We start from the raw sequence: 121,896 nt of genomic DNA on the forward strand, positions 1-121,896 counted from the left end.
ATTGCTCTATCCTTTTAGGGAACCAGTAGACTCCCTACAGTGTAGGGATTCTGGAAACAGACAGGAAAGCTAGCCTTCAGGTTGTTGAACGGAAAAAAGTCCCTTTTTCCAATGACAATAATGGCTAAATAGCCACACTAAAGAGATTTCCATAACACAGTGGCCCAATTTTCCACCAATGTAATGAACAAATTATTTTAAAGCACACAGTTGACTAGTAGCACAGTTGTAATTAAGATTTGTGGTTCTCAGGGTGCCTGGGTGGCTCAGTGGGCTGAGTCTGCCTTTGGCTCAGGTAATAATCCTAGGGTCCTGGGATTGAGCTCCCTACTCAGCAGGGAGTCTGCTTCTCCCTTTCCTTCTGCCCCTCCTCTCTGTTCTTGCTCTCTCTCTCTCAAAGAAAGATTTGTGGTTCTCAATCCAATAACGACTCTCTCTAGTCTCTTGTGTGCAACTGTAACATATACTTCTACTAAATATCTACTCAATCTACTATAATGTAAAACAGATTATCCTACTATCTCTATATTATAGATATAAATTTGCCAAATTTGAAAGTGTGATAAAGCTTTGAGATACAACTTGATATTTAAAATCCTAGACAGGCTTAAACTTTGTAAAGTACCTGCCCAAATAAAGATTGGTAATATATTTTCCCTCTATTTTTATGCACAGGATTTATATCTTGTCAAGATCATTCAAATTGGTTCTGAAGTTCAAGTTGCAGGCTACTTGATTATGAACTCAAAGAACTTCTCTAGAGGTTCTAAACACCAGGGGAAATAGACAATCTTTATGACTTATACAGCTGCTATTTACTATGATAATATGACAATACTATAAACTTATTTTATATAATTTAGTCTGATGAAAACATATCAATAGTATTCCCTTTATTAATGATTTTGCTCCTTGACTTCAATTAAATTTACTGAAACAGGTGCTTGAAGCATATAAGCACACAACAATTGTTTCCTAAAATGATCTGAGAAGTACTGTGTAACATCTTTCCCCATTAATGGATGATAAAGTAATACGAAGCCCACCTTTAAACAAAAATCTGAGATTCCTACCATTAACATGAATACAGTGCTAAGCTACTTCTTATTCTGTTTTACTTTTTGTGAACTGTGCTATGTCATGAAATATAAAACTCAATGTTGAAAAAACGAAATCATATGCCTACATTTATATAAATTATATAATTATTCACATGGTGGATTATTACAGAATATTACCAATTCATTAGCTACAATAAACTTTTTTTCTGAAGAGTTATATAAAACACACATGGAATTACTTCATTTTTAGTTTTTCCCCCCACAGTATAAATCATTTTTCTCTAACTAAGATATCACTATCTCTCCAGCAGGTTAATCCCAGGAGGTTTAGCAACTGCCATTACTACATTTAAATATTCCACATATCTGTCAAGACTTAAAAGAATTCTGTGGTGTCAGTTTAAATATAAATATATATAATTCTAGTTAATCATCACTTAAGGCAGTTTTGAAAACCACATTACTTACTGCTGCAAATTTCAGTGTTACATTGTGTATGTTGTATAGTTTGCTATATTCCAACTCTCTCTATTGATTTATTGGTTAAGAAAATGTCCATACTGATTCTGCCAGACATAAGTGTTCTCTTTATACAGAAAATACATAGTTTCTCACTGAGGTAAACTTGTCAAGATCATTTCATCTAATCGCCGAAGAGAAAAGAATACCAGAAAAATCACTTTTGTGCTTTACATAGAGCTCAAAGTGAGGTTGGAAATCTCATATAAATATAGTATTTCAAGAAAATGCTAGCAAAACATATTACAAGCTTTTCATTTGTTTCCTCTGCTTCTGAAGGAAACCTTTATATTTACCAGTGACCATACTAACGGTCAATAGCTTTCATTCTTCTTTTGCCTTTTAATGTAAGTGCAGATTTTGTGCATTTTGTAATTTCATCTTATAAACAGCTTCAATGACCCTGCAATGAAAATCAAGCATTTTGATGGTATGGTAACTACAGCTACATAATTTTACACTGGAATGGGTCATAGGGTTACTATATTTACCTTTGCGTTAGGTCTGTTCCTGTGTCTGTATTTATTTATCCTACTTGAATAGCACTTACAGTGAAGATAAAAGTGTAATTATTTTTACAACAATGAAAGATTCAGGGTGCCAGAACCTAATATCCTAGTGCCCAGCAACCATAACTAGCACCAGTGAATAGCACTTCAAGGCTTTTAATCTCCATGACAACCTACCTTGCGTTATTCAATAAAATACCACTTTGCATGCATACAAACATATTCTTTATGCACACAGTCTACTTGTTAATAAATATCACCTGCACTGAACACCAAAAAAAAAAAAAACCCTTCCTTTTAAATAACTCTGAGTTCTCCCTGTAAAACTAATTAACTGAACTGAGAAAGAACCTAATTTATATCTTTACATCTATAGCACACCTACATAATAAGCCAGCCAAAAGACTTTCTGAAATAGGTGTTGAAACTGATCCCTTCTTCAATGTGAAATGCTATGGAGACACTACCCCCAAAACCCTCTTGCGTGTTGTATCAGCAATACTTTCTTGTGGTGAGTAGGTAATTTCACTTTAGACCTAGTTGTGGCTGATGTTCTACTATGGGAAAAAATATGCCACTACAGGCTTGGCATTTTCTGCTTATTCTCTTAGTTGCTAAGGACAATTCTCTAATTTTTAGGGTAAGACTGACAGGTGTGTTAATTGTTGTGGTTCTTGATATCTCCTTTGGGAGACAGTTCTTGTTTTGGCCCTTATTAGTTAGTTTTTTTGCAATCAGGAATAGATAAGAATTGGAAGAGAAAACTTGGAACTCTCAGGAGGTGATTTTCCCTGACCCCCTTAACAGACAGGTGTTGAGGTATATAAAAATAGTATCTAATGTGAGGTTTGAAAGTCTCTGTTAATTTGGTTTGCCCATGTCTCATTTTTGGAGAGGAACAGAATGGGATTATTGCATAAAACCTTACTTTCTTTTTAATTTGTCAGCCTAAGGTGGCTTCAGAATAAGTCCCAGGAGCATCAGAAGAGAAAGATCTTAGGGATGATTGGATGGCTCAGTCGGTTAGACGCCTGACTCTTAGTTTTGGCTCAGGTCATGATCTCAGGGTGATAGGATCAAGCCCCATATTGGCTCCATGCTAGGCTCAGAGTCTGCTTGAGATTCTCTCCTTTTCCCTCTCCCCTTGTCTCTCTCTTTCTCTCTCTGTTTCTCTCTAGAATTAAATAAATAAATAAATAAATAAATAAATAAATAAATAAATAAATAAATTCTTTAAAAGAAAGAAAGAAAAGAAACAGCTTGGAAATCATAGAACTTGATACAATGTGCAGACCTTTGAAAGTTCTGTTCAAGATAAATCACAACTTATTTTATTTTTTTTAAAGATCCAGTTTTTGGTTTTTTTTTTTAAGATTTACCCATTTAGGGATCCCTGGGTGGCGCAGCGGTTTGGCGCCTGCCTTTGGCCCAGGGCGCTATCCTGGAGACCCGGGATCGAGTCCCACATCGGGCTCCCGGTGCATGGAGCCTGCTTCTCCCTCTGCCTGTGTCTCTGCCTCTCTCTCTCTCTCTGTGACTATCATAAATAAATAAAAATTAAAAAAAAAAAGATTTACCCATTTATTTATGATAGACACAGAGAGAGAGAGAGAGAGACTGAGAGAGGCAGAGACACAGGAGGAGGGAGAAGCAGGCTCCATGCCGGGAGCCTGATGTGGCACTCCAACCCGGGACTCCAGGATCGCGCCCCAGGCCAAAGGCAGGCGCTAAACCACTGAGCCACCCAGAGATCCCCACAATTTATTTTTTAAACAATGCTTTGCTTTCTTATGAAAATTACTTTTCCTTTCACATCTCTGGCTCCTTTTTCAAATGGTTTCTTTACTCTCTTACTTACTTAGCAAACCAAAGTATTGCCGTTATTGTACAGATCATATAAAACTCTTCGTATATTTGGTAAAAATATTTTCAATATAATAACCCCTATCTAAGAAAACAACTAAAAAAAGGATATTTTAGTCCCAGCTTCCCTGAACTAAAATAATGTGGAAGCAAAACCTAGTTATAACTTCTCCTGTCTAGATACATTTAAACAGATTGTGCTCATCACATCACAAGCCACTCATTTTGCCTTTGCCAGCACTGGGTGGCAGGTATGTTGATTTTGCTGTCTTCTCTGTCACAATGGCAGTATTTCCAGGATCCTGAGGTTCATTCTACTCATTATGTCAAACAGCCAGTACAGAAACAGAAAAGCAATTATGTGGATAATCTAGCAAACATTTTATTAAAATAAATCAATTTACTTTTTTAAAATTTTATAAAACAACCAATTTCAGTAACATTTTTTATTGTACAATATAACTGAACTGTTTTTCCTGAATTGACTGGTTATTTGGCATATAAAAAGACTTTTAAGTGTAGCAATTATTATATGACAATGGCAGACAACTAGGCAACCTGTTTTTTTCAGAGTTCTGAGAGCTGAGACAAATAGACATACTTTACCAAACATCATGAATCTAGGGTTATTGGGATTTGTGTAGGTCTCTAACAATGCTGGCTTATTTTTTTCTACATGACATCCCCTGCAATTAGTCTTTGAATTCCTTGAGAGCCAGCATTGTGTGTCTCCCCAAAGTTCTCTAATTTCTAAAACAGTGGCCACCACATAAAAAATAACTCACAAATGTCTATTTAATCTAACCAAATTAAATTCCAAGCAAAATCATTTTCAAGCACAACATTCTAATCATTAGGTTCTAGCACATTTCTTGCTTGGTATTGGGTTAGAAGTCTTCTGCATTTAGAAGATTTAAAATTGGTCCACTTAAGCAGTTTCCAATCGCTTTGATTAGTGCATTAAAGCTGAGTATCAACATTTCTATTTTTGTGTATTTAAATATTGCTATGAATAGTAATAATGCATCCTCAGCAGTAGTCTTTTTCCCTGACACTACCATAGTGAGAAAAACACTATACTAAGACCTAGTAACTCTGAGAAGAAAATAGCATTTCTCCCACTATTTTTAAGTGAATATAATTCTTACAAAAATGTGTCCACCAAAATAATTTTTGATAGCCACAAAAGTCCAAAAGAAACATGAAAATACCATGTAATTTCCCTTGTCTTCAGGAAAAATAAAACCAAAACCCTCAAAACAGCATTCTACTATCTGAAAAGTCACCAAAGAAGAGACTTTAAGTGATTAATTTTGTCAACATATTCTAGCAGTTCACAACATGTATATATAATCCAAACTGCACATACAGCTAAATATAAACTCACCTTTTCTGATTTAAGCCTCATTGAAGCTAATAATTTTTTTATGTAAGGAATAAAATAATCTCAGGCCTTTTGTGGCTTTGTTTATAGTGAGCGAAAGAACTGGAAACTGCAATTGCTTTCTCATCCCAGAATTTACCACCCAACCAGCCAGCAGTCTAATGTTTTTATTTCTAGTGAACCCTTCACCAGGGTTGCTTGCGGTTGGGTTTTACCAAAATGAGTGATGTATAAGGGCAGGCTACCCCAATTCTTGCATGTCTGTGGACTTTCTAGTTGTTGTTCATAGAGCCAACTGACTACTCCTGCAGTTCACATAGAGATACTAGTTGCTTATGGTGCCCTGGTAAACAGACCTTCTAAAACTAAAGCCCAATGTTTAATGTTGCCAATTTTCATGGTATAAATGCTCTTGGCATGGGTGATTTCAAGCTACCAACATGAGATCACTGAGCAGGAAATTGGGAAGAAATGTACATAGCCTGCTTCTCTGAGGCAATTTAAGAGTCATTTCCAGCACTCCACAACTGGTTGCTGACTCTGGAGGATTTTTTTCTGATTATGAGGGTAATTGCCATACAAAATTAGAAATGATTAATACTAAAAAGAAGAGAAGAAAAAAAGCCTACAATTATAAAAGCCAGAGATAATCATTGTTAATAAGGTATATGGTACTAGTGCCTATCACAAGTAACCCTTATGAAATATCTGGATTTATTTCAGTGTACCTTTCTGGAAACCATAGAAGTTTCAATATATGTTCAAACTGTAGTCACTCCTAAAGGATATATCAGAAAAAGAAGGACTTGGAACTCAGAAAAAAAAAAAAAAGGTAAAGAAACTGGCTAAGAATTAGTAGAATCTAGCAATGAATTCTTAGATAACTAAAGCTGGAAGAAAATAAACTCAGAAATTATAACTGTATTCCTACATCTGTTAGCTCTAGGGAACTGAAGATAAAGGAGGAGCTGAAGACATGTGCTTTGGCAAGATACTATTAAGCAAAACATCAGATAACCTCATATTTGAGGAGCAGGTTTGAAAATTATGAGCCCAGCCAGGCTGAGTTAATTAAATAATGATAATTCAAAGATTTTTCCATCTCAAACATCCAAATAACTACAGATCTCTGACACCAAAAACATGACCCTTGTAGTGGGAGTTGATAGTTCTGAGTCATAATACCACAAAGAAAATTACAATCCTCTTATTATGAATATTATCTGCAACATAACAAAACAAATTTACAAGTACTTTGTAAAAGAATGTAGAAGGAAGGAGATCTTGAAGAGCAAAGACTGTAATAACATTATTACAAATTCAAAATATACAAAATGGCATCAATACTCCCTTTATTTGTGGTACTGGGGTTTTTTGTTTTTGTTTGTTGTGTTTTTAGTGAACTTTAAAAACATTTACAGAGGATTCTTTAGCATCAACTATAATTGAGTTTCACTACCCAGAGCACTGGGTAGTGATTTTTTTTTTAATTTCATTTCTATACTTGAACATTGCTTTTACATATTTGACTTAAAATATACTATTTCTTTTCACTGATATGCTTTTATTAGTGAAATGATTAATTGTATAGTATCTTTCTAAATTTACAGTCTTATCCTAGTCCATTTTTGTAAATTAACTTTTTTATTTAAGCATAACATGCATAAAGAAGAATATACAAATCATAAGTGTCCAGTTCCATGAATTATCACAAAGTAAACATATCCATATATGCAGATCAAGAAATAAGAATTTTATTCAGTTAATAGTGTTGGGAAAACTAAACAGTTACACATTTAAGAATGAAACTGAACCACTTTCTTACACCATACACAAAAATAAACTAAAAATGCCAGTCCCATACCATCTTGATCACGGCTTTGTGTTATAGCTTGAAGTCTGGAATTATGATGCTTCCAGCTTTGGTTTTCTTTTTCAATAGTACATTGGCTATTCAGGGTCTTTTCTGGTTCCATACAAATTGTTGAATTGTTTATTCCAGCTCTGTGAAAAATGCTAGTGGTATTTTGATAGAGATTGTTTTGAATATGTAGATTGCTTTGGGTAGGATAGACATTTTAACAATATTTGTTCTCCAATCCATGAGCATGGAATATTATCCATTTCTTATGTCTTCCTCAATTTCTTTCATAACTGTTCTATGGTTTTTCAGAGTGCAAATCTTTTACCTCATTGGTTGAATTTATTCCTAGGTAGCTCACGATTTTTGGTGCAGTTATAAATGGAATTGATTCCTTGATTTCTCTTTCTGCTGCTTCATTATGGTGTACAGAAATGCAACAGACTTCTCTGCATTGATTTTATATCCTGAGACTTTCCTGAATTCCTGTATCATTGATCAATGGAATAGAATAGAGAACCCAGAACTGGACCCTCAATGATAAAGTCAACTTTAACAAAGCAGAAAAGAATATCCAATGGCAAAAAGATAGTCTCTTCAACAAATGGTGCTGGGAAAACTGGACAGAGACATGCAAAAGAATGAAATTGGATCACTTTCTTGCACCATACAACATAAATTCAAAATGGATGAAAGACATATCTGTGAGACAAGATCCATCAGAATGCTACAAAAGAACACAGGCAGCAAGCTCTTTTTACTAAACACATCTCTAGAGGCAAGGGAAACAAAAGCAAAAATGAACTGTTGGGATCTCATCACAATAAAAAACTTCTGCACAGCAAAGGAAACAGTTAACAAAATTTAAAGGCAATCTATGGAATGAGAGAAGATATTTGCAAATGGCATATCAGATAAAGGGTATCCAAAATCTATAAAGAACTTATCAAGCTCAACACTCAAAGAACATATAATCCAATCAAGAAATGGGTAGAATGGGCAGCCCGGGTGGCTCAGTGGTTTAGCGCCAGCTTCAGCCCAGGGCCTAATCCTGGAGACCTGGGATCAAGTCCCACATCAGGCTCCCTGCATGGAGCCTGCTTCTCCCTCTGCCTGTGTCTCTGCCTCTCTCTCTCTCTTTCTGTGTCTCTCATGAATAAATAAATAAAAATAAAAATCTTTAAAAAGAAGAAAGAAAGAAAGAAAGAAAGAAAGAAAGAAAGAAAGAAAGAAAGAAGCAGAAGACATTAACAAACATTTCTCCAAAGAAGACATACAAATTGCCAACAGACACATAAAAAAAAATGCTCAACAACACTCAGAACTAGGGAAATAGAAATCAAATCCACAATGAGATACTACCTCATACCAGTTAGAATGGCTAAAATTAACTAAATTAACTCAAGCATGTTGGTGAGGATGCAAAGAAAGGGGAACCCTGGTATACTGTTGGTGGACATACAATCTGATGCAGCCACTCTGGAAAACAGTATAGAGTTTTCTCAAGAAGTTAAAAATAAAAATAAATAAATAAATAAATAAATAAATAAATAAATAAAAGTTAAAAATAGAACTACCCTATGACTCAGCAATTTCACTGCTTGGTATTTATCCAAAGGAAACAAAATAGTGATTTGAAGGGGCAGCTTCACCCCAGTGTTTATAGCAGCAATGTCCACAATACCAAAATATGGAAGGAGCCCAGATGTCCATCAACTGATGAATAGAAAAAGACGTGGTGTGTGTATATATATATATATATATATATATATATATATATATACACACACATACACACATATATATACGCAATAAAATATTAGTCATCAAAAAGAATGAAATATTACCTTTGTAATGATGTGAATAGAACTAGAGTGTATTATACTAAGAAAAATAAGTCAGTCAGAGAAAGACAAATACCATATGATGTCACTCGTATGTGGAATTTAAGAAACAAAACGGGGGATCCCTGGGTGGCGCAGCGGTTTGGCGCCTGCCTTTGGCCCAGGGCGCGATCCTGGAGACCCGGGATCGAATCCCACGTCGGACTCCCGGTGCATGGAGCCTGCTTCTCCCTCCGCCTATGTCTCTGCCTCTCTTTCTCTCTCTCTTTGTGTGACTATCATAAATAAATAAAAATTAAAAAAAAAAAAAGAAACAAAACAGATGAACATAGAAAAAGAGAAGGAAAAATAAAGTAAGATAAAAACAGAGAAGGATGGGCACCAGAGTGTCTCAGTTGGTTAAGACTGCCTTTGGCTTGGGTCATGATCTTGCAGTTTTGGGATCAAGGCCTGTGTGTTGGGCTCCCTGCTCAGTGGGGAGCCTGCTTTTCCCTCTCCCTCTGCAGCTCTCTCTGCTTGTGCTCTTGCTCTCTCTTTCTCTATCAAATGAATAAATAAAATCTTAAAAAAAAAAAAAAACAGAGGAAGCAAACCATTAGAGACTCTTAACTGAAGGGAACAAACCAAGGGTTGCTGGTAGAAAGGTGAGGAGGATGGGGTAATTGGGTGATGGCCATTAAGAAAGGCACTTGATGTAATGAGCACTGGGTGTTACATGCATCTGATAAATCACTAAATTCTACCCCTGAAATTAATGATACACTATATGTTCACTAACTTGAATTTAAATAAAATCTAAGGAAAATGCTTTGGAGGGAGGCAAGATGGTAGAAGAGGAAAGGATCTCATTTCATCTGATCCCCTGAATTTAGCTAGATAAATACTAAATCACTCTAAACACCTATAAATTCAACTTGAGATGTAAGAAAAGAATTGCTTGAATTCTACAAATAGAAAAGTGACCACTTCTTGCAAAGTAGGAGTGTGAAGAAGTGAAACTGAGGGGATATGTCTGAAAATAAACAGCAGAAGGAGGGAGCCTCCATAACTTGGCTACTGGAGAGTGATATAGCCCCAATGTGCAAAGTCAGAACCTTTAGAAATCAGCTCCAGTGAGAGATTTCCCTGCCTAAAAGGTGCTCAGTGGTAAAGTGGGGCAGAATCCTGGGTGTGACAATGTGGTCTCAGGATCCCCAGGGTCCCAGAGAGAATGAGGGTGCCTCAGCAGGCAGAGTTCACAAGCACTGGAGTGGAGAAACCAGTTACAGTCTGCAAGCCTGGGAGTAGACTCTCAGCTCAGTTGCCATAAACTGCAAACCACTGCATGATCCTAAGACAGCTCTCAGCATGAGGGGAGACCTTGCAAAGGACAAAAAACGGAGTAGCCCTCCACCTTCCCCCTGGAGGGGCGGCACAGGAGTGCACAGGACCAGGTGACTGCTCTCCTTGGGGTCCTGCAAAAGACAGAAAAGCAAGACCCCCCCCAAGATTGGTGTGGGCATGCACCGTAGGAGTCTGAAGAGTGTGACACATAAAAATGAAGGCCCACTTATCCCTGAGGGTTTACTGAAGAAAGGAAACCTCAATCTTTCAGCTCTGGGGCTGGAGATCAGGCCTAGCCATTTTTATCCTCATCATATAAAGAGAAGCAGAAAACCTTCAGGGAGCAAAAACCACATAGAAAAACCAGAAACAGCTTACATTGAACCGGGGCCCCTGGCAAGGGGCAGTGCAAATCTGCCCAGACAATGACACCTGAGAATCAACACAGCAGGCTCCTCCCCCAGAAGACCAGCTGGAAGAACAGGGAACACCAAGTTTAGGAGCACACAGCATCGTAAAACTCCAGCTCTAGGGGAAATCAGTATATAAAATTCAAGGTTTTTTCTCATTACTCATTTATATTTCAGTTTAAAATTTTCCTTTAATTTTTTTTCCTTTTCCACTAGTTTTGTTTTTAACAACTTTTTATTATTAAGTCTTTTTTTATTTCATTTTTTTACCTTTACATATTTTAGATATATTCTTCATCTTTGGCTTCCTTTCACTGTATTCAATTTGATTTTTTTTATACATATAAGTTTGCTTTCTTTACAACTTTTGGTATTTAGTGTCTTTTAACACACAGACCAAGATATACTCAGGACCAAGTGGATCACTCTGTTTTGTCCACCTGGGAGATTATATTCTCTCCTCCTCTGCCTTTTTTTTTTCTTTGATTTTCTTCTTTTCTTTTTTTGTGAGGAATTTCTGGCCTCATCAAATTTGTCTAATGTGTATTTCACTTGTATTGTGGTTGATATCTGATTTTGTTCACTCATTCATCCTTTTTTCTCTGGGCAAAATGACTAGAAGGAGGAATTCACAACAAAAGAAAGAACCAGAGGTAATACTGTCTGCCACAGATCTAATTGATACAGATATAAATAAGATGTCAAAGCTGGAATACAGGATAACAATTATAAAATTACTAACTGGGCTTGAAAAAAGCATAAGAGACACTACAGAATCTCTTATTGTAGAAATGAAATCTAATCAGGCTAAAAATAAAAATGCTCTGAGATGCAAACTAAATTGGATGCTCTAACAGCTAGGGTAAATGAGGTAGAAGAGAGTAAGTGACATAGAAGACAAGTTGATGGAAAAGAAGGAAGCTGAGGAAAAGAGAGAAAAACAACTAATTGACCATGATGGGAGGCTTCAAGAAATCAGTGTTGTCATAAAATGAAACAATATTAAAATTATTGGGGTCCCCAAGGAAGAAGAAAGAGAGAAGGACAGAAGGTATATTTGAGCAAATCATAGCTGATAACTTCCCTAATCTGGGGAAGGAAACAGACATTCAAGTCTAAGGGGTAGAGAGAACACCTCCCAAAATCAATAAAAATAGATCAACACCCTGACATATATTAGAGTAGCTTGCAAATTTCAGAGATAAAGAGAAAATCCTGAAAGCAAGCTTGAGGCAAGAACTCCTTAACCTACAGGGGCAGGAACTTAGACTGGCAGCAGATCTATCCATAGAGACTTGGTAGACCAGAAAGAGCTGGCATGACATATTCAGGGTACTAAATGAGAAAAACACACAGCCAAGAATATTTTATCCAGCAAGACTATCATTCAGAATGGAATGAGAGATAAAAAGCTTCCAGGATGGACAAAAAACTAAAAGAATATGTAACCATTAGACCAGCCCTGCAAGAAATATTAAGGGGGAATCCTGCAAGCGAGGAGAGTCCAAAAATAACATAGACTAGAAAGAAATAGAGACAATCCACAGAAACAGCAACTTTACCAGTAATACAATGGCACTAAATGCATATCTTTCAATAGTTACTCTGAAAATAAATACGCTAAATGCTTTAATCAAAAAACATAGAGTATCAGATTGGATAAAAAGCAAGACCCATCCATATGCTGCCTACAAGAGACTCATTTTAGACCTAAAGACACTTCCAGATCGAAAGTGAAGGGATAGAGAACAATTGATCATGCTAATGAACCTCAAAAGAAAGCTGGGGTAGCAATCCTCATATCAGACAAATTACATTTTAAACCAAAGATGAGGGCAGCCCAGGTGGCTCAGTGGTTTAGCGCTGCCTTTGGCCCAGGGCGTGATCCTAGAGTCCCAGGATTGAGTCCCATGTCAGGCTTCCTGCATGGAGCCTGCTTCTCCCTCTGCCTGTGTCTGCCTTTCTTTCTCTCTCTCTCTCTCCCCCACCCTCCCTCCCTCTCTGTGTCTCTCATAATAAATAAATTTTTTAAAAAAGATTTAAGCCAAAGATGATCATAAGGGATGAAGAGAGACACTATATCATACTTAAAGGGTCTATCCAACAAGAAGATCTAACAATTATAAATATTTATGCTTCTAACAATTATATAAACCAATTAATAACAAAATTAAAGAAACATTGATAATACAATAATAGTAGGAGACTTCAACACCCTACTCACGGCAATGGACAGATCATTTAAGCAGAAGATCAACAAGGAAGCAAGGGCTTTGAATAACACAGTGGACCAGATGGACTTCACAGATATATACAGAGAAATCCATCCTAAAGCAACAGAATACACATTCCTCTCAAGTGCACATGGAACACTCTCCAGAATAGATCACATACTGGGTCACAAATCAGGTCTCATCAATACCAAAAGATTGGGATTATTCCCTAAATATTTTCAGATCACAATGCTTTGAAACTAGAACTCAATCACAAGAAGAAATTTGGAAGGAATTCAAAAACTTGCAGGTTAAAGAGCATCCTACTAAAGAATCAGTCAACCAGGAAATTAAAGAATAATTTTTAAAATTTATGGAAACAGATGAAAATGAAGACTCAACTATTCAAAACCTTTGGGAAAAAGCAAAGGCCATTCTAAGAGGGAGGAACATAGCAATTCAAGTCTCTCTCAAAAAATTAGGAAAATCTCAAATATACAAGCTAAATGTACACCTAAAAGAGCTAGAGAAAGAACAACAAATAAAGCCTAAACTGAGCAGGAGAAGAGAAATAATAAAGATTAGAGCAGAACTCAATGAAATAGAAACTGGAAGAACAGTAGAACAGATCAATGAAACTAGAAGCTGGTTCTCTGAAAGAATTAATAAGATCAATAAACCCCTACCCAGAATTTTCAAAAAAAATAAGAGAAAGGACCCAAATTAATAAAATCAGGAATGAAAGAGGAGAGATCATGACCAAAAGCAAAGAAATAAAAACAATTTTAAGAACATATTATGAGCAAGTATATGCCAACAAATTAGGCAACCTGGAAGAAATTGATGCATTCCTGGAAACTTCTAAACTACCAAAGCTGAAACAGGAAGAAATAGAAAACCTGAACAGACCCATAACCAGCAAGGAAATTGAAATACTAATAAAATATTTCCTGACAAAGACTCCAGGGCCAGATGGAATTCTACCAAACACTTAAAGAAAAACTAATACCTATTCTTCTGAAGCTGTTTCAAAAAATGGAAATAGAAGGAAGACTTCCAAACTCATCCTATGAGACCAACATTACCTTGATCCCAAAAACAGGTGAAGACCCCATCAAAAAGGAGAATGATAGACCAATATCCCTGATGAACATAGATGCCTCACCAAGATACTAGCCAATAGAATCCAACAGTACATTAAAAGGATTATTCACCACAACCAAGTGGGATTTATCCCTGAGCTACAAGGGTGGTTCAACATTCACAAATCAATCAGTGTGACACATCACATTAATAAAAGAAAGAACAAGAAATATGATCCTCTCAACTCATACAGAAAAAAACCTTTGGCAAAATACAGCATCCTTTTTGATTAAAAGTCTCCACAGTGTAGAGATAGAGGGAATATACCTCATAAAAGCCATCTACAAAAAGCCTACAGTGAATATCATTCTCAGTGAGGAAAAACTGAGAGCTTTTCCCCTAAGGTCAGGAACACGACAGGGATGTCCATTGTCACCACTGTTATTCAACATAGTACTAGAAGTCCTAGCCTCAGAAATCAGACAACAAAAAGATATAAAAGGCATTCAAATTGGCAAAGAAGAAGTTGAACGCTCCCTCTTCACAGATGACATGATACTATATATAGAAAACCCAAAAGACTACACCCCAAGATTGCTAGAATTCATACAACAGTTCAGCAATGTGGCAGGATACAAAATCAATGCACAGAAACCAGTGGCATTTCTATACACTAACAATGAGACTGAAGAAAGAGAGATTAAGGAATCAATCCCATTTACAATTGTACCAAAACCCATAAAATACCTATGAATAAACCTAACCAGAGAGGTAAAGGATTCATACCCTAAAAACTACAAAACACTTCTGAAAGAAATTGAGGAAGACAAAAAGAGATGGAAAAATGTTCCATGCTCATGGATTGGAAGAATAAATATTGTTATACTACCCAGGGCAATTTACATGTTTAATGTAATCCTTATCAAAATACCATGGACTTTCTTCACAGAGTTGGAACAAATCATCTTAAGATTTGTGTGGAATCAGAAAAGACTCCAAATAGCCAGGAGAATACTGAAAAAGAAAACCAATGCCAGGGGCATCACAATGCCAGATTTCAAGCTGTACTACAAAGCTGTGATCATCAAGACAGTGTGGTACTGGCACAAAAACAGACACATAGATCAATGGAACAGAATAGAGAACCCAGAAATAGGCCTTTAACTCTATGGTCAACTAATATTCAACAAAGCAGGAAAGACTATCCCCTGGAAAAAGGACAGTCTATTCAACAAATGGTGTTGGGAAAATTGGACAGCCAAGTGCAGAAGAATGAAACTAGACCATTTTCTTACACCATACACAAAGATAAACTCAAAATAGATGAAAGATCTAAATGTGAGATAAGAATCCATCAAAATCCTAGAGGAGAACACAGGCAACACCCTTTTTGAACTTGGCCACAGCAACTTCTTGCAAGATACATCTATGAAGGAAAAGGAAACAAAAGCAAAAATGAAGTATTGGAACTTAATCAGGATAAAAAGCTTCTTATGCACAGCAAAAGAAATGGTTAACAGGGCAGTCCCGGTGGCGCAGCGGCTTGGCGCCGCCAGCATTCTGGGCTGTGATCCTGGAGACCTGGGATCCAGTCCCACATTGGGCTCCCTGCATGGAGCCTGCTTCTCCCTCTGCCTGTATCTCAGCCTCTCTCTCTGTGTTTATGAATAAATAAATAAAATCTTAAAAAAAAAAAAGAAATGGTTAACAGAACTAAAAGACAACCTACAGAATGGGAGAAGATATTTGCAAATGACATATCAGATAAAGGGCTAGTATCCAAAATCTATAAAGAACTTATTAAACTCAACAGCAAAGAAACAAACAATCCAATCATGAAATGAGCAAAAGACATGAACAGACATTTCACCAAAGAAGACATACACGTGGCCAACAAGCACATGAGAAAATGCTCCACATCACTTGTCATCAGGGAAATACAAATCAAAGCCACAATGAGATACCACCTCACACCAATGAGAATGGCAAAAATTAACAAGACAGGAAACAAAAAATGTTAGAGAGGATGTGGAGAAAGGGGAACCCTTTGCACTGTTTGTGGGATGTGAACTGCTGCAGCCAGTCTGGAGGTTCCTCAAAGAGTTAAAAATAGAGGTACCGTATAACCCAGCAATTGCACTACTGGGTATTTACCCCAAAGATACAGATGTAGTGAAACGCCGGGACACCTGCACCCCGATGTTTCTAGCAGCAAAGTCCACAATAGCCAAACTGTGGAAGGATCCTCTGTGTCCATCGAAAGATGAATGGATAAAGAAGATGTGGTCTATGTATACAATGGAATATAACTCAGCCATTAGAAATGACAAATACCCACCATTTGCTTCAACGTGGATAGAATTGGAGGATATTATGCTGACTGAAGTAAGTCAATCAGAGAAGGACAATCATCATATAGTTTCACTCGTAGTGGGAATATAAGAAATAGTGAAAGGGATTATAAGGGAAAGGAGGGAAAATGAGTGGGAAAAATTAAAGAGGGTGACAAAACATGAGAGACTCCTAACTCTGGGAAATGAACAAAGGGTAGTAGAAGGGGAGGTGGGCAGGGGGATAGGGTAACTGGTGACCAGCACTGAGGAGGGAACTTGATGAGGTGTTACACTATATGTTGGCAAATCGAACTTCAGTAAATAAATAAATAAATAAATACCCAATAGACTTCATTCCAAAATTGCTAGAACTCATATACCAATTCAGCAGTGTGCACAAATCAATGCACAGAAATCACTTGCATTTCTATACACTAACAAGAGACTGAAAAAAGAGAAATTAAGGAATTGATCCCATTTACAATTGCACCAAAAACATAAGATACCTAGGAATAAACCTAACCAAAGAGGTAAAATATTTGTACTCTAAAAACTACAGAACATTTATGAAAGAAATTGAGGAAGACAAAAAGAGATGGAAAAATGTTCCATGCTCATAGGTTAGAAGAAAAAATATTGTTAAAATGTTTATGCTACCCAGAGCAATCTACACATTCAGTACAATCCCTATCAAAATACTATCAACATTTTTCACAGAGCTGGAACAAATAACCCTAAAATTTGTATGGAACCAGAAAAGACACTAAATAGCTAGAGGAATATTGAAAAAGAAAACCAAAAGTGGGTGGCATCACAACACCTGACTTCAAGCTATAGTACAAAGCTGTGATCATCAAGACAGTGTGATACTGGCACAAAAACAGACACATAGATCAGTGGAACAGAATAAAGAACCCAGAAATGGATCCTTAACTCTATAGTCAACTAATCTTCAACAAAGCAAGAAAGAATATCCGATGGAAAAAGGACAGCCTCTTCAATAAATGGTGCTGGGAAAATTGGACATCCACATGCAGAAGAATGAAACTGGACCATTCTCTTGCACCCTACACAAAGATAAACTCAAAATGAATGAAAGATCTGAATGTGAGACAAGAATCCATCAAAATCCTAGAGGAGAACACAGACAGCAACCTCTTTGACCTCAGCTGCAGCAACTTTTTACTAGACACATCTCTAAAGGCAAGACAAGCAAAAGCAAAAATGAACTATTGAGACTTCATCAAAATGAAAAGCTTCTACACAGCAAAGGAAATAGTCAACAAAACTTAAAGGCAACCTATGGAATGGGAGAAGATATTTGCAAATGACATCAGATAAATGGCTAGTATCCAAAATCTATAATGAACTTATCAGACTCAGCACCCCCCAAACAAACAATCCAGTCAAGTGATGAGCAGAAAACACGAACAGACATTTCTCTAAAGAACACCTGTACATGGCCAACAGACACATGAAAAAAATGCTCAACATCACTAGACATCAGAGAAATATAAATCAAAACCACGATGAGATACCACCTTACACCAGTCAGAATGGCTAAAATTAACAAGTCAGGAAACGACAGATGTTGGCAAGGATGCACAGAAAGGGGAACACACTTACACTGTTGGTGGGAATGCAAGCTGGTGCAGCCACTCTGGAAAACAGTGTGGAAGTACCTCAAGAAGTTAAAAATAGAACTACCCTATAACCCCCAGCAATTGCTCTACTAGGTATTTACCCTAATGATATAAATGTGATCCTAACAGGCACCTGCACCTCAATGTTCATAGCAGCAATGTCCACAATAGCCAAACTGTAAAAGGAGCCAAGATATCCATCAACAGATGAATGGATAAAGAAGATGTGGTATATCTATACAATGGATTATTACTCAGCCATCAGAAAGGATGAATACTTACAATTTACTTCAAACTGGGGGGTATTAGGCTGAATTAAATAAGTCAATCAAAGAAAGACAATATCAAATGGTTTCATTCATATGTGTAATATAAGAAACAGTGCAAAGGATCACAGAGGAAGGGAGGGAAGACTGAATGGAAAGAAATCAGAGAGGGGGACAAATGATGAGAGACTCTTAACTCTGGTAAACAAACTAAAGGCTTCCTGGAGGGGAGCTAGGTGGGGACATGAAGGATTTGGGCAATGGGCATTAAGGAGGACACATGATGTGATAAGCACTGGGTGTTATACTCAACTGATACATTATTGAACACTCCATCTGAAACCAATGATGTATTATATGTTGCCTCATTGAATTTAAATATTAATTAATTAATTAATTAATTAATTTAAAAATCTGAAATAAAATAAAATAAAAATGGACTGAAAAACTAAATGTAAGAGCTAAAACCATAAAACCTACATGTAAGACCTAAAACTTCTAAAAATACACAAACAATTGGAACTATATCCAACTAAAAAGTTTGTACAGCAAAGAACCATCAACAAAATGAAAAGGCAAACATATTTGCAAAGGATAAACAGTAAGGGGCTAATAGCCAAAATAAGTATAACCCCAGCTGTTTATCTTTGTGTTTGTTTATCTTGCCTGGGGAGATATATCCGGAAAGATATTGCTAAGATTGGTATCTAAGAGTTTACTGTCTATGTTTTCTTTTAAGAGTTTTATGGTTTCCAGGCTTACATTTAGATTTTTAATCTATTTTTAGTCTATTTCAGTGTGTGGTGTAAGAAAGTGGTCAATTTCATTCTTTTGCATGTAGCTGTCCAGTTTTCCCAATGTCAGTATTGAACAGGCTATCTTTTCCCCATTATATGTTATTTCCTTCTTTGTTATAGATTAATTGACCATATGAACATGGAGTTATCTATGGGTTCTCTATTTTGTTGTATTGATCTATGTGTCTACTTTTGTATGAGAATCATACTGTTTGGATTACTGTGGCTTTCTGGTGTAATATGAAAAATGAGATTGTGATACCTCCAGTTTTGCTCTTCTCTCTCAAGGTTGCTTTGGCTTTATGGAACTGGATTTTACTAACCTGCTTTTTGTCCTGACTATGGATCACATTTTCCTATATCTTTGCATATCTGTTGTGTTTTTTCCCCATCATATACTGGACATTGTGAAAACTATATTTTAAATACTCTGGATTCAGTAATATTTCTTTGAAGGTATTGATTTTTATTCCATCAAGCAGTTAACTTGGTTCTTCTTAGAATCCAAAAATGTATCTCCCTGTTAGTGGGCAGCAGCTAGAATCTCTGTCCATGTCTTTCCTCTTCCAGCTGCTGCATTTCACCAGGCAAACCAGAGTATCTATGGAGCATGTATACATTTATATACAGATCCTGAGTTTCACTTCTTTCGCAGCCTCCTTTCTTTCTTTTTTTTTTTTTTTTTTTTTTTTTTGCAGCCTCCTTTCTTTCAGGAATTCTCCCTAATTTTTTCTATCTTCTCTGCCAGCCTAGAACTCTGTCTTCTTTTACCTCAAGCCATAAAGTTGCAACTTTCTGTTACCAACAGCTTAGTACAGATTGGGATGTACCCTCAGGCAAAAAGTACATATTCCCAAATCTTACTAGTTGCAATCCTTTCAAGGGTATGCTTCCTCCAGTGTGTGAGGTTTTTGTGTTTTGTGTTTCGTGTTCTTCAGTACTTTTAAATAGTTGTCATGGAGGAGGTTGTTATATATATATTTGTTATCTGCAAGAATATTATACTGGCTAAGTTACTCTGTTATTCTAAAAGTCTAATATATATTTTCATATTGTTCTTTTTTTCAAATTATTATTACATCATCTGGCTTTTCACATAGATGTGTTTTGTGTGCTCTGATAGGCATATTCATTACATCTGTTGGTTTTCTGGATGGAGAGCTTTTAAGTTGACCTTCACATAAAAAAAGTGTGAAGTCCTAACATTAGTCTATGCAAATCAGCTCAGTCTATAAAACCTGGCAAAGCATTATTAGAAGGTAAAAAATCATTTTATAGCATTAATCCAAATTGAATCCCTTAATGAATTCAACTTATAACAACATAATTTAATATAAATAATGGTATAGAGCCACAATCAATAACAATCAATAACAAAAACTTTTTCTGGTCTTTCTCCTTAAAAAATTTTCTCATTCTTTGGACTTTAAAACATTGATTTTTGTTCTTCTATATAAATTTATAAAGAAGTGCTATTTGTCTGTTTTACTTTTGCAGTCCTCAGCAAATTTTGGTATAAAAGCATTCAGTAGTGTTCAGTAGTTGTCTTTGAGGCAAAAAGTTCACTTTCCCACAGATCATGTTAAAGTTTATGCAAGAAAGATTCAGATAAAGCCTCTTCATTCATTTATTCAGCAAATGTTGCATATTATTTATATATATATATATATATATATATAGAGAGAGAGAGAGAGAGAGAGTACTAGAATAAATAAGACACCATCTAGATCCTCCAAAGACTCATAATCTATTAGAAAAGTCAGAGAAGTAATTTAAAATGACAACAAATTAAAAGGATAAGTATTTTTTAAATGATAAATTCAGGGGCACCTGGGTGGCTTAGTTGGTTAAGTGTCTGCCTTTGGCTCAGGTCATAATCCCAGGGCCCTGGGATCAAGCCCCACATGGGGTTCCCTGCTCAGCAGGAAATCTGCTTCTCCCTCTCCCTCTGCCCCTTCCTGCTGCTTGTGTACTCTCACTATCCCTCTCGCTCTCTCAAGTAAATAAATGAACTGTTTAAAATAAATAAAATAAAATGATAAATTCACAGGAAGAATTTAATTCTGCATGGAGAGATCTAGAAAATCTCGTTAAGGATCAACAGTGTGCATGAGCTTGAAAAATGACTGTTTGCCAGAAACAAGAACTTGAGGGAAAACACTGCAAATCCAGGACATTGCAAGTACTTTTTTCATGCTAGAAAACAGTAATCAATTGGGAAAATAGTAGAAGATGAGACCGGAAAAGTAGACAGAGGTCAAAAAAAAATAATGGCCTGGAATTATACGTGGTATACAGGTATATGAATTTTCTTCTATGGATAATGGGAAGTTGCAAGAGATGTTAGGCAGGAGTAATCATCAGATTTGAGTCTTTGAAATATCACTCTGGCTGCAGAGTGATATTGGATCACTATACTATGATCCAATATTGATATTGGAGAATGAATTGCCAAATGTTTCTGAAGGGCCAGATAGTAAATACCTGGGGCTTTGTGGGCCATGTAGTCTCTGTTACAACTACTCTACTTTGCTGTTATAGCATGAAAACAACTACAGACAATAGGTAAGTGAATAGACATAACTGTGTTCCAATAAAAACCTTATGGGGGGGGAGAACAGGCAACAGGCTGGATTTGGTCCATGAGCTATATAGTTTGCCAATCCCTGGATTAAATTATTTGTCCCAAAGCAACGAGATCAGTTAGGAAGTGATTGCAATAATCCACATGAGTGGTAATGAGAGCTTGAATTAGAGTAGTGGACATGAAATTACAGAGGAGACAATTCCAGACACATCAAGAGGGTAGAAATGGCAAGACTTGGCGACCAATTGGATATTGTGGCTGAGGGGGGCAGAAATTTGAGAGGACTCCAAAGTTTATAGTTTAAATAACTGGAGAGATTATGCTTCCATCAATAAAAAGGGGGGGGGATTAGAGGATCAGGATGTCAGTGATGCCAGTGATGCCAAAGATTTCACCAGGTCATGAATTATAGTTTTTTTCTAATTGTTGCAATACATTAAGTATTTTTAATTACAAAGTATATACTAAACATCTTAAATAGAAAATTGTATTTTTCCACCTAATCTGTAGAATTGTTATGAGAAGTTAAATCTGCTCATTTAAGCTGTACATGAGCTAACTCAGTAGTCCTGTATTACTTAGGTTCCCTTGATAAACAGAGTAGTTAAGACTCTCTTGGTCTAGTTTTTCTTATGGACTGCTTGAAATAAAGAATACTTCTAGCAGTTTCAAATCTACAAAACACTTTCTCCTACATCTTGGAGGCCCTGTTTAAACAAAATGTTGGGTTGAAAGACCACAAATCTCACCCAAATGCAGTAATTCCTAAATTCCTATATAATACGCTTGATCTGTAGTACTTTCATAAGAATGAGCATTAGATCATGGGAAGGGGGATTGTGTACAGTGTAAGACAGAGAGGAGGAAACTCAGAAATAAGTAAAGCCACAGAAAATTAATCATTATACTATGTATCCTACTCATAGATATTGTAATTTATGAAAATCAACTGTTAGTAACAATTTATAAAGCCAGTTAGTATTTTTTCCATCCTCTCCTCTTGCTTTTTTGTTTTGTTTTGTTTTCTGCTAATTCCTTTCTTTTCTTAATTCTCTTCTCCCTTAATTTTCTTTCTTCTCCTTTTCAAATTTCACTACCCCTCTTTTCATCTTTCCCTCATCTTCTTTATTTCTAATCTTCTTTTGAGCTCCCCTTCTTCACTCAAATACAAGTCTTTTTGAGGAGCTATCACAATTTTTTAACAATTAACTTTCATCAACTAAGGATTTCCTTCTAAATTGGAGAGGGAAAGAGACAGAGAGATAATTGTTTCCTGATTCTTTTAATCTTTTTTTTTCTTTTAAGATTTTATTTATGTATTCATGAGAGACAGAGAGAGAGTCAGAGACACAGGCAGAGGAATAAGCAGGCTCCATGCAGGGAGCCTGATGCAGGACTTATCCCAGGACCCCGGGATCATGCCCTGAGCTGAAGGCAGACGCTCAACCACTGAACCACCCAGGTGTCCCCTTATGCCTTTAATCTAAAGTATACTAGATTAATATAATGGGAACATATAAAAGAATACTGCTCTAATTCATTTTAGGATCTGTATATCAAGGAGAGAGCCAGGTTTTGTGTGCCTACAGCTAAATAGTACAAAATTAAGTATGAAAGCAAATATTGATTCTTAATGAGAGTAATCAAAACAATTTAAAAACATTAAAAGTTTACAAATACTATGTATATCTCAAGTTCCAGAAAAATAATTTAACATTTTTGTGAATTAATGACCTGACACACCTCTATGATACTTTTTCCCCACATCTTTTGGCTTCATATTCTTTGAATCCTTATTCATATGGCAACAATTTTACAATACTCCCTATAGAAAGAATAATACTATTGCTACAAGTTTGCACCCTACAGATAGGAACATGAAATAAGTTCTATCTTATGCAATTCCTATTAATAAAGAAAAAATGAGTGGCACATTTGTAATTGTAATTGTCTCTGCTCCATTATCAAATATATTTCTGACAGGAGAAAAATTGATTTGTCAGTGAGAATCAAATCCTATAATTTTCCACAGATGATGACTGAAAGAATGTTCCACAGATAGTTCTACTCAATATGTGTCCAATGTATTTCTCCTCCACTACCCATATGTTCCTGGTGGTAGCCTGCCATGATGATCCCAAGCAGAGGAGGACTGCAGGCTTAACAAGAAAGGACACTGAAGGACTCCAAATAGGACCTTCTCATCCAACATTTCAGAGAAAATTGATAACAAGAAATTGAACTGTCCTGATGATTTACTGTGAATAGTTGACTTGTGGCAACACACTGCTGAAAACCTCCTAAACTTCTCAGAGAGGGAAACATTTTCATCCTGGGGAAAGTTTTATTTCTTTTAACAATGTTTGGGTGCAGCAGAATTGTCGAAAAACAGTCCCCAGTAATGCCAGGTAATAAATATTGCCTATTTCCCCCCTTTCTTATGAAAGTTCTTTTTTTTAAGATTTTATTTATTTGTTCATGAGAGACACAGAGAGAGGCAGAGACATAGGCAGAGGGAGAAGCAGGCTTCCTGTAGGGAGCCTGATGCAGGACTTGATCCCAAGACCCTGGGATCACAACTGAGCTGAAGGCAGACACTCAACCACTGAGCCACCCAGATGTCCCTCCTTTGAAAATTCTATCAGGTAACAATTAGCAATTAGCACACACCAACCTCTAAATGACTGAGAAGAGCCTGTCTCAGTCTGTGGTCCTTGGAACACTAGTTTCCAGCCATGTTAATGGCTGTAATATGTTTTAGTTATTGACTTCTTAATCTCTGACTGATTCTTGTTTATGTTTTCCATCTCTTTGTTGAGGGTCTCGCTGAGGTCCTCCAGTCTTTCTCTAGTCTGGCAAGTATCTTTATGACCATTACTTTAAGTTCTGTATCAGGCATATTACTTACCTCTGTTTCATTTAGCTCTCTTGCTACGATTTTGTCCTGTTCTTTCACTTGAGACATATTCCTCTGTTTTCTTATGTTGTCTAATTCTGTGTCTGATTCTATGTGTTAGGAAAGTCAGCTACGTCTCCTGCTTTTAAAAGTAGTGGTCTTATGAAGAAGAGATCCTGTTGTGCCCTGCAGTGCAATGTGCTCTGTTCACTAAAACCTGGCACTTCATGGGTGTCTTCTGTGTGGGCTACATGCTCCCTACTGTTGCAGCTAAGCTGCGTCTGCCTTCAGTCCACCTGTCTGCAATGGTGCTGTCTGCCTGTTGTGGGCAGGGTTTGGTCCCTGTGTTATCAATGGGCCAGTCTGGGGAAGACTTGGGCTTCAGTTGAGTTAGCTATGTTATAGGAAATGCTGCATACTCTCTTCTTTGAGAGTCAGAAAACATTTGTATGTTAAAGGCTTTGTAAATTTTGCATAAATAAACGTATTTAACATTATTTACCTAGGTTTTCCCCAAATTTATATGACCACAGAATCAGACATACATACATACACACCCCCCCCCCTTTTCTGGGTGTGATGGGGTGGAAGGGGGTTAGTAGAACAGCTATAAAGCTAGTAGTGTCCTGGGGTGCCTGGGTGGCTCAGCCTCAGTGTCTGCCTTCAGCTCAGGTCGTGATCCTGTAGGATCGAGTCCTGCATCAGGCTCCCCACAGGGAGCCTGCTTCTCCCTCTGCCTATGTCTCTGCCTCTCTCTGTGTGTCTCTCATGAATAAATAAATAAAATCTTAAAAAAAAAAAAAAAAGGAACTGTGGATTGTAGAAAATGACCTCTCCCAAAGGCACAAAACTAAAGCTGCAAGAATGATACTGCAGGTTGGGATTCTAGGCATATGGAGACAATAGGCATTCTTATTACTGCTAAAATCATATCAACAGGCAGTCGTTTGTCATTTTTCAGTATAAAGACCCTGATCAAGCCTACTGCTATGTCATTAATTCTAAAAGGATATGGCCAGTTAATTTACTCCATCTGATTTCCCAGGCCTTAGGAATATCTGTTTCATTATGACACACAGAAAAGCTATAGCAGATTGGGCATATTTTGAGCCACAGGCAAAATATTCTAAGTTCAAGTACTTACTGAATTTTACTTGCCAGTTTTCATGGCATGTGTGATATTTTTAGCTGACTACTGATAGTCATTAAACCTAACAATAGTGCACATTTGATATGAGAAATGCGCTAGTGTTTTGACAAAGACTCTCTCCTTGACCAAACTTTAGTCAGCCTTCTCTGAACTATCTTCTCAACTAGGCTTCAGCCTTCAGACTACCCTGTCTACCTTTATATCACCCAATTTTTGCAAAAACTCTGGTAAGCCAGTTTAGCAAGCATCCCCACCCTCAATGTCTGATCACCCTTGATATCTGATCAAATTCCTCATTCCCCAGGTGATATCTGATGACCCAGGCCTGTGGCAAGAATCCTATCAAGTCAGGTTAGCTGGAAGCATTCCTTACAGTTGATGTTTCCTCTTAGTCATTCTCCATCCACTGCCCTCTACTCTGCTCCTTACCCATGCTGTATTTAGAATTGATCCCAGTTTTCTATCAAGGATTTTTTTTTCTCAAATTGCAACAGTTCCTGAATAAAAATCTGGTTTTACTGCTTTAAATACAGCCCAGCTCTGGTTTTTCTTCAACAAAATACAAACTTGCAATATTACTTTGCAGCAGAAAGTAGTGAATACTTGCCTCAACTTGGAGGCGCCTTATTAAAAGTACTTGAGTATATTGAAAAATTAGACTGACAGCTTTGAAACACAAGTCTTCTGTTTATCCATAAAACATATATATGATTGCCACCAGCAATTCTAAGTTTCCTTTATGAATGAACCTCTGTCTGCCCTTCTAGAAAGTGAGAAGAGGTTCAGATCCCAGGCCCGTTCGATTCTTGGCTCCTCAGCTAAGACTGCCAATTAGAGCATTTTGTGGTATGGACATCTGTCCACTGGACTGAAACCAGCTCATTTCACAAAATAGTTGTCAAATGGTATCAACTTTCTCTGACAACCTTCGTTGGATTCAAAGGCATGCTCCTGGAAATTACATGGCTTCCTCTTCTATCACTAAATCCTTTAAATACTCAGAATAGGCACACTAATTTTCAAAACTAACTAATTATAAAATCAGAAAGTCATCCTTTTTCCCTTAATTCATGTAAATTTTATTAACGTTCACATTTATTATAGAAAAATGATTCCCTAAACACATTTTTATTCTTGGAAATCTTGGCATTTTTTCAAGTCATTTTGAAAGAAATTTATGTATTTAACATAGCTTTGATGAGTGCTTTTTGAGCACCTACTAACTGTTGAGCACCTACTAACTACCAGTTAGTACCAGTAGAAACTGGTAGAAAATACTACCAGTTTCCATTATTTTTTTCTAAATATATCTGCTGAATAGCTGAAAAATTCATTTCATCTCCTCACTATAACTATTTCTTTTAATTCAGTATAGTGCAAGTTAAGAAGAGCAAAAAGTTTCATAAGGGGAAAGGTAATGTTTGAAGTTACATTAGTTTGAAGGCAGTTTAGTTTTTCAACTATATATAATTACTTTGAAAGGGAAAAATCGGAAGAATAGCTTTATTGTTATATTTTTGCCAGTGGGTGTGTGAAGTGATTTAACTTACAGGTAATGATTATGTAATTGTATTGATACAGGGCATACAGCCTACCAAGCTTAGTGAATCATCCAGACTGACAAGAGGAGGTGTAAAAATTATGCCTGCTTCTTTTCTGTTTCATATCCCTGCCTCTACAAAGGAGAGAAATCTTTCTCACAAGGTGGGGAGGGCAGTGGTAAGTGAAGCATCAAAGCTTCAAGATCACAGATATAAATGCATCAAGACAATGTGTCAATTCCTTGTGGTATAATTTAAAAATTAATTGGGTGGTGGTGAAACTACCCAGCCCAAATGAGGACTCTGCCATAAAGAGGTACAGTGCAAATGGCTGTCAGAAGCTACTTACCATTCAGAAATTAAGTTCTAAACTTGACAAAGCTGAACTAAGATACAAATTAATCTCACTGAACTGTTCCATGTTGTCTGTCCCTGTTTTACCTCTTTAGGACACGTTTGTTGCCTAAATGTAACCATTTATTTGAACAGGAAGAAGCAACACAAAAATATGAAGGTCTAGTGGTAGCACTGTATCCTGAAGTAATTAAAATTCCTATTTGTGCAGCCAATGGCTCCTGCAACTATAGCTGATTAAAAGTACAAGAATTTAGATCTGGAGATTAATCGTGCCAAGGACAATGCTTGACCAAATGTAATTAGCTGAATTTAGATAAATTCTCAATCTGGCTTTCTTTAACTTGAATAGAAAAATCACACACTTCATTGAACATGAATGGATTTGAAAATGAACATTTGGATTATATGTGAGGATATTTTCCCAGAATAATAGGCTCAAGATTTTTCAATGTGCTAGGTAGAAGCTCTTTGTTGGCCCAAAGACTATATTGGCCTTCTGTTTTTACTCTCTAGTTCTATTTGCTGATTTTTGTTAATATTTATAATAACAGAAATAGTAGGTGAGGGAAAGCAGGAGAATAACAGATCCATTTAAATCTTTATTCTTTGTTTTTTCAGTGCTTCTTGTTCTTTTTCTTAGGGATAATTAGAGATAAATGGTATGGTATTATATTTGCTCAGATAGCAATACAAAAATGCCTATTTCCATCATTTTCAGTAATAGACTTTCAAGCTATATTTTCCTCAAACTTGATCCTCATTATTCCAGTAATATTTAAGCTATTAATTTCTCCAGAGAGTGCTTTTTGAAAATGGTAAATTATAAGACAAATCCCAAAATTACATTTTCTTTAATTTAGAGTATTGTTCAAGCTCTACTGTTAGCATAAATGAATAGTCTGAGCTGCAAGCCGAAATAAAGCCTTGAGCATTAAACAGTTGGCTTGGAAACAGAAACATTAAGAATATGATTGAAATTTTTTACAGAAGATGAAATAACAGCATGCGCAAAAGCTCATTTATGATAATTCTAACATTTCTGCTAGAGTTATAGAAAAGTAACAACATTTACAGAAAAAAAAGGAAGAAAGAAAGAAAGGTGAAGGGTTTCACTTTCTAACCAATTGCAATGATACCAATTTTGCTCTCAGTGAAAAGTGATTTTCACCGTTACATAGACTTCATTTTTTTCTAAGTTGCAAGTTTACCTTTTTGAAGGAACACAAAGGGCTTTTCAAAACAAAAGTAAATTGGAGCAAAAGTTGGCGTGTTTGATGTCTAAAATGCAACACTAGTAATAAATACAGTCAAACAGCGTGTTACCCTGAAAGACACTGAAGCCTTTAAATGTCTATAAACATCACGTTTTTTTCTCTCATTATAAAAGGACACTAATTATGCTAACATGTGATGAAATCATAATGAAATTTTTTCATGAGTCTAATAGTATATTTTAAATCACTTATTTAGTGGGTTTCATTTCACATAAATCATATCTGTTTGCCTTTTTTTGTTGTTTTGTTTTGCCTTTGCTAGCAGTGGGAGTTTAGAAAGGAAGACAGAAAATCCTCTTTATAAAACTACAAAGAAAACTAGTTTTCTTAAAGATATTGGTAATCTGATAAATTCCTATCCAAAACAATTTGAGGCCTAAACAAGTATTTGTAATTCTTCAAAAGAAAAACTTCAAATTCAAAAACTAAGAAAATCACTTCCTCCATCTAGTGGTAAATGATTGTAATTCTCCCAAATTCTAAAATACATTTCACCTTTTCTTAAATGTCATTTTGTTTTTATATACATGCTTATATCAGATAATTGCATTTATGTGAAGAATTAGGCTAAATTTGTAAGTCTTTTGAGAGATTTTATTACAGTCTGTAGAAACATGGCACTGCTATCTATAATATTTCTCTCTTCAGTCCAATGAATAAAACACAGTCCCTGGTTACAAGTCAGAGAGACTTGGGGCACCTGGGTGCCTCAGTCCATTAAGCATCTGCCTTTGGCCCAGGTCATGATCCCAGGATCCTGAGATGGAGGAGATGGAGCCCTCCATCAGGCTCAGCGGGAGGCAGTCTGCTTCTCCCTCTCCCTCTGCCCTCCTCCCACTTGTGCCCTCTCTCATGCACTCTCTCTATCTCAAATAAATAAAACCTTCAAAAAAAAAAAAAAAAGAAAAGAAATCAGAGAGACTTGACATACGGACATATAAAAAGGTGATAAAAGAGAAGATGTATTATCAAATGATAAAGACAGATATCATAAGAACTCTGAGGAAGGTGTGGTTTTTGATGGTCACCTTTGCTTGAAAAAACTTCAAAGGATACATGGAAGTAAAATGGTCTTTGGGCCACCTGGGTGGCCCAGTCAGTTAGTTAAGCAGCCAACTCTTGATTTCGGCTCAGGTCATGTTCCCAGGGTTGCGAGATCAAGCCCTGAGTTGGGTTCCATGCTGAACATGGATCCTGCTTAAGATTCTCTCTCTCCATCTCGGCCTTTCTCTCTGCCTCTCCCCTTCTAAAAATTAATTAATTAATTAAAATAAAAAACAAAATGGTCTTTAAAGACAGGGTGAGAATTACATAACCAGAGAAGACTTAGAATAGTATTTCAGGCTGCTGGAACAGTTACAAACAAGATTGGGAGACAAGAATTTTCTGGGTCCAGCATTTTTGAAAGACAGTGGATAAATCCTTTCCCTGCAAAAATGAGTCTATGTGTGTGATCAACAGGTAGGGAGGATAGAAAATGAAATGTTTGTAGATCTGTTGTACAGGGTCTTAATGTCGAGATTAAACTGGACTACATTTCATTAGATTCAATCCCAGGAATTATGATAGTGGCATCCATACATGGTTCATAATGGGTTTTGGATGTGTCCAAGAATTTCTTAGAATATAGGGAAGGTAATCTGTTTGTAAATATATATGCATTTCTCTAGGGAGGATATCCATAACTATCGTCAGATTCTCAACAGGGTTCATTGCTCTATTAATAGGCAAATATTAAGGGTTTTGAGTGGCAAACTGACATATTGAGATTTGGGAAGATTTCTCTGGCATTGGGATGTAGGATAGCTTGATATGAGCAGAGAATTTATTATTGACATTTGGGCCCATATAATTTCCCTAGCATGAGCAATGATGAGATGTCTGCTGCCCTGGCTACATAGTACATTGTTCCTCCCCAGTCTTGGCTTAATACTTCCTTATAATGTGTTATAAGTCTCGAATTAGCTCTATGATAATTTATAGAACCATATATTATCCCTTCAAAAAATATCCATAGGTATGTCTAAAATTAAGTTTGGTGAATACATCTTTCTCAATACTGATGTTCATTCAGGCTGTTCTTATATTTGGGACTCAGACATCATAATGATAGTAATAATCATAAAAAAGTTCTATTTGTTGAGGATTATATGCCAGACACTAAACTAGGTACACTTGTTCAATAATATTTACTGAATGCTTATTATGTGCCAGGTAGATTGTTAGTAATTCTTTCTTTTTAAAAGATTTTACTTATTTATTCATGAGAGACACAGAAAGAGGCAGAGACATAGGCAGAGGGAGAAGCAGGCTCCTCGCAGGGAGCCCGATGTGGGACTTGATCCCAGGGTCCTGAGCCAAAGGCAGATGCTTAACCACTGAGCCACCATGGTGCCCCTCAGTTCGTAGTAATTCTTATGCTACTTCAATGAGCTGGTTATGGTCCCTCAATTTTATAGATGAGGAAACTGAAGTTTAAAGGGGTTAAATAACAGTGCCTTGGTCACCTTGTTGATAGCTAGTATAGCTTTGACTTCAACCCAAATCTCTCTGATTCAATAAGATGTGTCAAAGGTGGAAGTTAAACAGTATTTGGCCAGGATGCAAGATTTTTGAATACCTTCATTTTGTCCTGCCGTAACCATCCCTCTTCTTTTCCTTCCCTTCCTTCTGTCCAAACTACCCCTACTTCCCTAGCAACCTTTGCAAGTTCCTTTAAGGGATTTAAGCAGACCCTAAAGCTGGGTAAATTTCCCTTCTTTATTACTATGAAGCTTTTGCCCAAAGCTACAGAGTTTGGACTAAGCATGAACCAGTAGCCCAGTCCCTTTCTATAGCTTGATGTTTCTCAAACTCTTTTCCTAGGAAACTGTTTAAAAGATGTTAATTGGTATGCCATATGAAAATATCCTACGACTAAAAATATAATGGAAATACTGCTTTGTGTGTTTCCTTCTTGGCATTTAAAATGCATATTAGGAAAAAAAATAAAATAAAATAAAATAAAATGCATATTAGGAGCACCTGGGTGGCTCAGTCAGTTAAGAGCCCAACTTGTGATTTTAGCTCAGGTCATGTTCTCCTGAGTCCTGAGATCAAGCCCCACAGCTTGATCAAGCCGACACCCCAAAGCCCGGTGTCCAGGGCCCCACTCAGCAGGGGGTTTGTTTGAAGATTCTGTCCCTCTCCTCCAAAATAAATAAACCCTAAAAAAATAAAAATGAAATGCATATTAACAGATTAAAAAACGGAGACGTTCTGCAGGAAAAGAAAAATGGGGTAAGTCTGCTCAAGAGAGCTTTTTTTTCCACACTTGTTTAGCCATGAACTCTCTTACCATAACACTTCTACTGAAGGCACTGAAGAATAGTTTCCTGTGTTTGGGAAAAGTTGGTTATCACAATGATAGGCTTAAGCAAGCTACAAATGCAAAAATAGGCCCCCTGCAGTCTTCCACTAAAATTAATATAGCTCCTTCATCTACAAAAATTGAATTTCTCTGACCACAAACATATTATGTCTACTTTCTTTTAGATGCCAGAGGTACAGCACGGTGGAATAAAGAATATGATTGCAAACCTCACACTCAACAAAAAAAGTACAAAACACAATTAACTTCCAGAATAAATGTGACCAGTTCTTCAGCAATTTACAACGCAAGCATCAATTACTTGTTAAATATCATTTCCCAAGCAAAACCAATGCAATCAAATCAGGAAATACTAAAATCAGGACCCACATGATGCTTGCCAGCCATAAACTATAGCAAAAAAAAAAAAAAAAAAAAACAGGAGAGAGGGGGAAAAAAAGCTTCTTGGTTTCAGTTTCACTGGGATGCTGTCTGTCAATCCATGCCAGTTGTCGCATCGTCGCAAGTCTCCCAACTGTGAACCTAAATTTCACTTGGGAGAAAGAACTCATGAGGAGGTGTGACCCTAGAATTCCATATCCGGAAGGAAAGGGAGGAGCCAATGGGAAATCCACCATTTATGCATACTGCATCACTGCCTCTCTCAAAGAATACATACTTGATTTTAAAAATTGCATTTTGGGCACCTCCTCTCATAAAGTGTTTTCTTAGGCCCCATTCTCCACCTACCATCTATGACATTTATTTAAAACCTCAAATGTTCTCTTTCCATCTCTCTTTGGTCCCTGAATTCCTGGCACCAGAGTCTGAATTGACAGTGGTCTCTCTTGTAAACAGCTTCTGTGCCTTCTTATGAGCAAAGAGCACCATATTTATATCAGGCAATTCACACACTCCTGATCTCCTGCACTTCCCTCCATGTATCTTCATCCCCAGTGAGATCCCAGGATGTTGATGGCATATGGCTGCAAGAGGCTGCTGCCCCTGCCTTCTCTGAAATTCCTGCAGGCCAATCCTCCTGTCTCATAGCAGAAGTCATTGGTCCCACCTTTGCCCCAGCTGAAAAGAATGACTCAACAGGTTCCTGAACTGGACCTGCTGGTGGTGATGTAGTTTAAGGGGTCAAATGATGTATAATCTCACTGTGCTCATCATACATCTAGGCCTGTATTGCTGTTTTTAGCTGAGAGTTCTTAACAGAAGTCATGTGGAGAAAGCAGATAGATCCCAAATATGGAAGAGAGAAACGTAAGAAAAACCTCATACTTTCAAGTTTACCAAAGTATTTGTCAAATTAACCTGGGAGAATAAGCTAGAAGAAACTCTAGGAGGAATTTATCACTAGAGTATTTTAATTTACCATTACTTGGTAACTTTTTTTTTAAGATTTTATTTATTTGTTCATGATACACAGAGAGAGACAGAGACAGAGACAGAGGCAGAGACACAGGCAGAGGGAGAAGCAGGCTCCATGTAGGGAGCCCTACGTGGGACCCCATCCGGGACTCCAGGATCACACCCTGGGCTGAAGGCGGCGCTAAACCGCTGAGCCACCCAGGGATCCCCCGTTAAGTGGTAACTTAATGGACAGGGCTTTAATTTTTGTTTTGTAGAAAATACAAAAAGAGCTGATGAGGCTTTTAGCTTTAAAGACATATTCTCCCACCTTCCATAATTTATTTTGATACTTTTATGTATCCCACAGTATTTGCTGCTAACACTACATAGTGAATGGCAAGCTCAAAGTTACAATAAATTATGCATAATTTAGTCTCTTGGAATGTCTATAAATACAGTGTGAAGTGTTCAGCTTGTTATTTGATGCAACATCTGAAATCAAATTACTTTGATGCAAATGTTTATCTCAATGTTATAATTGTGGCATGAATTTTGCCGAATTTACTTTGTTTGCAAAGAGCATTTCATTAATTAGATACCCCAGTCTCAAGGGTATTGGATTTTTTTAAAGACATCGTGTCAAAAACTCTGCAAATATAAAGTGATAACTCATTTTTATTTTTAAAGGAAGAGAAATTTTATTAAGTGATTTAAAAAGATATCATTTGAAAAGCATAAGTACTCCTAAGAGGTATATTTTCCAAACAATTCTAAGCATTGAAGAATTTACTATTTTATTATTTATTACTTCTCATTATCATCCCATATTCTTTCTTTTGACAAAACTAGAATCCAAGGATCCTATCTTTGTGTTGTTGTTATGAACTAAAATACCCAAGAAATTTTACCTTATTTTATGATAAAATTATCTGTAATTCTTGCTTTCGTTCCATTTATATGCATTATCAAACTATCAATTGTGATGAATCTTTGCATAGGACAGTATTGTTCCATTCCCATTTACGGGTATGACTTTTATTGTTGAAAGGCATATATTTCAAGTGTTTTATGATTTTCTTTATTGTGAACTCACACTTATTGGAACTTTGCATATGAAATTTGAGAACCAAATTTAAAGTGAGTTTCTTCGGAAAGATTTGGGTTTGCATCTAAAAAGTGCCCATTGAAACTACCAACTTGGAATCACTTTAAAAAAAAAAAACCTCACCTTTGATTTGGGGGGCAGGAGCACACAGATAGTAGGAATTCCTGCTTCACAACCCCACTCTCAGGACTAGTCATGTTAGTTCAGGTCTTCCAAAATTCAAATGCCCTCCCCAGAAAAAGACTAGATGTATAAGAAACTACATGGGAAAACAAACTAAAGAAAACACCTCTCGGGGATCCCTGGGTGGCGCAGCGGTTTGGCGCCTGCCTTTGGCCCAGGGCGCGACCCTGGAGACCCGGGATCGAATCCCACGTCGGGCTCCCGGTGCATGGAGCCTGCTTCTCCCTCTGCCTGTGTCTCTGCCTCTCTCTCTCTCACTGTGTGCCTATCATAAATAAATAAAAAAATTAAAGAAAAAAAAATTTAAAAAAAAAAAAAGAAAACACCTCTCAAAGATAAAGGGGGCAAGAACAGGAGTAGATGAGAAGAGCTTTTGGATCACAAGGCAGGAACATTTTCAAACTACAGTGTCATTCTGAGAAAGCCTTGACCAAGCTGGTGAGCAAAGGTTGCCCTTAGAGGAGTTTCATGTTGGACTGAGGTAGCTCGGTTCTAGTACCTCAGCCATGCTCAGTCATTGACGGGGAGCAGCCCATAACCTCTGCATAAATGCCACAACAGATCCAAAGGGGCAGAAGCTGGAGGTTATCAGTCAGTAAGCACATAACAACAGATTATCTTGAAGGGACATGTAGGAGGCACACCTCCATGGCCACCATACAAGTACTGGGGAGAGTATTTTTTTTCTTATTTCATCATGATGGTGTCTCCTGAATTAGAATGGAAGAACAGCCATGCCACCTTCAGAAATTTCAGAGTTGTTATCTCAGCATTGTCATGGGAGCTCCATGAGGTCTCCATGATGAATATGAAAAATCAAGGAATGAAACAGAAACAAGAACTGTCTTGAAGAATCAGTGATGGGGTGCCTGGCTGGCTCAGTCAGTGGAGCTTGTGACTCTTGATCGTTGGATTGTGAGTTTGAGCCCTATGTTGGGTGTAAAGATTGCTTAAAAATAAAATCTTTAAGGAGCACCTGGGTGGCTTGGTCAGTTGAGCATCTGACTCTTGATTTCAGCTCAGATCATGATCTCTGGCTCATGAGATCTAGCCCCATGTGGAGCTCCACACTCAGTGTGGAGTCTGCTTGAGTTTTTCTCTCTCCCTTTGCCCTCCTCCCCACTCTCATTCTCTCTCTCTCTCTCTCTTTCATTCTCTCTCTCTCTCTCTCTAAAAATAAATAAATAAAATATTTTTTAAAAATAAAAAAGAATCAGCACTCAACCACAGTACTAGTTCCTCATATGGATAGCACCAAGGGAAAATGCTGCAGGGCAGGAAGAAGTGGTTATTACTACCACCTGCTAGGACACATTAAACAGCTCAGAAATATCATTACACCAGAAAATAAAACAATATGAGGCTAGATTTCCAGTTAGTTGGACTCTCATTTGAATATTATTTTATGTCCAAACCTATGGCCCCTAGAAAAACCAAGGCCACATACATCCAAATGCCAGATGTGAGTGGCTCACACACAAAGCATATCCTGACCTCCATATTTTCTCTCATTCGATGATCATAATCATCAACTAGTCACCCAACTAGAAAACTAAGAAGAATCCTCACCTTCACTTTTAATCCCTAAGATTTAATCTAGTTATCAAATCCTATCAATTCCATCATCAAAACTTTCTCTTTGGTCTTTTATCTCTTCCTCTTACTTCTACTGTCTTACTTTACTCTTGCAGTAGCTTCCAAACCAATCTGGACTACCAGGGTTCAATCTTTCCCCATCTCAATCCATTCTTGTTGTTACAAGAGTTCTTGCTCTTAAACACATCTCTAATTACATCACTTTCCTGTGTAAAAACATTATATAGCTCCATATTGCATGTAGGATACAATCGAACATTCTTTACATGACATAAAGATTCACAACCCAATATAACCTCACTTTTCTAGGCTGACCATCCAACACTCTTCATCCATTTATTTATTCAGCAGTTTATTTTCTGAATGCCTACTCTGTATCAAGGATATATTTTAGCTAGTCATCTGAACTTTTGAGTTCTTTTACTCAATCATGGTCTTTTGTGCTTTTATATTTTTGCATATATTTCTGATGCCTCTTTATTATTCGAGATCTAATTTTTTAAAGATATTTTGTCTATTTTACAGAGAGAGAGAGAGAGAGCACACAAGCCAGGAGAAGGGCAGAGGGACAGAGGGAGAGGGAAAGGGAAAGGGAGAGAATTTCAGGTAGACTCAGTACTCAGTGCGGAGCCCGATGCTGGGCTCAATCTCTGAGATCATGAGCAGACACCAAGAGTCAGAAGTTTAATCGACTGAGCCACCCAGACACCTCCAGGACCTAATTTAGATCCCACATCCTCTGCAAAGTCTTCCATGATCCCCTTATGGTATATTTCTCTTTCCTCTGTACTTCCTCAAATATTTGTATATAACACTTGTTACAGTAGAATATTCAACTGCCCAACATTTGTTAAGTATCTAATATGCTGCAGGGACAGTGCTAGGCACTGAGGATGCATAAGTCAGAAATGGGCCCTTCTATTGACGACCTCATAATCTGTTTATGTATTTGCTCTTCATTAGATCATGAGCCCTTCAAAGACTTAATATTTGCATTTTGGGGTTCCTAAAATATGACAAGGATTCAGCTGTTTGTTCGGAAAACAAACTATCAAGTTTGGTTCTGGTGCTTTCTCTCTTTTTTAACCTTGTATTTCACATGCTTTTCTTCCAAAACTATCTTCTTAAAGCTAAGCAAAGAAAGTTTGTTTTATCACGGCCTAGAGATATTACTAAGGCCGTCCATCCAATCTGTCAACTCAACTTGTCTCAGAGTGGGCTTTGATGTTCTTCCTATCAAAAGGTGGCCACTAATTCCCTGCCTCCTGAATATAGGCTGGCCTTACAAACTTGCTTCTAAGGACTAGAAGACACCAGAAGGATTGTTGCATGACTTTCAAGGCAAGGTTAGAAAAGGTGGTATCGTTTCCATGTGGCTCACTCTTGAAACCCGGCCACCATTGGGATACTGGCTCTTAGAACTATGCCACCATGCTGTGAGGAAACTATGGAGCTACATGGAAAGATTACATGTAAATATTCTGACCACAATCCACAGCCAAGGACCCAGCTGACAGTCTCAAATGCCAGATGTGAGTGACCCAGCCTTCAGATGATTCCAGCCCTCTCAGCTGTTGCCAAATGGAACAGAGATCTGAATTGACAAGCCCTGCCAAAATGACAGATTTGTGAACAAAACAAATGTCATTATTTTAAGCCTCTAAGCTTTAAAGATATTTATTAGGTAGCAATAGATGACTGGAAGAATACCAAAATGAATTTCAACCCAAATGCTTAGAACAGTTCCTCAGAGAAGCTGCCAAATGGACACAAAGGCCATTTTACAGAGCTGCAAACCCAGAAAGCTCTAAGGTAGCAATGGTTCAGTTGCTCCTTAAATTTATACTTGGATTATATTATCAGCAGAGCACAAGGTGCATAGAGTTGATGCACAGCTTTTCTATGTCATGCTATTTATCTTTGTAACATGTTTCCCTGCTACTTCTCTTGATGCTCATTCACTCTATTCTCAACAGAATGGCCGAAGTTATACATTTAAAACACCAGTCAAATAGTGTCCCTTCCCTGCCCCAAACCTGTCAGTAGCTTTCCATCTCACATAGAATAAAATGTGAGTCATTATTATAGACCAAAAGTGTACATAATCTGCTTCCTCCCAACTACCTCATCTCCTCCAATTCTGTCTCATTCACTCTATTTCAACCAGTTGATACCCTTCCTATTCCTAGTACATGTCAAGCACATTTCTGTCTCAGGGTCTCATTCTCTGACCTTATTCATATCTATTAAAATGTCATTTTGTCAGAAAGGACTTCAATGATTTCTCACTTTAAAACCTCCCTCCTCTCTACTGCTTTTCTCGGTTATATTTTTCTTCACAATACTCACCATCATCTGACTTATTATATATAAATGATCTACTTATTTTATGTCCCTTTCCACTAGAATATAAGCTCCATAAGAATAAGAATTTTGTTTACTCTCCTCTCTTCAGGACTTAGAACAGTACATGGCACTCAGTAATCATTGTATGAATGAATATTTTTTTAAATAAATGAATGTTTTAAAAGAGGAGATCCAAGAAATAAATAGGTTCTCTTTTTTTAGGGGGAGGAGTGGAAGAGGGAAAGAGGGAATCCCAAGCAGACTTCATGCCCAGCACAGAGCCTGACACAGGGCTTGATCTCACTACCCCAAGATCATGACCCGAACCAAAACCAAGAGTCAGATGCTTAACTGACTGAGCCACCCAGGTGCCCTAAAACATAAATGGTTTTAAACCATATATTACTGGATTTTGTTCAGTCAAGATGCTATTTATACTCATTCTGATTATCATCAGAGTTTTAGTAAACGATGTTAGCCCTATGATTTATGTTTCTGTTTACAGAACACAAGCACTTGTAAAGTTATTTTTTTAATTTTTTTAAAGATTTATTTATTTATTCATTCAGAGAGAGCGAGAGACAGGCAGAGACACAGGCAGAGGGAGAAGCAGGCTCCATTCAGGAAGCCCGATGTGGGACTCCATCCCGGTTCTCCAGGATCACACCCCGGGCTGCAGGCAGCGCTAAACTGCTGCGCCACCAGGGCTGCCCTGTAAAGTTATTTTAATAGGAAATATTGATATGAATTCCATATATAAGATGAAAAATATTACATACATAAAAGATATGGCTTGAAAAACCTGAGGTGTACAAAAATGAAATGGTAATATTTTGGAGGATAATAGGAAATGTTTTTCCATTTATCTTATCTATCATAAATTTTCTCAAATATATTTAAATTTTTATGGCATAATTAAAGGCTGAAGAGGCATGAGTAATGGACAATTCCTGGAAACAACTTATAATGCTGTGCTCATTCTAACCTATTTCCAGAACACTTCATCTCTTTGCATAGATCTAAATCCCCATCTGGTATCATGTATATGTTCTTTCTTTCTGAAGAAATTTCCTTAACATTTCTTATAATGCAGGGCTGCTGGCAATAAAAGTCTGAAAAAGATTGGAAATATTTTTATTTCTCTTTTATTTTGAAAAAGATTTTCATGAGGCATGGAACTCTGCTGGCAATAAAAGTCTGAAAAAGATTGGAAATATTTTTATTTCTCTTTTATTTTGAAAAAGATTTTCATGAGGCATGGAACTCTGGGTTGACAGTTATTTTTATTTTGGAGGGTTTTTTTCAATACTTTAAGGAAGTTGCTCAACTGATTTCTGGGTTTGTGCAATTTCTATGGAAATGTAAAAGGATAAAATATATATATATATATATATATATATTTAATGCTTACAATAAACAAGCAAACCAAAAAGCTATCATTGCTATATTAATATGTTAATATCATATAGAATAGACCCTAGAATAAGGATTACCAGAAATATAAAAGGCCATTTTATAAAGATAAAGGTGTAGATCCTAAAGATTATGTGAAAATCCTAAACATATATACACCAATAACAGAGTTTCAAAGTAAATAAAAGAAAAACTGATAGAACAGCAAAGAGAAATACACAATTTTATAATAACGAGCAGAGATTTCAATACCACCTCGGCTCCATAACCGCATGGAGTCTGCTTTTCCCTCTCCCTCTGCTCCTCCCCCCTGCTCACTCTCTCAAATAAATAAAACCTTTTTTAAAACCTAAACAACTGTATTATAACAGAAGAAATGTCTCAAATAAAAGGGCCTCAGTTCCTACCTTAACAAATTTAAAAAAAAAAAGGGAGTTAAATAAACTCAAGTAATCAGAAAGGAAATAATAAGGAAAGAGTAGAAATTAATTAAATAATAAGTATAAAAACAATAGAGAAAATGAGTGAAACAAAGAACGATTCATTAAGAAAATCAGTAAAACTGACAAACCTCTAACCAAACTGACAAAGATAAAAAGAAGATACACATTACCAATATCATGATTACCTTCAAGTGACATCACTACAAATACTACAAACATGTAAAGAAATACAATTAATGACACCATTAATGACACCAGGAAACAAATTTGACAATTTAGACAAAATGGATAAATTCCACTTAAAATATAAACTACCAAAACTCATTCAAGAAGAAAACCAAAAATAGCCATATGTATATAATATTATATAATTAAAGAAATTGAATTTGAGGTTAAAAACCTTCCCAGAAACAAAACTCAAAGTCCAGTCAGCATTCCTGGTGAGTTATATCAAACATTATAGAAAAACTAAAACCAAATCTACAAAAACTCTTGCATAAAATTGAAAAGGGGATATCTCAAATTATTCTATAAGATGCCAAAATTACCTTGACACCAAAATTTAACAAAGACATTACAAGAAAAGAAAACCATAGACCAATATCTCTCTTGAACATATATATAGAAATTCTAAATAAAATTATAGCAAAAGAAACTAAATAATATATAAAAAGAATTATACATTGTTACAAAGTAGGGCTTTTTCCTAGAAATGTAAGCTTGGCTTAGCATTAAAAATCAATCAAATAAATAAATAAATAGAAAAATAAATAAATAAATAAATATCAATCTAGTTCAGTATATTAATAAATTTTAAAACGACAACCATTTCATCATCTTAACAGACCAAGAAAATGCATTTGACAAAATCAAACATCCATTCCTGATCAAAACTCTCTGCAAGTTAGAATAAAAGAGAACTTTATAAACTTGATAAAAAGAATCTACCAAAAAAAAGTCCTCTAACATCATATTTAATGATGAAAGACTGAATAATTTTCCCCTAAATTCAGGAATAGGACACGTGTTACTTCTGTGCAACATAGTATTAGATTTGGGAGCCAGTGCATTAATGTAATTAAAAGAAAGAAAAGGCATTCCCACTAGGAAGGAGGAATAAAATGTCTTTATGCACATGCAATGTGCTCATCTACACAGAAGACCAGAAGCAATGTATACAAAAACTACTAGAACTAATAAGTGAGTTTAGTATTGTTGATGCACAGGAAATATATCTGTTCACTAGAAATAAACAATTGGAAATTAAAATGAAATCATTTATAGTAACATAAAAAATATGAAATGTTAAGGGGAAAACTGACAAAAGATGTGCAAAGCTTATATGCTAAAAACTACAAAACATTCTGAGATATAGTTAAAAAAAACACATTAGGATATATACCGTGTTCTGTGTTCATAGTCAGAAGACCCAATATTGTTAATGTCTACTCTCTCCAATTTGATTTATAAATTCAAAGCAATATCAACCAAAATTCAACACACTTTTTTTGTAGATATTAACAAGTTTATTCTAAAATTCACATGGAAATGAAAAGATCAAGAAATAGCCAGAACTTTGGTAAAAGAAGAATTAAGTTGGAAACCCAAATTACCAGATTTCAAGAGTTGTTATAAAGCTATAGTAATCAAGAAAGTATGGCACTGACATCAAGATAGACAAATAGATTAGTGGACAGAATGGAGAGTCCAGAATTAACCCACTTATGTATTCAAAACTGATTTTTAAAAAATTTTAAGTAATCTGTACACCCAATGTAGGGCTTGAACCCACAACTCGAAGCTTAAGAGTCACATGCTCCACCGACTTAGCCAGCCAGGCACCCCGGAAAACTGACTTTTGATAAAAGTGCAAAGGCAAATCTATGGAGAAAGGATAATCTTTTTAACAAGTGCTACTGGAACAATTGTATATCCATATACAGAAAACAAACACAAAAAAGAACCTCAGTACATATTTCTTACTATATATAAAAACTAACCAAAAATGGATTATAGAAAAAAATATATATAAAGCCTGAAATTATAAAATTCCTAGAAGAAAATACAGAAAAATGTTAGTGACCTTAGGTTAGACAAAAGTTACTTTGATACAACACCAAAAGCACAATTTATAAAAAAAAAAAAAAAAAATCAACGACGTGGGTATCATCAAAATTTTAAATTTTGTTTTTTTTTTTTTAAGACATTGCTAAGGGAATTAAGGACAAGCTATAGAGTAAGAGAAAATATTTGAAAATTGTATGTCTGATAATCTTCAGTCCAGAATATGGAAAGAACCCTCAGCACTCAGCAATAAGAACAGGAACAACTCAATAAAAATTATATATATATATATATATATATATATATATATATATATATATTTCATTTAATAAAGTACATACATGGAAGATGCTCACAATCATTAGTTATGAGAGAGGGGCAATTTAAAATCACAATGAGATGCCACTATACACCTATTAAAATGACTAAAATTTTATTTATTTTATTTATTTATTTTTTAAAAGATTCTATTTATTTATTCATGAGAGACACACAGAGAGAGGCGGAGACACAGGCAGAGGGAGAAGCAGGCTCCACGCAGGGAGCCCGATGTGGGACTCAATCCCGGGACTTGATCCCCAGACCCCAGGACCATGCCCTGAGCTGAAGGCAGGTACTAAACTGCTGAGCCACCCAGGGATCCCCTAAAATTACTAAAATTTTAAAGACTGGAGTAACTGGAACTTGCATTACTACACACTTGTTACAATAACTAATATTAAAACGCCTAATTGGGGTGCCTGGGTGGATGAGTCAGTTAAGCGCCTGGCTCTTGATTTTGGCTCAGATTATGATCTTGGGGTCATGGAATTGAGCCCCGTGTCAGGCTCTATGCTCAGTGGGGAGACTGCTTAAGATTTTCTCCCTCTATCCCTCCCCCTCAAAATACATGAAATAAATCTTTTAAAAAAAATTTTTTTAATTTTAAAAAGCCTAATCATGCCAAGTATTGTCAAGGATGGAGAAGAACTGTAACTCTCATGTGTTGGTGATAGAATGTAAAAGGATACAACATTTTGAAAAACTTAAAAAGTTTCCATACACCACACCTATAGTCCTAGGGGTTTATCCCAGAGAAATGAAATGCTATATCCATACTTGTGACTTACATATAAATGTTGTAGCAGCTTTATTTGTAATAACTCAAAAGTGGAAACAATCAAGGGTTTATCAATAGGATAAACAAATTATATATCCATACAAAGGAATACACACACACACACAGACACACATAAAATGGGTGCATCTCCAAATAATTACATTGAGTGAAAGAAAATATAAAAAAGAGTACATACTTAGGGCGCCTGGATGGCTCAGTTGGTTGGATGGCTGAGTCTTATTTTGGCTCATCTCATGATCTAATGGTCATGAATCAAGCCCAGTGTCAAGCTCCCCACTCCACCTTCAGCTTGCAGTCTGCTTGCGAATCTCTACCCACCTACCCTTGCTCGTGCACACACACACACACACTCTCTCTTTCTCTCTCTCTCTCTCAAGTAAATAATTAAATAAAACCTTTTTAAAAAGAGTATATACTCTATGACTCCATTCTTATAAAATTCTGGAAAAGGTAAACAAATCTTTAGTGTCAGGAAGCAGATCAGTCATTGCCTTAAGACAAAATAGGACAGTGGAATAGGTTGGATTAGAAGGAGGTACTACAAAAGGGTCCAAGAGGAAACTTTTGGGGATGATGGATATGTTCATGCTAAGTTAATATAGCATGTGGTGATAGTTTCACAGGTGTATACATAAAATGTACAGTACTGTATGCCAATCATACCTTAACAAAGCTGTTAAAAATGGATTTAACAAGATAAATAATAGCTTGGATATTTAAATTTTGTCCAGTTTTATTAAAATACCATTGAGATATAATGCCTGGATATTAAAGAAATATTTTTTTAAAAAATTCTTTAAGTAAGCTCTATATCTAATGTGAGGGTTGAACTCATGACCCCAAGACCAAGAGTCACATGCTTTACTGACTGAGCCAGTCAGGAGCCCCAAGAAATATTCTTTCAAAGGATTTTAAAGTGATTGAAGATGGGAATTTCTGAAAGTAAGGTAAGAAAATATACTTTATAAAATAAATATAAATGTATATTATTATTTATTCTTTAACATTTCAGTTGACAATATGCCAGAAACACTTGTGCTATGTGAAGTCAAGGGCCATGGCCTATTTCAATCATACCTACCAGGTAGAATGATACTGAGAGATGGCAAGAATCCAGGTCCCCAAACACCCTAATTTCATTATGCCATAGCTATATGCCCTTGACAGACTCCCCAGAAATGTATATGCAGAGAAGATAATGCTTGACAAATGTATAATCTTTTTTACCATGAAGCTTTTGTTCCAAACTTGGAAGTCCTCATTTGAGGGGTGTCTGGCTGGCTTAGTTGGTGGAGCATGCAACTCCTGACCCTTGGGTTGTGAGTTCAAGCCCCATGATGAGTGTAGAGATTACGTAAAAACAAAATCTTTTAAAAAACAGGCCTTGGGACACTTGGGTGGGTCAACTGTTGAGCATCTGCCTTCGGCTCAGGGCGTGATCCTGGGGTCCCAGGATCGAGTCCCGCATCGGGCTCCCTGCATGGAGCCTGCTTCTCCCTCTGCCTATGTCTCTGCCTCTCTCTCTGTGTGTCTCATGAATTAATAGATAAAATCTTCAAAAGAAAAAGAAAAACAGGCCTCAGTTGAAATGGGCATGACCCATTATGGTCTTCTTTTGTGTAGGCTAAAAAAAGTCCATGTGTTTGGCAGAGCTGCTACTGCTGCTTCTTTTTCCTAAAGATTGATTGATTGATTGATTGATTGATTGATTATTGATTTATGAAAGAGCTCATTGCATGAGCTGGGGAGGGGCAGAGAGGTAGGAGCAGACTCCCTGCTGAACACGGAGCCTATAGTCCAGCTGAATCTCAGGACCCTGAGCTGAAATCAAGAGTCAGATGCTTAACCAACTGAACCATTCAGGAGCCCTCAGAGCATCTTAAACCCTTGGAATCTCCTAGGTGACAAGAGGATAAAGGTGTGTTTTGTTATGTTAATGAGATGACTTTTGGACCCCCACCTAAGGAGAAAAACTGGCTGCCAGGAGAACTTACTATGTGATTAGACCTACTGACCTCCAGGAAGGGGAGAGGTGCTAGAGATTGAATTGATTGATGCTGATATAATGAGGCCTCCATAAAACCCCAAAAGAATGGGATTCGAAGAGCTTCCAGTTTGGTGAACAGATGGAGATTCAGGAAGAGTGCTGTCTGGAGAGGCATGGTAGCTCCACCCCCTTTCCTCATATTGTTGGCTGTTCCTGAGTTATATCCTTTTATAATAAAATGGTAAGTGGGTAAATCTAGTGAGCAAATGAATTTCCTGAGTTCTCTGAGCTATTCTAGCAAATTAATCAAACCCAAGGATAGGGATGTGAGAACCTCTGATGTGTAGTCAGTTGATCAGAAGTACAAGTAATGACCTGGACTTTTGACTGATTTCTGAAGTCCAAGGATGGGATTGTTGGAATCCCCAATCTGTAGCACGTAGGTCAGGAGCAAAGGCAATATGATGGGCTTTGACTGGCATCTAAACTTGAGACAAAGAAGCAGTCTTGTGGGACTGAGCCCTTAACCAGGGGAATCTGATGGTATCTACCAGTAGTGTCAGAATTGAGTTGAATTGCCAGACATCCAGCTGGCATCTGAGAGTTGCTTGGTAGTGTGAAAAACTCACCCCTCTCCCCAACACAACACACTGGAATTGGGTTCAGAATTGGGCTGTGTTGGACATCCTTTATGTGTTGTCTTACATGGTCTTGGCTTACATTTTGTTCCAGAACTGTTGCCACAAGAAACTATATGAAGGTGTGCCCTGGCAGCACCTTGTCTGAGGTGCATCAAGGCCTCTCTTGGTTTCTGCCAGTCTTCTCTTCTGTCAACATTTGGGATGCCCTTTAGGAGCCTTTTCAGCCATTCTGGCACACCTTCAGAACCCTCGATAAATGGGAGAACAAGAGCTTGAGAATAAACATCATCTCTTCTGTCTCTCCAGCAGGTAATTCAAAGGCACATTCTACTCAGTTCTTTTCTCATCTGCCTCACAATAGAGAGAGAAAAATTCAGAAACTGAACGCCTGGGTGGCTCAGTCAGTTAAGTGTCTGCCTTTGGTTCAAGTCATGATCCCAGAGCCCTGGGATCAAGCCCCAAGTCCGGTCTCTACTCAGCAGAGAGCCTGCTTCTCCCTCTCTCTGCCTGCCTGCTGCTCTGCCTACTTGTGCTGTATGTCAAATAAATAAATAAAATCTTAAAAAGAAAAAGAAAAAAGAAACTAAAGCTCAAGAAAAACCTTGGTGGGGTAACGAATAAAAATGAGGGGCAGGAGAGGAGTCTGACTTCCTCTCTAAGCTATGTCAGCATATTATACGTTGTAGTATCCCTCTAATAGTTAGCTAAGTATAGCTAACATTTAATAAATTTGTGTTGAAAAAGATAATACATGAAGTACAGTAAGGTAAAATGAAGGCAATATTTTTCTGGCATATACTTGACTGCAAATTTTTTAAATTTTTTTAATTTAATTTAATTTGCCAAGATATATAATACCCAGTGCTCATCTCATCACGTGCCCTCCTTAATGCCTATCTCTCAGTTACCCTATCCTCCCACCTACCTGCTCTTCTGCAACCCCTTGTTTGTTTCCCAGAGTTAAGAGTCTCTCATGGTTTGTCTCCCTAATTTTTCCCCACTCAGTTTCTCTCCCTTTACTTATGGTCCCTTTCACTATTCCTTTATTCCACATATGAGTGAAACCATATGATAATTTCTTTCTACGGTTTATTTCACTCAGCCTAATAGCCTCCAGTTCCATCCACGTCGATGTAAATGAAAGGTATTCATCTTTTCTGATGGCTAAGCAATATTCCGTTTTATAGGTATATCACATCTTCTTTATCCATTCTTCCATTGAAGGACAACATGGCTCCTTCCACAATTTGGTTATTGTGGACATTGCTGCCATGAACATTGGTGTGCAGGTGTCCCATCATTTCACTACATCTGTATCTTTGGGGTAAATACCCAGTAGTGCAATTGCTGGGTTGTAGGGTAGCTCTATTTTTAACTTCTTGAGGAACTCCAGACTGTTTCCTGAGTGGCTACACCTGCATGCATTCCCACCAACAGTGTAAGCAGGTTCTGCTTTCTCTACATTGTCGTCAACATTTATTGTTTGGTATCTTAACAATGTTAGCCATTCTCACTGGTGTAAAGTGGTATCTCATTGTGGTTTTAATTTGTATTTCCCTGATAAGTAGGAATATGGAATATGGAGACACATTTTTCATGTGTCTATTGGCCATATGTATGTCTTCTTCGGAGAAATGTCTGTTCATGTCTTCTGCCCATCTCTTGACTGGATTGTCTGTTTTGGGGGTGTTGAGTTTGTTAAGTTCATCATAGATTTTGGAAACTAGCCCTTTAACTGATATGTCATTTGCAAATATCTTCTCCCATTCTGTAGGTTGCCTTTTAGTTTTGTTGACTCTTTCCTTTGCTGTGAAGAAGCTTTTTATCATGATGAAGTCCCAATAGTTCATTTTTGCTTTTGTCTCCCTTGCCTTCATAGATCTATCTTGCAAGAAGTTCCTGTGGCCAAGGTAAAAAAGATTGCTACCTGTGTTCTCTAGGAGTTTGGATGGATTCCTGTCTCACATTTAGATCTTTCATCCATTTTGAGTTTATCTTTGTGTATGGTGTAAGAGAATAGTCCAGTTTCATTCTTCTGCATATGGCTAACCAGTTTTCCCAAAACCATTTGTTGAAGAGATTGTCTTTTTTCCATTGGATATTCTTTCCTGCTTTGTCAAAGATGAGTTGACCATAAAGTTAAGGATCCATTTCTGTGTTCTTTATTTTGTTCCATTGATCTATGTGTCTGTTTTTGTGCCAGTACTATACTGTCTTGATGATCATAGCTTTGTATTTCCCTGATGACAAGTGATATGGAGCCCCCGGCTTTGGTTTTCTTTTTCAACATTCCTCTGTGTATTTGGGGTCTTTTCTGATTCCATGACTATAAATTCTATGGACGATCTAATGTATTAGCTTTCTAGAAAAATCTGCTTTAAAAAATCATTTAAAATTAAGAGCCCTGGGGCACCTGGTTGGGTCAGATGGTTGGACATCTGCCTTTGCCTGAGGACATGATCTCCAGGTCCTGAGATGGAGACCTAAGTCGGGCTCCCTGCTCAGCAGGAAGTCTACTTTTCCCTCTTCCCATCCTCCTGCTTGTGTGTGCTCTGTTGCTCACTCTCTCACAAACGAATAAATAAAATCTTTTAAAAATATAAAAATAAAGTAAATAAAGTTAGGAGTCCAGAAAAATACCATGTGTAGTATTTGGCTTCTAATCAGAATTTTTATTGGAATAAGCCTATTATTTCTTCTTCAATGAAAATTTTTATTTACATTTTCTCTCTGCAAACAAGATGTTAGCAAGAGTTAGCAAGGGTTGATTGGAGGCAAGAGAAGGATAGCAGGAGGGAACCTGAATAAATGCTGGCAAGGACTCCTCTCCTGCTGACTTTACTGTTTTCAAAAGGCAAATGAGGAAGTATGGAATTTATTTAGTGGATGGTTAATAGTTTTTTAAAAGCTTAGTTTCAATGTAAAAACATTGATAAGGGCTATTGACATTAATCTACTTGAATAGACAGAAACATAGTGAAACTTTTATTCCAGAATGTTATAAACAATAAATTTCATGAATATTTATTGCAAAATCACTAAATTATAATTCTTTACAGTGCATTGTTCACCTAAAATTTCACTGTCATAAAGTCATAGCACAGTCAGAGTCTGGAATGCCTGGTATAAATATTTACTAAATGAATTAGAATCGGGGAAGCTTCAGTATTCTCACGCCTTCTAATTCCACCAGGGTTTTCCCTTCTTTACCACCATCACCCACAGGGACGGTAGGAGATTAAGGATCCCATTCTCCAATAGGGGAAGAAGCTTACTAATGTTCCGCTAAGAAAAACAAAGTGTTCATACAGTGCATTAATTTGTATCCTCAACAAAGTCTTAGGGCAGAGCGAGGTGTCCTGAGGAGGTGGCAAAGGGCCTTGGAAGAAATTAGGTATATCTGCATCTATTTTAGTATTTTATCTTTGTTTTGGCACTAATTTTGTGTTTCTATCCTTTTAAGACTCTAGTATTTTATTCTTAAGAGACTTAACTGAAGGGGCACTTGGGTGGCTCAGTCAGTTAAGTGTCTGCCTTCAGTTCAGGTCATGGTTCCAGGGTCCTGGGATCGATGCCTGGATCAAGTTCCCTGCTCAACAGAGAGCCTGCGTCTGCCTCTCCCTGTGCTGCTCCCTCTGCTTGTGCTCTCTTGCTCTCTCTGTCAAATAACTAAATAAACAAACAAATAAAAAAATAAAATTAAAAAGAGAGAGAGACTTAGTTGAAGTCTTAAAAATAGTAAAACTTGGATTCATTTCTACTGTAACAATTCTAATGTTCTCCAAGACAATAAAGATAATGTGGTTGGGGAGCAAGAATTCCTGTCCCCTTCAAGGGTCTTCTAGCTGGACTAAGAATCAAATGGGCATGAGTCAGATTAGCAGGATTAATCACATTTAATAGCGTACACATTTAAAATCCACACAGACATGGAAATTCCAAAGACGGGCAAAACAAGGCATAGTCATTCTGGACTAAGGGGATGGGGGTAGTGGCTGGGACTTCAGAGGAAAGAACTGCACTTCACAAGGCAATAGGAAGAGTACATGTTTAGTAATTAGATTTTTGCCCTGTCAGATAGAGGGGTCACTCAGATGAAACTTATCTCTGCTGATAACCCTTATTCTGGAAAAAGATACTCAATTTAGATCCTTCTATATAGTTTGGGGCGGGGGAGGAGTTTCTCTTGAGCCTATTAGGTCTGTTGCCTTCAGCTCAGAATACTCTTCATGCCAAAATACCCAAGCTTACCCTTGGCGCCTACCTGTCAACTAGAAAATAAGTTAGGAAATTCAGGAAAGAAAAAAAGCACAATGAAAGAATGGATGAGTCAGAGAATCACAAAATTTTAGTGTTGGAACCTGCTATAAAATAGTGGCTCCTAACTACTGGTCCATGGACCAATGCAGAAGAGTGAAAGAGTTTTTACCAACCTTTGGTTGATGAGAGAGAGAGAAAAAAAAGAAGAAAAGGAGAGAAGAATAAAAAGGAGTCACATTATTTACAGGGTTTCTTTTTGAGGTTATCAAAATTGGATTATAATGATGTTTAAACAAATCTGTAAATACACTATCACTACATTGTACACCTAACATGGGTGAATTTTATGGTATATATATATATATACCTCAATAAAGATGTTTTTTAAAAGTTAAAGAAAGATCAGTAAATTCAAGAGTTTGCAGAGCACTGGCAGGAGATGCATTGTTCTGATGTCTAGAGAGATGAAATTGAAGAGCTCATTTAGGGCCTTAGAGAAATATTAACTAACAAAGAACCCCCTGATTGCATTAGCTGTTTCCTTTACTGAAATGCTCTTCCCATTCTTCCACCCACTCCGACCTCCATATTCACAAGGCTGGCTCCATTTTGGCATTAATATCTCTGGTTTTGTAAGTAAAATAAAAAAATAAAAGGTGTTTTCATGGGGCACCTGGGTGGCTCAACAGTTGAACGTCTGTCTTTGGCTCAGGGCGTGATCCCAGGATTCGGGATTGAGTCCCACATCCGGCTCCCTGCATGGAGTCTGCTTCTCCCTCTGCCTGTGTCTCTGCCTCTCTCTGTGGGGTCTGTCATGAATAAATAAAATCTATTTTTAAAAAAATGTTTTCATAAAATTCTTCTTTGAATGCTACACCTAGAATAGCCACCCATTCACTCTATCACACACTATATTTTTTTTTTTGCATTGCAGTTTTAACACTCTGATGTGTGTATGATTGAAATATATGTATATATTGGTTTTAAAAACTGAAACTGTAAACCCCATAAGTTAACCGTCTGCATACATTGGCTTTACTATTCTGCTGTCTTCACTAACAAAACTTTATTATTCCTTTGTCTTTATTGACATGACTTATTTTTCCAGGAAACTCTTATCCAAAAAGACAAAAGTTACAATTTTTTAAAGTAGCTTTACAGATATGTAATTTATGGTAATTTACATACCACAAATTCATTCATGATAGGTCTACAATGCAATGGCAGTTATTGTGTTTAGAGACTGGTACAAAAATCCCTACAATCTAATTTTAGGATATTCTGATCACTCAAACAAAAACTTGTGCCCATTAGCAGTCAATCCCCATCTTCTCCTGACAGCTCCAGACAATCACTGATCACTTTCTGTCTCTCTATAGATTGGTCTTTTCTAGACATTTCATGTAAATGGAATCATACAACGTATGATCTTTTATATGTTATTTCTTCCACTGAATATAATGCCTTTTGAAACTCATCCATGTTATAGCATGTATCTGCACCCCATTCCTTTTAATTGCTAAATAGTATTCTTTGTGTAGATACACTAAAGTTTGTTTATCCATTCAACAATTGGTATTACATTTTGGTAATTATGAATAATCCTGCCATGAACATTTGTGTACAAGTCTCAGTGTGAGTACTCATACTTCATTTCTATTATGGAAACTGCTAGGGGTAATTTTGTTGGATCGTATAATAACTCTGTTTGACACTGTAAGAGACTGCCAAACTGTTTTTCTGAAGAGGCTGCACCATTTTGCATTCCCACCAGCAATGCATAAGGGTTCTAATATTACCTAAACCCAAATTCAGCTTCTTGTCCCTGAACACCCAATACTCCAGAGACTAGTGTTGGTTAGAAAGGAAAGGTTGCTTTATTCAGGAGGCCAGCAATCTGGGAAGGTTGCAGATTAAAGTCCAAAGATCATCTCCAGGGTTCCCTGGGTGGCGCAGCGGTTTGGTGCCTGCCTTTGGCCCAGGGCGCGATCCTGGAGACCCGGGATCGAATCCCACGTCAGGCTCCTGGCATGGGAGGAGAGAGCTCCTGCCTCCCTCTCTCTGTGACTATCATAAATAAATAAAAATTTAAAAAAAAAAGGAAAAAAAAAAGAAATGAACAAAGATCATCTCTAAAGTTCTAGACCAAGCAGGTACTTTTTAAGGGGAGATACGGTGAAGTAGTAAGCGTTCACATTCAGGGGAAGCAGTGGTATAGTGGTTAATCATTCTTGATACGATCTCAAGCAAATTTGCTGGTATCAGGGAAGGTTATTTTATAGCATGGTCAAGCTTGATCTTCTAGGAACCTCTGGTTTCTTGTTTCCCAGAGTCCGTTTTCTATTGAAATCTCCAAGAGGCTATATATAATTAGCCAACTTATAAGCTAAGTACCACAGATCAGTAAATTAGAGATATGTAGCCTTTAGGATGCTTGGGACACAGGTACAAATCCCCATTGTCATTCCTTCATTTTGTTTCTATGGAATATGGGCAGCTATAGAATAGAATTCAAGTTGAATCTGGACATAGAAGGGATTTTAGAATCAAAGATCTTGACATGGTGTAAGATATAAGTCTTGGTCCCTTGTTTTAAAGGGGGAGTATATCAGAGGTAGTAATTATATAACACTTTGGACTCTTTTTGCATAATCTGTTGGCAAATAACATTATTAGTTTTGCCACTAAGTATATTCTAATAAGTATTGGTAATATTCTAAGACCCATCTTTATTATTCCCTCTAAAATAGATCTGATACTAGAGCATGTCCAAGAAAATAGGCCAGTATACCAGTCTTAACTCCCACAAAGCAGAGGGGTGTGATGGTCTAAGCTCTGCTGCAAACAAGTGACCTGCTGTCTAATTTTGTCTACTAGTTTTAACCTGTGTGGCGGTGTTATTGTAAGTACAGCAGGAAGAGTTTGCCACTACACATGTACCTCCTTGTTCTGCTAAAATAGTCTAAGGGTATTTTGTTGTCTAGTACCACTTTAACCAAGGAGTCCAAAGATTTTTGCAGGATGATAAGAGAGTTAATTTTTTTAATTTTTTTTTATTTATCTATGATAGTCATACAGAGAGAGAGAGAGAGAGAGGCAGAGACACAGGCAGAGGGAGAAGCAGGCTCCATGCACCGGGAGCCCAACGTGGGATTCGATCCCGGGTCTCCAGGATCGCGCCTTGGGCCAAAGGCAGGCGCCAAACCGCTGCGCCACCCAGGGATCCCAATTTTTTGTTAGTAGTAAACAAATTTTCTTTTTTCTTGATTTCTAATTTAAATTCAATTTAATTAACATATAATGTATTATTAGTTTCAGGGGTAGAATTTAGTAATTCATTAGTTGCATATAACCCAGTGCTCATTATATCGAGTGCCCTCCTTAATACCTAATAGACAAATTTCCTAACACATGTTTATGAATTGTAACTCCCCACTAGGGGAGCAAAGTATACCCAACAGAATATTCATCTCCATCTAGTATTTCCCCAGGGAGGTCCCAAATGTTCTGGATGAATAATCTGAAAGAGCTAGTCCAACAGGCAATTTTAGACTTATCATGGACTGAGAAAGGAGTGAGAAGAAAGCCTAGCAAGCACAGCCTCCCATTGTCCAACTGTTCAAACAACCATAGCCCATGGAGTCCTCTTATTATCCCTACAGCTGAAAAGGTGTTAAGGCATAGTAGGTGTTAAATTTTGGAACCAGGATTTTGTGTGGGGAGTTTACTTCCTCCTTCTTAGCTGACAGGCAGTTAATTTCCCCAAATCCTAGGGAATATTCTTTACTGAAGTATTATGTTACAAATGGGGGTCTGATAATCTCCATCTGAGTAGTTCAAGCGCTTCTTAATAAAATAGCTTAGAGAGGGTGGTTCTGCAAAGACCGTTAGCAGTAGAATTTTTACATGGGTAATTAATTTAGGGATTCTGTTTGGCCAATAGAAATTTGTAAGCTTATGGGGACTTCACTACTGCTTTGAACAAGATGTTTGATGAGGGATTGAGTAAGGAAGAAACAGGACTTCTGGGTGGTGGGTTACTAGATGGGCCCAGTTAAGTGACACAGGAAGCAGATTTCTGTAAATCTATTGTGTGAGGGGGTACATGAGTGAGATTATATACAGAAATAATGGTAGGATTAGAATAATCATACTGACAAAGGTTTTCGATGACTGATCCAACAATTGGTGGCATTAGCAGCAGTGGCTAGTGTTCCTTGTTTCCCCAGAGTCAGTGTTCTATTGAAATCTAAAAGAAGTTATAGGGGATCCCTGGATGGCTCAGCGGTTTAGTGCCTGCCTTCGGCCCAGGGTGTGATCCTGGAGTCCCAGGATCGAGTCCCACATCGGGCTCCCTGTGTGGAGCCTGCTTCTCCCTCGGCCTGTGTCTCTGCCTCTCTCTCTCTCTCTCTCTCTGTTTCTCTCATGAATAAATAAATAAAATCTTAAAAAAAAAAAAAAGAAAAGTTCTAAAAAAAATAAAAGAAGTTTTAATTAGTCAAGTTATAAGCTAGAGGCAACCTCTAGGCTGCTTGGGACACAGTTACATTATTTTCTCCACAACTTTGCCAGCACTAGTTATTTTATGTTTTCTTGTTTGTTTGTTTGTTTGTTTGTTTGTTTTTACCACTATTCCAATGGTTATATTTCTTGTGATATCTTTTGTGGTTTTTTAGAAGATTTTCCTTATTATTTATTGGAGAGTGTGAGTGGTGGGGAGAAGAGGCAGAGGGAAAGCAGACTCCTCACTAAGCAGGTAGCCCAATATGAGTCTTGATCCCAAGATCTCGAGATCATGATCTAAGCCCAAGGCAGATGCTGAACCAACTGAGCCACCCAAGCACCCTTCTTTCTGGTTTTTGATTGGCATGTCCCTACCGCTTAATGATGCTGAGCATTCTTTCATGTGCTTTTTGACCATTTGTATATTTTTCTTTGAGAACTGTTCATTCAAATCTTTTGTCTATCTTTTAATTGGGTTGTTTTATTGTTGAGTTAAATGTTCTTAGTATATTATGGATATAAGTTCCTTGTCATTGTTACATGACTTGCAAATATTTTCTTCCAGCATGTGGGTTTGTCTTTTACCTTTGTTAGTGGTATTCTTTGAAGTGCACGTGTTTAAAAATGATGAAGTTCAGTTTATCAAATTTTTTGTTTATCACTTGTGTTTTGGTGTTGAGTCTCAAAAACCATTACCTAATCCAGATAATTTCATGGATTTCCATTTCCAAGTGTTCATTGCTAGTATATAAAAATACAACTCATTTTTGTATATTGATTGTATATCCAAAAACCTGTTAAACTCATGTATTAGCTCTAGCTGCTTGTTTGTGGATTTCTTCGAAATTTTATGACAATCATATTATCTGCAAATAAAGTTTTACTTCTTTCTTTCCTATCTAAATGCCTTTTTTAAATTTTTCTTTAAAAGCTCTTGTTCTTAATATTAGTTTTTGTGCTTTTAGTCACTTAATGGTATGAATCCAACACCTGGCTGCAATTTACTCATGAATTGACTAAAGCATACAATCTTACTGTATACATTTTGTATACATTTTGGGAGACACTCAGCATTTCTTGGCACTAGTTTCTTGTAATGAATCAAGGAAATCCAGGGTTCCTGGGTAACTAACTGGACTCAATCATTAGATGAATATTTAGATGGTAAACAACATAATAGACCAGATAGTCATAAATCTAAAATCCCCTATCAGCACTTGATGGGATGAGCACTGGGTGTTATGCCATATGTTGGCAAATTGAATTCCAATTAAAAAAAATAAAAAATAAAAAAATAAAATAAAATCCCCTATCATATCATCTCTACGATAGATGGAGTTTTCTATCTTAGCTAAAATAATAATCAGGGTGCTTCCATAGGAGCTAGCTTTTATAGCCAATTATTTAGAGGAATAGAACTTTAAAAAGTTCTAAGGAGCAGAAAATGTATATTTGAAGGTTGTCTGACTGCCACAGATTTTATAAATGAGACACACTACCTCTCTTCTGCTTTAAATCTACCTAAGCATCCCTATACTACAGATAGCATTGCCTGATACCAGCAATGCTGAGATGTTTACACACTATTTGACAATTCCTGTGAGTATTTTAGTAGAAAAAAGATCATCAAGTGGTCCTTAACAACTGGTATGGAATTTGTGCTATAAAAGCATACTGGTCACTATCTGAAATTTGGGTAGGGACTGTACCTTGGTAAAGTGATGCCAGACATCAATCAGGGTTCATTTTAGACATTGATACCACTCTTAGAAAAAGAAATATTTAGATAATTAAATGAGCAGAAAACTGGAGCTTGATTTGAGAACTGATTCCCCTATCTGCTCAAAAGGAATTCTGGACCTCTTTCTTTTTCCCTCAATTCTCTTAAATACATGTTTTACCTAAGGCCCAGAAAGTTGGGAGGATTTTACATGATAAGGGGTAGAGAATAGATGATATATCTAAGATCTTTTACCAAATTAATGTCCTATAATTGTGCAGGTAAGTAAACAGATTTCCCATAAAAGTCAAGCTATACTATTAGTTGATTATTTTAGATTAATGTCAGGTTTCTTACAGCTGGTCCTATCTCTCATGGAGTATATAAATTAAAATACTGTGATGCATAAAGAACAATCTTCGTATGTAAACGAGCTGGAGTTAAATACCAGTTCTGTCTACTGTGGCCTTGGGCAAATTACTTAATTGCATTAAAACCTAGTTTTGTTACCTATTTTATTAGTCAGGATTAAGTAAATCAACTTTTGAATAGTTTTAGTACGGTGTTTGGAATGTGGAAAGTATTAAATAAATACTAGTTCCTTTTTTCTTTTCAAATCATATGCCTTTCATTAGTTAATCTCATTTATGAGAAATCTGATTGTCCTTTATATTCACTGCCCACATACTAAAGTTTATTTATTTTTTTAAAGATTTATTTATTTATTTTTATGATAAACATAGAGAGAGAAAGAGAGGCAGAGACACAGACAGAGGGAGAAGCAGGCTCCATGCCGGGAGCCCAACGAGGGACTCGATCCCGGGTCTCCAGGATCGCGCCCTGGGCCAAAGGCAGGTGCTAAACCTCTGAGCCACCCAGGGATCCCCCATACTAAAGTTTAATATCCATTACTGTACAAATGCCAAAAAAAAAAAAAAAAAAAAAAGATGTGAACTGCTTCTAAGTTATCAGATTTGTAAACCCAAACTATGCAGAAAAAGAAGAGGGAGACTTAGATGCCAAACATCGTATCTGACTAGCCACAAATCTCTCACTATCCTTATGAGCTACAGGTAGTTTATTAAAACGAATCCATTGGCTCTTTATATTAACAAGAATAAATTTTCATATTAGCTACCAAGGTAGAAAGTAGAGAACAAGTCACTGAGGAATTAATCATAGGCTCTGAGGGAAAAGGAGAGGAGCCAGGTAAAGATCCACTTGGGAGGAAAGTCTGGACAACTCAAAGTAGACTACCCACCTAAAGGAACTGGACATGACATGCTTCATGCCACCAAGAGATGGAAGAGGATGTTGACTATATGAGATGCCTATTTTGCCTGCTCATAATTGCCTATAAACATCCTCACATGTAAAGTTTACAACAAATCTGTGAGGTAGTTACTATGATTTACATTTTATGAGCCAATAGTGATGCATAGAGGATTGGGTTCTTCATAATTAGCTTGTAAGTAACAGCGCTAGTATTTAAATCTCAGGTTCTCTGGATCTATAGGCCAGTTCTTAACACTGTACTATTGGTCTACTTGAAGAATTTTCCCTGAAGACCAGCCATCAAGGTCTAAGCTAGGCTTTAAGCAAGTGGCTGCTTCCTAACTGGCAAGTCTGTGCCCTGGACCTTAGTGAGAATTTGAAATTTTCTTCCTCTTCTATCAAAACACGCAGGTGAGAATCCGGCTCATTATAACTGAATCACTTTATCAATGCACTTGAGAAGTCATTTCCCTAGAGTATTCTGAGAGGTATTAAAAAAATCAAAGTACACAAAATAAACTGAAACAGTTTTGATTGCCAGCAATTGTATCCAAGAATTTTTAAGATTCAGTTCAAACATGTTGTTCATTACTTGATTTATTCTGGATGGCATTACCAATGTGAGTGCCTACATGTAGAATTACTCGTAACTGGAAAAGGGCTCTGATTTCTATATAAACACTTCAAGCCAAAAGACAGCAACTATGAAAAGCAATCCAGACAACTATTTGACACCCCAACCTGGAGAGAAAGAATATTAACAAAACAGATCATAACTTTGACCTATATTAGAACACCATGTCTCATACTGGCTACAAGCAAACTTCAAGCCCTTCTTGCTAAAATCATGCAGTTACCCAGCAGGAATGGTATCATTCCAAATCACTGTTGTTAATAAACCTACTTATTATCCAAACAACCCTGAAACAAGAAACCTGAAATTGCTGTTTTGGGTGGTGCTTCCTGCTGCCAGGAGGTGGTGTGTTTGACTTAAAAGACAGCAAACCACAGTTAGATTAAAAATTTAGATCAAAACATTTATGTGACTGAGACATTGAGAAAAAGAATTCTGTTTGGTAGCAAACAGCCTACTTCTCCTAAACTGTATGCTGATTCAAGTTCAAAAATTGATGTAAAAAGACTGGTCAGGAAAACTAATATAAGGAATATTTTTAATGTACACAGTGAAAACTCCATTCAGAAATTTATTAGTAGTGATGATAGCATAGGGAGGGAAAAGGAGAGGAGCCAGGTAAAGATGTATTTATTAAGCATAAATACTTCCTGATCGTGCAGTCATACACTAATAATGGTCAAATACTTATTTTGTACAGTATTTTCATTATGACTTGTACACAAGAAGGGATCATTAGAAATGGTCTAATTTGTTTTACAAATAAGTATATTCCAAAGTATTTGAATATTACTGAGAATCATAGAAGAAAGCCTATAGAACAGATAAGGAAAATGAGCACAGAGAGGGTCAAAAGAGGGAAGTAAAAACAACAAACCTGAGGTATATATGGAAGAAGTAATAAGATACTCCTACTCATAAGTAGAGTAGGAATAGTTAAGATATAAAATTAGTTGGGGAAAAGATAATTACTTCTATTTCATACTTTGAAATGTTTGTTAGAAGTCAGAGAAATAGAATTTGGGAAATAGAGTCTCTTGGTAGCCTGTATTCTTCAGAGGGACTAATTGTGACATATTTTAAACCTGGCCAATATAGAAACCACTAGTCACATGTGGTTATGAACACTTGAAATAGGACTAGTACAATTAAGATGTGATATAAATGTAAAATATAGAGTTGACCCTTGAACATTGTGGGGGTTAGGGACACTGACCTCCCCATGCAGTCAAAAATCCATGTATGACTTTTGACTCACCAAAAACTTAACTACTAATAACCTACTATTGACCAGAAGCCTTACTGATAACATAAACAATTAACACATATTTTATATATTGTATGTATTATACACTATATTCTTACAATAAAGTAAACTAGGAAAAAAGGTGTTAAGAAAATCATAAGGAAGAGAAAAGACATTTAGAATGCTATAACTGTATTTATTGAAAATAAAAATCCACATATAAATGGACCTGCACAATTCAAACCCATATTGTTCAAAGGTCAATTCTCTATCAATTTTGAAGACTCAGCACCAAAAAAAAAAAAAAAGAGAATGTAAAATATCTCATTGCTAATTGGTTCTATCAATTACATATTAAAGTTAAAATATTTTAAATAAATATTTAATAAAACACATTATTTTAGTTAAATAAATTATTTTAGTTAATTGCATCTGTTTCCTTCTTTATTTTTTTAATGTGGCTACTAGAAAATTGAAAACTCTATTTGTGGCTAACATTCTTGTTGAGCAGTGCTGTTCTAAAGAATTGCCGAGAGACTAAATGGGACCTGTTCTAGTTTGTTGCTTTCCTAGCATAATTTCCAAAAGAAATACCTTTTTGGTAAAGCAGTATATTGATATTAGAGCTAAGTCTATAATGACATAATAAAAGATGTCGAAAAAAGAAGTGTGAAATCAAGACTGGAAAACTTAAAAGTGACACCCTTTTTATGTTTGCTTACTCCCTTACCTACCTACCAACCACTCCCTCTCCCTGCCTCCCTCCCTATCCTAACCCAAACAGAACCATGCTCTGTTTCTAGGCTAGGTATCCTATTGAAGAACCTGAGTAGGCCTTGATTAGACTCTTTTTTAGAAAAAAATTTTTATTTATTCATTTGAGAAAGAGAGAGAGAGCACGAGTGGGGGGGGGGTGCAGAGGGAGAGGGAGAAGCTCCCTGCTGAGCAGGGAGCCCAATACAGGGCTCAATCCCATTACTCCGAGATCCTGACCTGAACCGAAGGCCAGTGCTTAAACTGACTGAGCCACCAAGCCACCCCTGATTAGACTCTTTGAATGGTCCCTTCTAGAAGTATACTTATCATTGTATGACTCTAGTAGGGCTCTGAGTAGCAGGAAACTTGAGCTGATAAAAAGTCTTATTCCAAGTTCTCAGGGACGGTAACTAGTCAAGGGAAATAGGTGAGGTAACCTTGGGAACCAGGCACAATATTGATAGGGATGAATAAGAAATGATTTAAGGGCCAAAAGCTAGAAATTTATCCTCAAGGTGAACAGATATTCAGGGATCTATCAGGGAATAAGAAGGGGAGACCAGAGTCTGCCAAAAGTCTGGGTCAAGTGTTTGCTTTAAGTGTGAGTAGGAGATGAGGATCAAGAAAATTGGGGCACCTGGATGGCTCAGTCAGTTAAGTGGCTGCCTTCAGCTCAAGTCATGATCTCAGGGTTCTGGGATTGATCCCCTCCCTTTGGTGGGTTCCCTGCTCAGTGGGAAATCTGCTTCTCCCTCTCTCTATGCCCCTCCCCCTACATGAGTGCTCTCTTCTCTCTCTCTCTCTCTCATTCTCACTCCATCTATCTCTCTCAAATACATAAAATCTTGAAAGAAAGAAATATTACTCATGTGAAAGGCAGAAAGGATTATCAGAGGTTCAATATGGCTAACTCAGAGGAGGAATTAGCTGCTGTAAAGGACAATTTAGTCCAGCAATGTGTGTCAATTCTTGGTGAATGCTAATGTAAGAATGAATGCCATTTTGCAGGGCCAGGTTTATCAGCATTACTGCGGAGCAGAATATTATTACTTTTTAAATTAAGTAATGTCATTCTTCATTTTCACTTTATATACTTTTGAGGGTTCAGTAGCCCAAAGTTTGGAGGCAATAATTGAAGAGGCAAAGCAATACACCTTTGTGAAGTCTCTTGATAGTATAGATGTACCCTAACTTTCAATCACCTCCTTCCTGATGGACAGTTTTTTCTAATTAGGAGTGCCTCAAAACACACTATCGTGTTTATTTCTATAAGAGAATCACGAAGTTGAGAAAACTTGGTCAAAGAGTTATTTTTCAAAAGAGTTGTAGTAATGATGGCAGGAATGTACATTTTACCACCACACCCTCTCATTATCGGATGTTATGACTTTTTAAATTTTTTCCAATCAAAGGAAGGAAAATTAGTTTTTGGTTGTGTAGTAGTAACATTGAGTGTCTTTTTGTTATTTTGTTTTTTCTCCTTCTCATTTTCTCTTTACTTGGTCACTTCTTTTGCCCATTTTTATTACTTTTTGAAATAACTGAATTATAAAAATTGTTTAGAGTTGTTAACCCTGTATCATAAATATTATCACAACTCTTTCATTTATCTTTTGAGGTTTTATGGTGAATCTTGCCAACTGCCAACTAAGTACTTTAGAGTTTAACATAGCCATGTGTTGTATTTGTGAGAGAGGAAAGATTTTTCCTCTGCCCTCTTGGTAGAACTTGGAGTCCTGCAAATTAAACTGGCAAAGACAGACTAAAGGCATAAAAGTTTTCTTTTTAATGTTACACGCACAGTGGTCCAGGGAAAAATGTAAAACTCAAATAAGTGGTTAGGCTTGAGAGCTTATATACTATTTTAATGAAGGGTGGTAAGTTGTGAAATAACTAGACAAAAGAAGAAGGGTGTGGGCTTCTAGGAGTGGTAAATTGAGGGAAGGTAAACATATGGGGGAAACTAATGGTAGATAAAAGTTATTTAGTAAGACTTTTTTATGCAGACTCCTCAGTGTCATCTCCATCTCTAGTGCTAAGGGATGTTCTCCTTTTGGTAGGAGAGAGGAGGGGAACATCTCCACAAAGGGAAATTTATGCCCTGCTTTTGTTAGATGGCGGAACGCAGACAGTTCTTCCTGTGTCTGCTTCTCAGATGCCTTCAGCTCAAAATAATTTTTATGCCAAAGTGGCATATTTTGGCATGGCTTACTCATCTTTTATTTTATGGCTTCTAAGTTTCCTTCCTTAAGAAATCTCTTTAGGGCAGCCCCGCTGGCTCAGTGGTTTAGCGCCACCTTCAGTCCAGGGCGTGATCCTGGAGACTGGGGATCGAGTCCCAAGTCCGGCTCCCTGCAGGGAGCCTGCTTCTCCCTCTGCCTGTGTCTCTGCCTGTGTGTGTGTGTGTGTCTTTCATGAATAAATAAATAAAATCTTTTTTAAAAAAATCTCTTTAACCTACAGTTAGTTATTCTTCTAATTTTTCACCCAATACATTTTTGTTATATTTTTTATATTTCAACCTATAATTCTTGTAGAATTTACCTGTGGTACAAGGTAGAGGCCTAACTTTTTATCTTCCAGATAGCCAGTTATTGTCATTTCTTGCTAATTTATGAGTGAAAATATTCCTTACCCACTACACTGAAATGCCACCTTTATATTAATATTCTATGTACAATTGAATTTTTCTGGATTCTCTATGTATTTATCTTTTTTATGCTAATTTTTTCATTACTACTCCTTGATCATAGTAGCTTTTTGTGAAGTTCTATTATCTAGTAAGACACATTGCCTACTCCCAGCCTCTGCTAATCTTATTCTAAACCATTCTTATTTATCTTCCATTTGCAGACATTAAAATCACTTGTTTCCAATGACAATGTTTTTTACATATCCTATACTTTAAGCAAATTTATTTCTAGGCATTTTATTGTTCTTGTCAGTAATGTTGCTTGTGATAAGAACCTTTCAAAGTAAGTTCTAGGAGCTCTTCTGCCAAGGCACTTTTGCATAGGCTCTTGTGGGTGAACTGATGACCATTGGTCCCAGAAGGTGTTTTTGTCTTGTGTCTGTAGTATGAGGAGTGAACAGAAGGAAGAAAGCAGGGAAAAGAAGGTTATATTATCTATGATTAAAATTTTCTATGGATTCAGTTCTCAGTTAGTTCAGATTACTGAGGGGTTATCAGAAACTAAGACTTTTTTGTGTGTTTCTTCAGTTTTTGCAGCTTTTAGTAGGTGGAATACTCATATCAATGCATTTTACTGAATTTAAAACTTTTTTAGCTCTCTGAATGCTGGTTTGATGGCCAGATTTGTTAGATTTAAATATATCTTGCAGGGAATATTTTCTTTAAAATGTTAAGTTTGCAGTTACTCAGGTTCCTGGATTTAGTCAGTGGGTATTTATTGCAGTGGGTATTTGTTAATGAAATGCCACAACATTACTTGAATACTGCCTGTATTCAAATTCATTTATATTCACTCTTTGTGAGGGGAGCAAGGAGTAACAGTTTAAAAAGTGCAAATAACCTGATATTCCACTCAATAAACACTAGCCATAGACAATTTATACAATCAAGCCTGGCTAGTCCTATGGGAAAAAATATGTCAGTGTCTTTAAGGGACCTTCTACTGGGGATGAGAAATCAGTATCACTGGTCTGACTGATGGCAGGGCTGCCATCATCAATATCTTGGTGGAAGAAATTGAAGACTTTATTGAGAGTCCAAAAAGAAGAACTGAGTAAGGAAAACTTAGAGGACAAACATTTAAATAAAACATTAGAACAAAACAAAACGTATGCCTATACAGTTGTATAAAAAATCATATTTTTATTATATTTTATAGTTGTCTTGGGGACTTTTCAAGGGCAATTTGAGTATTTAACTTTCGTTTGCTGATTAACTTGAGAATTTCATTCATGTGAGGGATGAAATTTAATGGTGCGAAGGTGCCAAGAATGATGAGAGACACAGGAAAATACATGACATCCTTTCCGCCTTGAAAGAACCCGAAGGAGCAATATATTTAATGGGGCCACATTAGAAGTGTGGCGACATTAAATAATGCAACATATCATGAATGACAAAATGTGTGATCAAACCATTACCATATAATTGTTGAAGGAATGTATGAATGAATGGACACAGACTATTCAAACGTTATACCTTTATACATTTATTAAACGATACTGTATCTAGAATACATTCGATTTCTAACAACCTTCATTTACAAAACACAATTGCAAGAGTAAAACACGTTATTATTTTTAAAATTCAGCTGGTTAAAAGGCAAAAAATAAAAAGCTTCTTCACATCCCCATTCATCAATCTACCAGAGAAATAAATTTTTACAGTTTACTATCCATCTAGAAATTCTGTATGCCATGCACATACTTTTTTTTTTTTCTTTAAGGATTTTATTTATTCATGAGAATACACAGAGGGGAGGGGGGGGGGGCCAGAGACACAGGCAGAGGGAGAAGCAGGCTCCATGCAGGGAGCCCGAGTCTCCAGGATCACGCCCTGGGCTGAAGGCGGCGCTAAACCGCTGAGCCACCCGGGGCTGCCCGTACACATACTTGAAAAGGATACAATGTAGAGTCCTTCTGCAGTGGATTTTTTTTTTCATTATTTCATTTGAGTACCTACCGCTATACGTCATTATTTTTAGCGCCTGTACAATGTCAGTGTATTAGATCCTAAAGTATCATAACTCATTTAATCATTTTCTTATCGAGAGACACAGGTTATTTCCTATTCTCTATTGTTCAAAGAGTACGCTTGTTAATAGCTTTACACTCTCTCCTGTCGGATTATCCGTACGATAAATCCATAGAAATCTAATCTTTCAAATTGCAGTCTTGACAGAGGCTGAAGGCGCTCTGGCTTGGTTTGAAATGATGTTTTTAAGTTAAATCAGTACTATTAGATGTGAGGATGATCCGGTGGCCACCTCAGAAACAGAGTAGTTTAGCTTCCTGGGGGGGGGGGGGGGGGGAGGTGCTAAAACACATCCGACCTCTCCTTTCCTTTCTTAGAGCTCCCAGATGTGTCCCTTCGGAAGCGGTCGTTGGGAAAGGAAAATGACACTGTTGTGCTCAGAGTCTCCCAGGACAACTACGTAATAATCACGTAAAACAGTCTCGATTATTATCAGAGGGGCCCAAAGATTCGTCGCTTTCCGACACCCGCCCTCCTTGCCCTCGTGTATTTTATCTGGGACCAGGCACGAGTTCGCCACCCCGCATCTTCGACTGTGGTTCGAACCAGTGTGCCTGGCGCCCTTGGCTTTTTGTCTCCCCGAAACGGGGGGTGGGGGGGCGACAGAGGTCAGACGTCCCGACGGCGCCGGGATCGAGGAGCGTCCAGGGAAAGCAGGTTTGCGCAGAGTTTGCTGCTTCCTCCGCCGCAGCCGTGGTTCACGCGAGAGCGGCGCGGGGGGTAAAAGCGTCAGGGGTCCCTGAAGGAGTGACGGGCGTCGGCGCGCCTCTGTCCGTTCCAGAAACCAGGGGATCCTCTCCAGTCACCGGGCAGGAGCACCGACTCTGGGACCTGTCCAGGAAGCACACAGACAAGGGACACTGCAGCGGAGGCGGCGCGGCACAGGCGACCCCCGCCCCCGGGGGCAGAGCGGGGGTCGCGGGGGTCGCGGGGGTCGCGGGGCCCCTCCCCCTCCCGCGCCGCCCGCGCCGCCCGCGCCGCCGGCTCCCACCGCGGGGGGGCGGAGCTTAGCGCACCTTCCGGATTGCAGGCGGAAGTGGACGAATTTGAATCTTGTGGGCCGTTGCATGGGGCTGCTCGCCGTCGGCTTTGCGGCTCGGCGAAAGGAGGGCAAGGTGACACGGCCTTTCGGGAACCTCCGCCCGGCGCTCCTGGGTGAGTGGATGAGGAACGGGAAGAAACTATAGAGTTTCCCAGGGAGAGAGTTCGAACGTGGGACGGGGCAGGGCTCGAGAGGCGGGAGCGTGTAGCGGAGGCCTCGGAGCGCCCTCGCGGACGTCGGGTGGCGGAGCCGGGCTCGCAGACGTGGAGGAGTCGCCCGGGGCGCTGGGAAGCGTCTCCCGGGCGGGCGCCCACGACCAGCGCGGAGCACCGAGGGCTCCTCGGCGCCCCCGGCCCCGAGGTTAAGCCTCGTTTAATCCGCCCTTCCGGTCGGTTTCGTATTCCCGCCAATGCGACTCGGAACGCTGAAGCTGTAACAGTACTTGGGTCTAACTGCGAAAGCGTTCCCGCAGGCAGGAGAACCTTCCTTTATGAAAGATGGAAGGCTGGGGGCAGGTTAAGAGCGAGGCGACGCGGTACGTGGCTCCAGAGTTCCTCTTAGGGAAGTGACAGTCTTCGAAATGCCCGGTGGGGATTTAAACTGAAATCTGAGTATCCTTTGTGTTGAAAACCCGGATATTTTTCTTTCACGATTTTTCTTGTGCCGCGAAAATCCGAGACTCCTGTAGGAACCGCGGTGCTCCCCGGAGGTCTTGGTTTTCCCTAACAATAGGGGTAAGGTTTGGGGAGTCGCACGAGTCGGCCTTTTCACCTCCTCCTCTCGCTGGCCAGCTGGGTCATTGTGCGGTCTTTGTGGAAGCGCTCCACCAACGCTTCCGGGACTCGGGCGGGTTTTGTTTTGTTGTTTGTTGTATTTATTTTTAGTGATGAACTGCCTCAAATATCAAATTGTCTGACCCCATAGCAAAGTCTGCCTTCTGGAACAGCTTAAATGCGTACGCTACAGCTAAAATATAAATGAGTTTAATTGTATAGAGATTTTCTATTTTGCCTTATGGAAGACTGTCAGATTAATAGTGTGCTGTTTTATAGGAACTGATACTTTATGTTCCTTTTAAGATTTTAACACCAGGGTATCATACCATGGAAATTGCACAAATATCTTTTAAAAACTAGGCATTCCTTCTTCCTTTACTGTCTGCTCCTACTCTCACGTCCCTGCTAGTGAACTTTTGTTTCATTATTAGCCAGGAAAGATAGGTTTAAGTATTCAGTATTTCTGATTGTTGAGATTTAAATATTTGTGTGAGATTGCAGCAAAAGCATTAGCTGTACTTTCCTAAGAATTGCAGACAGCTGTTCTCATTTTATGGAAACTACCAGCAAATAGTAATTTAAAAAAAAAAAATAGTCTCTACATTTTAATCTGTTTCTTGCCCGTACTTGGACTTTCTTCATTGAATTTCTGCTCTCTCTACGTAAATCATTAGCGAATTTCAAATTTTAATGTGTATACATTATCTCGAAGGGTTTAAGTGCTGATTCCTACACTTCAAATCGCATAGATTCTGGGCCCCTTAAGTCTGCAGGAGGAGGAATCTGTAAACTTAATTGGAAGGTTAGAACATTTGACAAGAGTTTTTTTTGTTTTGTTTTGTTTTGGTTCTGTTTTTTAAAAGATTTATTTGTTTATTTGAAAGAAAGAAAGTCCCAAGCAGACTTCATGCCCAGTACAGAGCCTGTGGAGGGGCTGGATCTCCCTACCCAGGAGATCACCACCACCGGAGACCAAGAGTTGGCAGCTCAACCAAGTGCTCCACCTTGGCGCCCCTTGACAAGAGTTTTTAAGAGCACTGGCTTGATCTTTCCTATAGATACATAATGATACACTGTTAAGGGCATGGAACTGGAGTCAGATTGCCTCAGTTCGAATTCCATCTCCACCAGTTGGTAGCTGTGTGACCCAAGGAAGCTGTTTTACCTTCCTGTGTTTCAAATTCCTGACCTGTATAATGGAGTGATAAACAATACCTGCCTTGTAGGATTATTGTGCGAGTCAAATGATGCCACACATATAAAAATCTTAGAATACTGTGTGACACATAGTAAATGATTCATATATCTCCAATTATATTGAGTTATTAAGCATTGGACAAACCACATTACATACATTATCTCAATCTTCACATATAGCACTGCAATATAAAATAGATAAAACAGAGGTCAAGAAGGTTGTCACACAACTACCAAAATGTTTGAACCAGGTTCAGCAACTAGATGTGTTCAGAAAGTTTATGCCTCTTTTTAAATTATTATTATATTAAATAATACTTCCTGCTTTTCTCTGCAGTCTATCCTTTCAAATGTTGCCTCTTAAAAATCTCTGATGGCTCCTCCAATATAATTCGGATTTCTCAACTTTTTTCCCTTCCTTTCTCTTCTCTTCTCTTCTCTTCTCTTCTCTTCTCTTCTCTTCTCTTCTTTTCTTTTCTTTTCTTTTCTTTCTTTTCTTTTCTTTTCTTTCTTAACAAAGCCCTTGTCAATTTGGTTCCAACCTCTGTTTGCAGGCATCAACTTCATAATATTCCACTACTCTTTTCCAACCTGTGATGTTCTATCCATATTGCTACCATTATCCAAATCTGTTCTCTCTCACTTTTATATACACTTAGCCACCAACATTTTATGTCCCTTTAAGATTTTACCCAGTGGGTTTCCAATACTTTCCTAGACTTCCCCAGGTGGAGTTCTTCCTGTCCTGCATGGGGCTCCCTGCAGGGAGCCTGCTTCTCACTCTGCCTGTGTCTCTGCCTCTCTCTCTCTCTCTCTCTGTCTCTCAAGAGTAAACAAATAAAATCTTAAAAAAATTTTTTATCTTGTGGAATTTTTTTATTATAAGAATAATAAATGTTTAGTATAATTAGGTAATTAACTTTGTAATAGGGAAGTACATATAAGAATATTCATTTCTATGTTAATTCAATTCTAAATTAAAATATTGGAGAGTTAAAAAATAGCAAAATTTGCCTTTCCTTTTGAGTTTGAATGGCTGTTACTTGATGTTTTTGACCATAACCTTTTCCTTAAAAAGCTGCCCCAAAATAGACATCATTTTAAATGCCATTGGGCAGGGTTTGGTAAAAGGAGCTTATGATCCTAATATGCTCCCTCCCATTCCATACACCTTCTCCAGCCAAAGTAGTACCAGGTATTTGAATCTGAGCTGAATATCTAGACCATTCGCATTATTTCTTCTTGAATTTTGGAATTGGGATACCAAAAACTATTAGAGCTAAGCCAGAAAGGTCTTTATATCCCTGAGATCACAGTGAAATCATGAAGAAACAAAAAAAATGTGGCATACGGAGCCAATGACAGTGGGGTATGGCAACCTGTTTTCCAGAGATTAATTATAAAAGTCAGCAAAACTTATAACATTATTGCTTTCCCTTTTTGGTTTTTTGTTAAGACTGTATTTTTTTTAGTGCAGTTTTAGGTTCACAGCAAAATTGGCGGGAAAAATAATAGTGATTTCCTCCACATATGCATAGCGTCTCCTATTATCTCTATACCCCACTAGAGTGATACATTTGTTGAACCTACATTGACACATTATAAGCACTCGAAGTTCACAGTTGAAGTTAGAGTTCACCTTTCATTTTGTACATTGTTTAGGTTTAGACAAATGGATGACAGGTGTCCATCTATGGTATCATACAGAGTATTTTCACTGTTCTTTTTTTTAATTTTTTTTTTATTTATTATTTATGATAGTCACACACACAGAGAGAGAGGCAGAGACACAGGCAGAGGGAGAAGCAGGCTCCATGCACCGGGAGCCTGACATGGGACTCGATCCCGGGTCTCCAGGATCGCGCCCTGGGCCAAAGGCAGGCGCCAAACCGCTGCGCCACCCAGGGATCCCAGCATCCCTCAAATTTTGATAAGTTGTGTTTTCCTTTTTATTTAGTTCAAAATATGTTTTATTTTTTCTTGAGATTTCTCCTTTGACTCTTGTGTTACTTAAAAATGCGTTAAGTCTCCACATATCTTTCACATTTTCCAGCTATCTTTCTTTTATTGATTTCTAGTTTAATTCCATTGTGGTCCGAGAGCAGACATTGTGTGATTTCGATTTTAAATTTGTTAAGGACTGTTTTATGGCCTAGTATATGGTCTGTCCTGGCAAATGCTCTGTGTAAGCATGATAAGAATCTGCATTCTGTTGTTATTGGATAAAGTAGTCTATTATATATAGTAGTTTGATGATGATGTTGAGTTTAGCTGTCAACTCAGTTCCTTGCTAATTTTCTGCCTACTAGGTCCATTTCTGATAGTTGTTAAGGTCTTGTTTATCTTTGCAATTCTATTAGTTTTTGCCTCCCATAGTTTGCTTTACATAGTTTAACACAGTTACACATAGTTGTTAGGCATATACATAATAAGTACTGTTAAATCTTCTTGGGGAGTTGACTCTGTTATCATTATTTAATGCCCTATTTATCCTTTATAATTTCCTTGTTTTAAAGTCTGCTGTCTCAAATTAATATATCTACTTCTGCTTTCTTCTGATTAGTGGTAGCATGTTAAATTTTTCTCCATTTATGTTTAACTTATATTTAAAGTGGATTTTTTTTGTAGAAAACATATAGTTGGGTCTTATTTTTAATCTACTCTGCCAAATATGTCTTTTAATTGGTACATTTAGACCATTGACATTCAGCATGACTGTTGATATAGTTGGATTCATGTCTGCCATATTTGTTATGTTTCTATTTGTTACCCTTGTTTTTTGCTTCTTTTTGTCTCTATTCTTTTTCTGCCTTTTATAGTTTTAATGGAGCATTTTACATGATTTTATTTTTTTCCTTAGCATATCAGCAATATTTCCTTCCTAACTTTTTTTAGTGGTTACGTTGGATTTTGCAATATGCATTTACAACCTAATATCGTAATTGAGTATGTTGTTGCTATTATTATTTTGAACAACTGTTTGTTAGATCAATTAAGAATAAGAAAAATAAAAGTTTTTAAATTATATTCACATTCAGTAGTCTTCTTTATGTAGATCTGAATTGCTGAATATTATCTTCTCTTTCAAGAACTTCTTTTAACATTTCTTGGAAGACAGGTCTACTGGCAACAAATTCAGTGTTTGAGAAGATCTTTGCTTTTTCACTTTTTTTTTTTTTAAGAGAGAGAGAGAGAGTGTGTGCGTGTAGGGGTGAAGGTAGAGGGAGTGGGGGAGAGAGAGAATCCCAACCAGGCTCCATGCCCTCACAGAGCCTGATGCACAACCCTGAAATTGTGACCTGAACTAAAATCGAGTCAGATGCTTAACAGATTGAACACCTAAATGCCCCTTCTTTTTCATTTTTGAAGGATAATTTTGTAGGATACAGAATTTTAGATTGGAACTTTTTTCCCTCAACATTTTAAGTATTTCAGTGTACTCTTCTTGCTTGCATGGTTTCTGAGGAAATATCATTGAATTCCTTCCTTTGTTCCTCTATAGGTAAGGTTTTTTCCTCCCTCTTTCAGGTTTTTTTTTTTAGATTTCATTTATTCATGAGAGACACAAAGAGTGAGGTAGAGACATAGGCAAAAGGAGAAACAGTCTGTCTACTGGGAGCCTGATATGGGACTTGATCCCAGGACTCTAGGACCATGACCTGAGCCAAAGGCAGGCAGACACTCAACCCCTGAGCCATCCAAGTACCCCTCAGAGTTTTTTCCTTATCTTTGATTTTCTGTAGTTTAAAATGATATGCTGAGGTATAGTTTTTTTTTTTGTCATTTATTCTGCTTGGTGTTCTCTGAACTTGGTGGATCTGTGGTTTGAAGTTTGACAGTGATTTGTCTAAATTGTCTTTAAAATTTTTTTTAATTAAAAAAAATTTTTTTGCAGTTTTATACCTTTATTTGACAATCAGCGATTAGTTCTGATCCACATTAACAGTCTGTAGATTTTTGAAAGTGGTGACAGGTACGTAGGTAACCAGCATGCAGAGCTTGTTTGGTGAATCTTCATCCTCGTTACGTTTTCTGGACAACTGCACATGGATACGGTATGGAACATTCCTTATTCCTTTGGCCCAGACAGCTTTGTTGAGCCTGGTGTCAATGTGCACATCTGGAGTTCCCATCTCCTTCATGGCAAATTTCTGGATCTCTTTGAGTGCCCGAGGGGCACGCTTCTTGAAACCCACTCCATGGATGCGTGTGAGAATGTTGATGGTGTATTCTCTGGTCACTACCTCGTTGATGGCAGAACGGCCCTCCTTCTTCTCGCCACCCTTCTTTGCGGGAGCCATTCTGCCAGGCCCTAGTTGGAAAGGAAGTAAAAAAAATTTTTAATGAGTTATTTATTTGAGAGAGAGATAGAGATTGTGACAGAGATAATGAGCAGGGAGCTCCCCACTCAGCAGGGAGCCTGATACTGGGCTTATTCACAGGACCTTAGGATCATGACCTGAGCTGAAGGCAGACACTTAACCAGCTGAACCACCCAGGTGTCCCTAACTTTTATTTTTTAATTAGGTAAGCTTTATGCCCAGCATGGAGCTTGAATTCATGACCTCAAGATCAAGAGTCACATGCTCTACCATCTGAGCCAGCCAGGCACCCGCCATTAAATTGTTTCAAGAATTTCTTCTGTTCTTTTCTTTCTTCTGGTATTCCCAAAATGTTTATGTTACACCTTCTGTAGTTGTCCTGAGGTCCTTGAATATTTTGTTCTGTTTGGGTTTTTTTTTTTCCTTTTCAGTATTTATTTATTCTCTTTGTTCATTTTTCAAAGTATCTGTTGAGATGTCTTCAAGCTCAGAGATTCTTTCCTCAGCCATGTCCAGTCTACCTGGAATCTCCTCAAAGGTATTCTTCATTTCTGTTACAATGTGTTTGATCTCTAGCATTTCTCTTGATGCCTGCTTGGAATTTCCATCTTCTTACATTGCCATCTGTTCCTGTACTGTGTACTTGATCTGTTAGAGCCCTTAGCATATTAATCATAGTTGTTTGCAATTCCCAGTGTGATAATTCCAACATTCTTGCCATGTCTGGTTTGGATGCTTGCTCTGTCTTCAAATTGTGCCTTTTGCCACAATGATTTGTAATTTTTTCTGGACAGCCATACTGGGTAAAGAAATTGTTGTAAAAAGGCCTTTGGTAATGTGGTGGTGAGGTGTGGTGGAAGGGTGAAGGGGAAGAGTTCAGCAGTCCTCTGATTAGATCTTCGCCTTTTCATGAGCTATGTCTGTGGTTGGTGAACTTACAAGTATTTCTCAGCTTCCCTCGCATACTCCCTTACATGGGATAGGATGGCTAGAGTACCTTGGAGTCAGTTATTTCCCTGACTCCAGGTCAGGTGATGCTCTGGCTAACTAGTTTCTCCTTTGGGCAGGCCTTATTACGAACAGAGTGTTTTGACATGTTTCAAAATGGTACCTTTCTCCCCTCCTCCTGCCAGAATGACAAGATTTTTCTCTGATGTTTACTGTGGGATCCTCTAGTCAAGATCTTGGTCAAGTTCCTGGTGATAAATCTCAAAAATATGGTAGAAAGTCCCCCTGAAGTTTTTAACTCTCAAAATTGTTCACACTGAGCCTCTAGCCGTTAGTCGATTACAGTTCAGGTTTTCCTATTCCAGAACTGGATCCAGCAGTGGTTCCAGCTGATTAAGTCTCTGCTGAAGTAAGCTGTGACTCCTGTGCTCACTTATCTCTCCATTCTTGGGGGCAGTGGTTTGTCTGGTGTCCCTCCCTCCTACTGATCCAAAAAAGGTTGATTTTTCAGTCTTTTCAACCTGTATTGTTAGGATGGAGTGGGGACTTAGAAGCTTCTTACATGCTTTTTTAAGCAATTCTTTTCTTTTTAATTTAAACAAATCACCTATTTTTAATGAAAGTATTAACTTTATGTATCTTTCTAGTGGTAGAGTTGTATAGAACAAAATTCACCCATTTATGGGTACAGTTTAGTTTTAATAAATGTATTCCATTATATGCATATATCACAATTTATTTTATCCATTGTCTGTTGATAGGCAATTGAGTTACGGTTTTTGGCTATAAAAGTAGGACTTTTTTTTAGCCACTATGGACTTCTGTGTACAATGCACATGTCTCTGTTACTATTGGCTGCATCATATGATTGGTATACATTTAACTTTAGTGAAGTAAAACTCATAAAATTAACCATTTTAACTACTTAATGATATTTAATACATTTACAGTGTTGTACAATCACCATCACTTCGATCTAGTTTCAAAATATTGTATGACCCCTAAAGGAAAACTCATAACCATTAGGCAATCGTTCCATATTTTCTATTCCCCCCAGATCCTGGAAACCACAAATTTCTGTCTCTCTGGATTTACCTATTCTGATTATTTCATATAGATGGGATTATATATGTGACCCTTGAGTCTGCCCTCTTTCACGTAGCTTGTTTCTAAGATTCATCCAGGTTGTAGCATTTATCAGTGCTTCATCCTTTTTTATAGCTATGGATATATACCACATTTTGTATACCATCAGTTAAATGGACAAATGAGTCCTTTCTATTTTTTAGCTATTATGAATAGTACTGTTATTAACATTTGTGTACAAGTTTTTGTTTGAAAATCTTTCAATTCTTTTTGGATAAATACATAGTATAATTGCTGGGTGATATAGTAGTTCTACATGTGGATGTGTTGAGCAGCTGCCAGACTATTTTCCATAGTAGATGCTCCACTTTACATTCCCATAAGCAATGTATGAGGTTTCCAATTTCTCTATATTCTTGTTTTTTAAATTAAATCACTTGAGTGGGCATCAACTGGTATCTCATTGTTTAAATTTGCATATTACTAATAATTAATGATGTTGAGCATCTCTTCAGGTGCGTATTGTTTATATAAATATTTTCTTTGGAGAAATGTCTATTCAGACCATTTGCCTGTTTTTAAATTTGGTTGTTTTGTTGATGAGTTCTAAAAGTTTCTTACATATTTCTGGATTTTTGCTCTTTATTAGGTATATGATTTCCAAAGATTTTCTCCCATTTTGTGAATTGTCTTCTCTCTCTCTCTCTTTTATTAAAGATTTTATTTATTTATTCATGAGAGATATAGGCTCCCTGTCAGGAGCCTGATGCCAGGACTCAATCTCAGGACCCCAGGATCGTGACCTGAGCCAAAGGCAGATGCTTAACCACTGAGCCACCCAGGTGCCCTTTTTACTCTCTTTATTGTGTAGTGCCAGTTATTTTTTTCTTTTTGTGTGTGTGTGTGTATGTTTTGGTTTTGTTGTTATTTTGTTTGTTTGCTTATGGTTTTGGTGTCATACATAAGAAACCATTGCTAAATCCAAGCTCATGAAGATTTACATAACCCTATGTTTTCCTCCAAGATTTTTACTATGTATTAAGTCTTCAATCTGTTTTTTTTTTTAATTTTTATTTATTTATGATAGTCACACAGAGAGAGAGAGAGAGAGAGAGGCAGAGACACAGGCAGAGGGAGAAGCAGGCTCCATGCACTAGGAGCCTGACGTGGGATTCGATCCCGGGTCTCCAGGATCGCGCCCTGGGCCAAAGGCAGGCGCTAAACCGCTGCGCCACTCAGGGATCCCCTTCAATCTGTTTTTAGTTAATTTTTGTATATAGCGAAGATAGGGATCCAACTTCATTGCTTTGCATGTGGCTACCCAGTTGTCCCAGTACCATTTGTTGAACAAACTATTCTTTCCCTATTGAATAGTCATGGCACCCTTGTCAAAAAATAATTGGTCACAGATGTATGGCTTTATTTCTGTACTTTTATTTTCACTTGATCTATATGTTTATACTCATGCCAGTACTAACCTTTTTCAATTACTATAATTTTGTGGTAAGTGTCCAAATTAGGAAGTATGAATTACTCACTTTTTATTTTTTGAATCCAGAGTTCCTTGCAATTCGTATGTGGAGAGACACTCCACATTTTGTGTTTTTTTTCCAGCTTTCCTTCTTTCATTTGCTTTTCAGGCTTGTTCTATTTCTTTTCTAAAATATATGTTCAACTCCCAAACTCATTTTATGAGGCCAGCATTACCCTGATACCAAAGCCAGATAAGGGCACTACAAGAAAAGAAAACTACAGGCCAATATCCCTGATGAATGTAGAGAAAAAATTCTCAACAAGGTACTATCAAACCAAATTTAACAGCACATTAAATGATCATAATACCACATGTTCCAGTAGTTCCGCATCTGGGTATTTGCCCAAAGAAAATGAAAACACCTTATTCCAAAAGATACCTGTGTCCCTATGTTTATTGAATTATTTGAAAGATGTGAAAGCAACCTAAGTGTCCCTCTATAAATAAATAGGAAAAGAAGATATGATGTGTGTATATATACACATTGGAATATTACTCTGAATTTTAAAAGAATGAAATCTTGCCATTTGTGACATGTCAACTCTACTTCAATTAAGAAGAAAGGATCATATGCCACCATCAAGTGGAATTCATTCCCAGATGCAAGGATGGTGCAGTCTATGCAAATCAATAAATATGACACATCATTTTAATAGAATGAGAAATAAGCATCAAATGGTCCTATCAATAGATCCAGATAAGGCATTTAAGAGAATTCAACATCCTTTCATGATAAAAATTCTCAAGAAATTGATACAAGAGGAACATATCTCGACATATTAAAGGCCAAACATGACAAGCCCACAGCTAACATACTGAATGGTAAAAGGTTGAAAGCTTTTCCTGTAATATCAGGAATAAAACAGAAGATGCCCATTATCACCATTCCTATGTAACATGGGTAGAATTCTTAGCCTGAGCAGTCAGGCAAGAAAAAGAAATAAAAGGCATCCAGATCAGAAGGGAAGAAGTAAAATTGTCTATTTGTAGATGACACAATCTTATATACTGAAAATCCTAAAAATCTCACCAAAAAGCTTTTATAAAAGCAATCTGGATATAACAAGGGAATTTGGCTTACTTTATTGTATTAATTATCTGTTGCTGTGTATAACAAATCATCCAAAACTTGGTGACTTAGAAAAACAAACATTATCTGACAGTTTCTGTGGGTCAGAAATTTAGCAGCAACTTAACTGTGTGGTTTTGGTTTAGGCTTTCCCATGAAGTTTCTCTCAGATTGCTAGTCTTTAGTCATATGAAGGTATTTTAATTGGGATTGGAGGATTTGCTTCTAAAATGGCTCACTCAAATGGCTATGGATAAGTGCCTCATTTCCTTGGTAAGTGGGCCTTTCCAAGGAGCATCTTCAAAATCTCTATGACTTTGCAGCTAGCTTTAACCATGATAGAGAATACGGAGGAAGTCACAGTGCCTTTTATGACCTAGTCATGCATTGTCATTTCTGCCAGACTTTTTGGTAGAAACAAATTACTAAGCGTGGCCACAATCAAGGAGGGGGAAATCAGGCTTCCCCTTTTGAAAGTATCACTGACTGATCAAGTGGAGGTAAGCAGTGGAAGAGACTCAGAATACCTCTTGACATTGGCTTCTTGGAACTCTTTAGTAAATTGTTCATGGTGTCTTAAGTTTGGTATTATTTAGAAGACCAAGTCTTAAGACTTGGGCTATTATTGAGACATATATTTACATAACATTGTTTTATTCTTTCCACTTAGAAAGTCTCAAAGTTCATGCACTGGTAGGAAAACATGATAAAATTAATTAAAAATATGTGAATAATCTTTTTTTTTTTTTTTAGGTTTGTTTTGGATACTGTTTGAAATAAAGCAATTATCAATCAGGCTTAAGAAAAAAGTTTTATTTCAGTTCCTGAGGATTAGGAAGAGGCTAATGTCAGCTGGTCAAAAGTATGAATTACGCACTGTCTTTAGAACATCAATTTGGGAGAAAAAAAAAAAAAGAACATCAATTTGGGGATAGCTTTTAATTTTGATAATTTTAAGCTTAGAGAAAAAATACAAGAATAGTATACAGAACTCCTGAATAATTTTCAGCAATTGTTTGTTTTCTGTCATTTGCCTAACCATTTTTTTCTCCTAATATCTAAAAGTCAGCCTAAAACCATAGGAACATGTCTCAACATATTAAAGGCATGGTGCCACCCAGGCACTCCTATTGCTAAGTAGTATTGTATTTTATCAATAAACTGCAGTTTGTTTATCCATTTTCTTAGTGGTGAACTACTGGGTTTTCAGCTTTGGAGTATCATGAAGAAGGTTGCTATGAACATTCTTGAATAAGGTTTCTGTCTATATATGTTTTTATTTCTTTTGAATAAATAACTAGAGGTGAAATTCTTGAATCAAACGTATGGGTATACGTTTAACCTTAAAGTGTCAGAACTCTATTTTACATTTCCACCAACAATTTAGGTGAGTGTCTCAGTTGATTCATATCCTTTCCAGTGTTTGATGTTGATAGTCTTCTTAATCTTAGCCATTATTTTGGGTATGAAATGGTCTGTCATAGTAGTTTTAATCTTTTTTTTTTTAAATATTTTATTTTTAGGGGTACCTGGGTAGCTCAGTTGATTAAGCATCTGCCTTTGGCTCAGGTCATGATCCCAGGGACCTGGGATTGGCCCGAGTGGGGCTCCCTGCTGAGGAGGATGTCTGCTTCTCCCTCTCCCTCTGCCCCTCCACCTCCCTCATGTTCTCTCTCTCTGTTCTCTTTCAAATAAATAAAATCTTTAAAAAGTTTTTATTCTTAAGTAATCTCTAAACCCAGTGTTGGGGTTCAAACTTATAACCCTGAGATCAAGAGTTACATGCTCTACTGACTGAGCCAGCCAACAGCACCATGCTGTTGAGCAACTTTTCATGTGTTTATTAACCATTCACATATCTTCCTTTATGAAGTGTCCATTCATATTTTTTGCCCAATTTTTTTTATTGGATTGTTTGCTTTATATTTATTGAGTTGTTGGAGTTCTTTATATATTCAATGTACAAGTCTTTGCCAGACACATCTTTTATGAATACTTTCTCCCAGTCTGTGGCATGCATATTTACTCTTAATTATATCTTTTGATGAGTGGAAGCTTTTAATTTTTATGTAGTATAATTTACTTATTCTGGTAAAAGTTTTGTAATTGTACCTTTTACAGTTAGGTCTGTAATCCACTTGAAACTAGAATTTTCATGGTGTGAAGTTTGGATCAAGGTTCATTTGTTTTCCATATGGATATCCAATTTTTCCAGCAGTGTTTGTTAAAAAGATTTTTCTTTTCCCCATTGATTGCTTTGTTACCTTTGTTGAAAATCAAATGACTGGAAAATATTTTTCTTGGCTTTCTAGTTTTGTTCCATTGGTCTATGTGGAATTGTGTATACTAATATACTTTGGAAAACTACATAAAGTGCTTATTAGATATTGGCATACGTAGGATAAACCTTTCCTATACATGTTTTGCTAGCATTGGAGATCTTTCTTATAATCAACTTCTAGCTAATGAATGACATTTGGAGGCTTTTCAGCATGATTCTCTACATACTCCTATGGTACTTTTCCCCATCATGTAAGGTTGATGTTCACTTTTAATTCTTTTATATTTATTTTTAACTATGAGAAAGCTCATTTAGGGCAGAATTCTGAGAGTAGGAATAACAAAAATATTTAGACACCTTTTTTTTTTTAAGGTAAACGTAATTATCTTACAAATATCTAGGCAGAACTTCATCACAGTGTCCACCAAGAGATGCCTTGGGTCCTTGCAGTGAGAAGGAGAAGAGGAGGAGAAGATGTAACCACATACAAAATGTAATTTAGAACCTTGCCCATCATATCAGTATCTCTGGAATAAGTGCCGGTCCTATTCAAATATTTATTAACACTGTGCTGAATGATACAGAATTTTACCCTTGGGGAGTTTGCCAGTGTAGCTGAAGAATTTAAAAAATTCAAATAAACATAATACAAAGTAATATGTGATAATGTTTGCATTAAGGTCATTGGTAAAATTTAAAATATTTTTATTATAGTTGTTTGTGTTGTGGACCTGAATCATTATTCTGAATTATAATTTTAAGTTTTAGGTTAATGTAATTACAATAGGGTTTTGTTTTGTTTTTTTAAAATATTCAAATGTCCAGCTGGAAATTTGAAAATTTAGACTATTGTATCTTTTTGGTGCATTATAGGATATCCTGTGATGACCTCTTTCCACTAAATGCCAGTAGTCATCTTAATCTTTTTGACAACTAAAAAACATTCCCTTCAATTTTAACAATGTTCCCAGACTTTAACTTGCTTGTTGAAAACTAATGCTTTTAGATGTGTGAAAGATAAGGAAATTAAGTACTACGGAAAGAAATAATTATGCAACTTATTTGTAATTTTGCAGTGACTAAATTTTATTAAAGTGGATAATTTGAAGCTTTAGAAATTAAGATGGCTATATTGTATGTTCTTATTTCTCCTAGTAAAATGAATGAAAATAAACCTGGTGCCTCACAGAATCTTGGTAAGTAAAATATTTAAGACATTTTCAAAGCTAATTTAAAATATTAAGATATTTTACTCTTGCTTTTTTATTACAATAAAACTTTTTGGAATGTTGACTGAAGGGGCACCTAGGTGGGTCAGTGGTTGAGCTTCTGCCTTTGGTTCAGGTCCTGATCCCAAGGTCCTGGGATCGAGTACCACATCAGGCTCCCTGTGGTGAGCCTGCTTCTCCCTCTGCCTATGTCTCTGCCTCTCTCTGTCTCTCTCATGAATAAATAAAATCTTTAAAAAAAAAAAAAAAGAATGCTGACTCAAAAAGTAGGAATGAGTTCCTTGATCCATGCTTTGTTCATACATCTGTATACAAAAGTATAATATTATGTGTATTCATTTCAACAAAAATCTGTTGTAAGAGGACAGTTTGCCAAATTTTTTTTGTATCCTCTATATGTATTTTTCAGATATGCTTTGTATCTGAATAAAACAGCATTATTTATTTAATAAACATTTTTTTTCATCTTTTTGTATGACTTTCTTACATAAGGAAAAATGCAGGTGAGACCATTTTAAACACAAAACTTAATATGAAAAGGAAAACTTATCTGAAGGTGCTCATAACAATATCAAATAGATTCAGAGACCTTTGTCTTTGTTGATTTCTTCATTTATAGTTTGTACAGTATATGTTAATTTGCTAACATGGAATGTGAGAAATTTAAATTCTTATTTTATACTCTTCTGCCACTACTCCCCTCATCTATCCTCTTTTTAAGATTTATTTTTTTATTCCTTCACAAATTAAAATATTACACTTAAAACTATCTTAACCTTCACTGATAGAGAATTATTTGTTAACTCTTTATCATCTCTCCATCATACTGGATGAGGAAATTTGTGCTCTTACTTCTCCCTCTGCTTTGCTTTTCTGCTTTTACCTAGCAGCTTCTATCAACTGTGCTAATTGTTCTGAAACTTAGTAATTCATGGACTACCTTCATATATTTGTGGACTGCAAACACTACCTTTACTGTTATTTACTTAATATTTTACCTAAGATTGGCTCAGTTTTTTACTTATATGAATGTGTTTATATCATTATTTTAATACAACCAGTATGATTTGCCATAGTTAAAAGGTGATCTTAATACAATGAAGTCAGAACAATGTTACTGAATTTTAAATATTAAAATTAAAAAACAACTAAGTGCAAATACAAACAAAAGCAGTCTACTTAAAAAAGCATGCCTGTCTATTTTGTATCCAGTGTCTCCATATACTGGGTGAAGGGAGGAAGGGAACAAATGGAAAAGCTGCTGGTCCACAGCATAATAGCAAATGCAGCTCCATCCAGCGCTCATCATGAGTACTTCTGTTCTTCTGTTCTGTAGTCTCAGCTAATTCATTATATTCCTTTTCCCCTTGATAGTTGCATGTACACTAGACGATCTACAGAACTAGAACTAAAAATATAGGCACTGGAGATGAAGGAATTAAGATGAGAGCTGCTGGTATAAGATGTCCAGTAAACAAATGGCAATTTGCTGGAGTTGATGTGGTCAGAAAGAAAAGGAGTTGAAATCTTTTGAAAGATTGACGAAAGGGCTTTCGTTTGTGGCTTATCTTATTAACCTGTAGTGAGGGAGGGCAAATATAGAGGAGGTATTTTACAACATTAAATATTATTAGCTCATGACGTTTTTTTCCAGTCCTGGAATCATTTTGTGAGTAGCTTGTTAACGAACATACCATTTCATGTATAACATCCATTCTTGATTACATGTATTAGTTAAAGGTAAATAAGACTAACTGCTAAATAGGTAAATGCCCAGGTCTTACTGGTTTAGCACAACAAAAGTTTATTACTTCCTTATGTTACTATTCAGTGTGTGGTTTGGTTAGGGGAGTTGGAATAGATGGGGAGTTTCTGCTCCATGCAGAGATTCAAGCTCCTTTCATCTTGTATTGGTTTGCTGCCTTGAGATTCTCAGTCTTTTCTCTTCAGCTAGTGATTTTCTTATTGTTTTATTTGTATGTTATTAGAAATTTTCTGTACAAGTAAATATCATAAGTTAGAAAAATAATGTTTATTCAGTTATATGTAGCTGTCATACATTTTAATTATATTTGTCACTTTTCCAAGGTTACACGGCAAGAATGTAGTGCTGAGATTTTAACTCAGATCTCCCTGACTCTACAGTTTGCCTTTTTAAAATTATTATTGTGGTAAAATACACATAACATAAAATTCACCATTTTAACTATCTTAAAGTGTACAATTTCGTGGCATTTAGTACATTCACAATGTTGTAAAACCATCACCAGTATCTAGTTCTAAGATATTTTCATCATCCTCAGAGGAAACTACCCATTAGGCAGTCACTTTTCATTTCCCTTCTCCTTGGTCCTTGGAAGCCACCAATCTGCTTTTTTGTCTGTCTTCTGTGAATTTACCTATTCTCGATAATGTGATCTATTTATATGGAGTCATATAGTATGTGACCTCTTGTACTTGGCTTTTACCTTCTTTTACTTAGCATAATGTTTCTAGGCTCATCCATGTTGTAGTATGTATCAGTACTTCATTTCTTTTTATAGCTGAATAATATTCCATTGTATGGATATAACATTAATTTATCCATTCATCAATGGACATTTGGTTTGTTTTTCCTTTTCAGCTATTGAGAACAGTGCTATTATTAATATTAGCGTACAAGTACTTGTTTGAACATAATTTTCAGTTCTTTGTCATATGCTACACAGTGGAATTGTTGGGTCATATGGTAACTATGTTACACGTTTTTGAGGAACTGTCAAATTATTTTTCCTAAGTCACTGTACCATTTTACATTTCCACCAGCAGTGTAAAAGGATTCCTATTTTTCCAGATCCTTGCCAACATTTGTTAATTTTTGACATTTTAATTGTAGCCATCCTAATGGATGTGAAGTGGTATCTCATTATGGTTTTGATTTGCATTAACCTGATGATTAATGATGCTAAATATCTTTTAAAATGCTTATTGGCTATTTATGTATCTTCTTTGGAAAAATGTTTATTTGGATCATTGCTCCATATTGTTGAGTTATAAGAATTTCTTATGCATTCTGGACACTTGTTGAGTTATAAGACTGTTGTTTTTGAGTTTTGAGAATTTCTTTTGTTGAGTTATAAGAATTTCTTATGCATTCTGGACACTAGACCTTTAACATGTGTATGGTTTCTAAATACATACTCCCATTCTGTAGATTGTCTTTATACTTTCTTTAGTGTCCTTTGATACACCAAAGTTTAAAACTTAGTTTGAATCCAATTTATCTATTTTTTTCCCATTTTTACTTTGCTCTGGGTTTCATGTAAACGCTAAGAAACCAATCCAAGGTTATAAAGCTTTGCCCCTATATTTTCTCCTAAGAGTTTAGTTTTGATGCTTACATTTAGGTCTTTAAAATGTGTTTTCTTAAAGATTGATTGATTTGAGAGAGAACGTAGGAGAATGCAAGCTGGGGGAGGGACAGAGAGAATCTTAAGCAGACTCCCCTGCTGAGCACGAGCTTGACGTGGGGCATGATCCCAGGATCCCAAGATCATAACCTGAGCAGAAATCAAGAGTCAGACACTTAACTGACTTAACCACCCAGGCACGCCATCTATAATCTGTTTTAATTTTTGTATATGGTGGCAGGTAGGGTTTCAGTTTCATTACCTTGCATGAAGAGACTATATTTTCCCCAGTGAATGACCTTGGTTGGCATCCTTGTTGAAAATTAATGTCTATAGATATATAGATTTTTTTCCTGGACTCCTCCCCCACCATTGATCTGTATCACTGTTCTTATGCCACTACAACACTATTTTGATTTCTGTAGCTTTTGCCTAAGTTTTGAATTTTCTTTCTTTTCTAGATCAATCTGGCTAAAGTTTTCTTAGTTTTGTTGATCTTTTCAGAAAACCAACTTTGGTTTTTATTTTCTATTGTTTTTCTGTTTTCAATTTCATTTATGCTATAGTCTTTATTTTTTCCTTCTGCTAGCTTTTGGCTAAATATGCTTTTATTTTTCTAGTTCTTTAAGGTTAAAATTGTTATTGATTTTTGGGGGCCTTTCTTTTTTCATATTGGCTTATATGAGGATCAGCCAGAGGTGAAAACTTAAGTGTTTCTGGGGTCTTTTCTGAGCATGCATCCAGTCTTGACCATGTGTGTCCTCCAGATTCCCTGGTATCTTTGGGAGCTTTTCAAATCCCTTATCTATCTATGTTTCTCCTTTTTCCCAGCCCTTTGTTTCCTAGGTCTTTTGGTCTGTCACCTACTTGTCTTGTCTTTACCCTTTACTCCATGCTGCTTCATCTAGTATATTTGTCTTAAATGCTCTTGACGGAGAAAGTTCTGAGACCAGCAAATCAGGGCAAGTATCTGAGCCCAACCCTCAGGATTCCACCACATAGATCAAAACACACAATCACTTTTCTTTAAGAGAAAGGTTCATTTTCCTCCTCTTGAACAATCCAAACCAGGAACATGGGCATGGGCCATCATACCTAAGACCATTGCTCAGCTGGAGAGTGGGTGATGGTAGGCAGGTAAGTTAAAATGAGACAAAGTGCTCATCAGAATATATCATTCTATTTCTTAATTGAGCATTCTCCTAATTTTATAAGTTTTAAAATTAGATTTCAGTTTCTGAAGAATTGATTCTGACAGTTTTTGGCAGCTTAATTGTTGCTTTAGTGGGGCAGTAAGAATTTTGTAGTTTCCTAATCTTATTTTCTGTGATATTACCCTGTAAGTTGCCATTTTAATTACACACTGAAATTCATCTTTAAAATGTAAAATCTAAAACAATGATGTTTATTGTTTTAGAAATAGGTGTTAGAAATTTTAAGTTACTGATAATAATATAATGTGATTTGCTGTCTCTGAAAGAATGGAACACATCACTTGAGAGAAGCTCCAATTCCATAGGTTTTATTTTAAAAATTTAAAAATATTTTTTATATCTATTTACTTTTTTCCATTGTTAGCTTGTGTTTTTTGTCGAAAAAATGATGACTGTCCTAATAAATATGGAGAAAAGAAAACTAATGAGAAATGGAATATCACTGTACATTACTATTGTTTGGTAAGTATAACTTATAATTAAATCCTGGAAATTTTATATTCTTCTAAAGAAGACAATTAGATCTTGGTGGTTGGTTTCTGAGATTTGGATAAGTCATTTTACTTTTTCTTGATCTCATTTTGCCTCTATGTAAAATAAAGTTTTTCATTTATCAAATCCTAAGATTGTGAAATTAGTTCATATGTATGAAGGAAGACCGGTCATCATTATCTATATATTTTTGCCTAACCTTTTAGGGCCAAAGTGAAAAAAGGAAAAAATGATTAAACCTCTTAAGGGAATTGTCTTTTTATCACTTTCTTGTTTCCATTGTTGCTAGTGATAAATCTCAGAAAAGAGTCCTTTGAAGGTTCAGGGAGTAAAAGGAAAGTATTTTATTTCACAGAGAACTTGGAAGAAAGGTTCTGAATAAAGAAAGAAATATTTGTGGAAAAGGAAGTAGGTGAATATATGGGCCACTCAGAAGAAAGAAAAAGTGATTTCATACTGAGAATTAGTCTCATTTGTTTGCCCTTCCTTCTACCATCTTTTCACTTACTGAATCTATACCATAAGATATTAATGGCACCTTCATTGCCTTGGTGTGCCAAGGCTGCAGTCAGTAGTAGCACAATATTTCTCGATACTCTTTGAGTTACATATTGCTACTTAACAAATTATCCTGAATTTTAACAGCTTAAATAGTTATTATCTCAAACATTTTCTGAGGGTCAGGATCCTGGTATTGGCTGAACTGTATGTAGTTCTGGCTCAGGTTTCAGTCATATGGAGGCTAGACTTGGGCTGGAGGATCCACCTCTGATACCTCACTTACATGTCTTCTGCCCTTAGTACTTAATTAACCCTGTTGTCAAGAGGCCTCTCTATTCCTTACTTCCTAGGTAGCTCTGTAGGGTACTCACAGCATGTTATCTGGCTTCTTCCAGAGCAAGTGATGAAAGAGAGGGAGAGAGGGATAGATAGACAGACACCAAGATAGAACCATATGACCTAGTCTTCACAGTTGCATACTCCTGTCACTTTTACTTTATTCTATTTGTTAGAAGTGAGTCATTAAGTCTAGCCCATGTTCAAGGGGAAAGGAATTAGGATCCACAAATTTGTAGATCTGTTTTTATACCTACCGCAGCATCCATGTTAAAATTCTAGATGCTTCGAGAAAACATCTAACATATTTCTTGGTGGTTCTTTAAGACTATAGTTTTGTGTCTCAAGTGCCCTGTGCATTAGACAGACTTCTAGCTAATCTAAGAACCTAATTACTTTGTACCAAGATTTAAGAGAACATGAATTTGGCATTCCAAATTTATTTGTAAGTTGGGAGTCTTAAATTTTGTATCACCAAAGAAAACCTTTTCATTTATCTGAGAGTTTAGTTTACTTTTTATGCAGTAGAATTAGGAGAGCTATTTTATTAATCATTGTTTTTTTTCCATAACCAATTCTTAAGTAATGTGTTTTTTTTTGTTTTCTCTAGGATATATTATTATATTGATAACAATAATCTTCTCTAATCACAAATTTGAAGTATTCTTGAATTATTTAATATATTTAATTTGATGAAAATTTCCTTTATATTGTTTTTCATTAATGAGTATAATAATTCAAAACATACCTACCCTAGGCTCAACACTTATATAAGATTCTATTTCACTATAAACAGTACAGTAATGTTACAAATGGAATGGCAGAGCTTAGAAAGACAATCTAGTCCACTGTTTTTATTTTTGTGTTTAAGATGAGAGACATTAAATTACTTGTCTGTAGTTTCAGAAAGTTGGACATAGAGCCTGGTTTGCAAACCAGGATTTCTTATTCACAGTTCCATGAGTTTTCTTGATTCATATTTCCTTAATATTTTTAAACTGAAGTTAAAAAATTTTTATTAAAATTCAAACTTCTATGTTAACCACGATTCAATAGGTTTCTATAAATACACCTTTTATGATCCAAAATCAAGCTAGATTTAAAGTTAGCCTGAAATGTCACTGATGAACTGAATTATTTCCATAATATTTACTGTACTGTTACTACATTTATACCTTTTAGTATTTACTACTTTTTTTCTAAAGCTTCATTACAGGTGTTTTTTGCCTTGTATTTTTTCTTCTAGTTCCTGGAATACTTTTAGAACCTGTTTGGTTAAATGTATAGTGTTAATGTATAGTGTCTTCCAAATCAAAGAATGTGATTAGCATCTTACTTTGACCATGAAAAATAACTATAAGAGGTCCTTGAAATTCAAGTTACGTCCATTTTTTTATTGGAACATTACATATGTGTGTATATATATTATATATTCATGCAATATATGTATTTTTATACATTCACAGATTTTACATATATATGTATTTCAAGCTAGTTTCTTAGAATCTGTTTTCTAATTGAAAATATATTTACAGTTGATGTCAAGTGGAATTTGGCAGAGAGGTAAAGAAGAAGAAGGAGTTTATGGTTTTCTAATAGAAGACATCAGGAAAGAAGTGAACAGGGCTTCTAAACTGGTAAGTAGATTGTTTTACTCATTACACTAAATATGAAAAGTGTCATCATACTAGGGAATGTTTTTTCCACCAGTTTCCCCATTGGAAATTTATAAGACTTTTATGTTTAAATGCTTATTTCTGTCAAATAAGATAAATTTTAGAAGAACTTTTTGAAAATTTGCAAATAAAAGCAAGGTTAACCAACCCTAAATAATACGTATGACAATGCTGATTCTATTTATTTTATTCCTGACTTCCACTCTGCTGTTCTTCAAACCTTTAACCCTGAGTCAACCCAGATGTTTACTTTTTATTCTTATGCCTCGGTTGCTGAGTTGGCATAGTGGGTTGAGGTGGAAATTAAACAGTTATGCAGACCAGTAATTTATGATATCTCCACCTCTTGTGACCATCCTGTGATACTATGTACCTTTGTTCATTGCCTTCTCATGTTCTCCAAAATAAGTATTCTAAACTTTAACCCTTTTTTCATTCCGTTATAGTTTGTGAATCTATGGTATGATACCTATTGTATTAAATGCAAGAAAAGGATTGCAGGGTTCTATCTGGTCTGAGTAGAAGTAATAAGAGTTAGAAAATGAGAAGGTTAAAAAAAATGAGAAAGTTAGAAGTATAGAGAATTCTGTCCAGAGAATGATAACTGGAACTGATAATGGTGATAAGAGGATTCATTGTTACTCTGGAGTAGAGATGAAGGACATTGACACATTATAGTTGAAATCAAAGAAAGGTTGTCTCATCAATGTAGGGGTTATTTACAATGGTAACAAGAATTAAGATACAGAGAAAAGTGCCAAAGTCTGGAGGTGGAAGAAGTTACATCCTACAGAGGGTGTAGATGTCATTAGGCTCAAAGAACCAGATTTTGAAAAGTATAAAGGCAAAATTGTGACCTACAACCTGCAACAGAGAACTGAAACAATGTTGTGATTGTCTCTTGCCTTTTTCCATATTCTATTCCCAACCCTTGTCAAGTCTGGATGAAAATTAAGGAGGATGGGAAAATAAGGATAGTTTTATTCAAGAAATTCTGTAGGAGAAGCAAGCATTTAGAGATCTTTTTTTAGTTGATGCAAAAAAAAAATGAAGGCAATTAGTTTTGAAGATGTTGAGGATACTGGAGATTAGATGGTAAGATAGAGTCTCTGGGATGCAAGAGAAAACCTTGGGAGAAAGGTTATCAGTGGCATTTTTCTTAGGACGGTGTGAGAGTATTTGTATCAAAATTCTTCAACCTCCTGATGATAGTGAGCTTGTGAAAGATGACTTCAAAAGGTCTCCTTGTAGGGGGATCCCTGGGTGGCTCAGCGGTTGCGCACCTGCCTTCGGCCCAGGGCGTGATCCTGGAGACCCGGGATCGAGTCCCACATCGGGCTCCCTGCATGGAGCCTGCTTCTCCCTCTGCCTGTGTCTCGGCTTCTCTCTCTGTATCTGTCATTAGTAAATAAATAAAATCTTTAAAAAAAAAAAAAAGGTCTCCTTGTAGTTTGGAAATAAGTGGCTTTTAAAAACATTTGAATTTTCTCTGAATATATTATGAACCTTTTTTTTCTTCTTTAATATTTATTTATTTTAGAGAGAGAGAGAGAGAGCACAGCAGAAGGTGGGGGGGGGGAGAGAGAGAGAATATCAAGCATGCTGCACTAAGCGTGGAGCCCAACTCAGGGCTTGATCCCACAACTCTGAGATCTGAAAACCAAGAGGTAGACACTCAACTGTGCCACCCAGGCTTTCCCGTTGTGAACCTTTGAGAATATCTTGATCCTGAAGAAGTTCTTTTCATCTGTGACATTAAGCTAGAGTTTCATATGCGAGTTTACTGAAAGAGCCTCAGGTTGGCAAAGTTATCTCCAACGACCTAGTGGTACTCCATGGGCCAGCATAAGATTGTATGAGTAACCATTTTAAAATGGCTATCTCAAGAGTTCTAAGATGTTTTAGATTCCACTCTGTATTTTAGTAATGATTGAATCATCTAATAGTCTTTGTGTTCTTATTATGAACGCTCTCTAAAAGAAATCTTTAAAAACAGAAACAAAGACCCTATTTCTAAATAAGGTCACATGCATAGGTACCAAGAATTAGGACTTGAACATATCTTTTGCAGGGGATTGGGGTGGGGTGGGGGGGCAGGTGTTACTATGTAACCTATTATGGGTATCTTAACACTTTCATTTGGTTAGGATAGGGTGATCCTAGCCAATTTTTTTCACAGATTGTTTTTTTATATTGTTTTGCTATTCTTCTTGATGAATATTTCCTATTTGTGTTTTTTTATTGAGATTTGAACTTTAATGTATAGCCATTGTATTTATACAAACCCTTTAGTTGAAAATATTTCAGCTAGGTAGAAAGGAAAAGAAGCTTCTCTGTCCCATCCACATGTTAGATTAGAGATGACTCTTTTATCAGAAATTGTTACAGGAATGAATCTTTAGTGTCTTTAGACTGTTTCTAGGTAGAACATTTTTTTTTTCAGAAATTGTTTTAATAAGCCATCATCATAGCTGTAGTATGATGAAATAATTTTCTGACTCCCCACAGGAATATTTATATTCCTGGTATAAATAAATATTTATACCTTGGTCATATTATATTACTCAGATTTTGTATGTTATGACCTCTGTTTTCATATTTTCTTCTAGAAATGCAGTATTTGCAAGAAAACTGGTGCTTCAATTGGATGTGTTGCACCCCGATGTAAACGAAGTTATCATTTCCCCTGTGGACTTCAGAGAGAATGTATTTTCCAATTTACTGGCAATTTTGCGTAAGTTAATTGTTGAATATGAAAGATGAATGTTAAGGAAAAGGGGAAAATGGACATGGATAGCCCAATGATCTAAATCCTTTGTAAAATTTCTCTTCAGAGCTACACTGAGTTTACACATACATGCTACATATATGTTGTTTTATATATATGTTTAAAATTGCTCACTTCTTCCTTTATGGAGTCATTTCTATCTGCAAAGTCTTGGGAATTGCCAGTCTTCAATGGACTTAACAATTAATATTCACCTTCAATTTTCCGCTCTAGGATATAATATGAAACTTTATTCATATTATATGAATATTCATGTTTTGTAAAAATTTCCACCTTACATAAGTTTAGATTTTTATATCACTCTTCAGATTTATGGTCCACTTTTTCCACAGGGCCGGGCCATATGTATTTCTCATTGAGTAAATTGACAGCATTTAAATTTGGAGGAGTCCAAAAAATAAATCACCCCAAGGCCCGAAGTGCCCCTGACAGTATTTACTTCATGAATCCAGCTTTAAACATCCAAGATTTATGAATTTTAGTATTTTTTAAATATTTTATTTATTTATGAGAGACAAAGAGAGAGAGAGAGGCAAAGACACAGGCAGAGGGAGAAGCAAGCTCCATGCAGGGAGCCTGATGCAAGACTCGATCCTGGGACTCCAGGATCACGCCCTGGGCCAAAGGCAGGCGCTAAACCACTGAGCCACCCCAGCGTCGAATTTTAGTATTTGATATTACAAGTGTTCTATTTCTTTTAGTCTTTGTGTTCTTGACCTGTTTAATGGATTGTTAGCATGTACAAAACCACAGTTTAGAAAATACAAATGGAAATAAATTTAATGGGTTAGGAATAAATTTTTATTTGCATTTTATATACTACATGATTAAAATATTTATTTTTAAGGTCCTTTAATTTTGTACATTGTTGAGTATAATGCTGTTGCTAACAATATTACATAGGGTTCTCAACATAATACTAGTTATTGGAATTCTAGGAGTTTCTGAAAGTCCTACTCTCCTTGGTCAGAGATTATGAGACTGATTTACAGTGCCAAAGTTCCAGTCTGTTGTAGGTTAATTATGAGAGAAATACAAATGAATTTCCTCTTATATATGTGAATTGCAGTTCTATCCTCATACTTTGTAACTTATTAGATGTTTCTAAATGATTTACACTTTTAGGTCATTTTGTTGGAAACATCGACCTGTTCAAATAATTACATCTAATAATTATAGAGACTCCATGCCATGTACCATTTGCTTGGAATTTATTGAGCCTATTCCATCTTACAGTATATTACGAAGTCCTTGTTGTAAGAATGCTTGGTTTCATAGAGACTGTTTACAGGTAAGTAATTTTGTAAGCCTTTTCTGATATAAAATTTGTTCCTTGCTGATTTAAATTTTATTTTATTTTAACATTTTTTATTAGAGTTTATTTACTTATTTATTTATATAGTCTCTACACCGAGTGTGAGGCTCGAACTCATGACCCCAAGATCAAGAGTCACATACTCCTCTGACCAAGCTAGCCAGGCACCCCTGCTTTGAATTTTAAATTGTAAAGATTTGACAGTTACTTTATCTCTACTTATAACTTAAAAACAGCTTTATTAAAGCATATTTTATGTAAAAAGTTTACTGTATTGAACTGTACAACTAATACTTTAATAAATACTTTAGAGTACTACCCACTTAAAAGATTTTGTTGTTTTAACCTAAGGATTTTGTTTGTATTTCACATGATTAAAACAGATTTAATCCCCAAGTTTATTTACATTTTAAGCTTAAAAACCAAGACATGTGAAATGATAATTTAACTGTAAGCTAATATATTTAAATGTTGAGGCCTTTGAAAGAAAAAAAAAAAACTCTGGTATACACTTTATCACAGCTTCTTGACAGAGACTGATGACCGTTTAATGATTTAAAGGACTCTTTGAAAGCCACCTTGTATGTGAAACTCAATGACCAGTTTGAGTTTTTTTTAAGATTTTATTTGAGAGAGAGAGTGCATGCGTTGCGGGGAGGCAGGGGGAGAAAGAGAAACAGACTCCCTGCTGAGCAGGGAGCGCAATGTAGGGTTTGACTCCAGGACCCCAGGATCATGACCTGGACTAAACGCAGACACTTAGCCAACTGAGGCACCCAGATGCCCTCAATGACAAGTTTTTAAGTAAACATCATGAAACACGTAATATTAAGCAATTTAATATTTATTTTGATTCAGAAGATTCATGAATATTTTAAGATCTTGCTTATTGATAGCATCAAATATAATAGTATACATGCATGAAAGTGCCAACTGAGAGTTACAGTTAATAGAATGCCAAATAACAAAGGATTAATTAAATTTGACCTTTTTTTGGAGCTTGGCTTTTATTATTGTTTAGTAAAAAAAGTTATTATTTTTTAATGTTATTATTGATTACAGGTTATCCACAAAAGTATTTTTTAGAGTTAGGAGATATTATAAATCCTCTTGTATTTCAAGAAAGTCTTAAAAGTAATAATAGTCAAAAGTATGTGAGTCAAACAATAGACAATAATTCTTCTTGAGTAGTGAAGTAGCAACTTCTTGAGTAGTGGTCACTCAACCTAATACTTAGATATACTTTCAAAATTGTAGTTTATCCTAATAAACCACCTGCAGTTTCATCAGGAGTGGTTGTCGTCTGCCTTTGAATTTAAAAATCTTCTAAGCTGTCCTGATCACTATGTAGAAACAGAGAATATTCAGCACCTCATGGACCCTACTTTATAGCACATGTGGATAGAATGAATGATGCACAGAAGTTGAGTATGGGTTCTTTTGCTGCTGCCTACACTCAAGCTCTATTGGTACGCCCGAAGGCCAGAATAGAGTAAGGAGATTCTTCAAGGAGAATTTGAGATTCAAAAGAAAAACTGGTTAAAATAGAATCAGAGGTCAATGAAATGGAAAATAATCTAACTCAAAGGCTCCTGAGAAGATCAAATCCATATCCCAAATCCCTTCACTCAAAGAAAGGCAGCAGTTGAGTTCTCCAGATTGACGTTGACATTAACCAAAGAAATCATCTTTTTCAAGCCCGAGGACCACATTTTAATTTTAGCACTATTCATAATTTTTATAGACAATATTGGATTTGTTGATCCTCTACCACCAAAACTCCAAGGACTCAAGACACAGAAAATGACAAGGGGTCTCAGTGGAATTGTACTGCTTGTATTTTTTTGAAGTCCGTCCGTCCGTCCGTCCTTCCTTCCTTCCTTCCTTTTCTTTTTTCTTTTCTTTTTTCTTTTCTTTTCTTTTCCTTTCTTTCTTTCTTTCTTTCTTTCTTTCTTTCTTTCTTTCTTTCTTTCTTTCTTTCTTTCTTTCTTTCTTTCTTTCAGCATGTGTGAGCAGGGGGAGGGGCAAAGGAAGATGGAGAGAGAGAATCCTGGAGCAGACTCCACCTCTTGACATGGGGCTCAGTACCAGGACCCTGAGATCATGGCCTGAGCCAAAGTCAAGAGTTGACTTAACCTACTGAGCCACCCAGGCACCCTTGTGGCTTGCTTTTTGTTTGTTTGTTTGTTTGTTTCAAAGCTCTTGGTGAAACACTACTTATATGAAGAAAAGAAATAAGCTTTAGCTCTTTAAAAACTGTTGACTGCATCATGGTGCCTGTCAATGGGCAGAGGAAGAACTTCAGAATTTCATGGTACTCTTGGCTTTGTCTTTGTCTTCCCTAAAAATTTTCTACTCTGCGAAGCCAACATCTAGGATCTAAAGATGGAAAGGAAAGCATCATGCATTGTCTGTAAAAAATAGGCAGTGAAATATCCCAAAACTTTTCCCACTGTCTAGTCTCTCGAGTTTGCTTTAAATGATTTATTTTTCTTATTTTCTCATATTTCTATAAGTATAGTTTAATAGTCTTTTAACTGATTTTCTTTCCTTTTAGTGATTAAGCACAATCACGTCCTTTTTTAAAGCTGTATCTGAGAGAAACCGTGCCTTAAAATAAAAAAGCTTTAATGAACTGCACAAAATAACTTTCCTATACTTATTCTGTACTTTGTCCTCGTGAGTGCCGATTTTCTGTGAAGACATACAGACAGATGGTGCCCAGTGAATTGCAGGAAATATTACAAGACTTCTGTCTATAAAGTCACACTGTATGCTGACTTTAGCAGTGGGCGACACATCACAGTGTGCGTTTTTTGTTAAGATTTTATGTATTTATTCATGAGAGGCACTGAGAGAGGCAGAGATATAGGCAGAGGGAGAAGCAAGCTCCCTGCAGGGAGCTTGATGTGGAACTCCATCCCAGGACCCCGGGATCACAACCTGAGCCAAAGGCAGATTGGCACCCTTTTAAAAAAAAAACAAAAAACACAGTGTTTAATCTTCCACAGGGAAGATTGAAAGATTTTTAACCCACTGACAGAGCAACAAAGTTAAGCTTTCTTCACCTGCCCGGTGTCCCACAGAACTTTCACAAGAGATTTCTATTGGGAAAGTACAATTTTCAAAACTAGCAACAGTACTTACACCCCTGGTTTCAGGAGAGATTTACATGCTTTACTGTTGAGACCATCAGTATCTAATATGGACTTGATGGTAGTCCCATGTATTTATAAAATGAGGCTATCCAGATTTAGGACAATTGAAGAAAAGCTAAAAAAAATTTTAAAAACAAACTTGAACACTGAAGCAACCTTAAGCCATCTCTTTATTTTGATGATATATTTTTATAAAGAATGTAAATATTCAAATGGTCAGAAATGTATGTAAGTAAATGAAATCAAGGAGAAGAAATAACTTATGCATTTTAAAAACCAGAATTAGAAAGTTATATGTCAGCGCATACAGTGGGGCAGGGGGAAGTGCTGAAAATATAACAAAAGGTAGGAGATAATGATGACTATTGCCCAATGGAGATGTTTGCAATTTTTAAATAAGTTAGGATTATTGTAGGTGATCTGTAAGAATGTCAAAGCTTTGACTTCCAGGCTTTGCATCTAGTATATTGGAAGAAATATGACAATCCTAGTTAAAGACCACAGAACCAAAGCCCTTACATATGGTGCATTTTGTTTTAAAACCAGGCCTTCATCTGCAGTTCTGTGTGAAGATTGATAAATCAGGTTTGTTTGTTTGTTTGTTTTTAAAGATTTATTTATGAGAGACACAGAGAGAAAGACAGAGACACAGGCAGAGGAGAAGCAGGCTCCATGAGAGAGCCCGACACGGGACTGGATCCTGGGTCTCCAGGATTAGGCCCTGGGCTGAAGGCGGTGCTAAACTGCGGAGCCAGCTGGGCTGCCCAGTTTTTATTTGTTTTATTAATAAACTAGTTTGGGTAAAGAAAACTACTTGAGTATATTTTTTTGCATGAGCCTTGAACTTTTTTATATTTAGGATTATGCCATTAAAGGTGGCAGGATGGAGCCTATTTTGTCGGGTAAATTTTATAAATTCTGTTAGTTCTTTTTGTTTGTTTTTCTGTTAGTTCTTATAAAGAAGTGTTTTGTAAAAAGGATCCAGGGAGTGTAGTTCATAAATATCATGAAAATTTATCTTTACCTAATAAGTTTAAACTGAGAATTTTACAAAGGAAATTTATCTTACGAGTTTGTATTTGTGTCATCTTGTTAATTTTGGGAAGAGTATGTTATTTTTCAAAAACAGTTAAGAGGGATCCCTGGGTGGCGCAGCGGTTTGGCACCTGCCTTTGGCCCAGGGCACGATCCTGGAGACCTGGGATCGAATCCCACGTCGGGCTCCCGGTGCATGGAGCCTGCTTCTCCCTCTGCCTGTGTCTCTGCCTCTCTCTCTCTCTCTGTCTGACTATCATAAATGAATGAATGAATGAGTGAAAACAGTTAAGATCTGCCCCAATCAATATATAAGAAAAAGGAAAAAAAAAACTGCTTCAGTTTTTAGTAACAAAACACAGAGAGGTTCTCAAACTTGACTCTATTTTCCATAGGGCTTTTTGTGAGCACTGAAAATACAAAATTTCTAATCCTGTCATTAAAAAGTCAATAATACAGAAAAATAAAATAAAAAGTCAGTAATAATACTTACAAAAACGTAGGTCTACTTTATGCAAATAAAAAAATCACAGCAACAGGAGCACTTGTTTATGAAATAAATAGGAACATGCAGTTGTTCCTTCATTAGAGACCAGTAAGAACTAATTCTCGAGTCATATTCTATAAAGGAGCTGCAGCGCCTTTTCCATTCTGTCACAAGTCTTAACTGAAGTAGTAAATGAAGTCTATCCTATTAAATAACAAATACCTGAAGAAAAATTTTTAATTCTCTGAACTTCATTAAAGGAAGAACAGTCCTATGCAAGAGAATGAGAATTGTATGTAATTAAGCATATTTCGTCATTTGTGACCACTATAAATGCTATATGCTTTCGGATTTTGTAAAAGAAGAGTGCAGATTAATATCTTAAAATTGATGGAAACTTTTCACTCTGTATGTAGAGAATTGCCACTATACTTGGTCAGTTTGGATTTCTCCATCATCCCAGTGGTCATGTTCTATCTTCCTTATCTCCTATGTTTTTTGTTTTTTTTCCCCTCCATACTATCCATTTCCTTGTGTCATAGCTAATACTAAGGTATTGATAGCAGTGTACAGTTGGCTCCTGAAGGCCTTTAGGTTCAGAGATTTCAGTGATTTGTTTCCCTCCCACACTCTGTGTATGTGTCCCACTTGCTACTAGTGGGTTGTTTTTGTTTTTGTTTTTGTGTGTTTTTTTAAATTTTTGTTTAAGCCACTGGGGCTCAAACCTATGACTCTGAGACCGAGAGTTACATGCTCTTCTGACCAAGCCAACCAGGTGCCCTGCTACTAGTGTTTTTGAACCTCAGTTCTTCTGTTTTCTTTATCATTTATAAATCATTCCCTAAGTCTGTCAAGTCTACCTAATAGTTATTGTGTCTTTTTTTTATTGCTAACCTCTGCGACTTAACTTTAGATGCTTTCAAAAAAAATAAATAAATATCTAGACTTTTGAAGGAGCCCACTAACTGGCTTTTTTCCCTGCATACCTTATTCTGTATTAACTTTTTATATACAGTGCTGGCTTTGATTTCCCTAATTCATAACCTCATTACAGAATTAGACATGCAATGCAATTCTTATCATGTAATCCTAAACATATTATTAATTAGTTCCCTAATCATATTGTCCTTTCTCTTACCATGGAGACTTGATACGTGCAATTCCCTATCCTTATAATGCCTTTTGTTCTATTTCCTAGCAAATCTTTGTTTCCTCTTCCAAACTTAGCTTTGACCTCACCATTCTTGTGACATTTTTGTCAAGGCTCTTAGACTTCCATGTTTATACTTGAAATGCACACACACTTTTACAAAGTGTTGTATCTCATCATTCCAATCTAAGTTATTTGTTTCTATTTTTGGTACATAGCATAATGTTTGCTACCTATACAGCAGGGGTTAAATAGTTGTTAAATGAATGTGTGGTACTAGTTTTCTGGGGGGGAGGATTGGCTACTCTTTCTAGTAGGTTTGTAGTTTTCTGTCCCTGAGAGTACCCTCTGCCTGCTGGTTCTGTGTTTCTATTTACAGAAGCAGTGAGAATAGCTTAAAGCTTTTCCCCTTTTTTAGGAAGAACACTAGCTTAGAGATTGAGTTAAAAACAGAACCAAGGATATTTTATAATAACATGTATTTAAACATCCTTCCTAGGTGAAGTAAGTCAATATTTTTACTGTTTTAATCAGTAAGTGATGGACAACATGATATGTGGGGACCGAAATGACATTGGATAGCAAAGGTTGAGAAAAAAATATGAGATAGATGTAAAACTAAGAACCGTCAATTCATTAACTTAATTTTTTGGTGATTAGGAAAAAAGATCTCAGAATTTTAGCAGAATAACTTCATTTATCAAAGCCTGAGAACTAGCATAGAAAGTGTTTTCATAATAAAGTGAAAAGTAGCACATGTTCTGTTAGCTATTATAATCTATAACCTGATACCTTGTTAAATTATTATTATTATTTTTTTAAAGATTTTATTTATTTATAGAGACACAGAGAGAGAGGGGCAGAGGCACAGGGAGAAGCAGGCTTCATGCAGGGAGCCTGACATGGGACTCGATCCAGGGTCCCCAGGATCAAACCCCGGGCTGCAGGCGGTACTAAACCCCTGTGCCACCAGGGCTGCCCCCCTGTTAAATTATTAACAATAGGTTTTCTCTTTTCCACTATAGGTTCAAGCAATAAATGCAGGAGTGTTTTTCTTTAGGTGCACAATATGCAATAATAGTGATATATTTCAGAAAGAGATGTTGAGAATGGGAATTCATATTCCTGAAAAGTAAGTAACCATTTAGCCTTTTGACAAAAAGATAATTTAAATGTAAGATTTTAATAACAATGGAAATAATTGTTTATGTTTTGATTAAGTGATCATGGACAAGTAGTCATCTTAAATGGGGAAATATAAAGCTGCCTCTACCACTGCCTCCTTCTCCTTCCCAGATTGCTAATTCTTGAGAGCAGGGACTGTGACTTCAGTATCTCATTAGTTGATTTGTAGTCTCTTAATAAATCCTCAGGTGTGTACAATAGTAATTTTTTTTTGTACAATAGTAATTAATTGACTTAGATACTAGCATAATAGACTTTTAAATGGTATGTATAAATTATCTAAAAGAATCAAGATATGGTTTAAAATATATAACAGGGATTTTCTTTAATACTTAAAGATGAGGAATCTGAAATAATGTTACTAAACCTGAAATTTAAAAATTAGAAGTGAAATATTGGGAAAAATATAAATTTTAGAACATTTCTAATTTTTCATTTAACATTTGAAAATTCACTGTGGAAATAATCAACTGCAGGATAAAATGACACTGACAGATTTATATCTTGAAGAGAATGATTAATCCTGAAAAGAAAAAGGTTTATCCTTATTCCTAAGTATGTGAAAAGTTTTTGTTTTTAGATTTCATTACTAATCCTTTTATGTAACGTTTTAGTTGAAAGTATATTTTATATCTTCATTTACAGAGATGCATCTTGGGAATTAGAGGAAAATGCTTATCAAGAACTTCTGCAGCACTATGAGCATTGTGATGTCCGAAGATGTCGTTGCAAAGAAGGGCGAGACTATAACGAACCTGATAGGTATAATGGGAAGTCCCAATTGTGCTTACTGTCCTTATTTAAACCATCAGTTGAAGAAGTAGCTTTCTAGTTAATAAAGTGTGGTTTTGCTTTTAGGATGTTTGAAGTTTTAGCTTGAGAGGAAATATATTTATTAAATGCATGTTTACATCTGTTTACAGAGAAATTATTGCTGTCAGCATGGTTGTAACTGATTTATGTGGTGTATTTTCATGAGGCTTCATTTTCTAGAGCTGCACTGCCTTATATGATAGGCACATGTGGCTGTTGAATACTTGAAATGGGGCTATTCCAAATTGAGAGGTGTTGCAAGTGTGAAATACACAGTGAAGACCCATTTTCTTAATTTACTAAAGCTGCCGTAACAACAGAAATTTGTTTTCTAACAATCCTAGAGGTAGAGGTATTGGCAAATTTTATTTCTTCTGAAGCCTCTCTCCTTGGCTTGCACATGGTTGATTCCCTGCTATGTCCTCACATGATTATCCCTCTGCCAGGTCCTAATCTTCTTTTCCAATAAGGACACCAGTCATATTAAATTAGGGCCCACCCATATGACCTCTTAATTTATCTTAATTATCTCTTTTAAAGGTCCTAGCTCCAAATATAGTCACATAATGAGGTGTAGTGGGTTTTAGGACTTTAACATGAATTTGGAGGGGACACACAGTTCAACTCCTAGCAGTAAGACAAAAAGAACTTAGAGTATCATGTTAATAACTTTTTATATTGATTACATGTCAAGCAAAATGATATTTTGGAAATGTTGAAATTCATTTCACCTATTTCTTTTACCTTCTTAAATCAAGTTGCTAGAAAAGCTTAAATTCGTTAAATGACTTGCATTATATTTCTATTGGATGGCACTGTTTTGTTGAATTTATGGAGGATGTTTCAATAAATTTGTAATCCCAGTTACACAATCGTACATGGCAAGCTGAAACTTAAGTGCAAAGCAGAATATTGGGAGCCTTATTTCTCATGGAAGGTGATTTGGCTGGGTAAGCTATCTTATTTGCAAAGACTCAGCTGCCAGCTTTGAAAATTTTCCGAAAAAAAAAAAGAAAATTTTCCGTAAGCTGCTCTTACCACTACCATATCCCTGATTTCCCGTTCTGAACTGGGCTTTTTCTTTTATGTGCATGTTACAATGTAATTTACATTATTTGAGTTTGTTTTTGTCATTAGACTAAAAATTATTTAAGAGCAGAGATCTCTAGATTTCTAAGAAGCAATATATTCATTAATATTGATATTTTCTCAATTTATTTTGGGCTATTTTAGTTAACCTACATATTTGCTTATATATCACTGGTCGCCCAGTCAGTAGTTACCAAACTCCCTTTCTCTTTCTGACGGCTATTTGAAATTGCTATCCTTTGTCTTTTCTTCTGGGACCTAATACCTGCAATCTGAATGTTTGGGGGTGTTTTTGTAATCTCACTCTCTCATTCTAGTGATAGGAAGATGGTTTTGCTGAGAGGCACCATGGTGTAGTGGTTAGGAGCATGGGTCTCAAGCCAACTAAACTAGGTTGGAAGCCTCACTATGAGACTTAACTAGCACTGTGAACTTAATTGGACAAGTCATTTACCCCTCTGTGCCTTGATCTCTTCTCCTTTAAAATTAAGGATAATAAGGACTTTTCCTATCACTTAAAATTATGAGGATTAAACTTTTTGTGTAAAGGCTGAGAACTGGGCCTGGCGTATAGTAAGCACTAATGTTAGCTGTATCTTTCATCTTTCTCTCCATTATTTGGCAGAACTCTTTGGGAAAGTGGGAGAGACACACAGAGAAGACATATACCTACATACCCATATCCACACAGAAAGATTCACTTAACATCTTACGGAGTGAAGAGTATCCAAATACCTCTTTTTCCTTCTTCCTTTTCTTTTTCTTTTTCTTTCTTTCTTTTTTTTTTTTTTTTGAGAGAGAGAGGATATATGTGAATACATGGAGGCAGGGAGCTTGAGGGAGAGGGAGAGAGAAAATCTTAAGCAGGCTCCACACCCAGCATGGAGCCTGACACAGGGTTCTGTCTCATGACCCTGAGATCATGACCTGAGCCTCAAATCAAGAGTTGGATGCTTAACCAACTGAGCCACTCAAGCATCCCCCAACTACCTCTCTTATCACCTATATATCCACACACCTAGGGAGTATATCCATTATTTATTCATAGAAGGAATACTTATAACCAAATAAAAAATGGGCCCCACACCACAACCCACACCCACACCTACACCTATACAGAAAATGTGAGTGTGGACTGGCATATATCACAATTCAGTGGGGAAACTTGGAGGTGGGATGGAAGGAAACAAAAGACTCTAAATATGGGCAAGATCATAAGTCTGGATATTGTTGAGCTAAGCAATACTGGATTTCTAAACAAGCATTTGTAGAAAACAATTCCTCACATTGAATATGAAAAGTAATATTTTAGGTAAGATAATATATTTTCTGATGCTTCTTCAATGTTGGATGCATTTATATAGCAAATTCCCTGTGAGCTAGTAATTTCTAGATAATAAAAGAAATTTTTTTCTTTCTTAATTATATTCTTTCTGGTGTATATATTCCTGTGTATGTACATGTACATGTTGATATTAAGGTATTTTAAGTTAATGAGTATTTAGAAGAGGAGGTTACAAACATAATAAGTGAAATAGAAAAAAAATACTTTAAGAAAAAAATATAGTGCAAAGCAGGTAATCTGTTTCCCCTCCTTTGGTTGAAGGGTTGATTTTATGTGAGATGGACAGTGTAGCCTGTGGCAGTGCTAGTGGTTGGAATTAGACCAAGTTAATACCAAAATGTAAATATCTGCTTCTCTTTATGTCCTCAGCAAATGGGAAATAAAGCGCTGTCAGTGTTGTGGTTCTAGTGGAACACATTTAGCTTGTTCCTCATTACGGTCATGGGAACAAAACTGGGAGTGTTTGGAATGTAGAGGTATCCTCTACAATTCAGGTAATATTTTGTAATTGTGAATAAAGATTTTTTCAATTGTGTATTATTTAAAAATTTCTTCTGTATCTCTGTAATGCTAACATTGGGTTTTAAATCTACAGAGGATTTCCAAAAAGCCAAAAAGCATTCATTACCCAACACTAATAATGTGGGAATAACTGATTGTTTGTTGGAAGAATCATCACCTAAATTACCCAGACAGTCACCTGGAGCCCAGCATAAAGATCTGCTGAGGTATGTATTGTATGTATTTTGAATAGAAGAAAAATATAAAACTCTGTTTTTTTTAAAGTAAGCTCCTTGTCCAGTATAGGCCTTGAACTCATTACCCCAAGATCAGGTATCACATGCTCTATTAACTGAGCCAGCCAGATACCCCTATAAAGCTCTGTTTTGAGAAAATTACAATAGGAAGTGGATATATACACACTTAGAATATTGATCTTAATATTCTGGACAAATGTTTTTTAAACTGCAGGACCAATGTTTGGTCATGAAGTCAATGCAACCAGCATTAAAAAAAGAAAACAAAATAGGATAGAATAGAATTATAAGATTGCATTACACATAGAATGTATATAAAATTTATTTTATTGTATACTGAATCATGATGTAAAAAATATAGATCATTTTCAAGGTAGTTTAAAATATATCAAGTATACCATGTAACTTGGTTCAAAGGAAGGAATTGTATTTAATATAACGATTTTAAAAAAAATTGTCATTTGCTTGATATATTTGCTGTCAGTGTCAGAGGTCTAAGTATTACCTATTTAGAAAGTTTAAGGTATACTTACAAGTATTATTGTATTAATGCCTAAATATTTTCCTACCTGGGCTGATTCATTCCATCCTTAGGCAACTTGGTGGTACCCAGCTTCTGGAAGGTCACCATACTGATGCTACGCTTAGTGCAGACACCCAGTTGCCATTGCACACTACAGCCCAGAACTCCTGTGCTCAAGCCATCCTCATGCCGCAGCCTCCTAAGTAGCTGGGACTACAGGCATGTGCCACTGCACCCAAAGCAAAATAAGTAATTTTCAAAATCATTCATAAACATTTAAATAAGACTAGAATTAGAACTTAGTATCAGGTATTTACTCAGCTGAAGTTAAGATTTTTAAGTATGTGTGGCTTTGCAAAGGTGTTTATAGAAAAATTAGGCAAAACTAACATTAGTAGCTAAGCATGATGAACTACTTTTTTGTTAAAAATAGTATCAAGTAAAAAAAAAAGGTATCAAGTTAGTGGCGCCTGGGTGGCTCAGTTGTTCACATCTCTGTCTGACTCTTGATTTTGGCTCAGGTCATGATCAGGGTCCTGAGATCTAGCCCTGCATGGGTCTCCATGGTCAGGAAGGAGTCTGCTTGAGATTCTCTCCCTCTCTCTCTCTGTCTCTCCCCATCTCCCTACCTCCCACCTTGGCCCACCCTTCATATGCATGAGGGCTCACTCTCTCAAATAAATAAAATCTTTTTAAAAAAATAGTATCAAGTTAAAACTTAGAAGATAAAGAGAATTTCTGTGATATTTGATAACTAGATTTATAGATAGATAGAAGTGGAATATGAAGTACTATTAAAAAAAGTGAAGAATTGCTACTTAAGATACCACTTGTTAACTGAAAACTTGTTACAGAAGTTTTTATAATATTTTTAGTATCAAGAAGGATGTTCACATTAGTTTAAAAAATTTTAGTATGTAGGTTTCTAAACATGTTATACCAGGAAAGTTTGATTCCTTGTTCCATGCTTTAACATCATATTTTAAAAGAATAGCATCAGCATTTCTATTCCAGGCAGGAGCAAGGAATCAACCTGCTACATGAAGGCATATTTCTGAAGAATTGTCTTACTTCCAGAAGACTTTGGTTTTCCTGCAACCTGGATTAATGAATAGGGGTGTGTGAAGAAAGAAAAAGCAAAGCCTGGTCTACATTGGAGCATTGTAATGTTTAATCATGAGAAGGATTTATACTTGCTGTGGAAAGATGATCCATAGACATTGTTCCAAACAAGATTATTTTGAGTACATTAATTTCAGTTACAGATAGAAAAATTGAGGCCGAGAGCAATTGATTTGGTCCATGCAATTGCCAGGAAGTATTGATAAGTACAGATTGCTAGGCCTCATGCTCAGAGGTTCTGATTCTGAGAACCTCAAGAATTGCATTGTGGCTCAAGAATTTGCATTTCGGGGGCACCTAGCTGGCTCAGTCAGTGGAGAGTACGAAACGAAACTCTTGATCTCAGGGTTGTAGGTTTGAGCCCCACAGTGGGTGTGTAGATATTACTTAAAAAGAAAGTCTTGGGGGGGAATTTGCATTTCTAACAAGTTTCCATATGCTGCTGTTGGTTTGGAACTAAACTTTGTGAATTACTGCTATAGGCTAAAAAGTACTATTTAAACGGTTGTGAATTGTGTTTATAATATTAACTCTACTGTTAAAACTAAATTTATAATTAGAAATACATTGTGAAATCTTAAAACTGTGGTTCTCACATAGAGTAAGCAGAGGTGACATTTGTTCTATTTCTAAAGGCTCTAGTAAACTTCAAATGCCTGTAAGTAACTGATTGTTATAGCCATTGGCCAGGAGTGTGAGATTCTGAGCTTCTTTTATATCTGAATCCACTGAATTGATCAAATATGATATAATCTATCAACATTCTCATGAATCATTTATGACATTAGATTTTAATTGGTAGGAAATTGGGGAAGGAGTCAAAAATTCAGAATTAAGTCAAATAACTTTTTGGTTCTGGTGGCAGCTATTGTCTGATTTTGGGTTGGAGTTGGGGAAGAATTTTCTTCTTAATTTTTCTATTTTTATTGGCTGAACTACTGCTGTGTCATGTAAAGTACTGTGGAATACTTAACCTCTATGTTTTAAATTCATGTTTTATAGGCAAGGCAGCAAATATAGAAGAGATATTTCAACAATTATAATGGAATTAGGATTTCAAATAAAAAAAAAAACTAAAAGATTATGGATTAATAAAGCCAATATCTGGAATAGTGCCTTAGATGGATTCAGAAATCAAAACTTTAATCCTTCACATACAATTGAAGTAGCATATGTCAATGAAAATGATAATTTTGGAAGAGAGCATCCTGGATCAAAGCAAGAATTCCTATGTCTCTTAATGCAACATCTTGAGAATTCACCAGTGTTTGAAGGTTCCTTGTCAAAGAACTTGTCTCTAAATTCTCGAGGTAATTTTATTTATTATTGTATGTACTGAATATTACCGTGTGAAAGAGGTAGCTGGTTAGAATTAATATTCAATTCCTGTGGTCAAAATGTATAGTTCGCTTTGTTAGTAAGCTACTGATTGAATCACAGAAAAGTGGAGAAGAGGGAGTGGTATTTTTTAAAGTAAATTTTTAAAGTAAATTTTGTAGTGAAACATTTTCTGTTTAAGAATATGCTTAATTTCTTTTAGCTGTATCCTCCTTGGAATGAATTTATAATTGAGTGTAACTTCTTTAAAAATGTACTTTATATTCATTCTAATTGCATTTGAATAGAGTGGCCAAATGGAATGGATGATTATTTGAGCCCTTTTTGTTCACTTCTTTGGAAGTTGCAGATAGGATATTTCTTCACAGCCTAGGACTTTTATCACATAATTTTCTGGTCCACATGTAACACATTTTTAAATATACTTTTGCTTTCAGGAATTTTTCATGCACATTTATGCATGTGATACTTTTCTGCCTTCTGGTGAAGAATTAAAACATGCATTTCAGAAGAATGATTAATTCTAGCAATTCTTTTTTAGGAGCTTTTATATCACTTTTGCTATAATAGGAAATTTGAAAGAGTGTGAAGACTTATTTCATTGCATTTGAATTTTCTCCTGTATATTCCCTAGAACTTCCTTACTATTGCCTGAAGCATCATTAAAATAATTGAGAAACTACCAAGGTTTATTTTTAAACCTTTTATATTATTTGTACTATACTATGTATAGTACACACTGTTTAATTCTAAAATCCCTTAATAAAAAGATCACTCCAAATAATCAGTAATGTTGACTCAAAACAGTTTTGGTATAGTGGATGAGTGCATAAATTCACAAAATCTAAATTCAGTTTTGTACATTATATCTTTAATTACAGAGTCTCTTTGGAACTCAGTTTCTGTATCTGTAAAATGTGACTGCTATGTAGCATATAAGGTTATTGTTGAGTTTTTATTATTAGTTCATGTATTGATAATATTAATAATTTGCTCTGAACAATATTAAGAAAAATAAAAGAAAATGTACATGATATCTTTTTGATTTATCAAAGTAGCTAAAACATTTCATTAAGTTTTTATTTTAATTCAATTAGTTAACATACCATGTTGTGTTAGTTTCCGATGTACATTATGGTAATGCAACACTTCGTGCATTACCCTGTGCTCTCCTCAATCCCCATCAGCTATTTCACCTATGCTCCTACTCCTCCTACCTCTCATACCCCTCTCCCCTCTGGTAACCATCAGTTTGTTCTCTATAATTTAAGAGTCTGTGCCTTGATTAGTGTGTGTGTGTGTCTCATTTTTTTTCCCTTTGCTTATCTGTTCTGTTTCTTAAATTCCACATAATGTGTGAAATCATATGGTATGTGTCTTTCTCTGACTTCTTTTGCTTAGTAGCTAAAACATTTTAAATGATAATTTAAAAAATATTGAAAGCTATGAAAACATGGTATGACCACATATACTCTTGGGAGTAAATTTGTGCCATTTTGGAAAATAATTTAGCCCTATTTATCAACAACCTTAAAAATGTTTGTATCCTTTGAATTATTAATAACATAGGTAGGAACCTATACTCATCGAATAATAAAAGATTTATAAATAACAATATGGAGGTAAATACTGATTATAATATTATGTCTCATATGGTTGAAAATACAGCTTACCCAAGGTAGCTAGTAATAAGGAGATGATTTACATTGCAATGCATCTATAAATTAGTCTTAATGCGGTCATTAACTGTAGATTTGAATAATTTTGTATAATATAGAAAAAGTTTACAATATAGTAAGTAAAAAAAAAACCCAGGAGTCAAACTATTTGTGTAGATACTAATATGCATTTGAGAAATACATATCAAAGTGTGCACACGGGTTATTATGGTGATAGGATTATAAATAATTTTTTTAAAGAGTTTCTGTATTTACATTTTTTCTATTATGTTATTTTGTATTCAGAAAAATCTAGGTAAGATCTTTATACATGATTCTAGTTTCTATGAATTATTTTACATTTATCTAAGTCTTAGTTTTTTGCAATTTTTAATTTACTGTATATATATTCAATATATTTGGTAATTATTTATAATAATAAAAGAATTATATTTGATGTATTTTAATCTGTATTTACAGCTCTGGAGGAGAATCTTTACTATGAAGCTGGCAAAATCCTTGCCATTTCTTTGGTTCATGGTGGTCCTTCACCTGGTTTCTTTTCTAAAACCTTGTTTAACTGCCTTGTTTATGGGCCAGAAAATACCCAACCAATTTTAGATGATGTTTCAGACTTTGATGTGGCACAAATGATAATCAGGGTAAGAAATGTACTTGTTAATTAAAATATAGACTATGTTCTAGTTACATTTAATGTAAATTATGGATCTACAATAGAATAATATTCTGTGCAGTAGTCAAGGGATAACAGTATTTCTGTTTACCAGCAGAGTTCACAGCCAATTAAGAGATTTTTTTTAAAGATTTTACTCATTCATGAGAGAGACAGAGAGGCAGAGGCATAAATAGAGGGAGAAGCAGGCTCCCTGCAGAGAGCCTGATGCGGGATTCAGTACCAGGACCCCAGGATCACTACCTGAGCCAAAGGCAGGTGCCCCCCAATTAAGAGATAGATGTTAAAGTCATACAGCTAGAGATCAAAGAACCAGGTTTGATGTTGCTAAAACCAATTAGATAATATGACTTTGGTCTGTGGGCAAAATGGTTTTTTAATATTCCTCAGAATTAGATGGATTTATCTTTCCTGCCAGAGACAATATAAGGCAGGTTCCTTTTTTTTTTTTTTTTAATTTTTATTTATTTATGATAGTCACACACAGATTGAGAGAGAGAGGCAGAGACTAGGCAGAGGGAGAAGCAGGCTCCATGCACCGGGAGCCCGACGTGGGATTCGATCCCGGGTCTCCAGGATCGCGCCCTGGGCCAAAGGCAGGCGCTAAACTGCTGCGCCACCCAGGGATCCCAGGCAGGTTCCTTATTGTCTGCTACAGAGCAGATGAAAGTGTGCTTTATAGGCAGATAGATCTGCAGAGGAAGGACTTGGCTTACAAGTCAAAAAACTTACTCTAATTCCTACTGGGAGATAAGTGTGATAGGTGGAGAGAAGAACCAGGATAAATTTCTTCTTATGGAGCAAATGGGGAGACTCGGTGTTTCTACCTAAAAATAGTTACCATTTATTAAGTCCTATACTACATATTACATGTACAAACTCCATTTAGTTATCATAATGCTCTATAAGTATCATTACCTACATGCTACTCATTTGGAAACTAATGGAGACAATGAAAGTCATCCAACTTTTTTTCCCTTAACCTCTTTCCTGCTTAAGCCTACTCTATCCATTGTCTCCATTAATACATAGTATAGTTTAACAGTTAAAAGCAAATGCCCAGGAGTCAGATTTTAGTTTGAAATAACTGCTATAAGCTGTGTGACCTTGGGCATGTTAGTTAATTTTGTTAAGCCTCAGTTTCAGAACCACAAAGTAAACAACATGGACATGTGTTCTTTCATTTGGCCCAAGGTGCCTCATCCTAAAATGGAGTTTAAATTGACCCTTTAACTCTTCAATTTATTTCTCCTTTACTAAAACATTTACTTTAGTATAACTTAATTGTCTCAGCTTCCTCTTTCCTACCCATTTCTTAACTTTTTATAGTCAGGCTTCCATTCCTACCACCGTTCTTCCTAGTTAGCTAGTTTGTAGCTGATATCCAGAAATCTAAATTACTACATTCAAAGGCCTTTCTTTCCTAATTCCTCATCTCCTCCTTTTGTAATTACCACTGTCTTTGAATTCATCTCTGCTGTTTTCTTTAATATTGTATTTCTTCCTACTATTGAAACTTGGGTTTCAAGTGTTATCTTAACAGTCCTCTTTCTGTATATTTGGAAAGCTTCTTCTTGACCATAACCTTTCTGAATGATTCTCAGACTTGTGTTTTTGAGCCGCTAGACTTTTATATCCAGATAGGGTCTGAGTCTTTCTCACACACTGAGCCCAACATGTTTAGGACAAAACTGTTTTTTTCCCCAGAATTTATTTTTGCCTGATTTTTCTTTATTAAGAGATTTCTTATTTCCGTGCCTTTCTAGAGAAAGGGTCATTTTCATTCTTCCATACTCCATTTATCAGTGTGCTAAGTCATCTGTATCTAGGAGTGTTTATTATCTTCAGCTTTTCCCTCTTATTTCTAATGTACTTACTATACCAAACTCAAATTATTTCTAGGCTTAAACAATTAGGATATTATTTAATATTCTTATTCAGGATGATTCTTATAAAAGTATAGTTTTGACAACATCCCTTTCTTCTTCGGGAATCTTCGATGGCTTCTCATTGCCTATTGAAGAGAGTTCAAGCTATTCATTAGGGCATTTAAGACTTCCTGTTCTTCTCATGGCTTTATCTACTCCTGGTTCTGTGCTCCTATCCAATGTTTGTTCATTTAGTCAATGAATAATTATGTACTCCATATTGTTTCATCACTGAAGATACAATAGTGATCCAAACTCCCTGCTTCCTTGAAATTTACATTTCAGAGGGAACACAGAAGATAAATAAATATATAATATACTGTCATGTATTAAGATGTATTATAAAAAGAAAAAAGAATAAGAGAAAGGAGATACTGTTTGAGATATAATAAGTGGAGCCTAGGCTAAGTTTTTGTAACAGACCCCAGTAGATACATTTTTCAAAATTTGTTATCTAGATTTTAGTGTAGGGCTTGGCAAATTATGGTTATTGGCCAAGTCTGGCCTGCTGCCTCTTTCATTGTAAATAGAGTTTAACTGGAACACAGCCATACCTATTTCCTATTTGTTGTGTTATGCTTTCACACTATAGTGGCAGAGTTCAGTAGTTGTGACAGACATCCAATGGCTCACAAAGTGTAAAATGCTCTCTGGCCTTTCAGATGGCGTATATTTTAGTGGTATAGTTATGATGATATACCAAGTTATTTAGGGAATTGGATTCCTTCCTCTCCTTGTGTAATCACTTAGGATATTGTCTTCATCTATATGAAGCTTTTTCTTTTTTTTTTTTTTTTTTTAAGATTTTATTTATTTATTCATGAGAGCCACAGAGAGAAAAGCAGAAACTTAGGCAGAGGGAGAAGCAGGCTTCCTGCTGAGATCATGACCTGAGCTGAAGGGAGATACTCAACCATTGAGCCACTCTGACACTCCATGAAGCTTGCTCTTAAGGGAGGAAATAGAGTTCAGGAAAGCTTGACACATTTTCACTCACATTCCTTTGGACAGTTCTTAGTCACATATAGCCACATATAGCTGAAAGGAAAGTTGGCTATGTGCCCAACTAAAACTCAGGGTGGTGGTTTTGGGGGCATAAGGTAATAATATTTACCCAACTATTAGTCTCTGACAATGTGTGAAAGTAGTATTTTGAACAGGATAGTCAAGAAACTTCTGGAATTTCAACAGAAATCTAAAATGAATGAGGGAAATCATAAATCACTGGAAAAAGAATTTTTTGGAAAGAAGAAATAAAAGAAATTTTACATTCAAATGGGCCATTGCTTCCTGTTTTTAATCTTTTTTCCCCCATGTAACTTTATTAAAAAGCAAGCTATATGGAAGTGTCTGGCATATAAATGGTCAAGTATTGCTTTATACTATTTCCCAAACTATTCTCTTTTGATTCTATCCTTCCCTCTTTGAAGTTCCTCGTTAAGTCTTTAAGGCAAGACAGCTGATAATTCTTTCTCTTTCATGAAATCTCTGGTTACTTCACTTCTCTAGCACTATGTAACTGTTCTGTGTCAATTATTAATATCTTTTATGTTAATTTCTTATATTAAGGTGTTATTTTACTCTAGATTTCTTGAAGGCAGAAATTTACAGTGTTTATTAAACTAGATTGTCATTTATTCTAGAAAAATAATTGAACACTTCATGCTGGTGCTCTCCAGAATAAGTATAAAGTAATAAGTGTCACTTGAAATGTAAATATCATTCACAAGTAAATGGGCAAACCGGATATATTTTCTAATTTGTTGTAGGTAAATACTGCAACAAATGTGGCTGACTTGAACTCAGTAGTAAATGAATGCTATAACTACCTAGAGCTTATTGGATGTCTAAGAATTATAACATCATTAAGTGATAAATATAGGTTGGCCGAAGACATACTGGTTTACCATGTAATTAAGAGAGTCCAAGCACCCTTTGAAAGGTAATTTGTTTATATGAGATTCTCTCAAATTACATGTTTAAAGTGATTGTCATATAATGTGAGATATATTTGATAAAAATTTAAGTGCTTTTTAACATAACGCTTTTTTTTTAACATAACGCTTTATAACTAATGTCTTAAGGATGATTACCGTTCTAACCATTTTATATGGAATTGTGCACATGTGTGATGCTTGGATAGGAAAAGTAATCCTTAACTTAGTTACTTTTCTAAATCAAAACAATTTTAAAATTCTTAGCATGTAAACCAATTATTCCATTTCTGCTCATCCATTTAATAACTATTTATTGAGAAAAAAATAATGTTATTGAGGACCTGTTATCTGCTAGGTAATAGATACTAAGCATTCTTTAATTAACAAGGTAGATAAGAGCCTTTCTCTTCATTAGCTGAGAACACTGATCTTTAAACTTTTTGTTCTAGTAATCCTTAAAAGTTGTTTAAAAATATACATTTGTTCTCACATTTTTCTATTTTTTTAATAATATAAAATGTATATGAAAGTAGGCAGAATGGTACACTATGCAATTACCACATAGATCTATAATTATTAGTCAACCTATGGCCAGTCTTGTTCATCTATCCTACCTTTATTATTGACTCCAGGATTATTTTCTTTTTAAATTTTTTTAAAAGATTTATTTATCTTAGGGAGAGAGCATGTGCAAGCACTAGTAAGGGGAGGGGCAGAGGGATAGAATCCTTAAGCAGACTCCCCGCTGAGTGTGGAGCCCCCACATAGGGTTCAGTCCCACAACTCATGAGATCATGACTTGAGCCAACCAAAGAATTGGCTGCTTAACCCACTTGATCACCTAGGCGCTCTGACTCCAGGATTATTTTCAAGCAAATTCTAGACATAATACCATCTCAGAAGTGATCATTTTTTAAAAAGATTTCAGTATCATTAACTCATAGATTTAAATATATTTGATGTGTTTTCAGACATTATACTTAACTAACCTTACTGAAAGTTCTCATTGTCTCCATGTTTGGTCATTGCAAATCTTTTTATGTTGTTTTCTTTTGAGTTCTTTTGATGTTGACCTTTTCTTGGTATATGGTAAAGTATTTTAGGCTCAATTTGTGCATTTTGGACTAAAGAACTTCTGTTTCTTTGAATGGGGAATGGTATTTCAAAACAACAATCTGGATGCTAGGGATGCTTATTTTTGCCAGATTGGTCATTGTTTCTAGGCCCTTTCAGTAGACTTGGACTAGGACCTATGGGGTTTTTTTGGTTTGGTTCTGGTTTCAGTTTTTTAAGGTAAAATACATCTTGAGTTTTACTGATACTTCAAATTCACTACTAAAAGATTTTTAACTTTTTCTTTGTCCCATGTTGAGAATCTCCATTATCAACTTAAAACAACACAGGAGAATTTAAGAGTATGAAATAATTACGCACTTGATTTATTCTATGTTTCATAAACAGTAGTCTCAAATAATATTGCCAAAATTATCACCAATAACATTATTATTGAAAACAGCTTAACATTTTTCTAGAGTTGTATAGTCAAATTACTGTATTTTAAAGACATTTGGAATATTTATAAACGTTTTCATTTTTTATTTCATTTTTAGTGATTTTTAAAAATTTTGTTTTATTTTAAAATTCTGTAAAATATTTGCATGGTTCCAAAGCCAAAGCTGTAATAAAAGTATATTGAAAGAACTCTGCTCTATGATACAAATTGTTTTCAAAGAAGTATAGCTTTCATCCTTAACACATCTACTTTTCATCCCCCTATAAAGTCATCATTTTAGTGGCTTTTATTGTTTGTCTTTGTATTATTTGTGGGTTTTTTTAATGATAACAGATAAATATATATAGGCATGTGTACTAATTTCTTTTATTAAGTAAATAGTAACATACCAACATTTTTTTCTAGTCATTTTTTAAAATTTGCAATATATACTGGAGATCACTCCATAGTAGTAAATACTTCTGCATCACATGGCCTTTTTCCTCTGTGTGTGACATTTGTCATTGAATTTTGGGCCAGCCCAAGTAATCTGGATAGGGTGATCTCAAGATCTTTAATTATATCTTCTTAGACCCTTTTTTCCAAATAAGATTGCGTTCATAGGTTTCAGGGAGGAGGATGTAGACTTATTGGCAGGAGGGGGGGGCCTGGGGCTCCATACAGTCTATCTCAGGATGAATGACAGTATTGGAATCTATTTCTGGGACATGCCTAGAGCTGCAGCATGAAATGAGCTTGGGAATTCCCACACCTGGTAAAATAGTTCCTCTGCAGGTGGTTTGTAATAGGGTGGTGAAGGGGTATATGAAGAAGTGAGTAGATAAAAGGGATTTCAGATAAGGAAATTCATAGGACTTGGTAATAAGAAATGGAAGAGAAAGTAGTTGAGGACTTTTAAAAAGATTTAGCTATACTAATTTGATGGATAATGGAGGCATATACGATCAGTTATGGTTTAGTTTTTAGTAATAAGGTGATTAACTTTCTTTAGCACTTAATAAGTTTGGGTGTTTTGAACATTGTACCCATTAGGCTGTTGGATATATTTCTGGACTAGAGATAATAGATTTTATCATGATGAACGTATACCTGCTAAATACAGCCATGGGAGAGAATAAGGGAGATGGGAAATTGGCCTTGTTACAGATCCATGAGGCACAAACAGCAACATTTTAAGGCAAAAAAAAAGAAAGAATAAGCCTTATAAGAGACTTAAAAGATCGGGCCAGAGAAATAAGAGAAACCAGGAAGACTGATGCCAAAGAAGGAAATCATTCATAACTTAGGGCAATTTTTCCTCAAGAGTGGAATAAAAGTGAATAGGAAATTAGCAAATGAAGACAGTGGCGACAAGTCTTTCAAATAGCTTTTCTCAAAGGAAAACATGGAATGAAATGAAATTTCTTTTTCTATTTAAAGATTGGAAAGATAAGCATTTTTGTGCCCTTGAGAAAGCCAGTAGAAGGTGATAAATCTGTAGCAGGGTACCTGAGGAAGTTGGTAGGGGATCCAGAGCCATAGGTAGGACTTAGTCAATCTACTAGACAAAAATATACCTCCATTCGTTCCTAACAAGTAAAAATGTACATTTAAAAAAATTTACTTGTTATTTGTATTTTATAAATTATCCATTCATATTTTGCTAATTTCCTATTGTTCTTTTAGAAAAATGATTTATATTTTGTATATTAGAGAAATTAGTTTTCTGTCATGTATATTAAAATATATTCCCACTTTGTTTTGTCTTTGGTAATTTTTTTTAGCAGTACATAAGTTTAATTTTTTTATGCTTAACATTTTATTTATCTTTTCTTGGCAATTTCTAGGAAACTTCATTTTCATACTAAATTTAGCTTTGAAGAGTAAAAATACTTCATAGTGTACTTTTTTTCCTCTCAAAAATTGTTAGCTAATTTTACTTTTTTATTGTTTGAATTTTAAAACTTATAAAATCAAATAATGTAGGCAGATAAAATTAATTTATATAATATACTTGTTATTGATTTAAAACTATATCATATATATGTCATATATTTTTCCTTGTATCTAATATATGTGGTAGTAAATTAACTAGAAATGTTAATTTGTAATTTTAATATCAAACGTGTATAAATGTTGACTTATTGTTTATTTTCTCTTAAGTTTTAAGCAGGGTCTGAAAACTCTTGGTGTTTTGGAGAAAATTCAGACTTACCCAGAAGCATTTTATAGCATCTTCTGTCATAAACCTGAGAATCTTTCTGCAAAAGTCCTTAGTGATCTTTTTACAGTATGCACATTATCTGATGTCCAGGCTTTGGGGTTTTGGAACAATTATTTACAGGCTGTTGAGGGTATGTGGATGTTTTATTTTTACTTAACTGTCGTGGAACATTTATTTCAGTATATTAATCTATTTATTTGAGTTTTGTTTTTTGGTAATGAGAATTTCATCTGCTAACTCTACATTTATAAAATTTATTTCAAGACAAGTGTATATGACTGAGTTCAGTGATGAGGAAAGATTACAGAATTCAATTCTGCAATTTGTTTTCCTCTAGATAATTTGAGGTGAAAGGCATTCTTCCTAGAAAACTTTAAATATATGGGTGATTGCCACAGTATAGAATAATCTTAAAGCTAATTATCATCTATTTCATCTTTTTCAATTTTAAGTTGAATTATTCTTCATCTATTGCTTAGGGCTGTGATGATGAGATTTATAATGGAGCATTAGCTATCTATAATCGTTCCATTTAATAGAGCGGGAAAAGATTTAACCTTGAATTGAAACTTCGTTTTTAGCCAGTTATTCAGTTGTTTTATACTGTTTAGTTTATCACTTTGCATTTGATGAACTAGCATATCAAATAGTGATGACCTAGAAATGGCTTAAAATTATTTTTACTATCATGCCCACTGACCTCTTGGATTATATGATAATTTTATCTTAGAGAAGACATTCAAATATATAATGAGTAGTTCAACTAAATGATTTTCTGAGTTATACTTTGAAGTTCAAATAAACATTTATTGAATGTACTGTTTTCCTGTTACTACACTTGACCTGGTGATTTATTTTGCCCAAGATAGATGTGAGAGTCTCTTAAATATTCCCTGTCTAGTTGGGAAACAATCTATGATGATAGTAATATATATAACACAGATTTTCTTTTCTGGTAAACTTTTCAGATGGTAAATCTGCAATAACAATGGAAGACCTTCTTATTTTTGCAACTGGTTGCAATTCCATTCCACCTGCGGGATTTAAACCCACTCCTTCAATTGAGTGCCTTCATATGGATTTTCCTATTGGAAACAAGTGTAATAACTGTTTAGCTCTTCCAATCACCAATACCTATCAAGAATTTCAAGAAAATATGGACTTTGCCATAAGAAACACTCTAAGACTAGAAAAGGAAGAAAGTTCTCATTACTTTGGACATTAAAATGTTTTGAACAAAGACATGCTTCTTTAAAAGCTGCTATTGATATTTTTTATTTCGGAAATCTGTCAATTTTTAAACAAACTTGTCAGCTTCTTGGCCCAATAAAATATACGATATGATCATAAAAGAATGTTTTGGCCATTTAAGCTAGAAAAATTTTTGTTAACATGTGCCAGTCAAAGTTGATGGTATTTTTCTATTAATATACATGTGTCATAAACTGTAATATAGTTTTAAGACAGCTTTACAGACTTTTTTCAAGTATACTAGCATGATATATATATATATATATATATATATATATATATATATATATATACACACACACAAGGAAAAAAACCTTATATTCACTGTTTCTCCAAATTAGGATTAGCTATACGATGCCACAATGATTTTTCTAGTTTTATGTAATCTTTGAGTTATTTCTTATTTTATTTCAAAGCATTAAATAGAAAAGCTAATTGATAAATCCTGTTATATGAATCAAAGGCATATTCTGGAGCATGTGTTATAAGCATTTTTTCAAGAATGGCACTAAATTGGTTAAAAATGTTTTTAAATTACTGGTTTATATTAAAACAGATCCACACTGCAATTAGATTATGCCTGATAGGAAGTATTATATGAGAAAGCAGAATTGCACAAATATTCTAGAACCTACGGAGATTCCATAGTCTTCAGAACACTTCCAAGGTGGAAAAATAGTTGAAAATACCTAAAAAAGTGTTTAAAGGCTTGGCTCTAAGCATAGGATTTTTTTTCTCTGTATCCCATGTGTGGTATTAAACCACATTATGTCTGATCCAGCATCATTTGGGTGTCTCAGTTATCTCTGTGGATTGCCTTTTGGTAGGTTTGAGTATTTGACAGTTATTTATTATCTAGTTGGTTGTATGATAGGTAAACTGGCACCATTGCATTATATAGTTGCCTTCTTTGCTCTTGAAAGATATGTTATTGTATAAGCAATGTAGAAATATGTAAGAGAAATACAGAATGAAAAACCCACTCTAATCTCACCATGCAGAATTACCTACCGTATTTCATTGTATCTTACTATAAACTACCTTTCCTTTCCTTTTAAGCTTTATTAATGTTACTAAAAGTCAAAGAATACCTAAAAGTAACAAGAAATCATGTAATAATGATTTGAAGATATATAGTCCTATAGTCATGTCCCCATGTTTATACTCTTGCAAAAGAAGAAAGTGGAAGTTTTATGTTCCTAATCTATTATCAAATATAAATGAGTTTTCCACCAAAGTAAATTTAAATTGGATGAGAGGTAAATCATTATGAGAAGTTGGACTTAACCACATTTTTTTTTTACTTATATACAAAGCAGGTATCAACTATAATCATAATCTCATCCTCTTTAAGACATCTTTAAATTATTGAAATTTTCAAAGAAAAACAACATAATACTGGTGATAGATCTAATACCAAAGGAAAACTAAAACATAATCCTGGTATAATTTTCTTTGTTATATATATTGACAGACCCAGCAAATTAAAGTTTCATTTTAACATGAAATTTTAAAGAACATTATACAAGGCATTTCTTTGTCTTGTCTTGAATTGTTAGATCATCAAAAGTAACTAAAAGATTAAGAGTTTTGAATATCTAATATAAACTTCAAATATGCCATACAGCTTTTATTCCAAAAGTGTTGATAAATTGGATATTTTTCAGTTATACCTAGTTTTTATAAAATTTAAAAAGCCAGTAAACCATTAGAAACCAAAAAATTAATTAAAGCTATTTTCTGGTCCTTTGTAGTTTTAATTTTTCCTACAGTGGTAATTAAAACTAATGAACATTCACACAGTTGTGGGTGGGGGGTGGTAGGGAAGCAATGTGCTTGGGTTGGCTATTAATAAAAACAGTTATTTCCGTTCTTCATATCATTATTTTATATGTAGACAGGGCCTTCAGGATAAGGTCTGATGTAAATAATAATTTAGGGTATTGACATTTTAAAGTGAAGCATACTCATTACAAAGCATTTTCTAGGTTTAAGGATGTTTCCATTAGCTTGATTTTTAGGTTAGTCTGTATAGTAAAGGAGAATCCTATAGGTTATTTATTTTCTGCAATGTTACTATGTCAAATGGTTAATATTGTGATATTCTTTTTCTATTCATTGTTCTAGCCAGTGCACAACTCTTATTGACATTGTTAAAGTAATTATGCTATAAAGTCTTATAAATGTATATTTGTATTTCTTAACTATTTCAATCCTCTAAATGCCATATATTTCGAGTTTGTTTTCTATTGCTCTCTACTGAGGAAAACCATAAAGTCATCTATTGTATATCTACTGTTAATCTTTGATTAGGTTTAAATTCATTGTTTTTAGACACTTTTTAAACCTTTTGGTATGGGAACTTCATTTGAAGGCCTTTTATACAATTCTTTACTATTCTTATGCTTCATCATTTTAATGCTTTAGTATTTAAGGTTAAAATTTCTTTAAAATGTCTCATCAGAAGCTGGGTTATGATTTTATACTTTATAATATTTAATTTCCATATTATGAATAAGCCATTATTTGGGTCAAGTAAAAAAACCTGAGTAAATCAGTCAAATCACTTTGACTTCTACTTTATGCCAAAACTTTTAATAATTTTTTCCTAAATTTATGGAAGCTATTGGAACTTTTGTATTCCATGCTGAATGCTAAGTAAAGGAGATAATAATAGGTAAGTTTTCTCCGTGACTTTGCCTTTAGTATTTAGTCATTATAAGAAAATGATTAGAACAAAATTATATTTTATGATATGTAATTCTTTTATATAGGGATTATCACATTCTTCTAGTTTTACAATAAGCTATTAAACTAGTGTTTATGCTTTAAGTAATGCAATACAAAGTTTTATGCATTCAAAGTAATGCAACACAAAGTAAAGAACACATTGAATAATGGATTACCTGAATGTATATGTAATTTAGAAAAATTTGGATTGTTTTGAAAAGACCCAATTTTCAGGTTCTCATTTTGACTGTTATCGTTTCCAATTGCCAAACATATTCCAATACCTACTGTATGCCAGGTATTTTGCTAGGTGATACTTGATGTGGCAGCCTATTCCCTCTCCCCTTTTTAAACAATTTCAGATGTAACCAGAAAACATGATACTTATAATGACGTTTCCTAAATAAATATGTTCATGCTACTAAATGTGAAGTGTTTACATGACCTAAATTAAATAACACGTTAGGATTTACTGAAGTTAAGATTCTGACAACATTAAATAGATAAAATATCTTTTTCATATTTGAGAGATCCTAGAAGAGTTGTTGGCTGACACCTGAGTACCTCTCTTGAATGAGCCTTTCTGAGGCATTCTGTGTTAAACTATTCCCTATTGGAAACGAATAAATTATTTAAATCAAAAATCAGGGTAGGTAGGGCCAGTTAAAAGTCTACAGATTAACTATCTGAAGCCATAGTTTGATTCTTCCTGATTCTAAGAGCGAATAACAAATTCCTTTCTCAGTCATGGCCTTACTGGAGTTGTCTACTGCCACCATTTTGTGGGGTGTTTGTTTTTTATGTCTTGTGCCCACCCCGTGTGCACTCCTTGGTCAGGACAGTTTTTATCATTTCATACATAGAAGCTGTATATAAATGGTAAACATTGGCTTAATGTTTTAGATTAATATAAGTTATAGTTTTGGGAAGAAATTTGTGATAGAACTGAAATGGTTAGCTAATTGATTTACATTTGAAAGTGAAAGTACCCAAATGAACAAGAATCTGCCCTCAGATGTTGGAAAATGGGAAAGTGTATATTTTACATTCCATGAAGACAGTAAAGTAGAACTTTCCCCTAGGGCAGGAGTTGTCATTTCTGTTTCATTGCAGTACACCTAGATCATTGGTGATTCCTTAAAAA

General features: G+C 35.9%; 2 protein-coding genes and 1 long non-coding RNA gene across 9 annotated transcripts; 1 reads left to right on the top strand and 2 right to left on the bottom strand.

Moving 5' to 3' along the window:
• Positions 1-65,010: 65,010 nt before the first annotated feature.
• Positions 65,011-66,792, bottom strand: LOC125755658 (uncharacterized). The gene is made up of 2 exons (XR_007412669.1): positions 66,657-66,792; positions 65,011-66,471 (listed from the first exon to the last, which is right to left on the bottom strand). It is a non-coding gene; the product is annotated as an uncharacterized LOC125755658 (long non-coding RNA).
• On the top strand, positions 66,663-121,178 carry G2E3 (G2/M-phase specific E3 ubiquitin protein ligase). Of its 7 annotated transcripts, XM_049113596.1 has the most exons (17): positions 66,671-66,795; positions 75,729-75,853; positions 80,297-80,388; positions 81,051-81,091; positions 86,092-86,189; positions 88,592-88,693; positions 91,342-91,466; positions 92,646-92,811; positions 99,691-99,797; positions 100,496-100,612; positions 103,467-103,591; positions 103,693-103,825; positions 106,503-106,810; positions 108,977-109,158; positions 112,888-113,060; positions 116,711-116,901; positions 117,740-121,178. In XM_049113596.1, the coding sequence occupies exons 3-17, from the start codon at positions 80,327-80,329 to the stop codon at positions 117,994-117,996; spliced, it is 2,187 nt and encodes a 728-aa protein (XP_048969553.1). In that variant the 5' UTR covers positions 66,671-66,795; positions 75,729-75,853; positions 80,297-80,326; the 3' UTR covers positions 117,997-121,178. The 7 variants fall into 7 exon arrangements, with proteins under 7 accessions (XP_048969557.1, XP_048969553.1, XP_048969559.1 ...); XM_049113602.1 differs by lacking the exon at positions 80,297-80,388; XM_049113597.1 differs by lacking the exon at positions 75,729-75,853 and having other exon boundaries at positions 66,689-66,795.
• On the bottom strand, positions 72,521-76,783 carry LOC112657474 (60S ribosomal protein L31-like). The gene is made up of 2 exons (XM_025443511.3): positions 76,550-76,783; positions 72,521-72,967 (listed from the first exon to the last, which is right to left on the bottom strand). The coding sequence occupies exons 1-2, from the start codon at positions 76,638-76,640 to the stop codon at positions 72,579-72,581; spliced, it is 480 nt and encodes a 159-aa protein (XP_025299296.1). The 5' UTR covers positions 76,641-76,783; the 3' UTR covers positions 72,521-72,578.
• Positions 121,179-121,896: the final 718 nt, after the last annotated feature.

This window comes from Canis lupus, chromosome 8 (assembly GCF_003254725.2).
Source record: "Canis lupus dingo isolate Sandy chromosome 8, ASM325472v2, whole genome shotgun sequence".
In the NCBI taxonomy this organism is placed as follows: Eukaryota; Metazoa; Chordata; class Mammalia; order Carnivora; family Canidae; genus Canis; species Canis lupus.

Bases quoted from the DNA above. Each gene is read 5' to 3' on its own strand.
- LOC112657474 (XM_025443511.3), bottom strand. From the start codon at position 76,640: ATGAAAGAAGGAAAGCTGGAAAAAAAACACAAAATGTGGAGTGTCTCT. The intron at 72,968-76,549 runs GTGAGTAATTCA...CTTTCCAACTAG, and splicing joins CTGGATTCAAAAAATAAAAA to GGCCTGGCAGAATGGCTCCC.
- G2E3 (XM_049113596.1), top strand. From the start codon at position 80,327: ATGCCTTGGGTCCTTGCAGTGAGAAGGAGAAGAGGAGGAGAAGATGTA. The intron at 91,467-92,645 runs GTAAGTTAATTG...TTACACTTTTAG, and splicing joins CAATTTACTGGCAATTTTGC to GTCATTTTGTTGGAAACATC. The intron at 106,811-108,976 runs GTAATTTTATTT...CTGTATTTACAG, and splicing joins CTTGTCTCTAAATTCTCGAG to CTCTGGAGGAGAATCTTTAC.